The sequence below is a fragment of the Cimex lectularius genome, unplaced genomic scaffold (genome assembly GCF_000648675.2).
Source record: "Cimex lectularius strain Harlan isolate CLEC.00 unplaced genomic scaffold, Clec_2.1 scaffold2, whole genome shotgun sequence".
Taxonomy (NCBI): domain Eukaryota; kingdom Metazoa; phylum Arthropoda; class Insecta; order Hemiptera; family Cimicidae; genus Cimex; species Cimex lectularius.
The window spans coordinates 5,809,738-5,953,916 of record NW_019394219.1 but is presented as its reverse complement, the minus strand read 5'-3'; the positions used below and the strand labels follow the sequence as shown (position 1 = coordinate 5,953,916).

The window sequence follows — 144,179 nt, the reverse complement described above, 5'->3', positions numbered from 1 at the left end:
TGAGGTCTGTAGGCTGGGTGATGTATGAGTTCAGTCGTTTCCGATCAACCTGTTCTGCCAATTTTCGTTATTTTTGGTTTGTCCGATATTGTGCTAAAGTCTGAGGAATATCAAACTGTATTTGACCAGCAGCATGGCAGGTTATTTGTTGATGATCTGTCTGTCCTCGCTGTTTTGGTCAGTCAGGCGTGTTTTTCCTTTTTGTCTTCTTCAGTGGTCGGTTTGGCATAACATTTTAATACTCCCCCACTACTAAAAAATGTGCAAAAAGACAAAGCACGTCTGAAAAGCCACATCGAAAATAAACTGGCTAAAATGAACCGAAACGACCAAGCGACGTGTTTTTTATGGCAGTAGTTTCCTTTCTTTTCCACTTTTAATATAAATCTAAAAAGTAAATCCCTACTATTGATGGACAAATCGAAAGTGTTTCCTGCAGCCGGGCTTCAATAAAGCTGAAAATTGATGGAATTGTGCGGTCAAAGGCGGTTGAGAGTGTTAGCCCGCTTGTAAAACATCCGTGAGGCTATTCATCCAAGGTGAGTAGAGATGACAAATAGGACGAATCACTCTTCATTGTCAACAAGTTGTCCTTTATTCGATTTACATCAAAACTGATTGATGGATTGCTATCCTTTCTCCCTTCACAATCCACCTGCAGCCGGCAGCTCGGGGTCAAGTCCACGAAACAATCCCTAAACGGATTTAAAGATGGCAAAAGGATTTTTTCTGCTTCAGGAAGGAACCTAAACAAGTGTTATTTTGCCAAGTAATAAAATATTTTTTTCTTATAGAGGAGGTGGAGCTAATGTTGATTATATTTAGAATTCGCTTTGTCCATTAGGGGAAAGATGCTCAGCCCTGTTCGACGTACAATAGCTACTTATCATTGCCTTTCAAACTGCATTCCTCCCGGTCTTTTTAAACCCTCGACTACGAATGACTCCAACAATCTAGATTGGAATTTCCTATGCCGAACCTCTGAGATTTTCCGCCCTCGAGATATAAAATAAAATCAGGTTGGTTATTGAGGGAAAATGAGAAAAACTGTAGTTGTAAATGGGAAAAGCCTAGAAATTTCCTTAAGATTCTCCCGCTGCCTATAAGGTATAATCAGTAAACATTGACCTACCTTGACCGTTCTCGGACATCCTGGTAAGCTAATTCTATGCCAACATTGTCTTCCACGAGGTTATAAGCAGGGAGTGGCGCAAACACTTTTGGTATGCATTTTCACCACCTTGCAAACTGCCTCATAGCATCCACAATTTTTTTTTTAAATTCCTAGTACAAAACAACTCCAATATCCATTTTCATTAGGGCTATTGCCATAGAGATACGCAAAGTCAGGGTTATAAGTAGGGAACATCGGAAACACCTTTTTACATACATCTCATTATCTCGCACACCGACATCATAATATCTTAAGAAATACTTTATTCCTAATGGAAGCAATTCAAATAACACATTTAGAGTATGTATTTTCATTTGGGAATGTTGCCAGCGGTATAGCGTGAAAGTCAGGGTTATAAGGAAGTAGAGACGCAAACACCATTTTCATACTAACTCATGGCCTCGCACACCACGAACATAATATCGTAAGAAATACATTATTCCCATTAGAAGAAACTCTAGTGATACATTCAGCATAGGTACTTTCATTTGGGGCTGTTGCCAGCGGAATAACGCGAAAGCGAGGGTTATAAGCAGGGAGTGACGAAAAGACCTTTTGCATACTAACTCATGACCTCGCACACCTCCAACATAACTAACAAATACTTTACTCCTACTAGAAGAAACTCCAATGTCACATTTAGAATATATATTTTCATTTAAGGCTGTTTACAGCGCGAAAGTGAGGGTTTTAGAGAAGGAGTGGCGCATACAGTTTTGGTGTGCATCTTAATCACCTTACACATGGGCATATATAACGATGATCACATCTGCAGATTTTGCAATGAGGAGGAGGAAACAGCCACCCATATCATCTTCGAATGCGAAACAACTGCTCAATAGAGATTTAACCTAACATACAGAAAAAACCTAGAGGATGAAATTGTAGCAGCAATAGTCAATGACCTACTTCCGAAAAGTATTGAGTCGATTGCATTGACTAGAGAAGTAGGAAGGTACAATAAGGCAGAAGGATTGCACATTACCACATAATATCCACAATTTATTCTTATTCCTAGCACAAGAAACATCAAAAGACATTTTCATTTAGGGCTGATGCCATATGGATAGCGCGATGTCGTGTTATAAGCACAGAGTGACGCAAAGACCTGTTTCATGTATACTCATCACCTCGAAAACCGCCCACATAAAACCACAAAAAGTACTTTATACCTATTAGAAGAAACTCCGATAACAGATTCAGCATAGGTATATTTTTCATTTGTGCTGTTGCCAGCGGGATAGCGCCAAGTCAGGGTTATAAGCAGAGAGAGGCGGATACTTCTTTCCTGTACATGTACCGTGTTGAGAGTAGTTGAACGTTCCCTCTTGTATGACTGGAATTACTTTCTTTGATTTACGAAATAGAAGTTGAAAGTTATTACTGAAATTGACGATATTTTACGTCATTGTTTTGTCAACCACGTGTATATATTGTATTTAAATTAATTAAAGCTTTTTAGTTGAGATAAAAAAGTCATTGTCAAGAGCGGGATTCGAACCCACGACCTTCGGCTAGATACGCCGCTACTCTACCACTTGAGTGGATCGAAGTCACGATAGCTCAAGTGGTAGAGTAGCGGCGTACCTAGCCGAAGGTTGGGTTCGAATCCCGCTCGTGACCCTGACTTTTTAATCTCAAATAAAAAACCTTAATTAATTGAAAGATATTAATTAATCAAGCGGACCACGAAAACTAGTGAATTGTATTTAAAGTGTATTTGTATGAGGACTAAGTCAAAAAAAAAAACATGAGCAAAATTAAATTTACCTACGAGAATCTTCTGAGAGAGTATTTTCTGTGAGGAGGGGGGTGATTTATTTAATCAATTCCTCGTAAAACCTTTTCGTAAAAATAGCATCTGAACGACTTACGGACATCCTTCCCCATTAACTGGGTGTAAACAGCGGAACGGCCGGGTCGGGAGGTCAACTCCACTTCTTCCGACCGCAAACCCCAAGATTTGAGAGCAAATATTATGAGAGCACTTAGTGCCTTTGAAAAGGGTCAATACAACTGAAAACTAATAAACTGTCATTTAAATTCCCCCATCTTAAGCTCACCCGCACACAAAACATTTGCACCTATATTGTTTCTAACAAAAGACAGCACTTTTTATTTACATATGCTAATGTTTTAAACAGGCGACAATATCCCTGGGCTGTTATTCACTTTAACTCAATTAAACTTACATTCTAAGAATAAAAAGAGGGAAAGTAAAAGATAGAAATTGCATAATAACGCAAGCTGTTTTTTATTTAACTTGATAGTAGGTGATATACATGCCATAAAATGCATATGGTCATATTTTTAGTAACATAATTTCAATTTTTATTCAGTCACATAATCTAACGCGTCTCGTAAACGATTAATCTCACAAAATATTTATGAGATAATATGTTGTCTTTATGAGGTTGCTTTAGCTAACTTGGCTCTTGCTATCTGAATACGATACCATACCAGAATGATCGGAGAAGAAAAAGTCACTACTTTCTTTCAATCTTCCTTGTTGCTATTAAATAATAATTAATAAGAAGAAATAGGACTGTTTTGAGTAAGATAGAGAGATTTCTCTATATGGCCTGTGAGGTGATGTACTTGTAATTTGTTCGTTGCCTATGATTTTGAACTGTCCATCCGTAATCTGTCAAATGTGTGATGACATTTTGGACTCTTCAGTGTTGAATTTGTACAAAATATCATTATTAAATCTGCAGAGGAAGTAAAGCAGGAATATTACTGCAAAAACAAGGACAGGTCTGGCACTGCCCTCTCCAAACATGAAGTCGATCATAACCGTGTCTCTCATAGAAGTGTATTTTATGTTAAAACGAAATAAAATACTATGTTCATTGAAAAGTCAGTTCTTGATTTAAGCTATAATCCCTCGTTATAACTGATCCTATATTGATTTTGGACTATTTTTGATTCTGGTTCAAAGGAGAGTCAGACAGTCGAGAATCCCTGCATCACATATTCAAGGGATGCCGTCCAAACCTCGGGGCTCGAGCTAAAAAAGCGCCTTTTGTCTCGACCAACTCAATGTCACAGCTAATAAATTCCTTGACAGATTTTTTCTCCATAAACAGAAGAACAAGGCGACACGTCGTCCGGACAAAGGGGGTTCGAATCCTTCGGATTCCCCACCCGCGGAATCCTTCGGCTACAGCTGGAAAGGCGTTTCGTCCCAGTTTCGACAGGGAACTGTCTGCACCTGAAACATTCTGTGGTATCGCAAATCTAGTTGTCGTTATGCTAAAATTATTTTAAAAATGTACGACAAGAACTTTTGATACTTGCGGAGATGATAGGCATTTGTAACAGGCATGTGATGGTTTTGACCCGACGAAGGTTGACAATCCGCTATAATATTGATATTTTAAATTTCCTTTTAATGCTTCCTAGGATACTCGAAAATATCCATCGTATATCAACCTTATTTTCACTCAGATATACATGGATAATACATAACACATAGTTTAGCGGTACAATAAAACTTGTATTTTGATTCAGGGGTAGAAGTCGGAGGTGGAGTGGAAGGCTCGTTAGTAATGTATCAGTTGGCTGAGTTTCGCGAAGGTCGCCCAGACGACACTTCTGAACCCGATTGAAATAAATAACTTGGTAGCCAGGGGACTGACAAGAGGGCGATCAATCAGCAGCAGCCACTTTCCACCTCTCGTCGCAGATTTACTGCTGCCGTGCCTCCGTCGCCGTTTCTTACGCCGGCTTTTTCAACAGACTTTTCTTTGTCATAAAGGATTTTTCGGATCGTGAGAAAGGGCTCGGCTATTCCGAGTTTTCAAAACTTGCCGCAATTATCTCGCCGATTTGGTTTTTTCGCCGCTGCTCCTTCGGGGCGGACGGCCGGGAAAAAACTCGCTTTTCAAGGGTTGACGAACCCGGCTTTTGGCCGATGGAATTCTTCAGATGCCCCTATTATCCCATTTGTGCTATTCCTAAACAACTGTAATCGTTTAGATTCCTATTAGGAAGAAAACTTTAATTTTATTGATGATATAGCTGGACTCGTGGTGACTGGGATATGTATGTTCTGTTTTTTCGTATTTTATAGAATATACAGGGTGTCCTTTTTAGATGGCCCGGCCGAACTTCACTTAAACCAATGACACTATAAAAAAATACGAGTTTAATATTGTTTATTCTAGTTTTAAATTTTTACCATTTTTGGGAGAAATATTATAGAGGGTACCTCGGGCCCAGTTCATCATCAAAATTTCAAATACGACCATATACATCCTGATAGATCATTTTAAAGGATTTTTACGCTAAAAACAATGGTGCAATCGGATTTTAAATTGGTCAAAAAATGACGAAGTTTTGACAAAAAGTTTGAACAAATTCGTTTGTTTCGTTTCTTAATTCTAATAATTTGCTACTTCACTAAAGTAAAATTAATTGTTTACTTCCATTATATTTAATGGTCCGATTGACCAAATAACTTCTTTCAATTAATTAATCTTCATGTAAGGTATTGGTTGAAATGAAAAAATCAGTGTCACGAGCGGGATTCGAACCCACGACCTTCGGCTCAATACGCCGCTGCTCTATCCACTAGAACTATCGAGGCTTCGTTACACTCGGCCACCAACTCCCCATCCCAACCTATCTTTCGAATTTTTCTTCCTTTCTGCCATTTTTCAAATGTCATGTAATCAGGATCCGATTCTCGGCCACAAATGAAATGTCTGAGTGGATCGAAGTCACGATAGCTCAAGTGGTTAGAGCAGCGGCCTATTGAGCCGAAGGTCGTGGGTTCGAATCCCGCTCGTTACACTATTTTTTCCATCCAATACATTACAAAAAAGATGAATTAATTGAAATAAATAATACAGTTAATTTTTATGTAGTGTCTCCTTTGTGTTGAAGTCAATGATTTTAATATTTTAAGATTTATTAATTATTTAAACTTTATTTAAGAGTATGCGTTGATTTTTTGTAATAAAACATCGCTTTTGTATATAATTTGCATTTTTCTAATGAAGAATAATCAAAATAGTGCAGAAACAGCTTATTTAAAGGGCAATAAAAGAAAATAAAGAATGTGAATATACTGTAAAAATTTACATGATCCGGTGCGATATGAAAAAGGAGATTTTCTCGAAGAAGTGCGGAAAGAGGGTCCAGGGAACCAGGACAGATGTCTGTACAGGGATTAGATCCGCTATTAGCATAAGTGGCCCACTCCGACATGGGTCAATGGGTCCCACCTTTCTTGAGCACATCTTCGGTAGATCACCTGGTCGCCCAGAAAAACAGATGGCCCATTGACTCCGGCATCTCTTACAGGGTGTGTTTCACTTTCGGACGTTTAGCTCGGGGCTCTTATCTACCCACGATCGGGTTCACGCTTCCGAGGAGGAAAGTGGAATGGCCAGATGGCAGATGAACAAAAAACGAATAATAATCGATAATATTTTGTTTATTATGTAGCTTTGAATGAATTTAAATGGAAATTTGGTGATTTCCGTTTTGGTTTTATTTTTTGGACTCTTGCTATAACTCAAAATGAGATTCTGAAGAGGGAATATACAAAGTCTTGGCTATTAGATTTCTAAAACTCTAAAATTCAAATTTCCAATCCATGCTTTTTATTTATCAATTCTAGTCTACAACATATCCCTGCAATTCCATAAAAATATTATTTGAACAAAAACATATATTGGAATTGTACATATTCAAGTAGAGGACAAAAGGTCTGTTCTTTGTGGGGAAGACCAAAGTTTGGCAAATAAAATTAGAATTAATTGTAATTTAAATGCGAAAAGGTTAAATATCTCGAAAATTTCCTTTATTATTTATTTTTAATTTGGCAAAAAGACCTTTTTTAAGATATCAGAAATAATATCTAGAAGTACCTATTAAAAACATACCCCTTTAATTTTCAACCAGGTCCGCTGAACCTTATTTGGTTTGGTCCTTTTCTAAAAAAGTTTGCTGGCACCAGATATATGTGATCAAAGATATTTTTCCCTACGTCTAAGCTTTGTTATTTCCAGAATGTCTTTTCACTCACTACATTTTTGACATATTAATCTCAAGTGTGTTGCATTTTCTTTAATAATTCAGGTGATACTAATTTGAATTTTAAAAGTTTAACAATTTCGAGAACTTTTATGCTAACCAAAACTTCTGGACATTTAGAGGACATGACGTACAGAATTTGGGATTTAATAGTTAATTTCTGTTTTCTTGTTAAAGCAGTGGACATTTATAAACCTACATGAAGAATTAAAACAGGAAAAAAGTCAATATTCATACAGGCTTCAACTAGATATCTACAAATCATTTTTGGAACATAAAGAATAGTTTTTGCCATTTTTAGGAAAATAAAATATTTGATTTTCATTAAACGCCATATATGTATAAAATATAGGTGCATATTTCTTAAACATACTTAAACGTACAAAATATACTTAAAAAACTTTTAAGTTGTCCAGCAATTTTAAATCTGTAATTTGGTCGATTCCGACAATTCTGGTCTGCCTGTATTTGTTGGTTTGGGATTTAAGACGGGTTTCGACATCTCTCAGTCCATAGTTGTTCTCTTCCAAACGGCTGAGGTCTTATCAAGTCCGATAGACCTGGTGATTTTCAACTAAAAAGCCCATTTGAAAGTACTTTCATTCATTCATAGCCAATGAGATTTGAACTTTCCAATGATGTGGCCGTGTCAGTGTCGATGAAAGAACGACCCACCAAACAGACAGAGAATTTCAAAACCATTATGACAAATGTACTGCTTCATCATCAAGCTGGCCTAAACAAGAAATCTCGATCTTTCTTAAATTTTATCATAATGACGGACTACCCAGACGAAAACAAACAATGCATTTCGCGCCTTTAGTTACAAGGAGAACGCGCCAGACAGACGACAATGTTGAAGGTAGGATCGTTCTAATAGCCCAAGATAAACTGACAGGCAAAAAATTCCGCCCACTTGTAATATAACTCGATTTGTATCTATTTTTATCAAAGTTTCACGTTTTTTAACGTTTAATAATTAAGTCTTGTTTAAAAAAGTTAAAAAATGTGAATTGCTAAGGAAAATGAAAAAAAAAAATAATGGACAGATAAAATTTGTTTTAAATTTTTAATTAGCGTTTCGACATCACGTATTTCTTTTGGTTGCTTCAATTGCATCTCGATGATGTTTCGGCAGTCTTTCCTACCAGTCTCTTTGCTGGAGGTTAGCCCAGTCTTCACGAAGAGCTTTCAAGATCGTGGAGTGTATCAGGAAGTGATGGACGTGCTCTTATTCGTCTTTTGAGGTTATCCTATAAATGTTCGATGGGGTTCAAGTCTGGAGAACGGGCTGGCCAGGCAATGACCTTCACGTTATCCTGTTGAAGGTACGTTTGTATTATGCGAGCGACATGTGGACGAGCATTATCCTGCATTATAATAGGATTATCGCCGATTTCATCGAGCATAGGTCACGCATGACGTTCCAAAATTTCATCCACATAGCGAGTGGCCGTCAAAGACGCTCCACGAACAACAACCAACTCTGTAAGACTCTCCATTGAAATTTCCGCCCACACCATCACTGAGCTACGTTGAAAAGGCTGGCTCTGGTAAAAATTACAGGCTTAATACCTTCCATTTCGCCTTCTCCACACTCTTTCAAGCCATCTGGAGATCGTAGAGCAAAACTGCACTATCTGTAAAAAGTACAGCAGGCCAATCGTCCAAAGACCAATTGTTATGTTCTCGAGCAAATGCGAACCGTGCAACTCTGTGTGCTCTGGTCCATTCTGGTCCTCTTCCGGGGCGAAAAGTCATCAATCCATACTGACTTAAACTTCTTCGAGCAATGCGTTCAGAAATTTGGACAGCTCGACCTTCCAGGAGCTTATGGATCGCTTGAACAACCGTAAGGTGCCGGTTTTGCAAAATTCTCAAAACCAAAAAACGGGCATTCTGTGGTTCTGTTTCCCTAGTGTCCAGAACGGACCCAGTTTCTCGAAAAGGTCTAACGGCTTATCGCAGAGTTTCGTTTGGATGAACTCCAATTGCAATAGCAGCATACCTGATGGAACGTCCATCATCAATAAGTGCCACACCATGCGCAGTATCCTCAGCACTAAGTGGCATTTTTAAGTTTAAAAATTGAAATTAAGAAAACAATGATTACAATTAAGCGGTTTAGTGCTTCAGAATTCAAATAAGACTGAATAAACATTTTAAATTCCGTAAAAAGTAAACATTGGAAAATCCTTTATAGTTGTTTGGATTAAGATTAAGTGTGTTTACCTCTAATTGATATTCCCAATTTAAAACATGGCATAAACAAATATTTATTGATAAAAAAATGAGACAAATTAAAGGAAGAGTTTCCTTTTATCGAGAAAATGAAAAAAAAATCAATTGGGTGGAATTTTTTGCCTGTCAGTATACATTGTTAATGAGTTGTTGAAATAGGTCTCATTGTATTGATGGTATTGACAAAACCGACAGATCCCATCAAGGGAATTCAATATATTTTCTCTTTTGTTCTGTACATTACACTGTGAAAAATTGTGTGTGTGCGTGTGAAATTCATTATGCGTCCGGTAGGATGAGCGATTCGAGCGGTATCGTCTGATGTAAGAAGGAAGGATTGCGTGAGTATGCGTGGAGTGAGGATAAAGTCATTTGGTTAGTGATCTGTAAAGTGGGAGTGTATATAAACGTCGGTTGTCGGGGCGATTATGTCTGGTAGGTGGTCCTAAGAACACAGAGGAGCAATAAATATCCCGGAGGACGGGCCTCTACCTAAACACCTCTAATGTAGATGTGTACATGGCGAGGATGAATTACTGGCTGAGGGGGGTACACGTTCTACAAAAAGACGAACCACGGATCGGGGTAGAAATCGGAATTCAATTTAGAAGTCGGGCGCTGTATCGGACGGGGGTGTATATGAGAAATGGCCGTTGGCCGAGTTAATTGCCGACCTAGGTGGCCCTCCGGCGCATTAAACAGTTACCGATATTTCAAAATGATTCATTCTCCGCCCTGAGAAATGATTTTCTCTTCTTGGTTTATCGAGCACGCGCTTTCCGCTCTCTTCGAATTGATTCATTTACATAGAAGGGAGAACGAAGTAGAATGACTTATTGGTGGAGGATAGAAGGCCGGCATCCGTTTTACTCAATCATCCCACCTGCCCGTCATTCTAGACCTTTTACATCAATTATTTACTCCATTATACATATTACGTTATCACGGATGATACGTTTGTCATGATAGCAGCTAGTTGGAAAGTTAAGTGCTCCGGATTAATGAATATTGGTTAATATTGCATTCTTGGTAGTCCTGATTTGCCTATGCTCACATAATTCGTAAGTCAGGTGTGTTCGTCATCTTCAGTGTGGTGTGTGGGAATTTTGTCGATAACCATGATTATTAGAACAAAACCACCATTGAATAAGATGATTAGACAAAGTTACATTCTTGTAAAGGATGAGAATAAAAAAAACTGACCATGCGACTATAACTTAAGCTTTCGTAAAATCGTAATCTGAAGATGAAAAACCGGCGAAGTTTTTTTTATCGTACGAAAGTTTAAGCTATCTCAATCCGTTTTCTTTTTATATAAGGTCTTGGTCGATATGAAAAGTTAGCGTCACGAGCGGGATTCGAACCCACGACCTTCTCGAATGGATCGAAGTCAGGATAGCTCAAGAGGTTAGAGCAGTGGCGTATTTAGCGGAAGGTCGTTCGTTTAAATCCCGCTCGTGACATTAAGTTTTTCATCTTTACCAAGATCTGAGGTAAAATGAATAATTAAGTGCAACAATTAATATTGTCAATTATGACCGCTAAACCCATGTGGTTTAAGCTAACGTTCGACAATTGCTCAATAAACATGGCGAGGAGCGTATTAGTGAGACGTAAACCAGAGGGAAATGGCAGAACTATGTAAAGATGGTATGACCAACATGCCATTTTTTAGTACTATAGTCAGTCAACTCTTGACTCCCTCGAAACACGAGGGATGAAAAAAATAATTCGATTTATTAAGAGGAAAGAAAAAAATCGTTAAGAATTGATATGCAGATTTTTCAAGTTATTACTTAAACCGAACATATATAAAGAAGTAAAAAGAATGAAATACGCTATATTTTAAAAGATGGTAAAGTGGTTTTTGTTTCAATGTAGTCCGTCCTTTGCTTAAATGATTTCCGAAGTGACCATTGTTGCAAGCACATTGACAAAACTCTACCTAGAGAAAATTCGATGAAATGCTGTAAGGTAGGTAAATAATACGTGGAAATTTAGAGGAATATATTGTAACTGTAAGCAAAAGTGGAAGTTATAAAGATGGGAAGGGGCTCCATTCGACTAAAAGCATGCTTTTGCTACAACAAACTAGAGAAAATTCGATGAAATTTTAGGCTATAAAGAAGTAAACAATTCGTGAAAATTTAGAGGAATATGTTGAAACTAAGAAAAAGTGGAAGGGACATAAAGGGAAATAGGGAAGTTTAAAAGATGGGAAGGGGCTCCATTTCGATAATAGCATACTTCTGCTTCCCTGTTACGAAAATGTTAGGAATGTATCAAATTGAACAGATTTTTTTCGATTTACCCAAGTGACCTGCTGAGGAGTTCGCATGATCAAGAAATTCGAATGATCAAGTTTCGAATTAACAAGTGTCGACTGTATATGATCCATGCAGTTATTATTAATTTGGTATTAAAGATTTACCAATATGTAAATTACAGAGAAATCACGTTTAACTAGCAAAAACGGCTATAAGCGAGACTTTGAAGTGTACAGGGTGATAAAAATGGTTATTTCATTTTAAATTTTTTTATCATCCTTTTCTGTTTTGGTGACCAAAAAAACTACGAACCAAGAACTTAAGGTGACGAAATGGTAATGTTGCTGTGAGGGTTGCGTCTCGATTTTTCGATGAAATGCCAACAGCAGTGATCATCCTGGTCTGTCAATCTTTTGGTGTGACCCCCCTGAAATGTTATGTTTACTGATGAGTCGCGTTTCTGTCTATGAGTTCCAGTTTCTTCTACTATCACTGTACAGATTATAGCACTCCAATAGGTGTTCTCTTCTAGGCGCTCGCTGCACCCTCACCTGAGTTGCAGGTGGCGGGCTATTGCTGCAGGTCGTCTGAAATGCACTTGCCAAAACATTTTGTACTTCATTTAGGATCTGGCGGGCACCAAGGAAAGGGTTCCGTCTTGCAGCAATGACAACATTTCTGTCCTCCCTTAGCGTTATAATGCGCTGAGATCCACAAGGCCTCCTAGTGCACTTCCAGTCTCGGAATCGGGCTAAAGCCCGGGAGAGCCAACTGCCTCTGCGATATCCACTTGCCGGTGACCTCGATGACTCGTTGTCACAATAATATTGCGAACGTCTGGTTCAGGATAATATACTTCCATGTTCAAAGATAACGCAACTGGATTAAAATGTAGAAAAGACGAGAAAAGGTGATTACAAAATGAGTAATCTTCATGTTTACTATTCTTAAGTAAATTCTTAAGTAAATCCGTTATTAAAAATGAAGATTAAAAAATTTTTTGTTTTTGGTTTGTATTTTCTAATTACTTTATCCAACTGACAAGTTCGGTAATAGAATAAGAATAAATTTCAAATATCCCTATTCATTTTTGAGCAGTTTATATTACAACAACGTTTCTATGCCCAAATCCGACTGCGTTCGTTACCTTGACTTCCATCAGACTAATGCTTCTCTTCGAATCAATATGTACGACGGAAATGACAAGACCTAAACAGACGCTACGGTTTACTATACAAACTTATAGGACGACAATCCAAACTATCGACAAACAACTAACTTATAATTTACAAAACGCTAATACAACTGATTTAGAAATACCGTTTAGAACTGTGGGGAGCCTTCTGGAGCTGAGCCTTCCAATATCCAACTTCGCCAATCCTTTTAGTCTAAAGTACTTAGGTCAATGTATAAATGCTCCGTATTATGTCTCCAATACTAGGGGTATTCACGATCCTTTTGTTAACCCTGTTAGGTCGTGTTAGATAGAGAAAAATTATGGCGTAGACTTGTAAGAATCGGCTAGTTAACATTGCTCAATCTAACAGGGTATGCCACTCGAATAGTGAATTGTCCAATAAGATCGTAAACGCCGCCTTCTTTTCTTAGCATATTAAACGTTAATTTTTCCGCAATGCTGCGCGTGGCGATTGGTAAAACCATAAATAAAGCTATTAAGTTAAGTTCTTGAACGCTTGTTGATGTTTGTTTTGGTTTTCTTTTGTGTTAAATTCTAAGATGCCAAAAGTTAATAAAAAAGGAAAATTAATCAACTCTTTCATTCAAAATGCTATCTATGCACTCGAAAAGTACTTACAAACAACACCTTTCAATTCGTGCCGACATACCTAACCTGCATCCTAACGTCTAACAACCTACAACTTTATAGGATATGGGTTGTACCTATTATGAATAAGAGTATAAGGACAGCTCAGAAATTAACAAAATAAATGTATTGGTCTGATTTAATTAATGCGTATTTAAGAATAAAAATACGTGTAAACAAAAACAGCTGTTAAATTCATGACTGCCATGGTGGTTACCTACGCCCTAACGGATAGCAATGTGACTACAGTTTCGACCTAACATCTAACATTGGCTCTGGCCTGTTAGATCGAGCAATGGTTAACTAGCCGATTCTTACAAATCTACGTCACCATTTTTCTCGATATAACAGGACCTAGGAGTTAACAGGGTTAACACAAAGATCGTAAATACCCCTAATACCTTCCACAGCAACTTTAAAATCCCATTTATCCAAAACATAATTCCTCAAAAATTTATCAAGTTCCACAATAATATCAATAGTCTCGTCTAAGCCTTGTCCACGAGACCCATCCCTGCAATTCCATAAGTCGTCTCAAGAGGAAATGGACCGCGACTTCATTTCTGAGGAGTGTGCAGTTAAGTTTGTTCAGTGAAGTGAAATAGGAGGATAATATTGATTATTTTCTCTCCTCAATTTAAATATGTAAATAGCTGTAGAGATATTTATGTTCAATAAATTGCATATTATAACCAAGAATTGCTGATTGTAATAAAATATTGAAAAATTAAAAAAAAAGTCTTTACGAAAATGAACACTCAACACAAAACAATCATTGCAATTGTTTAAAAAAATTTCCTCTAAGTTGCGTGCGCCTTGCATTCCAGGGATAACAATAAAGCAAACCAAGTTGGCCGATGGAATTCGAGAGTATCCTCCCGGAATTCAAACAATAAATGAGGGTGAGTCGCCCGCGATAAACCCAGAGGGTCGGGAGGGCCGGGAAATATTCCGAGCTTATTAAATATTTGGCTTAGGAGGATCCCGGTTTGTGTTTCCCCAACGATAAAATTCCTCCCTTATGGATTTATGACGGATTCGGCCACTGTGAACCACACGGTGAACGTTTGTTTCGGTACTGGTTTTTGTCGAGGCGGGTGGCCGCCGTTTGGAATAGGATTAGAGGATCCCTCTGAGGGTGAGGACGGCGAAAAAGGAAAAAAAGCCTTGTAAATGGCTCCCATTGTCAACGATATGTTTTACGGTTTTATAACATCTAATCCAGTGTCTGCACCTTACAAATCTCTCAATGTTACGGCCACCTCATCATAAATACCCGACCACTTTTTTTCTTCCTTTTTTTATCTCTTTATTCATCGACTCTCGACGAGTTATTCCATATTTTTATCGTTAAATCTTATGTGGAATCAAATAAGTCAACTTAAGCCGTTTTACCCCAAGAATAGACCATTCCACTAAAAGAAACTAAAAATGAGTCAACATTATAAATCTGCACAGAATTAAATAATTAATAATAAGTATTGTGTGTATGTAAGGTCTTGGTTGAAATGAATAAATTAGTGTTACGAGCGAGAATCGAACCCACGACTTTTGGCTCATTACGCTGCTGCTCTAACCACTTGAGCTATCATGACTTCGAAGTCACGATAGCTCAAGTGGTTAGAGCAGCGGCGTATTGAGCCGAAGGTCGTGGGTTCGAATCCCGCTCGTGACACTAACTTTTCATTTCAACCAAGACCTTACATACACAGAATAATTTATTGAAATAAGTAATTTGGTCAATCAGTCCATTAAAATAATGGATTAATAATAAGCATGAAAAATGGCAAAAAAAGAAGAGAAAAGTTGAGATGGGAAGTTAGTGTCCGAGTGGATCGAGGTCACGATAGCTCAAGTGGTAGTGCAGCCGCGTATCTAGCCGAAGATCGTGGGTTCGAATCCCGCTCGTGACACTGACTTTTTTTATCTCAACATAAAACCTTAATTACTTGTAATTAATAATAAGGTGTATCAATATAGATAACTATTTTTAACGAATGACAAACCATTTATTTTGTGCCTTTAAGATTAAATAAAATGAATTTTCAAAATATAGTCAATTTTGATCCACTGTACATCGCCATTATTCAGCGAGTAGCTCCTCCTACTTGGTTAATAGCTTAATGGTCTTTGGTCACTTTCCTACGACGTGGAAATCCTCAAAAGTTATTCCTTAAACCTTTATCCTTAGAAAGGGTAAAAATCCTAAAGAACGACTAAATTATAGACCCATTAGCTGCTGAGCTCATTGAGTAGAGTTTTGAAAAGGTAATTAATCGGAGGCTACGTACATATATGGACTCAAGGAACTTACTCCTTTCTGAGCAGTTTGGATTCCGACCTTCTCATTCTACGCAAGCTCAACTTTGTTGGCTTGTTGATTAATATAACCTACAACATAATCTGAGAAAACACGCCGGTACTCTGTTTTTGGACATCAACAAAGCCTTTGATCGTGTTTGGCACAACGAATTAATTTATAAAATAATCATTAGTAAAGTTCCCTCGAACACAGTGAAATTAATTTATTAATTACTTAAAGATTCGCCGCTTTAGAGTGTTCCATGACGTGCCATTTCCGTAGAATGTAAGGCAGAAGCTGAAGTTCCCCGAGGATCAGTTCCGGGCTCGAGGTTGTTTCTTTTCAATTTATGTTACATGCCAAAGCTTCCCTCCATCAAAATGGTTCTGTTTGCTGTTGTCACTATCCTTTTTACGGCCTCATGGAGTACATGCGCAATCGTTAAGAGGTTAAATATTTCTTTGCATAAATTAGATAGATATCTTAAAAAGTGGAAGATAAAGGCGACCAACCCTCGTAGGTGAAATGAGCATTAACGGTCATGGGCATCTTGGACTAACTCAGAAAGGTACCTGAGATGGCTTGGAAGTAAAATGAACTTCACAACTCATGTCAATGTGATCGTTGCGAACAGTAAATAGCTGTCCAATTGATGTTTATGCTACTTTGCTGGGAATCAGGTTTGATTCAGGATAACAAACTGGTATTATACCTGTAATGTATTCATGCGCAGCATGCCAATCAACGTGCGAAACTATCTACAGGAAACTACACACTGCTCAGAACAAGTTGCTTCGGTTGTACACAGACTCTGCTCGGTCCACAAAGATTAGACATTACATGAGGTCTCTGAGATTGAGACAATTAAGACATTAACAAATGCAACTCAAATTTTAAAGACATATGTGCGAACTCCATTAGTTGTCTGATTTCAGACACTGAACTCTTGAGCCTGTAAAAAGATGGCACCAAACCTTGTTGAGACTGGTTGAGAATCATCAGGGACATAAGCAGGGAGAGAATTCTTGTCTTTTTTTTAAAAATCTACTTGCTTCAAATTCGTCAAATTGCAGAATTGACTTATTCTAAGGACATTAATTTATTTCCATTGTCAAAGTAGGCACAACGATCAACCCAGATGGTGCTTGACGTGTCAGGATCATAAACAGGGAAAAGCGACTTGTCATTTCTGAAATGTTATCTAGTTTCAAATTTGTATTATCGATGTCCACTCGAAACAGAAATTTATTTAAAATATAAGGATATAAATATACACTTAAAATATAAGAAATCGACCTGCGTTAATTTATTTCCATTTATAAAACAGATACAATGGTCAGCTCGGACCGTGATAGAATCGTCAGGTCATAAGCACGGAGAGGCGTGTGGCAATTTTGAAAATATTCTCCTGTTTCAAATTTGTACGAGTGCAGAATCTATTTCTTCTTGCAACTTTAATTTATTTCAACTAACGTAATCAACTGAGATGGCGCTAGAGTCGTCAGGTACATAAGTAGGGAGAGTAAATTTTACCTATATAAAATATTTATCATTCCAGAATCGATGTCTTCTCCATTAATTTATTTCCGCTTACAAAGGCGACACAACTTAGAGTGTGCCATCACTTCCGAAATAGCATACTTACTTTTGCAGCGCAGTTTGTATAAACCCCTCATTTCGCTTGACAAATGTTAGTTTAATTACATATAATCTATGGTCTAAGTTATAAACCAATGGTTTTTACAAAAATTAAATGATTGAAAATTCTTGTAAAGTATTACAGTAGACAAGAAAATATTTGATTTCTATTTTATTGTTGCTAGATCGGACTGTTTGATACAAAAACTGACTAAAAAGCGTTTTTAAACAAAAAATGGTAGTCTTGTGGGTGGTCCGAGAATTGCATTTATGAAATAACTAATTACATTGAGTGAAACTGCAGACGGTGGATCTTTAATTGAATTTGATCACCGGTGGAATTGGGACACTTCGTTAACAATGCAATTGTGCGTTCTCACCATTATAATCTCCGACAGAATTAATTTCACCAACAAAAAACTGTTATTTATTGCGAATGGCCTGTAATTTACTTGATTGCCTTTTATCGTCCGCCTCCATTTTTACCCTTTTAATATTAATTCATATCCTTTTAAAAACTCATTTCCTTTTTTAAACAAAGGAAGAAGTTGGGATGCTAGACTGGCCCGCCTGTCGGAAGGGACACGGACGGATCCTTCTCCGGGTCATTAGGGCGAGAAAACAAAAAGTAACTAAGCTCTAATTGACTAAACAATCACGTATTCTGTTTACCAAATATAGCCCTAATGAAAACAAACAGGCTTGTTTTTCGAAAACAAGCACCTCTCCACCCCCTGCCGACCGCGAACACCGTTTCTCATGGAAATATAGCTATCCACCGACTTAATTAACGTTTCTTTCTTCCATCCGGAGACCGATTTTTCAAATGCATTCCCAAATATTTTGACAGGATTGTATACACTGACAGGCAAAAAATTCCGCCCACTTGTAATATAACTTGATTTGTATATATTTATATATATTAATCAAAGTTTCACGTTTTTTAACGTTTAATAATTGAGTCTTTGTTTAAAAAAGTTAAAAAATGTGAATTGCTAAGGAAAATGAAAAAAAAATAATGGACAGATAAAATTTGTTTTAGATTTTTAATTAGCATTTCGATATAGCATATTTCCTCCTCTTGACTTAATTGCATCTCGATGATGCCTTGGCAGTCTTTCTTACAAGTTTAGAAATGTCTTTTTGCTGGAGGTTAGCCCAGTCTTCACGAAGAGTCCTTTCAAGATCGTGGAATGTATCAGGAAGTGATGGATTTGCTCTTATTCGTCTTTTGAGGTTATCCCTTAAATTTTCGATGGGGTTAAGTCAGGAGAACGGGCTGTCCAGGCAATGACCATCACGTTATCCTGTTGAAGGTACATTTGTACTATGCGAGCGACATGTGGACGAGCATTATCGTGCATTAGAATAGAATTATCGCCGATTTCATCGAGCATAGGTCACGCATGACAAAAAATTTCATCCACATAACGAGTGGCCGTCAAAGATCCTCCACGAACAACAACCAACTCTGTAAGACTCTCCATTGAAATTTCCGCCCACACCATCACTGAGCTACGTTCAAAAGGTTGGCTCTGGTAAAAATTACAGACTTAATACCTTCCATTTCGCCTTCTCCACACTCTTTCACGCCCATATGGAGATCGTAGAGCAAAACTACACTATCTGTAAAAGTACAGCAGACCAATCGTCCAAAAACCAATGGTTGTGTTCTCAAGCAAATGCGAACCGTGCAACTCTGTGTGCTCTAGTCAATTCTGGTCCTCTTAAGGGGCGAAAAGCCATCAGTCCATACTCACTTAAGCTTCTTCGAGCAGTACGTTTAGAAATTTGGACACCTCGAACTTCCTGGAACTGATGAATTGCTTGAACAACACTAAGGTGCCGGTTTCGCAAAATTCTCAATGTAAAAAAAACGGTCATACAATGGTGCTGTTACCGTATGGCGTCCAGTACCGGGCCTTCTATGGTACGACGCAGTTTCTCGAAAACGTCTAGCGGCTTCTCGCAGAGTTTCGTTTTGAAGAACTCCAATGGCAATAGCCGCATACCTGATGGAACGTCCATCATCAAGAGTGCCACACCACGCGCAAAATCCTTAGCACTAAGTGGCAGTTTTATGTTTAGAAATTGAAATTAAAAAAAAAAAAGATGAAAACTAAACAGTTTATTGCTTCAGAATTCAAATGAGACTGAATAAACATTTTAAATTCCGTAAAAATTAAACATTGAAAAATCCTTTATTCTTGTTTTGGATTAAGGATTAAGTGTGTTTATGTCTAATTGATATTCCCAATTTAAAACATAGCATAAACAAATATTTATTGATAAAAACAATGAGACAAATTATGGGCAGAATTGTCTTTTATCGAGAAAATGAAAAAAAAAATCCGTTGGGTGAAATTAAATTGGATTAAAAACATAGATTTTAGATCTCTCAATAATTAAAAATAATTTTGTAAAAATAGACTTAACAGGACAGGTGATGAGCGATGAAGATTTCATACTCTAAATCTGAAAAAAAGAAATCTTACCTTCCAATTAATCCTGGACCGGAGGAAAAACAAGTTGATCTACTTCTTCCACCGATGGCTTAATTCAACGGTCAATACACGAACATTTTTCTTTCGAGATCAATTAATGTGCACAAGGTTGAAAAACGCCGAGATTGACTTGTCGGTTTTAAACAGGAGGAAAAAAATTGACACGCTTATTACACATAGCTCGGAGTCTTGGACAGCCTAAAGTAGCATAAATGACACAATTACTCAGTCGTAGAATGATATCTATATCAGTCTATTTAATGACCATGAAAATTAATTAAATAAATGGGAATGTTTTCCAAGGATGACGGAGCAAGGATCAGGAGATTCAGAATGTATCCTGATAGTTCTTTGTTTTAACAGCGGTTATAACCATATATATACAAAGCTGAAAAGGATTTATTTATAAATGCTCTTAGATGGTCCGTTTTTGTCTGTATTGTGTCAAGCACAATGAGGAAACCTAAATAGGTTAGAAACTCTTTTAGAAAATTATGAATGCGTGCTTATTCGTTGTCATGGTATATGCAAAATTCCGTTTTACAACTACTCTTTGGATTTTATGATCTCTTTAAATCATAATGCTTTCCTTAGGCGGGATTCTCAAAAGAAAAATCATTCTCATCGTTAAATTGTTAGTTATTGTGTCGAGGTCTAAGGGGGTTATGACCCTGCAGTTTGGTCGTGGTCTGGCCCTGGTCAGGCTAGTTTGGTCTATCAGATGCGTTCTTCATCGATCGACAACGTAACAACGCTGAAGATGGTGAAATGCAGAAACAAAGAGTAATTAGCGAGGATAATAGGATGATCTGAAAGGTCCAAACTTTATATTGTAAAAACGTTCTTTTATCTAGTCTGTGTATACTCGATGGTCTGGAATACCTTTTATGGCAAAGGTAAAGGGATAATGAGATAACGTCTTGTCAATACAATCAGACTGACGAACCTGCATTTCAGTTGTTTACGTCCATACTTGTTTGTTTATCTCTGCTATTTTTTGTTGAGTTCTGCTGGGTGATGAATCTGCAGTTTAGACGTACGTGGTCTTCGCTCGGTTTAGTACGTCCGAAATGGTACATTTTCTTCTTCAGGTCTGAGGGTTGGAGAAACTGAAGCTCGGTACTTTACGACCATTGATCCAACACTGAAAATGGCGAGAAGCACTGAAGGGGGACCAAAATTATAATTATCGAAAACTAGAAACAACAATAGAAACACCAGCGCTGTCAACTACAGACTGAAGATGGCGAGAAGCCCAACCAATCTGACGTACCAAGCCTGCAAAGAATGGCGGACAACAGGTAGTATAAACCAAGCTAGAATAAATATCAAGAAATAGCGATTTCTGAGATCGCTTTTTGATGTCTGGGGGTGATGAACCTGTAGTCTGATAGCCTCATGATGTTTCTTGTTTGTTTTGTCTGTCGACGTATAATACCTAAGAAAGTCAAAGTTCGTCACATCAAAACAAAAAAATACGAAAAGACCTTCCCAAAAAAAGTCAATATAAACACAAAATACACCTAATTAAACGTGCTGAAGATCAAATGGTCAATGGCCTGAATTGGTATGATATGGGCCTTCCGTGTGAATAGGTTTCACCGCCATTTTGGTTGGAATTTATCAAATAGGTCGATTTTAAAAATTCCTGCAAGCTATCTGACAGAGTCTCAAAAGAAGAAAAGATTGTAGGAGAAAACGAGAAAAAACGATGAGTAAATATACGAGACGGTGGAGAAGTTCGTGAACTGAATCCGAAGACGGTTTTTTTCAACCGATTTCATTTACCGAGTCGAGCGAGGCGATATTTATCTTCTTGTGGACACCCATAGCTCCTCTTGGATGCAATTGCAACTGCTTGATATTCGCTTGACATGACACTGCTCCTGGACAGGAGGCAGTAACTCATTGAGGACGAGTGGGGGCGGGCGGGACGTTTTAAACCTGTTCCAGAGCCGGGGGAGTGATTCCCGGCTAAATATAGAGTGAAGGACATATCGATGAGTGCCGACATATCGGGACGGTTTTTGCCCGAGACGTCCCTCCTCACTTTATTCAGATGATCCGAGAAGACCGATCTCGAGCATGTCAGTCGGTCCTGCGCAACGTCAAAATTGAGCAAAAGCAGTTCGCACACTCCAAGAAAAAGTCAAGTCTACATCCATCAATTTTTGACTATTTGACTATTTACAAACTGATCAAACTTGATTCATGTGAGAAAGGATATAAAAACCACAAATATTGGGCTTCTGATTTAGAGACATGAAGTCACCTTGTTCTAGCATTCAACAGATTACTGTAAGATGGTAAGAAATACTTCTAAACTTTGATAACTAAAGAAACAAATCATTTTCAAACAAATATTGGCAATTAAATAATACTTGGTAAACCAAATTCGCTCTTTACCAGATGTAAAAATATATGGATATATTTTTTAAAAGTACCAGGCGGTAAAGTTCGTGTCGATAAGATTTGGGTTTTACTATTTTAAATATAACTCCATCAATTTTCGTTTCCTGACTGATTTCCGTTACATGAAAATTTGATTTGCGCTCTTTTTCCAACTATAATTAATCAATTTTTTTGGTCTATTTAAAATTCAAAATTCAGAAACACTTGATACACTGTTAATGATTAAATACCATCTTTGGAGAGTACAAAATCCAATTAATCGAGAGACCTTTGGGAAGCGAAGATCGGCCGAAGCTGAGGACTTGCAATTACCTCCTGGCGATGAGGGTCATTAGCGAGACGGCAACCATTCACTCCAGGAATCCCAAACTTGAAGAATTCCCCACCTCCAGGACTCTGAGATTTTTTTTATTCGTACACCAGAAAACGGACTGGACACAAATTTGTTAAATCTAATAAAATTAATGCATTTTAAGAAGATAATAGTGCAGCATAAAAATGTAGGACAATGAAAAGTTTGGCACTATCTATACGCTGGTCAGGGTATTTTTTTCATTTTTGGTAAAAGTAGTTAAAACATACAATTTACCTAGACACGAATTTACTTAAAGAAATGTATTTATATAAAGATAGCAATCCCGAAACAGATCTCTACATAAATTGTGAGATTTTCTCTTGAAATTTGCGGTGTGATAGGCCTATAGATTGGGAGTGTCCGAACATTTTGGTATGCCTATCTTTGCTGTTTGGCCTGTCATGCGCGTTTTTGCTTGTAGGTGTATTGGTTGGGAACGGATAGTGTCTACATGAATGGCGTCCTTTACCGAAGGCAGTCTCCTCCAGGGGGTGGTTAGCAATTCCACTTTAAACAAAACCGCAGCCGGAGCCTCTTACGCTGGAGGAGCCCCAATACTCTGGGAGATAGATCTCTTTCTAGGGAGTGGGTGGGAGACCAGGATGATGCATTTCAGCCACCTTGGGTAGCCCTTTACGCGCGGCATACTGTCTGATGAATGGGCAAGCGGGGAGTGAGGTTCGTCTTGGCCCCTCGGGGCTGGGACAGCTTCTACACTAACGCTTGCGGCGGTAACACACATTCAGTCGTGAGAGGAGGTTTGTCATCTCTCATCTTGAGAATCAAAACGTCCGGTAGGGTCATGAGCCAGGTACGGACGCCAAAGATCCTCAATGTCCTTCTAAGGAAGATCGAGTATTTGGGAACGCACTGTATTTAGTAGTTGGTTATTGGTAAAATAGCTCCCCTAGTCTTCAATCGGGGATATTTAATGAGAATAAACAGATGTCTCATATAACATAACAGTGAAGACAGGCGCACCATAATGATCGGTATGAACCAAGATAGTTTTTCAGTATGTAAATCTCAAATAAAAACCTAGCAATCAATTTTCGAATGATAGCACTGTCAGTCACAGATCCAACACTGAAGTTGGCAAGAAGCCGAAAGACATCTGAAATGCCGAAACAGAGAGTACAGGACAGTCAAAACAATACCACGGACCAAGCTACGGGTTTTCAGCCTGCAGGCCTCGAGCAGAAACCTCACAATACATTTTACAATGATAGTACTGTCGCTTGAAGTTCAATCCTGCAGATGGCGAGAAGCCGAAACGCACCTGGCACACCAGAATAGCAAGGAAAGGCAGATCAAAATCAACGGCATAAACGAAGATCCAGTTTTGCGTTCACCTTTTGCAGGCCTCTAGTAGAAACCCCTCAATACATTTTACAATGAAAGCACTGTCCCTACAGACCTGGACTGAAGATGGCGTGCAGCTGAAACACGTCTTACCTACCAATACAGCGAGACAGGCGGGCCAAAATGGATGGGATGAACCAAGGTATAAGCTTTAACAGTCTGCAGACCTCGAGTAGAAACTTAACTATTTTCCAATAATAGATAGCATTTGCCCCCACAGACCATCTGGAGTCGTCTGTCAGAGTGAAATAACAAAGATAGGTGGAGCAAATTGTTTGGAACACCAAATTGCAGATCTAAATAATCTGGATGTAGCAAATGTAAAATGTAGCATTACACATATGATATTGTCATATAAAGTAGAGTCAAGAAAGCATATCTAAAATGTCGAAACTCCTTGACTAAAACATTTGTATTTCCTTTAACCACATCCCTGACTTCAGAACAGCCATATTCAAAAAATAATATAGGACACACTAACACTAGAATAATTTTATTCCATATTGTGAAACAAGTAGCATTTTATGCTAAACTTTATATTTCAGTCGTGACTTTTTTTTTTCAATCTTGTTTGAGACTCCTCTTATTCCTAAAATTTGTCAAAGGCAATTTGTTACCGAGAGTTTTGTTGCGACTAACTAACTTCAAGTGGTATATTGAAGTCCGCCCCGTTTTAGTATTCTAGTCCAGTTTCAGTATTAAAAAAAAAGAAAAAAGAAAAAACAGGAAAATATTTTCTCATGCCGGTGATGTCGCGACGGGAGGACGAAAATGAATGGGAGGCTAAAAGCGTCGGAAGGTCCCGTTGGGTTCTGAATGGCCGGTGACTTTTTCTTTTTACCTTTCCGCTCGTTTTATATGAGTAGCTAATGGAAGCTGGCCCGGCCTGGAGGTGAATAGGAACAGCGGTGAGGTATGCGGAATTAAAGTAGGCATCGGGTGGAATCCTAATTGTTATTAATACCGATAAGTGTTAGCAGTGAATCAGCCTGGAAAAAAGTAGTAGTGGCAAACCTTTTCCTAATGCCCTTTCCCACGCCTTCTACAGATGCCACCCAACCTTCGGGCAACGCCTTATCTACACCCTCGCCGGTTCGATTTGTTTACTACCAGTTCGGGTATTAGCATTTATCGGCCTCCGAACTTTTTCCCCTGGACTATTTCCCTACCTGCAACCCTTCCACACATTTGGATGTAAATGTCTTATGGGACAAAACAATTATCGATTCTCATGCCAGATTGAGTTTGAATTATGCCAATTTGTAAGATGAGCACATTAGCATAAAATCTATTTTATAATTCTTGATTTTGCTCCCTCATTCTTCCTTCTCTTAATTTCCTTTCTCACTCTCTCTCTCTCTCTCTCTCTCTCTCTCTCTCTCTCTTTCTTCTCCTTTTTCTCGTATTGTCTATCTATATCTCTCTCCCTATTTTTCTCACTCTCTCTTTATCTTAACCTATCTCGTTTTCTCTCATTATTTCTTGCGTTCTCTTTCTCTCTCGCTCTCTCACCCTCTCTTTCTCTCTCTCTTACTCTCTCTTGCTCTCTCCCTCACTTTTCCCCATATTACGTCTCTCTCATTCTCTCTCACTTTCTCCCTTCCTCCCCCTCCCTCACTCTCTTTTCCTCTTTCACGCGCTCTCTTTTTCTCTTTCTTTCAATATTCACTTCATGACAATTTGGACAATACAAGCAGTCTGGACTTGGACTGCGGTCGGCATGTTCAAGTTGTGTCTCTATGTTTGGGCTTATTCACTTTTCAATTCATGAAAAATTAAATATGATTAGACAGATACAAGTGTTGCCAGCCAAACCTTTTTGGAACCACCGCAATTTTTTGGTCTTTAAATCTGTATTTTTAAAGTTCTCTCCTCCTCTATTGCCCCTCTATCTTCTAGGCGCTCTCTCTCTTTGTTTCTCTCTCACTCTCTCTCTCTCTCTTTTTCTCTCTTTCTCACTCTCTCTCTTTCTCTCTCTCTCTCTCTATCTATCTATCTATCTATCTATCTAGCTATCTACCTATCTATCTATCTCACAGACAAGCGCAAATGCACGCACGCGCGCGCACACATACACACAAATAATATCATTAGTTAGACACAAATATTTTCAAGTAGTCATTCATTTTTAGAACCACCACTATGTTGTCAGTCTGGTTGTGTGGTACAGCAACGAAAGACTGAAAATTCAACCAGTCTCAAAAGAAAAACGGATGAATTTGTGTTTTTTCGGGATCTGCATTTTGTAAAGTTGTCCTATCGGCTTTTCGAGTTTTACGACGAAGCCCAGTTACCAGATCCCGATAATCACCGCTCTTTGAAGGCTATTAATAGTCGGACACTACTTCCAGTTATCATTGTTTTACGGCCAATGCCCGTACGGACTTTTATGTGCGCGAGTATTACGACTCTCAGGGGTTAACAGGGGTGAGCCCTTTTTGGAAATATCCCACAACTTCCGAGTCCTGTTTCACAACCGAAATAGACTATAAGACAATTTACGTCTGGTTTGTAATTACATAATTATTTTAGATGAAACTAAAAGCTAGTCTCGCCAGATGTCTCAAACTTGAAGTTTGCTAGTTGCTAGAGGGCTTAGGACTACTTAGGTTTACCAAATTAAAATAGTCAGGCTTTAAACTTGAAATTCATATTGAAAAAGCTATTTACCTGCAAACAAGGTAAAATTTTGTTGCATTTTACATAATGGAGTTTCCTTGGACAATGGCATAGGAAGAACCTAAAGTTGTTTTCTTTTTTACTCGCTTAAACATTTTCACTATAAAAAAAAAAATCGGTCACTTCCACAATTATTGACTTGTAAACGATTTAAGGTGGATCCTAAGTAAAAGAGAATAATAATGGAAAAAAGAGTGAAGAAGGTAAAACTAAAAATAGACGGTTTGAGATGTAGAAGTGGTTCTGTATACAGGGGCTGAGGTAATTCTGGGTGACGTTAGTGGGTTTTCAGTGACGAAGACCACTGATCATCAACGTTTACAATGGGCAACATCTGCCCCATTCTATCACAAGGCAAACTCCTACTTTCCAACTCTCATAACACTTTTACGAGTTTTTAATTCCTCCTAAACCGCAATCTGGTCAACGTTAAGCGCATGAGTGAGGGGGAAGTCGGATATCGAAGACATGTTATCGAAGGAATGTGATCACTTACCGGTCCGGAAATTGAACTACCATTAATCGATAAGATAATATAGAAAATAATTGAAATATGATTATAATGGGTAATATGCTTTAGGTACTTTATTAATTAAGCAAAAACTTCTAATACAATTTGGCCAACCTTATCGTCCAATCCTTAAAGAAATACATGTAATGACATTCATTATCTAATGTACTTATGATCCAAAACACCTAACATACCGTGGTTATAAGGTCGTTATTGTATCTTTCAAAAGGTAATAATGCAATAAAATTACTTTTAATTAATTATTTTCGTAAATTGTGAGAAGGCTGCATTTCACGCTCATTGAAAGAAATTCATATTGTACCTTATTTAACTAACAGAGATGTTATGTTTATGGGTGAATTATGAAAATCGAAGAGAAACAATAACCCTTCCGGTGGGTAGGCTGAGGGCCAATAAAAGTAAAGACTTCATAAGGCAAAAAGTACTAACGATTGGGATAATATGAGAGGCTACATACCTCACTCAACCAAAATATTTCCAGAGCCAAGAGTTCGAGTTTTGATAGTTATCCACAGCCCTGATAGCAGCATGACTGCATTAAACTTTAGGAAAATATGGCTCGAGAATGTTGCTGAATTACAAACTAAGCCACGGTGGCCGCAACGGTTTAAGCGTTGACACGGCGCTCATCAATGTAAGGTAAAGGTCCCGGGTTCGAATCCAGCGGCCCTACATTCGAACCCGACATACTTACAAATGGGCTTTTTTCCAAAAACATCGGCACACTGAGGGTTGATATAACCTCTGCTGTTGCGAACCCTCGTTTAAAAAAAAAAAAAAATTTAAAAAAAAAACAAAGCCAGGTGCTGAAAACTGAACCACTCCCTACTAGGTTAAGAGCCCTTCGAGAAATGGGACTGCTACACTGCTCATACGTCCTCAACCATTTTGTAGTGTAGGGTGGTGCATTTAAACAAAGAAAACATGGTGAAAATTAAGGAAGAATGGGAGTCACTCGGACATTTGAGGAAGATTGGCATTAGCAAACAAGGCACAAAGCACCTATGATTAACAAATAGTGTATAACACCTGGATAGGTGTTTTTCCAACAGATATTGGAAAAAGTAGTTTAGGACTTAACCGTAAACATTGCAGACTCACACCACGGCACATATATTTATTGGCTGCCTATGCAAAAAATGTTCTTTGCTCCAGTTTGACTGTAATTTGGTAGTTTGGGGATGGTTAGGGAGCACTTTTCCTGGTCTTGACTTGTGGTACCCACAGAATGTAAAAAATATGAGACAGGCCTTATCTTTTGAACAGAGTTTCTTTTGATGAGTAATTTTTAGACCTATACAGACAGTAAATGTTGTCTAATGTTTGTGATTTCCAAGATGTAATTTTTGCCGTTTAGACAAAATTTAACCGGGTGAGCTGCTGAGGAAATTTTGGGGTAGTCTTACATTAACCACTAACTTTATGTGTCAAGTTAAGCAGTTAGACATTCACGGTGTACGAACGAAAAAAAGTTTTATCCAATTTATGTATGAATTAAAATATAGTTAATATTGGTTAATTATATTATTTCTGATTGCTATAAACTTATAATATTATATATTTTTTATCGGATGAAGTATTTCTTGTCCTAAATGAGGGTTTAACGTCCAACGAGCCGTTTGGAGTCGCGGATGAGGGGTGCCACGAGAATCTCCATCCTGGGTGTTGGCAGTCCGGGGTCAGTCCTCGGTATTTAGGGTAGTGAAGTGATATTTCTCCATCAACCTTGACACCTATTATATAACTAATCTAATTGAGGAGTGGGAGATTCAATATTCCGCCGTCCCTCTCACACTACACATTCACGCTCATAAATATATTAAACCTCAACACACTCTAGGGACACAAAACTATCATTATTAAGTACAATAAAAAAAAACTGTTTCCTTCAACGAAGAATGGACCCAGATACTCGCTGCCGTGCTCAAGCCCAATTCTCATGTCGGCTGGCATTCCTAAACGCTCTCTATATAGAGCCAAGGAATAGCACCCTTCAATTAACATTCACCGATTAGGTGATACACATCGAGCAAACTTTCTCTGCGTATAGGTACAGTGCAATATGTTTTTATAATCTTTTTGCAAATCCTCCTATTACAATAGAAAAAATAAAAAAATTTATTTATCCAGGACATCATAAAATCCTTTAATTCTATTTTTTAGTACCCCCATACAAATACCTTAAATTTATTTTGTTCTCTTAATCATTGTAATGAAATGTTTTAAATTTAATCTTTGAAGGCTTTGGGAACGCTGGTAGTAATGAGTTAATGGACTTGAAGACGACGTGTTAAGCGGTTTTATCTGTGTGACTTTGATTTTACAACCTCCCTCTCTGGGCCTTTGTCGTCGTCAACTGGTAAATCATTGTTGTAATTGCACCGTTTTATATCTATGTTTCTGTGGCCGGAATACCGTGTATTTTGTGCTATTAAGACGTTGTTCCCTTAATTGATGGCTCACCGAGTCGAGTTAATGTTATAATAAATAAATGTTTGAGCTTCGCTCGCGCATAAACACGACCACCGCTCGGTCAGGTAGGCCCGCCGGGTCTAGTTTATTTTCCCACCGGCTTGGATTCCAAACGATTAAAATACAACCACTGGTTTCTGCATTTTGAAAATTATTTGAATACCTACATTAAATATCTTTCGTCATAAGTTTAGCTTTTTTTATATGATTAACTGTACTGTTAAATGACAATATTCAGTTTGGTTTATACAACATACATAAACCAATATTTTGTATATTTAATATTAATCACATGCATATTTAAGATTTTGAATCTATTCATGTCAAGATCCAGATATAGATAAAATAACTACCCCTCGTAAATCTTAGCTTAAGCATACAAATATATAAAATAATTCATTAAAAAACATAAAATATTATTGCAATTGACCAATGTAAATATTAAACTGGATAATAACACCTGTAGAAATGATGAAATGATTGAACAAATTTTCGGAATTTAAGGACCATCTAAAAGAAGCAAAACTAATTTTGATTCAAATTTAAATACAACAGTGTTACATAGTTTCAACAGAGGGAGAGAACTAGATTGGTTTGAGAAATTTGAAATTAAAAAACGTAAAATTGAACATGGAGATAAATGCATTAATAATATAATACATTTTGATCTACCTCCCATTTTAAATATATACATAATTAATATTAAACGTCCAAATTAATTAATTTAATTGTTATTAATTTTATCGTAATTTACTAATCTATTATTAAGTGTGTGGTAGTTAATGATTCGTTGATCTTGAGATGCGGTCTGGTGTGACGTAGTTTTTAGCAAAACATTTTTTTTATCGTGCCAATGTTTCGACCTTTATTGAGATCATCTTCAGGATCGGGAAACATTTTTTAAATTATTGAAATACACGTTGGATGTGGGAAAAAATTAAATTATACAATGCTAGAAAATTTTTGGTTAAAAAAAAGAATTTATATAATGCTAGAAAATTTTAGATTCAATCAAAGTATTTGTACTCACTCAAAGTGTTTGTTTTCTGCGTAATTGTGTCATTCTTGTCGTATTCATTTTTTTAATCTAAATTTTCCAGCATTGTATAAATTCATTTTTTTTAATCTACAATTTTCTGGCATTGTATAAATTCATTTTTTTAATCTAAAATTTTCTAGCATTGTATAATTTTTTTAATATAAAATTTTCTAGCATTGTATAATTTTTTTAATATAAAATTTTCTAGCATTGTATAATTTAATTTTTTCCCACATATTTTATGTAGATTGAAATAAAAATATAGTAAAAGCTATCAAAATTTATCAATAACCAAAAAATTTCTAACAACCAAATATTTTTCATGTAAAAGTTATAAACATTTTTTCATGAAATCAATATGAAATTTTGTTTCAACATCTCTAGAGACTCCTAAATATAAATGTTTGTTTGGATTTAAATTTATTGATTTTTTACCCCTAAAATACTTCCGATTTTTGAGGTCGACATGGGAATATCTGATTGAAACTGCTATAATTCAAAAACGGCCGTAAGAATTTTAACGTCAAACAAGCCATTTGAAAGTTAAGTTAGCTAAGTTAAGGTTAATTTAGCTAATGATGTATGTACCATAAAAATATATAAAAGATTTCTATAAGAAAATATACAAAGTAGGAAAATTGTTGGTTCCATTATAATAATGTTAGAATAATGATTTAATAAAAGGTAAATAGCAAATGAACAAAATGAAAAGTGCTATAGTTAAAATTAAAAATATTAAATTAAGCAATATCAAAAATTAAAGGTAAAGAAATAACTAATCAAGTCAACTAGAGTAAAAGAAACTTAGGAATAGATTAATTAATAGAAGATATGTAACTGAAAAACGCAATGAAATTCTCTGAATTTTTTTAAGTGTATTTATAATGAGCATGTTGTTATTGGAAAAGTTTGGTATGATTTAAAAATATAAATCAACAAAATACTGCTTTTTTGCATATTTTAACTAACATCCTATAAGCAAAGTAGGTCAGAAAATGGTCAAAACTTGGAATTGACTTCATTGTCATTATTGTAGGGTTATAAAACGTTACAGATCGGCTTTCACGGAAATCGGTGTAAATTAATTTTTTGACAGATAATTTCAAATTTGGTACAAATCCGTGACACACCGACCTGGTCGTCTCCTAGTCAGACCCAACAGTAAAGACTGCGAACTGCCGAAACGCGCCTGACGCTCCAATCCAGCGAGGATCGGTAACGTTCAAATTACGTGATGCTTCTTTAGATTTGTGGTAGCTGCAGTTTCTCAGAGTAATGAGGCGGATGTATAAATTGAACTTGATGTCCATAGTGCCCTAGAGGTTCGAAGATGAGGCGAAGAGTTCAGGGCTAGTTGGATTTTGTTCTTCTTGGGAATTGCGGTATGGTTATAGTTTCGTTTGGTTGAAAACTATTATTGCTAAGTATTTTTTTTTTAAATTTATTAACTAGCAGGATCTCAATTTTTGCTTAATTGTAACACATCCACCCAAGCGACAAATTATAGTTGCAATACATTTAATAATTTTTGAGATTGTTTTTAAAAATTATGAGACGCTCTGTTTCAAAAGCACAGTCAAACAACTCGAAGGGGAAATCTCTTTGTATAGAAGCGCGATACGGCGTGAATCTCAGGGATGACTACCAAGTACCAACCACCCAGGTAGACGCGGTATGAATGGAAATCTCGGAGCGTTGCCTCCGGCCGTCTTTTTGTAAATTTCCTACCCCCCTTCTCCCCCTTTCACCGAGGACCTATCCAGCTCTATTCTCACATCTATTTCAGTTGAATGGACACCGACCAAAGACTTTCTTCCCTCCCTTCTTCAACGTCTAATAAACTGACAAATGTCCATTAGCATCACTCACATTTTAACATCTTCACTCTTCTTCTCTTCTGAAGGGCTCTGTTTGAGTTTTGACCACTTTTATTTAAGATAGACGAAAGTGAAAGTGAAGTTTGAACAATTACGCCATACCAGTTTCCTTTTTCAACACAAAACATCAAAATAAACAGGCAGTATTGCATAAATCGTTCATTTCTCATCCTCTGTTATTATAAAATTTATTTTATTAATTTTGCTGGAATAAACAAAATCTATGAACTGTATTCATTCTGAGTACAGAAGAAGTTTATGACACGAAATTTATAAATATAAATTATATTTTTATATAAATATAATTTATTTAAATTATATTTAAATATAAATTATGTGAAGTCAAGACAAACAAATTCGAGTTGTTCAGTTTTTGTTTTGAATGTATTTTCATTTAGAGCACACAATTTAACCTTTTACCCTAACCATGTTTTTAGGGCAAATTGTTGAATTGTGTGCTCTAAATGAAAATACATTCAAAAACAAAAACTGAACAACTCGAATTTGTTTTTTATTTCAGACTATATTTATTTTTATCGCTATAGTAATTACAACATATTTATTTTAACGTAAACCAATTAAACAAGATCTTAAATTCAAGAGTGAAGTCAAGGATACGTGGTTAGCGTTAAATTTTAAATTGTTTGCTCTAAATGAAAAACATTCAAAAACAAAAACTGAACAACTCGAATTTGTTTTTTATTTCAGACTATATTTATTTTTATCGTTATAGTAATTACAATATATTTATTTTAACGTAAACCAATTAAACAAGATCGTAATTCATGAGTGAAGTCAAGGATACGTGGTTAGTGTTAAATTCTAAATTAGGGGCTCAAAATGAAAGTACACTAAAAGAAAAAATACCGGATAACTCGAATTTGCTGTTTATTTTTAATTTTATGTGTTTTTTTATCGTTATATCAATTATTAAATACTATTTTAACCAAATTAAACGAGATCAGAAATTCATGACTTTAGAAAAAATTATTTGGTGATGATTATTTGAAGAAAAATTCACCAAAACACCGGACAACCATTTAGTGATACAATAGATTAAAATTAAACTAACAATCTATCGCAAATTAATATTTTATGATCAACTCTGTCCAAGGCCTTTGAGAAATCTGTGTAGGTATCAACTTTTTTCCCTTTTTTCAATCTACTTGGATATTATTTCTGTCATTCATTTTTGGACGCTTGTCAGGGTTAGTTAAAAGTCGCCCAGTGATTCCGTAAAATTTCGAGACATAAAAAGGGCTCGTTTTGGAGGAGTATGATAAAATTTCAAACCTTAGTAAAATACATGCCACGTCGAATTCAAGCAACGATCAACTCAAGAGATAATCGTTCCCTTGGACAAAAATGTTGCTTCACAAGACTTGAGTCAAATTTCCTTTCTATTACGATAAAAATATTTGATTGTTTTTAAACTAAATAAAAATCCACCCAATTCATACGGTTTTCTATTGAATCGGGTTTATATTCGAGCTGTAAAACGGAAGATAAGGAAAGTGCGGTGGAGGGGCGAAAAAGGCCCGGGTTCGGTACCTCTTCAGGTAGTACTAATTACTTAATTGCAGTCCCGTCTACTCTGTCATCTAAACAGCCGACCTCTAATTCAAACATCTTCATAAGTCACACCTACCTTAAGATATTGCGCTCTGATTGTCTCCATCATGGCAATCCGGCGAAATTGAACGTTGGAAACTGAACATTTCCGTTCTATTGGGTTGTCCGGAAAATAATGCAGGATTTTGGTATTAAACAAAAAAAAAGAAACTAGTTACTTTAAAGCAATGTTCTTTAATCAAAATAATTTCCCATACTCTCAATACATTTCTCCCAACGTGTTGGTAACTTATTAATTCCGTCTGAGTAGAATTCAGAATTTTTAGAATTGATAAAGTCAATAAATGCATTTTCCAGTTCCGTTTGATTTTTGAATATTATGTGTTGTAAGTAGTGGTCCAGGTGTCTAAAAAAATGGTAGTCAGTAGGCGAGAGGTCCGGAGAGTAGGGTGGGTGAGGCAAAGTTTCATAGCCAAGCTCCAATAATTTTTGTGACGTTACACGTGACACATGTGGTCGAGCGTTGTCATGCAACAAAATGGGCCCTTTCCGATTGACCAAAGAGGGCTTCATTACTGCCAATTTCTGATGCATGGTATTAATTTGGTTACAGTATGATTCAGCATTGATGGTTTCGCCAGGATTTAAGAAGCTGTAGTGTATTAAACCAAATGAAGCCCACCATACCGTAACCATTACCTTTTTTTGATGAGTTGGGGGCTTTGGAGCTTCTCCTTTGTCGAGCCACTGTCCAGAACGTCTAGTGTTATCGTAGAGAATCCACTTTTCGTCACATGTAACAATTCTGGCCAGAAATGGGTCATTTTTGTTTCGACAAAGAAGTGATGCACAAACATCAAAGCGCTGATTTTTTGGCGATCGTTTAATGAGTGTGGAACCCAATTTTCGAGTTTTTTCACTTTTCCAATCGCCTTGAGGTGGTCAGCGACGGTCGTTTTACTGACTTTGAGTTGCTCTGCAAGTTCTCGAACAGTTGTTTTGGGGTTTTCTTCCACCACTGATCGCAGAACATCATCATTAAGAGAGGAAGGCCTTCCACGACCTTCTTCATCTTCAAGGCTGAAATCTCCCTCCCGAAATTTTTTAAACCACCTTTGCACAGTGCACTCATTAACACAACCCTCGCCCCAGACTTAGTTAATGTTTCTAGCCGTTTGGGCTCCGCTTCGGCCGAGTTTAAACTCGTAAAAGAAAATCGTACGAAATTCTCGCTTTGACATTATAAGGATGACTGAATTATTTCCAAGTAGCGGAATGCTACAGAGGTAAACAAACAATATCATTTGGAAGAGGATTAATAAGTGTTGACATTCATACAAATGAGTAATCCTGTAAACGTAAACAGAATATTTTATATAGATTTTTTTTAATGAAAACTTAAAATCCTGCATTATTTTCCGGACAACCCGATATATGGCTAATTTTCGGTTTTTCCCGGCAAATCACGTCTCGTCTGTTAGAGTTAGACAAAAGGAAAAAAATGGCTCACCCGGAGATCATTGCCTCCGAAAAACTTTTGTGTGTCTGCTTTTAAGCTTTCTGTCTTGGGTGATGGAGGTCCATATGCAGTTTCATGACTCATGAGAGCCTGCGCTGAATTACCATTGCAATGTGCTCTTCTACCCTCCTGTACACTTCAGTTTCCGTTCTCTACTACAATACTGCTCCTTAATCTGGTCTCCATACTACAACACCTGCATGAAATTTTTAGAGCAAAACCAGAACCATAGAATACATCTTACATATTGAGTGCTCGGTCATGCCGCTCTACAGCTACACACTGAACCACACATCTGACAGACTGACGCAGTTTTTGTCTGATATGGTAAAAATAAAGGCATATTGTGGCATAAGCTCAAAGTTAGGTAGGCTGTACAGTGAAGGGAGGAAGGGAAATAAGTAGGGAGGAACTGAAGTCTTCTTGTCCTGACTAAAAATGGGAGGCAAGCAAAAGGAAGTATCTGGTAATTGTGCGAGAAATAGCCCACATCACAACTTGTAGGAAAGATTGGAGTTAGGCTTACGTCGAAACTACATTGCTCTATATAGCAACCAAGGTGGTGTCTTTGGCCTTAAGGGCAGAGGTGAATTACTCCACGGTTCATGGGACAATATTTGACCATAATATAGCATAACAGCACAACAAAGAAAACGACCGAATTATATTTCATTTTTTATTACTTGTTGCTTTCTTTTTATTTAGCTTAAATTAGAGTAATTTTCTTAGAGAAGTGCAATTAGTTTCAGGAAAACGATGATCGGAACGACCGGTCTAAAGTTCATCACCCTGCAGACCTCACAAGCATTAATCGAAATGTTTCTAATTAAAAAAAAAGTATCGTACGAATGAAGTTCATGGGCGGTACTTGAGGTAAGAGAAATTTAATGAAACGAAAATCATTATAAGACCGTGGGGAGTCTGAAAGACGTTTTTATTTATAGTCCATACTGGCCGAATCGTGATAGCGTGAGGCGTCTTAATTGTAGAAACTCTAAATTTAAAGGGCATTTAGTTTGTAAGAGTTAAAATCGCCAATGTGGACGGTTGTAAATCGCCTCTTCCGGTGGAAACAATCAGAAAAGAAGAATGTCTCACATTTAAGAGATGGGTCGTTTCCTTCTTGCTGGTCTGCCTGCATACTCTTTTCGGTATTTCGTACTGTTGAAATCCGGGACATTTTTTCCTAACTCAGGACACTCAGGACCTCAAGGATAGGAAAGGCAAACTATACAAAAACTGATGCTAAGAAGGAATGTCTTTTAAGTTTCTCTTTCCGTTCACTTTTCGTGATTGGTCAGGGCAGCAAGAAGCACCAATACAAACCCTTCGAGAGTCTCATCTATAAAAAAAATCAGAAATAATTCAAGTGCTTCTGTTACAAGTCGTGTTTATTATTGGGAGGGCAAATCCGAAGCTAATTAGAATAGGTTCTTCACATTCATGCGGCGTCCTTCCGCGTTCCCCTTGTGAAATACAAGCGTTGGGAACGCGGGTCTGGAACTGTGCACAAGGTTTCCTATCTCAAAGGACTTCTTCTACACCCTGGTATTAATTACTTCCTAGGAGTTTCCTTACTGACAAGGAAATCATGACAATGAATCAAATGGACAAATAAAAGCGTCTCCATTCCGGTTGTCATGACTCTTCCCAACCTGACGATAAATATTTAATTTCTTGGTGTTTTTTGTCTCTTTGTTTATAATATAAAAAATGGGCAAAATTATGATTTTAAGAGGATAAACTTTATAAGTAAATTCACTAATTACGTGGTCCACTTGACCAATTAATATATTACAATTAATTAAGGTTTTTAGTTGAGATAACAAAGTCAATGGCACGAGCGGGATTCGAACCCACGATCTTCGGCTAGATACGCCGCTGCTCTACCACTTCAGCTATATTGATCTCGATCCACTCGGACACCAACTTCCCATCTCAACCGTACATTTTGAATTTTCCCTCCTTTTTGCCATTTTACAAATGTCGTGTAATCGGATTGGATTCTCGACGACAAATGAAATGGCCACGGAGAGCTTTACTGAAGTATACTTCATTTTTAAATAATTAAATTCACTAATTTCGTGGTCCGCTTGACCAATTAATATATTAAATTAATTAAGGTTTACGATAGAGGTTACGACAGCTCAAGTGGTAGAGCAGCGGCGTATCTAGCCGAAGATCGTGGGTTCGAATCCCGCTCGTGCCATTGACTTTTTTATCTCAACTAAAAACCTTAATTAATTTATAAGTAAATATTAATCTAACAGTTTAAAAAATCTTAAATTGAAAGAAGCACAATTTTTTTATAATTTTTCATTTTAATTTGCATTTAATTTTCTTATGGCCTATATTCTACCCCAAATGTTTATATTTTATTTATTTCAAATCCTGGAATTTTTTTTTGTATGCTCACCCACCTTTTAGGGCTGTTTTATTACTTACACATTTTACTTATCAAAATATGTTAATAAATTAAAATAATAACATACTATTAATAATACAAATAAATAACAATTTGTGCAAATAGCAAATATAAAGTCCCGTCTTTTTGACTATCACCAGCCCGTACAATTTAAAACCGAATTAATTTTCCCCTTGTTGTTTACTTAGTACATTTCATTTATTTTTATGCTACTAATTTCAATGTTTATTTATATTAATGAATTATACTTTCTATCTAAGGTTTTGGTTGAAATTAAAAAGCTCGGGACACGAGCGAGATTCGAACCCACGACATTCCGCCAAGGAGAATGAGGAGTTGGTGTCCGAGTGGATCGAACTCACGATAGTTCAAGTGGTTAGAGCCGCGGCTTATTTAGCCGAAGGTCGTGGGTTCGAATCCCGCTCGTGACACTATTTTCATCTCAACCAAGACCTTAGATAGAAAGTATAATTATAATTGCTAAATACATATACGGTTTATTTATATATTCATTTTAACACGAATTGTGCCAAATTTTGTACTTTTGTGTTAAAGCCCCTGAATAATTATTTTGTTGTTGGTGTTCTTTTTAAAACAGATTTTCATTAGAAGATTATTATCAAGACATTTAAAAAAATATAATCTTTGCCTTTAAGGTTTATACCTTTTACAATTAAACTCAGTTAATTGATCATTATTAATTTGAAACAATAAATCACACCACCTATAAATAATCTTCCTGGCACGTTATCAGTATAGAACGAATAAATATTACAGATTACAAAACACTGCTGCATATGAGAATCTCCCAAAAATCTTTCAAGTATTTTCTTGTTATTCTAATAGCATGACATATTTAACACAATGCAACGGCTGTGTGAAACCTTAATAAAGATTTCGGTGGAAGCCATTTTATTGTCATGACAATAAATCCATCTCCGGTAAATACTCAATTTATGACGTAATGATCTAACAAAAGCCAAGTCATAATTGGCTATAAATAAAAAGACTACATTGTCTCCCAATCGGTTGGCTATGTGGCGGTCGTCGTCCGGGCTATTTTCCTTCTGAGTTTTTTGTTGTATCCTTCTACCTTCTTCACTCGGAGGACTCGAGGGTTGTATTTATTAGCGAAGCTGATTTATACCGCGGGTCCGAGTGAGATACGAAGCCCAACCTCGAGGATGAATTAGTATTAAGGACTCGGCCCTCTCGCTCTTTACAGTGATGAAGTCATAAAAGAGTTTGGGATGATAAATCAAATTGTTTTATCCAGGCCACCCTCACAACTGCCTCGGGGCTGCAATTAATTTACTGTTGTTTCAAGTAATTGGCACTAGGTGTTCGAACGACCACCCAACACACGTCTACCCTTCTACACAAACTATAAATTATTGTCGTTTTCCTTTTTGGCAATATTATACGTTACACTTCATTTCACTAATGTTAACGAGATCATACGTAATTAGAAATTTATGGGCTTTTGTACAGTTGATTGTATATCTTCTTATCTCATCATCTGATAGTGATATTTTAATTGTTATGTTTCGAGAGAAGCGTTCCATGGGGATGTACTAATTGTTTATTATTATATATTTGTTCTTTGAATAAGAATTGTGCATAGAGAAAGATTTCTATAATCTCTTTGGAAGTATGCAGGGTGTTGAACTTTTAGTTTTGTCGTTTTCGAACATCCGGGTCCTCCTGCTCGTTTGGTAAATTTTTTACAACCTTAATCGAGTCCATCTCTTCAATCTAAAATACTCAGAAAAATAGATATTGCCTCTTTCTATATTTCCATTTACACCATCCATACCGACCTAAATGTTCCTCTTGTTACTAAACTAGCTCAATCCCGCTACAAAAGATTCCATTCCAAACTTTCCCACCATTTGAACCCTGGTGGACTTGAACTCTATGGGACTGCTGAGCGTTCCAACCTTAAAGCCAGAAACACACTTACCCGATGCTACGCCATGCGGCGCTACCCGATCCTACCCGACGCAAATCCAAACTCCGATTTTCCATAAGGTTGTATTACCCCCGTGCACATCTACCCGATGCTATGCCACGCTAACCTACCCGACGCTCTGCGATCCCCACTGTCCAGATTTTCGTCGGGTCGCATCGAGTACAGTCGAAGACAAAAGAACCGGACACTCATATTTTTATTCAAACTACATGTATTATTGTCGTTATATTAATTACAACATACTTATTTTAATATAAACCAAATTAACTGTGATTAAAAATTAATTAGTTTTTATTTAAAAAATTAATTTTAATGGTTTGGTAGAAAATTAATCAAAACACCGGAATACGATTTTTTGATATAATGAATTTAACTAACAATTTATTGTACTCGCTTCGGCGGTACATATACTAAAATTGGAACAATTTATTACACGGTTTTGCTCATAAAATTTAATTAACAATTTATTTCATAGTTTTGCTCGTAAAATTACACCATTTTGTAATGTCGGGTAGCATCAGAACAGGACACTCATATTTTTTGTAGTTTATTTCAAACTAAGTACATGTAATTTTGTCGTTATATTAATTACAACATGTTATTTTAATGTAAACCAAATTAAACGAGATCAAAAATGCAAAGGTTTTTATAAACATTGTTTAATTATGATGGTTAGGAGTAACTTTATTTAAAACAATTAAGTTTAACAAACAATTTATTAGATGGTTGTGCTCATGAAATTTAACTAACAATTTATTACATGGCTGTATAAGGTTTTGTTCAAAATATTGCATTAAGAACAAAAGATGCGTTGCGATTGTGATAGTGATTAGTGTGATAAACGCTGTGGCCTGTACGCGACGTGTACTTGCGTCGGATAGTTGTGCACACCCCACGAAAACGTGGCAAGGCGTCGGGTAGCATCGGGTAGCATAGCATGGCGTAGCATCGGGTAAGTGTGTTCCTGGCTTTAGCCTTACCCGATGCAACGCCATGCGACCCTACCCGATGCTACCCGACGCGAATCCAAAGTCCAAATTTCAATAAGGTTGTATTACTCCCCGTGCACATCTGTCCGATGCTATGCTACGCTACCCTACTCTACGCTCTGCGATCCCCACTGTCCAGATTTTCGGCGGGTAGCATCGAGTACAGTCAAAGACAAAGGAACCGGACACTCATCATTTTTATTCAAACTACATGTATTATTGTCGTTATGTTAATTACAACAAACTTATTTTAATATAAACCAAATTAACCGAGATCAAAAATTCATTAGTTTTTATTTAAAAAAAAATCATTTTAATGGTTGTTAGAAAATTGATCAAAACACCGGAATACCATTTTTTAATATAATGAATTTAACAAACATTTTATTACACGGTTTTGCTCTTAAAATTTAACTAACAATTTATTTCATGGTTTTGCTCTTAAAATTACACCATAATATGAAATTACATTATTTTCGTCGAATAGCGTCAGAACAGGACACTCATTTTTGTGGTTTAGTTAAAACTATGTATATGCAATTTTGTCACCGGAATAACTTTATTTAAAACTATTAAATTTAACTAGCAATTTATTTCATGGTTTTGCTCTTAAAATTACACCGTAATATGAAATTACATTATTTTCGTCGAATAGCGTCAGAACAGGACACTCATATTTTTTGTGGTTTAGTTCAAACTATGTATATGCAATTTTGTCACCGGAATAACTTTATTTAAAACTATTAAATTTAACTAACAATTTATTACAAGGTTTTGCTCAAAATAGTGCATTAAGAACAAAAGAGGCGTTGCGATTGTGATAGTGATTATTGTGATACACGCTGTATGACTACGTGGCGTGCGCTTGACGTCGCATAGATGTGCATACCCTACCCAAACGTGCCAAGGCGTCGGGTAGCATCGGGTCGCGTCGCATAGCGTTGCATCGGGTAAGTGTGTTTCCGGCTTTAATCGAATCCAATCCCTCTAATCTAAAATCCTAAGAAAAATAGTCAATATCGCTTTATATGTTTCCAATCACACCACCATAACGACCAAAATGTTCCTCTTCCTACTCATCTAGCACAATCCTACTGCAAAAGGTTCCATTCCACACTATCCTATCATCTGAACCCTTTCGTCACAAACATGTCAAAAAACAACGTAACCTAATAATTCTAATCGGTTGCCCGCGAACCTTCACTACTATACATCTGTCTCCTAGGATGGAGTCCATCTCATTCATCGTATTGTATGTTTTACTTGTTGCATGAAAGAAAAAATATATAAGTTATTGAAAAATATCACACATGCGAAACAAAATCTCTCGACTTTTTAATATTATTAGCACGGATTACTGAATAATTATGTTATCTTGCTTATTGATTCTCCAAGAGCTTTTCTATCCCCATTTTCTTTCTGATTCGATGCGTAGCTTTTTGAAATTTTACAGCTTTTTGTAATGACCAAAGTAAAGTTCACAATGTACAATAGCGCGTTGTGACAGGTCGATGATGAGCGAGTTCGGTGGATTTTCCCACATTGAAGGTATTGCGGAACGAATCAAACGAAATCTTCTTCCGGTGAATCATCTGCGGCTTCTAAGAAGACCGGCGTTGTACGATCTAGAAATGTCACCTTCGGCCAAAACCGACCAGTCATTAAACCTGGAGATGAAGAAGAAAAAAAACGCCATCACCGTGTGATAAATCACATCCGCCGAAGTCCACGTCAACGGGCTTAATTGTACACAAATATTTTCCAATGAAGCTGGCGAATTTCCATTCGTCGGGATTGGAAAGGACAAAAGCGTATCTCCACGGCGCGGGTTCTCACGGTTGAGAATGTCAGTCATTTAACGGTAAACTCAGAAGCAAAGTGTGTAAGAATCTTTTAAACTTGTTCACTCTTGCACACCATTGACGGGGTGAAGGCTCGTCCTACATTTCGGCCATTGCAGAAAGTGAAAAACAAAAAAAAAGGGTTATGGATGCCCATTTAACTGAAAATATGACTATTGCGAATAATTACCAAAATCTTGGTTTATTTCTAGATAAACACTGCATGTAAGAACTTTCAAGCATTCATAATCACACAATTTCTGATATTTCTTCCTTATGCCAAATTAGCATAAATTTTCATAAATTGCCTGGTATTGTTTTTAAAAAACGACAGCCTCTTTCAACAAGTCCATTCACGTCCACAGTTGATAATCACCGAGGCTTCTGAATTTTGAGGACAAAGCTCTCCTGGCGCCTCCGTTCTAGCATGCGTTGAAGTCCCTATTTGAAATCTCTGTTCACGACTCTCTTTTGACCATCACGAGCCGATCGGCACGGCACGCGTTGTCATTCTTCGCCCTAATCGTTCTTAATGAGAGCAAGAAACGAGCTTCAATGTTATTCAGCCCGCAACAGAATGGAACCGCCTTACCACGATCACCAATTCCAGCATTGGACTTTATTATAATAGAGTTTTATTGCGATTGTTTAGAGAAGCAAAAACCCGCCTGATTGGCCAAATGATCGTAAAGGTTCATTACATCACAGACTCTAAAAGGAAATCTCAAAATTTAAAACTACACCTAATGACATGGCTGTTGTCTATTAGACGTTTCGTAGTAGCATTTTTGACAAAAGGGTTCAGGTGATGGCATAATTTGGAATGCAACCTTTTGTAGTGGGATTGAGCTAGTTTACACATACAGACCAAAGTAGCAAGGTTATTAAGATCCATGAAAAAATGTGTTCTTTGGAATATATTCATGATTATTAGCACAAAACCCATCATTAAAGATGACATAATTATTGACAGATATCTCCCAGACAATCCAGCGAAAATTGGACGAATATGTTTCCCAATAGCATTTATTGATCCTTCTCCTCTAAAACTAGGTTAGTTGGTCTGTATAATAAGCCGGGTTAAGCAAGACGAATCGAAGAAGGTAAAACGTCGAAAGTTTGCCAGACCAAAACTACAAGGATTAGGATGATCCAAACGATCTAACTACGGGTACTTTACCCAACAAACCACACAGGGATTTTATAAGTTCTTAAATACATCTAGGCATCAAAGATTTTTTTAAATGAACAAACTCCCTGTAGACAAAGATCAAATGTTTGACAAAGAATCAAAAACTGCGAGGATTTAGGACCAATATGATATCTCAATAGCCTTTAGTGATTCTTCAACTATAAACGTCGTTCAGTAGGTCTGGGATATAAACAGGGCGACGCAAGACAATGAACAGAAGAAGGTGAAAAGCCGAAACGCGTCTGACGGGCTAAAACAAGGAAGATAGGCGGAACAGATGATCGTTAAGGAACATATTTTCAGTGCTTAGTCTGTTTGGTTTTTGCCAGAATTCAACTAGAAATCTCACGGTAGCCTTAACTATAAATGTAGTTAAGGTTTTTAGTTGAGATAAAAAAGTCAGTGTCATGAGCGGGATTCGAACCCACGATCTTCGGCTAGATACGCCGCTGCTCTACCAATTGAGCTATCGTGACCTCGATCCACTCTGACACAAACTTCCCATCTCAACCCAACCTTTTGAATTTTCCCTTCTTTTTGCCATTTTTCGAATCCCGCTCGTGACACTGACTTTTTTATCTCAACTAAAAACCTTAATTAATTGAAATATATTAATTGGTCAAGCGGACCATTAAAACTAGTGAATATAAAAGTAGCTTAGATCAGGATTATTAGTGAAATGAGGCAAGAGAACGAACCGAAGAAGGAGAAAAGCTGAAACGCGTCTGACAGGCCAAAAACAGTGAGAGACCAAGATGATTGATAAGGATCATATTTCAGTGCTTGGTCTGCGTTTTCTTTCTAATTTCAGATCACAATAAGAAATCGTCAGTAGCCTATAGGTAACTATAAAAGTAGTTAATATCAGGGTTATTAGTGAAGTGAGGCAAGACAATGAACCGAAGAATGTGAAAAGTCGAAACGCGTCTGAAAGATACACAGACATACATACAACAGCGAGGATGGATGGACTAAGATTTTCGATGGTTCATATTTTAAGTGCTAAGTCTGTGTGTTATTTTACTTTTCAGACCTCAACAAAAAATCTCACAACAGCTTTTGGCTTGCTATAAAAGGAGCTTAATTGCTCAGGCACAAAACGTTCGACGTAAGAATCCTCTCTCAGAATAAAATGTCAAACTTGAGGAAGCCCAATCGATTTCGTGACTCATCACGAAAAGTTCGTAATTTGCTCCGGATCTCGGTTCAATGGGAAAGAAGCTTATTTGTTTTCCGCCACATAACTCTCTAATTACTTAGCCTCTCAGTCTGTTAAACAAACCGGACTTTGTCAAAGGTCCTCCTCGATGGGAAGAGACATCAAGAGCCTTATGTCGTATGGGCAGTCGGGCGTATCCCATTGGACGATTCGTTTGCCTATTTGCGTTTTACATCGAACAATGGGAGGCCTCATGTAAATTGGCTACCGGCCGGAATCGCTCGTTTGTCCTGCCGACTGTCACCCGATCTTCCTTTTATAAACGCAACCCTTCAAAAGGGAACGTCTTTTAAACGTAGTAGTAAATGGTGTAGACCAACCATTGCTGCAATCATGCTAATAAACATATACGTACATACAGCGCGACACGCTATGACAGATTTATAATCACCATAACCTAATGATTGTTAAACAATCCAAGGACTTAATTCATTTTCAACCTTCGTAGAACGGATTATGACAAAGCAGACATATTTTAAGCCAATGCTTACAACAGTCATTTCTAAAAACAACCAGTTAAGTAGAAGTTTCTTCCAGCTGCGAACAATAATTACCAACAGATTACGAACACGTTAAGGTAGTAATTGTTCGGAGCGGATTGTATCACCCGCTAGGAATTTAAATTTGCAACATTGCGCGTTGCAGTGACGCAGATTAACGAGGTTCGCTGACAAAGACTTCATGCTCATCGAACACTTATAAATCTTGATATGTATTTAATTAATCCTAGATATTAATAAGATTTGAGGCAGATAAAACAACGAACAACAGTTACGTAGTCATAAAGCACTAACCCACTTTTTAATTGTAAAATTTTTCTGTGTGCTGGGTGATGTAATTTGGTACCGTTTAAATAAAACAAAACTTTACGGGCCTACCTTTCATAAAATGGGTATCAAAGTGATCAGTTTAAATAAAAAATAATTGGTTAGTTACCGATCATCTTCCTATTCTTCCGTCTTGGTCTGTCAGTCACGGCTTTACAACTTCATCGGTTCTCGGTCTTGCATCACCTCTGGCCAATTAAGCTCCTTTTATAACTAGCCAAAGGCTGTTGTGAGATTTTTTGTTGAAGTCTGAAAAGTAAATAACACACAGAATTAATACTTAAAATATTAACCATCGACCATGTTAGTCGGCCCATCCCACTGTTGTGTGTATGTCTGTGTATCTGTCAGACGCGTTTCGACTTTTAACCTTCATTGTCTTGCCTCACTTCGTTAATAACCCTGATCTAAACTACTTTTATAGTTACTTAAAGGCTACTGAGATATTTCTTGGTGAGATCTAAAGTTAGAAAGAAAACACAGACCAAGCGCTGAAATATGATGCTTATCAATCATCTTGGTCTCTCACTGTTTTTGGCCTGATAGACGCGTTTCAGCTTTTCACCTTCTTCTGTTCATTGACTTGCGTCACCCTGTTTATACCCCAGACGTACTGAACGACGTTTATAGATAAAGAATCACTAAAGGCTAGTGAGATATCATATTGATCCTAAATCCTCGCAGTTTTTGATTCATCTGTCAAACATTTGATCTTGCTGTCTACAGGGATCTTTGAGGTTTGTTCATTTCAAAAAAATCTAGAATGCCTAGCTATATTTAAGCACTTATAAAGTCCCTGTGTAATTTGTGGGGTAAAGAATCTGTAGTTTGATCGTTTCGATCATCCTAATCTTTGTAGTTTTTGCCTGCAGGTGATGTTTCGACTTTTTACCTTCTTCGATTCATCATCTCACTTAACCCGGCTTATTACCCAGACTAACTAACCTAGTTTTAGCTGAGAACGATCACTAAACGGTATTGAGATACCATATTGGTCTGCCAATTTTCGCTGGATTGTCTGGAAGATTTCTGTCAATAATTATGCCATCTTTTATGATGGATTTTGTGCTAATAATCATGAATATAGTCCAAAGATCACATTTTTTCATGGATCTTAATAACCTTGCTTCTTTGGTCTGTACATGTGTTTCGGTACAGTTGAGAAGGCAACAACCCTCGAAGCTACGCAGACCGAAAGCAACAAAAATTTTATTTAAAAAAAAACTAAAATAAAACTTAAAAATTTATTTATTTACTTTAACGAGAAGAACTTTATAGAGATGACATTAAGCACTAAAAGCCATGTTGCCTCCAAGTAACAGCAGAGCTGGTAGGAATGTGAAGGAAATCTCAACTGCCTCGTCCTTGGGTGTCCTTGCAGCCGTTTTTACGAGTCTTCCGGCGATCGGATATTTGGCCGATGGCATCATAACGGATTGTTTTTGTCACAAAACGGTCCGTTGAACATTTCCACCCTGTCACGATTATTGTGTCAAAATGAGGCTAGAGTGTTATGAGGATGGAGAGGTTGGTTGTCTGTTTTCCAGACAAAGGGTTTTATTATACCCGACCCGGTAGTCCGGGAGGTATGCGGGGAGGGACCAGTGACTCGCAAGTCGGCTGTCTCTTCCTAATGCCCCGGATAATGCCTGGATGTTATAGTGACGTCGTCGAGTGCGTGTCTAACACTATCTCAATACAAGCTAATAAACCCGACGGGAGCGATGACGAACGAGGATTCGATTTAAACAAGACGCCCGCCCCAATTGATTCTCTGATAAATCGAAAACGACGACATCATCCCCGGTCATTAATACACGTCCTCACCGATGCGGTGCCGTCTTCTCGACAAAAACTCACACCCGGACACCCAACCCTTTTCTCTAATCTTTTTTATCTGGTACAAATTGTTTGCCGTGATAATTCACCTCATTTATTGTCCGCTTGGAATTCCTTATCGGCCATTCCGCTTATTTATTACGAAGGTGTCAATAAAAAAGGGAAACACCAATTGAACGGAAAATTACACCGCCATAAAATACTAAGTTTACTACCTTTGAAAACGACATTTCGATCTTATATGCATCCCACAGTGCGTTAATATTTTGATGTACTGGCTACTTGCGATAATCGTTATTTTTCGTTTTATTTTCACTTTAATCGAACACCGTTAACAGAATTGCCACACAAAATGTCTTTTTTTAAACAGTAAGTAAATAAAAATATCAAACTTGTCAAATAAATGAACTATATTTTATTCAAAGTCCCGTCGTTTTTCTATACCGTATTTGAAACAATAACGTATTGCTGGACGTCGTCCAGACATCGAAACTGGCTATATAGAAGACAGATAGGAGAGTAGGAACATGAGCATTTTATAGACAAATTTGTTTTTATTGCAAGCCAGGAGGATCTTGAACATTCACAGGAGCTTTGGCTAAAGAATATCCGACTACGAATTTTTTTAGAAGAACTTATGGGCGGTTTTTCTTTTGCATTAGCCGATGACATGCAATTATGGACTCCGTTATCCTCCTGATCGATTTATTTTGTTGGTTGTTCATTCATTCGTAGACGCCGTGTATTGTCCGTTTTGACATCGATTTCTTCCGAGAGATCCAGAATTTCGGATATGCCATTGGTCTCCCATGACTAGGCGGAGCACTCTGTTTGGATTGTCTCTATTCTTGGTACACACACAGATTCCCTTAGACCACAGGCATATTGCCACATGGGACGAAGCAGCATTACGTACATTGTGAGGTGATTAGTGACCGTTAATCGATATTTATTTAGAAATCGTGAGATGCGGTCTGGTGTGTTGTAGGTTTCAGAAAAACATTTTCTTTATCGTGCCAACGTTTCGATCTTTATTGAGATCATCTTCAGGGCTCAAAGTGTTTGTCTTCTGTGTAATTGTGCCATTCTTGAGTGCTATCTGCACTCTCGACACGACATGCAAGAATGGCACAATTACACAGAAGACAAACACTTTGAGCCCTGAAGATGATCTCAATAAAGATCGAAACGTTGGCACGATAAAGAAAATGTTTTTCTGAAACCTACATCACACCAGACCGCATCTCACGATTTCTAAATAAATTACGTACATTACTTGTCCGTCAAGAAGAAATTTTAACTGTCGTACCTATTCCATGATCAGCTCACCAGTTCTCGGATGTGATGTGCCCGGGCTAATTTTTGAATCCAAGAACAGCATCCAGGTATCGGATATGCTCGTTTGGGAAAATTTTAATTGTGATGTAGTTGTTTTTTTTTTTTTGTTTTTTTCAAAGGAATGTTATTGGTTTTTGGTCGGACTCTTACCATTTTGGATGTGGAGGACTGTGAGCTATGACCTTTGTTGTGGTTTGGGAAGTCGTAAGGATATATGAGGTAAAGGAAAGGACCCTAAGGCACTGCCCTGTGGACTCCACCTGGGATTGATTTAGCCTGCTTTAGATGAGGCTGTATAAGAACATCTCACAGAAAATGTGAATGTAGGCAAATAAGATTGTAACACGAGTATGTTGAACACGCACTGGCCCGTCTTCACTCGCGGGTTTTTTGAACTATTCAAACCCGATTCGGCTTTGCGCTATCTTTAGTGAGGAACTTGCAGTTAAACTGACCCAATGCCGGGAATAAACTATAATAGATAGCTGAGTAAATGTGGTTTTAGGTTACGCAATAGACCTGGATGCCAAACCTCGCTAAATGCCTTCCCAATATCCAGAAAAATTCCGAGACACATCTTCTTGCCTTCATAGGTGTTGAGGATTGTATCTATGACTTGGTGCAGTTGATGAGAGATGAGTGAAGTTGTCCGATCTAAATTGGCTATCGAGCAGATGAAGAGAAAAAAATGAAATTTTGAGAAAGAAAAGTCACTGTAAGAGTTTTGAAGAGTGGCAGAAGATTGATCGCCTGTAGCTAGTCGGGTCGTATGCTTATATTTTTTGGTTTTTGATCTCGTTTGCAGGTCCCTTCCATTTGTTTGGGTAATGAGCAATTCTGAGGCTGGTATCATATATTTACGTTAGATAAACGACGGCTTTTAGAAATCTAGAAAAAACATTGTAATGTATCCTTTTAAATTTTTTAAAAAACTTATTAAGAACTGTTTATTAAGGATTGAAAATATCCTTCTGGGGATCGTCGTGCAAACATGGACATGAGACTTTTTATGCGAGACACCTTAGAAAATAGGAAAATAAACCTTAAGGATGCAATTAATTTTTATTTTATGATTTTATAAGTGTGTCGTGATTAGTGACCGTTAATCGATAATTATTCAGAAATCGTGAGATGCGGTCCGGTGTGCTATAGGTTTCAGAAAAACATTTTCTTTATCGTGCCAACGTTTCGATCTTTATTGAGATCATCTTCAGGGCCTGGGATTTACAAAAATTGTTTACATTTAACAAATACATTTAGGATGTGGAAAAGTGAATTTATACAATGTAAAATATATTTTTTATGTTCAATCAAAGTATTTCTACTCACTCAAAGTGTTTGTTTTCTGTGTAATTGTGCCATTCTTGCGTGTCGTGTTGAGAGTGCCAGTGAGATTTTGCTGTTTTACTCTCTCACGATTTCTGAATAATTATTGATTTTATAAGATTATATTAGCTAAAATTGTTGTAGCCGTGATGCAAGATTTTTCACAAATTTGGCTCTCTTAATTGTTTGATTGCTTTTATTAGGTGGTCCTCGTATTGGTAGCACAATATGCAAAGTTAAAAGCTACGAAATAGGCGTTTTTGTTCAAAATTTCAGAATGCTAAACCGACCTTTAGCATAAATAATTGTCCTGTAAAAAAATATGTTTGGTTGATTTATATGTCTTGACATTCTATGTAATTTGTGTCGTGTAGGAAAGAAAAATTCATAACACATATAAAAATACAGTTCTCTCCTTCAGATACGAAAGATGCAGGTCACCGATTTTGCTAATTGGAGTCATCTCTTGCAAAAACTGGGTGCTTGAGAGTGGCGAGGGTCGTAAAAACGAGAGTACGGCCGTATAAATTGCCATTCGCCCTGGCATTTCATTGCATAAAAAGTGTATCGAAAACGATTCTGAGGCGATAGTTTTAAAAGTCGGACCCGGTGGCACTCTCGCCAAATACGGCTCAATCCCGAATAGCGAGGATGCCGACCTTTGCATCACTCCACTAAAAAGGTCGGTGCTCTTTAAAAGCTCGACTTATATACATCATTCGGCTTGATTTACTACCCGGAGTCAAGCGCGTTTCAACGACGTTTCTCATGAAATCCGCAACTATAGGAAGTCATCGACTCGGAGACGTCCAGTCTGACCCATCCGAGTCGTCGTACTTAACGCTGAGAGGCGAGTAAACCCCTGCCTCAGCATAGTCGATAAACAGCAAGAATGTTGGAGAAACTCGGTTTTAAAAAAACCGTAGAAACTTGTGGTTATGCTGACAATTTATCACACCATCAATTCATTTTACATAGCATGCAAATAAAATAAAATGCATTGAATGGTTAGCCCAAGAATCCTCTCATAAAAAGAAGGTCATGGTATAAGTTCTTATATGAAAAATGAGCTTTCAATGTCCCTCAACCTAACACCTTTATTATTACATTTTTTACATGCTTAATATAATATAAATTACGTATTTCTTCTTCTTCTATGCCTTACCGACCGATCCGAGTCATCATAGTCACCGAGTAAACCTCTCGAATAAATGGGTAATCTCTTGGTCGATTCAATCGCAAGAATGTTGGAGAAACTCGGTTTAAATAACCCGTAGACCCTGGTCGATTTATCACACCGTTATTTTATTCTACATACATTGCAACCAAATGAATAAAAATGCACCGAATATTTCGTCCAAGAATCCTGTCTTTAGAAAAATGGGTTTTCACTATCCCTAAACTTAACTTTTATCTCCAGATAATTTAAAAACTCTTCTTTTTCTCTATTCCGTCCACTTGTAATATAACTTCATTTGTATATATTTTTATATATTAATCAAAGTTTCACGTTCTCAAATCTACACTCGTCTGTAAAAAGTACATCAGACCAATCGTAAGACCAATGGCTGTGTTCTTGAGCATATGAGAGCTGTGCAATTATGCGTTTTCTGGTCAATTTTGGTCCTCATACGGGGCGAAAAGCCATCAGTCCATACTGATTTAACCTTCTTCGTGCAGTGCGTATATACTCAAAAATCTCGTCATCATCAGTGGGTGAGTTTTTAGTTTATACGTATATTTGTTGCAACTTGTTTAACAGTCCAAACTTACGACGGTAGGTGGACAAGTTTGTTTATGAAACTACAACAAATGATTATCTAAACGAGAATTTAAACCTATGGAAAAATTTTTTAAAAAAATCTGAACTCTCGTGATCCTCAGTGGAGGTTTTCAGATACAAAGGTGGCAACCCGTCTGTCAAACCAAAACAGTGCTGCTACGTGGAGGGATGTTTATAAAACTACCACTAATGAATACCAAAGCAAGAATTAAAACGTATGGACAAATTAAAATAAATTTATTAAAATCTGAAATCTCGTCACCCCCAGTAGAGATTTTTACACACAAAAGTGGCAATTTGTCTGAGAGAACAAAACAGTGTAGATAGGCGGATGAGTGTGTTTACAAAACTACAAATTTCGTGGAATATCAAAGCGAAAATTTAAATCTGCGGAAAAATTGAAATAAATTTATTAAAATCTAAAATCTCGTCATCCTCAGTGGAGATTTTTACGTACAAAGGATGTAACTTGTTTGGCAGATCAAAACAGCATTTGTAGGTGGATGAGTTTGTTTATAAAACTACAACTTTTAAGAACTACCGAAGAGAAAGTTTAAACCTATGCAAAAATTGAAATAAATTTATTGAAATCTAAAATCTCGTCATACTCAGTGGAGATTTTTACGTAAAAAGGAGGTAACTTGTTTGACAGATCAAAACAGCATTTGTAGGTGGATGAGTTTGTTTATAAAACTACAACTTTTAAGGATTATCGAAGAGAAAGTTTAAACCTATGAAAAAATTGAAAAAATTTATTGAAATCTAAAATTTCGTCATACTCAGTGGAGATTTTTACGAACAAAGAAGGTAACTTGTCTGACAGAACAAAACAGCATTGGTAGGTTTATAAAACTACAACTTTTAAGGATTATCGAAGAAAAAGTTTAAACCTATGAAAAAATTGAAATAAATTTATTGAAATCTAAAATCTCGTCATACTCAGTGGAGATTTTTACGTACAAAGGAGGTAACTTGTCTGACAGAACAAAACAGCGTTGGTAGGTTTATAAAACTACAACTTTCGAGGATTATCGAAGGGTTAATTAAAAAATAGAAAAAGTTAAATTAAATTTGTTAACATCTGAAATTTCGTCGCCTCAGTGGAGATTTTTACGTACAAAGGAGGTAACTTTTTTGACAGATCAAAACAGCATTTGTAGGTGGATGAGTTTGTTTATAAAACTACAACTTTTAAGGATTATCGAAGAGAAAGTTTAAACCTATGAAAAAATTGAAAAAATTTATTGAAATCTAAAATCTCGTCATACTCAGTGGAGATTTTTACGAACAAAGAAGGTAACTTGTCTGACAGAAGAAAACAGCGTTGGTAGGTTTATAAAACTACAACTTTCGAGGATTATCGATGGGTGTATTTAAAAATAGAAAAAGTTAAATTAAATTTGTTAACATCTGAAATTTCGTCGTCCTCGGTGGAGATTTTTACGTACAAAGGAGGTAACTTGTTGGACAGATCAAAACACCATTGGCAGGCGTACCAGGATTTTAATGAAACTACAACAATAGATGATTATCGAAGCAATTTAAACGTATGGAAACTAGCAAGTTAGTTTGTTATAATCGAAAATCTCTCATCATCTTCAATGGTAGGATCCCACAAACACAGGTCGCAACGTGTCTGTCAAACCAAAACAGCGATGGTTGGCGGTCAAGGATAACATAATCTATCAACGCTGAACGATCATCAATCGCAGACCTCAAGAATAAGTTTCACAATTTAAAATGTGAATTTCAACTTGGAAGTTAAATAATCAGGTATTGAAAAGAATGTATAATGAAGTTTTATTATGTTAAAAAACCTGAAAAACCTTATTATTTTTCAGTTCGACATGTTACGTAAGAAGGATGCCAATTTTACTTTCAACATACTTCATGCAATCCTTCCGAAATACACCTCCACGTTCTAATAAAATGAGACACCCTCCTCCAAACTGGTCGATTCATCCCTTCCAATAACGATGAAGGGGGAAGTTGAAGAAATTTGACACAATTAGACCAAGCCGAGGAATGCTGGAGCCGGCCGAGAAAAAGAAAACGAAAAAAGAAATTAATCGTGAAGAAATGTTTTCGAGGATCTTTTCTCACGGGGGCGGCCGCTGTTCGGAAAGACGGGAGTCCTGTATCTTCGCCTTCTATCTTAAACCGTCCGGACGTTCCGATCCCTTCGACTTCAGTTCCTCTGCTCCGCTCCTAACGTTACCAACCGGTTTGCCTCGACGCAATCCTTGGCTGTCACTGTCCCTTTTACTACAGAAAGGGCAGAAATCCCGGTGGGACTGCTGAAAGTCTTTATCGAAAGTAAGTTTAATATTTCTGCACTTACCTGCAATCTTATCTGATGCGATTTGTTCTCTTTTTAAGGAATTTGATACTTAAACCTTTAAATTGGTCATTCACAAAACGATTAATTTGTGACGACAGTGAACGAAACGCAAACAAACAAAAGTATTCAACGATTTCGAGCCCGTTTTTATGAGTAGCCAAAAGGACCGAATTAGCACGAAGGTTTTGTTGAGAAAACCTATTTATTTCTTAACGGCAGTAAAAGGCTTTTAATGGGCCGGGTCTAAAAAGAAGAGAGTGTTAATATACAAGGAAGAGAAGGATAATAACCCGACCGCTCCGATCCTTTCTGACGCCATAACTCTGATTTTTCACGGAGTTGAAAATGGGCGACCAGAGGACAAAAAAGAAGCGAAGAGCCATGTTGCAATCCCTGAACTGGATTAAGCCTTTTATTGCTGCACACACCGGGACGGCAGTCAGCATAAAGCCTGAAGGAGATATGTGACGCGACGGCCACGTACGTACCTTTTCGAAACGATTAAATGCTAAATTTTATTTACGATCCGGCAATAATAAACGAAACTCCTGACGGTAGCCTACGCCTCCTCCTTTTAGCCCAGTTGGATTTCAATTTGCGGTTTTTTCACTTGCAACGGGCGGAAAACCGCGAAGCTCTTGCCGGCTAATCTCCTTACGGTTGTAAATTTGCGGTTTAACCCGCCGTTTCATTCTCGCATGATTTAATGTCCACTTCCATGAAAGCAAAGTCTCTCCGAGAACGAAACAAGGGCGCATTATCGTGAACATTTTTATTTTGTTAAAGCCACTGCGTCAGAGTGTCAGACGGTTCATAAACAGGTCAGGCAATGCATTTTCTTAAATCTCTTTTAAGAAAAGAGAAAGAAAAAAAGAAGTTTTGTAATTTGACCCATATAATATTAAGTTGAAACTTTTAAGGTGCATGGACTTAGTGCCACGGAGGTGTTGCAAAATATACGGAAAAGAAAGAACCGTTCACTGATAGTTTCAAGTTTTCAGCCTGGGAACCTTAGCAACAAAAACGTCTGAAGTCGAAGAAAGGTTAAAGGTTTTGATTGGTTAATGCCCTTGCCAAACTACTCGCCAATTAGAAGTACAGCCTGGAGCTGACGTTTCTAGGCATATTCAACAGATTGGTAAGCCAAAAAGCCAGAAATATCTTTATACCGATACTAATTTTGATCGATACTTTTTGAGATCATTTTAACCGGGGAGTATGCGTGAGTAGGTTAGATTAAGTTAGGTTAAGTGTTGGGGTTAAGGTAAGGTTAGGTGGGGTTTGAGTTAAGGTTCGGAACGGGTAAGGTCACATACCCATGATTCGATGTTTTTCCTTAGTTTCTTTACGGCGGAAATCATGCTTGGTAGAGGCTGTATTTCGGTTTGCAAAGTTATCTCTGCTTCCGTTTCACAACAGAAACGACCGTTTTTGTGCACCTTTTGGTCACCTGTGATGAAATGTGAGATAAAGAAAAGTGTACGGTATGAGGGTTAAAAACTCATCATTTTTACAAACCCGACGTGAGATGAGTACAGTGTTGTTGAGGATGGCTGGTTTAATCCAATTTCTTTTCTTTTTGCCAGGTAACACGATACCTGATAAATAACTGTACTTCTTCATGAAAATCTGCTTCATGGTAACTATGAACCTCATATCCAAGGTTGGCTGATTAAAAGAAAAAAGATCTAAAAATTGAGGTGCTTCTTTATATTAGTCCTCCATACAAACTGGAGCTTTTCTTTCGTAGAACTTTTAAGAAATAATTAACTTGATAGAGGGGCGTCGGTAGCCGCAACGGTTTAGGCGTTGTCACGGCGCTTATATGGTAAAGGTCCTGGGTTCGAATCCAGCGGCCCTGCATTCGAACCCGACATACTTACAAATGGGCTTTTTTCAAAAACACAGGCACCCTCTGCTATTGCGAACTCTCGTAAAAAAAATTAACTTGATATTAATTTGCTTAAAAACGTGGATAACACTTAAGGAGATCTTGACAGTGTAGGGTGAAAAATAGCATCATATCCCTAAGGTCCCAGACTTGGGCCTTACCCTAAAAAATGTGGTGATTACAGTTTAATCAAATCTGTCTTGTCCCATGCTCCGTGATTGACCTCCAAAACCTCAAAGATCTGGAAATAGAGATCTTTCCGAAGCTTCCACATAAACCGGGCCTTTTTGGTTCGTATGACCAAAATTCTCGGTTTGCACTGGAGCTAATTGCTATAAGTGTGCATTATAAACTAGCAGGAGGACCGTTATCGAGGTGGGTGAGAACCAAAAAATAAATTGTGGCTCACAATTTGGTGGAGTTTAATGTGCTTAATCACTAATTTGATTTTTCTTACTTTTTTGTTTGCAACTTAAACAATAACCGGTAGTAGTTTAATGCTAAGATAAGCATTTTTTTTAAGAACTTTGGAACGTAAATTCTTCGGATAAATCGAAAATAATTCATAGTCAACGATTGCCATCATTTTTCAAATTTGACCGTCCAAAATCTAATTCCTTGCACGTCAATAATCTTTACCGAATTTTCCAGGCTTGGAACCCCCTAAAAAATGGGGGTTCAAATCTAAAAACTCTACAGTTTTATAGAGGATGGGTGGTTTATTCAACTCTTTTCTGTCAGTTGGTGAAACGGTAACAGCCAATTATTGACACTCATCATGAAAATAGGATATTTTATGAAAGTTTTCTTCATAGCAAAAATGAAGCCCACATCATGTATGGCCTATGTAAAGGTGGCTATAGAAAAGGTAAAGGATCTGGAAATGGAATTCCTTCAACATCCACCGATTACTGAACTTTTCTCGACTGACTACCATGTTTTTCAGAGTTTGCATAAATTATCAATTTAATAAGGAAAATTCATTCGTTCAGTCGTTTCCGTTTTATTTTGATTTGCCAACCCTACTGACCAAACTACAAGTTTTCCACAGTAACTAAAAACAAAAAACCTATATATTTGAAAACAATTTACTTAAATACGTGGTTACCACGTAATTTCTATTGCTGGGTATTTTTTGATAACTGGAGAAGAATTGGAAAAAAAGGAGATGATTAAATTTTGGTCAAGCATGACTGCTTTAATCTATCATTAAATTTGCAAACTGATAAAATGGTAGCTGCTTGCAGAGCTAAAAGCAAGCTTTATGGCATCGTGCTATGGTTTTCAGTCCAAAAGCTCCAAGATCTGAAAATTTTGGTACTTCCACATCCCATGTTCACCTGGACCTTTCCCATTAAACCCCCACCAAAAACCGACCAAAAAATAAGATGACAAATGTTTGAAGAATGGGTGCTTTATTCCACTGTCCTTTTTTTGGCAAGAGATAACTGCCAATAATTGAACAATCCTTATGAAAATTTGTTTCTTAGGAAAAATGAAACCATCCCAAAATTCAAGGTTGTCCGTACAAAAGTTAAGGATCATGAAATGGAGTTCCTTCCACATCCTCAGAATCCGGACTTTTAACAACTCGCCTTCACTTTTTTCCGGATTTTTAGGAAATCAAAGATTTGACTAGGAAAATTTCCCAAATGTGCCTTCCCAAACTTCATCCCTGATTTGACACATATTTTCTATTAGTGGATATACCCTACAACCGAAACCTTGATTGAACGAGGGTCAAAATATGCCCAAACCAAACAACTACCCAAACAAAGTTAAGATTATTGTTAATCCTCCATTCTTTTTGACAAACTTGTAAAACAACAACTGCTTGTAATTACTGCATAGAAGATTTATAATTGGATGTCCATCTACATCCTCCATATTCTTCGGAAACATAGAAATGTTAGTTACACGGTGAGAAAAGTCTATAGATGAGGTTAAAAATTATTTGGTTCACACACTTTCACTGTCATTTTTTGGTGTTACAACCCAAAATATCATTTTAAGCGAAATGTGTCAAAACAACCGAGGACAGTGGCGAGTTTTAAATGTTCACCATCCTCGTGTTTACGAAATTATCGGCCCCAAACTATTGTAACAAAAATAAAACGTGGAATTGGTGGATGAGGGGATGAGTCTGTGGATTGTGTAAACAAATCAAAAGCGTCTTTTGTTTATTTGGTTGAAAGGTTGTAAAAGCAAACCTGTCATAAAGCCCTAAAACGGGGAGGGTGGGGACATTAAAACCTTGCGGTCAAACAGTGGTACGTGAGAAGGTTCGAGTCCGACGAAACTGTAAACAGAAGCGGCTCGGTTGTCTCTGAAGTAGGTATTCACTTCACAAAAAAAAACTCGTAACGACTCTAGGTGGATGTAGGTGTATAAACCTTACTGATTTCCCTTAAGGATACGAAGTAGCAAGCAGATATTTTGCTGAAAATTGTCTTTTATAATCAAGTGGGAGTGATAGAAAGTAAAAAATACATTTTTTATTGACTATTCTATTTCCCACTCAGACAGTTCCACATAGGACGAAAATGTAATTATGGTTAAAATTCAAAATTGTCTGATTTCGATCGTTCTAACAGCCTCGCTATTAATGGTTATCCCGGTCCTGTTGGTTAGTGTCGATCATCCTGATTTGACTATATTCGAGTGCATGGAATTTCAAAAATTATGGTAAAACCAAAGAAAGGATGAATTATGACAATTCATGTAGAGGTCTTGAGGTCTTGCATAGAACATAAGACAGAGAACCGGCAGTTTGGGCGTTTTCGACCATCCTCGTACGCCTATCCTTGCAGCTTTTCCTTAGTCTGTAACACAATACGGCATAGATAAAAAAAGATGAATTGTGAGATTTCTGTTAGATCTGCAGGGTGATGAACATGCCATAGTTTAGTCGTTTTTGACCATCCTGGTCAATTATCTTTGTTTTATTTGGTTATTCTGTCAGATATTAAGGTAAAGGCGAAGAAAAGATGGACGGTCTTCTTCTTGCCGAATCTTTGGTTGTCATTATTCTGAATTTTGGCATACATTCTTTAAGATTCCGTACGTTTCAAAAGTCTCTTAGGCTATCTCTTTGGGTCTCTCCGAAGTTCCAGACGTGGCACATCGGCAAACATTACAATTCTTTCCACCAAATGTTTCATTACTTACAATTTCCAATCATAGTTCTAAATCGACTGATTCAACCGATATTAAACTTCTAGTCTTTGATGATGACACCACTGCACTTCTGAGGAAAAATATCTCAATCTTTATTAACCAACAATGTTGCTGCCTTGCTCGAAGCAGTTTTTCACAAACGTTTCATCTCGATTTAGAAGACAAAATATGTACAGACATGCTTTTAAAAACAAAGCTTGGAGCGAACAATTACTATAAAAAATTATTGATAAATCTAACTTCAATAACTAATAAACATACTAAAGGTGACATCAGCAAGATGACTGTCCTTACACATTGCTTTACTTAAAGATATGCTTGTTAGACTTTTAGGGTCTTTTTTTATGAAAAAGTTAAAATACTATTTCAACAATTACAATAATAATTGTAATTTTTTTTATTACCATTATTTTAATAAAAGGAAAAATTTAAAAATAAAAGGCACTGTAAGGGAAACAGAATTTATTCAATCCAATTATTTCTTTTCTAAAATTATATTTACACTCTTCCTTCTTTTAAATTGAATCTTCAAACTTAAATTTTTACAAAAAAATAAAATCAATTCTTGAAACAATATAAAAAAAACTTAAAATATAATTAAGGAGTATTTTGCCTATTGTTAAAAATAAATGAATTCATATTTACGTATGCGCAATCCCCAAGGAATAAAATTAAGGAAATATGGAATAGGAAAAGAACTCACACGATGAATGCTGTTTTCCTGATTTTTTCTCATAAGATGATTCTTCACAAGCCAAGTTGAAGCAGCAACGTTCGAGGTGGTTTGTTCGCAGTCTCCCAATGGAATGCCCCCTGTCCACCGCCTTGTAGCCTTTCTGCACTTTTGTCTCCCACGAGTTCCAAAGTCCATCACCTCCTTCACGTTCATATCAATTTGTTTGTTACATGCTTTAGGACTTTCTTGCAGTGGAAATAAATACTGGTTTCTGAGATACATTAAGAAAGATATGAAGATGTAGAGAGAAGAACAGAAAATCCATTAGGGAAAAACAATAGTCAACGATGTCCTGACGACAGCGAGATGATTAACTGGTTGAAGGAGGGGACATGACAATAGGCTCCAAAAGTTTTTCACTATCAGGAGCGCAAAGTGAAACTCAAATCAACAAAAAAAATAATAGATTGCAGGTGAGATGGAAATCTAAAGAGCAAAACATGCAGGAGACAGTTGGAAGAGAGTGGCTAGAGAGAAATATAAATGGATGTGCCTTATACCAAAATTGTCTTAATACAATCACATAATCCCATTATATCATCAAAAAGGATCTATTATTTTTTCAAGCGATATATTTTAATACATTGAATAAATTTATTTTATTTATGATCAAGGCATAAATGAAATACCCAATTAGATATCCATGTCAAGGAAATGCTTTGAATCTTAGCTAGTATTTATGAATCACCGTTTATCGATGTTTTCTGTGATATGAGAGGTTTGTGTGTGATTTTGTGAGTTTGATGGAAACGGTTCCGTCTAGGGCTCTAGGGATAAACGTGTAAGAGACGTCGTCTGATGGGTTTCTCTTGGGGTACTAACCTTGGAATACTAACAAGTCCGACCTGATCTACTGTTTCCATTACACCCATTGATTTATCTCGGCTCCCACTGATTTACAAACTACAATCATTTGTAAGCTAATTTCTTACGGCTCTTCTCTTCACCACATCCCCACCTCACGTTTAGACAGAAAGAAAAAGAAGACGAAAACAAAGAAGACAAAAAGTCGGGGTTTTATGTAATTAATGAGAACAATTATGAAATGTGCTCGCCTCGCTATAATTATAGAAAGGTAATGGAATCCTTCTTATAGGCTATTAATTTCTTTACTGCCGCCGTCCTCCATCGGAGAAAAAATTCAGCTAATCGACGTTCAAAATTGTTTCGTCGCGCTGGACCAAATCCCATAACCCACCTAATTGGATAGTTAAACTTAATTGTTAAAGCTCATCGTCGCTTAAACGGATGTTAACGGGACGACAATAAAATATGAAAAGAAGATAACGGTTTGTTTGTACTAATGTTTTGGTCACGTATACGCTGAAGTCACTATAATTATACACACACACACACACACACACACACACCCAAATATANTATATATATATATATAAAGTCTTTTCTTTCGTTGATCTAAACTGTCTTGTTTGGTCATGGAACGAGTCATGACCACATGGCCATAGAACTTCCTCAGAAGTGGCAATGGTGCCATTAAGAAATAAAATTTTAGTCTCTGTTGAACCGAACTATTCAATACTAGGAAATGAGCAGTTAACTGCTGATTCGACCACGAAACGTTTGCAGTCTTTACTGATGTCATCTCAAGAACTTTAAATGACTACCAAAAAGACTGTGGAAATGTATGGAATAGTTTTCAAAATTTAGAATTATGACAATCGGAAAATGAAAAATTGGCTATTTATCCATCACCCCGCAGATTAATAGAGAAGTCTGACTATTGTTTTCAACATGATAACCAAAAACAGCAATGATAGGTTGACTACGCATTCATCGCTACACGGCTTCAACAAGCAATCTCACAATTCATTTCTTTTTTTATTTACCGTAATATTTGAAAGGTTACACGAAACAGCAAGGATAGGTCGATTGGGATGATCGAAAACGACCAAACTACAGATTCGTCATTCTCTTTTTATCTTTACCATAAGGTCTGAGAGAATAACCAAAACCAGCGATGATAGGCTGACTTGGATGATCGAAAATGAACGAACTATAAGTTTATTGCTACTCAGATTTTAATAAACAAATCTGACTTTTCTTTACCATAATATCTGATAAACCTAAAACTGCTCAAATTTAAATCTCACGATTCTTTCTTTCTTTGCCTTTACTTTATATGATGCCTGGAATGTGTATGACAGATTAACCTAAAACAGTGTGAATAGGTACAACATGACATCCAAACTGCAGATTCTCTGTAATCTGCAACACCAAACAAAACCCCAACAAGAAATATCACAATCGTTTTTTGATTTTTGTGATCTATCCGCAATATCTGTTAAATTAACCAAAAACGGCATCGATTGGCAGACCAGGAAGGTCAAAAACGATCAAACTGCAGGTTCTTTATTCCACGCAAGACCCCCAAGGCCTCTACATGAATTGTCTTTGGTTTTATCATAATTTTTGAAATTCCATACACTCGAGTAAAATCAAATCAGGATGATCGACACTAACCATCAAGACCAGGTTAACCATTGACAGCAAGGATAAGGACCTTTACGAGAAATGTCACAGGACGTCTTTTTAATCACTTTTTTCTCTTTGTGTATTTGTCTTGTCGCGAGAATGAGGAACAGAAAAACAGCAAAGCTAGGTTGACCTCGGTGATCAAAATCAACTAAACTGATGTTTAATTACCCGACAAACCTGAAAATAAATTCCTACATTTCGTTCCTTCTTATCAGAGAATTGTCAGTAACATGAGATTTTGTGCGTTTCCTTTTATTTGTTTTCCCATTGAATCAAGACGAAACGATTTGGGAAAAACTACTTCAAGCAAGACGGAACCGGATTGGGCAACAAATCTCCAGATATATTTCCTCAGAAGTACCAGTGTTCATCAAATTCGACGATTGTAACCTCAGTGAACCATACGATTTCATCGCAGTTTTGTTCTGTCAGTTTCGCCATTTTGTCACATTCAGTGGTGGGTTTGTGCGAATGATTATTGACAAAAAACGACAAATCTTAGTCAACCTATCCACGCTGTTCTGATATGCCAGTTGTTTATGATTTCCATACAATGAAAAACTGTTGATCGTTGGTTTGGTTAGTTTTCTTAAGAAGATTCAACTTACGAATACCAACCCAGCTGAAAGCTTTCAGCTTCAAATGATGACGATCTTCTTAAAGGAGCCGTGAAAGTAAATTCCTCGTTAAATTATCAGAGAACATCATGAATCGAAGAACAACAGCACTCACCCAAAATTATTGGTAAAAGATAAACAGCTAAGAGGTCATCACCCTCTTAGCCATTTCGTGTGAGGATCGTCTTTTCCGCCTGGCAGTTTTGGTAGCTCTGAAGAAACCTTTTTCTTCCCTTTTGGTTTCCCAAGAGGGGTGTGTTTCTTCCTGTGTACTTGAAGGTACTGGGCTCTTCGTTTGTGTTGTGATTGGTTTCCCACGTAGCATCTGCTGTCTTTCTTCGGTAGGGAGAGGTAGTCCTTTTTTTCTCCTGTGGACTGAACGTCCATTTGAAGACTTGCCTCCAGTTTACTGTGTGTTTTTGATGCAGTGATGTTCTGCTTCAGGTTTATTTCGTTTTCGTTTTCTTTACTCATAAGAATCCCACGTGTAGCTAGGAAACTAAGAGGCCCACTACATCAGAGCCCCGCATGATGGAAAAGGCTAATTACTCTGAGATCGCCCGGTATCCGTTCAAGATAGCCACTTAACCCCGGCTGCCAATGAGTCACGCGGCACGGTTCGCATAACACCTTTGATTAGGGCGGATGCTGTTTTCTGTCTAGCTCAGCACTGTGGGTGATAGTGGGACGGTGGAGGAGAGAGGTTTGATTTTTTTAGGTCTTTATTTTTGTGAGGAGTGGTTTGGAAAGAAAGGACACTAGACCTGCTTTAGCCTATTCGCACCGTGCCATGACATGGATGATCAATTATGAATCTTCCCGACAGGCCGGCGAAAAACGTTTCCCGGTGTTCACTACTAGGAAACGGAGTTGGATTTTGAGTCTCAACGAACGCCAGCCTACTTGGTGGGAAGCAACTGTATTGCCAATAAATTGGCAATATGCACAAAATCTGATTTCAAAACAGCCCTCCCTCATCATCGAAGGTTCTGCGACCAATCGATACAGACTGTCTACAAATTAAATGGGCAAATGAAGATGAAAAAAATAACCAGACAGACAAATTGTACTAAAGACCGTAGAATCGATTCACCCTTATGTAAAATGAACCCATCTTCCCGTTAGATTACTATTGTAATTAGACTAATTAGACGGTTAATGTGACAAATAGGGGAGAAAGGTAAAAGTGTTCAAAGGTGCGATCGGAACGATTTGTAACAAAATAGCTATTTAAATAGTTTCCCTCTCCTTTTACAAGTGTATCAAAGTCCTTCGTTATTCTCGAATAAATGAATAAGTAATAAGACTCAATTAGAAGCCTTTTTTAAATCCCCTTCCACACGGACATTACGATTCTCTCCCTTGTTAACATCAATTAAATTGACGTTTTTCCTCCTATGAGGCAATCTAGCTTTTTTTCGCTTTTTTTTAAATAAACCCTAGATCAAAGATGATCTTAAATGATTATGTTGAAAATAAACAATAGTGATTTATCTGAATAAAAAAAGAGTTTCAATATGATGTTATGTCTCATTTGAAATCTAAGATAACTATTATATCCATAAGAGTCCTATTAATACTACCTATAATAAACGATTTGAAATACTATTGATAGTCAATTTATATCGGGGGCGTTAAAGCCAATCTGACACCATCATTGACGTTTATAGGGCACTCGTTGATAAACAGAAAACCTTCCAATCAATCGTCCTTTCATATAAACACTTGTCTTGCTACAAATTAAGCTTTCGAAAGTGGTGTCGATCTTAAAAACTTTTTAAAGAAATCGGAAAGTATACATTGAAAGCAGCAGGAATTTTCTATGATTTCTGAATTTACGTATGTTTAGAGTGTGTAAAAATGAAAACGAGTACCTAGCTTTTTTTTATTACAATATTAGATTTAAATATACCCATTGTTGAAGTTTAACTGTTGATGATATCATTTAAAGAAAAAATCGATATAACTGATAATGAGCCTTGAAATGATTAGCAATAGCAAATGGTTTGAGTGGTTTAGCCTTACTGAGCGAGGGACTATACCTAACGTCCTTACTAAGGGGTGTTCACTCGAACTGTGCTAATCTTGTTAAGTGTGTCGAGAAGTTTCGTGAAACGAGCTTGCTATATCGGATCGAATCGCATCCTCAAATTGACCAGTCTCGGTTCTGCCAACCGCTGTGCCCTCTCCTAAACTCTTTTAAGGTTAGACTGTAATAAAGGTAAAATGAAATCAAATTTATTACATCAGGCAATTAAGTAAAAGTTTATTAATAATTGAAACAGTTCTCAGCGTGGTCATAGAACTACGATTTTATAAAGCCTTGTGCAAAATATTATAGGCATGATGTTGGAGAGTTATGAGACACAAAGTTATCTCATTACTTTCTACCAGTAGCATCATTACTTCGGTTTGCGAAAAAACTGTTTCTGTTTGTCTAAAAATTGTATTGAAGTTACGCACAGCTTAAAACTTACAGAAATGCCAAGTTGCTTCTTCATTCTTCTGACGATTGCAACATGTTCTGGGTTGATCGTTGCGCTAGATTTGATAGCAGAAAAAAATCATTGTTGCAAGAAGGTTTCCATTCAATAAATCTACGATATTACAACAGATAAAATTTCACAAATGGCAAGATGCCTCTCTCTGCTTATAATCCTAAAGACGGTAGCACTGCTTACGCTGATCGTTGAACCAGGTTTAAGAACAGAAATAAACCAATGTTTGCAAGAAGGCATCGATTCTGTAATCGTATGAATTTGAAATAATAAAAACTTATATAATTGGCAAGACGACTATCCTTCCTTATCTCCCTGACAATTCTACTACAGTATCCCTCAAGATTGTAGCGTGGTCAGAAGTCGGCAAACAAAAGGCCAACAGTGGAGGTCATATCAACCCTCAATGTGCAAAAAAGTTCATTATGTCGGGGGGAATGCAGGTCCGTTGGATTCGAACTCGGCACCTTCACCTGTGTAGTAATAATCACAGAATTTGGTTAAGGCCTAGGGAAAAAAATTGCAATTAATTTATGAGGTGATAAAAAATAGTAAACTTGTAATAATTGCCTGTAGCTGAATGACTACATTCGGGACAACTGTGCTATTCTAGTTATGTTGAATTTAAAGTACAGAGAGCTGACCGTTACTTCAGATTGTCAGGGTACAGTGATATCCTTTATCTATACTATCCAAGCTGGCGTCCCACCAGGGAGCATTCTTGGACCTCTCCTTTACACGATATACATTGCTGAAATTCCTATCCTTCCAGAAACAATTCTCTCCACATTGCAGACACATAAAGACCTAGTCACCGCATACTGAAATCTTTAAAACCATTTAAGTTCGTTTGATTCAAAAAGTGGACAATTTTGGATTTGGGATTTTTTGGATAGCGTCATTGGTTCAAGAGAAATTCAGCCGGGCCATCTAAAAAGGACACCCTGTTTATTAATCATGAACTTAAACGTCTTAAACTTCAAAACTTAACAATACTATTCCTGTTCAGTTTAACACACTTATTTAGCAAATGACAATTTTGAAGTATTGAATAAATAGCACAGTCATACATTTCAGTCAGTTCAAAAAACATCATGTGCTGTAGAAAACTGATCTTTCAATTTATTGATTTATCATTTCTCAAGAGTGTGCTAAATTGATGGACTACGAATGTCACAAAACCTTTGGTTACGAGTGCAGGTAAGGAGGTAGGTACCTCTAGGTAATCTTTCTTCTGGTTTCTTTTTGCATATTTACAGGATTTGAATTTTTTGAAATACCGATAGAAAACGGAATATCAATCTCTGGAGATTTTCTCCAATCTGAAATGTTTGAAAGCGGACAGCTTTTTCAGATTGATGTCGAACTATTTACATTGGCCGCAGGGGTTTTGGAGCGAAACGAATCAATGGCACGGCATGCGGTAGGGCTAAGTTTGGACCCTTTCATTTAGTTTGAACAACACCTCGGCTCAGCCTCTACTCCTTTCTATTCACGTCCGATACGATTATTTATCGAGAAACTCCCAGACTGGAAAAATGCCACATTTTAATCCTCTTTTTACCCTACACTTTTGATTTTTTTTCTCATCGTCTTTTTTTCTCCTTTAACGCCCACGAAATCCCCTTGAGAACTTCTGAAAAGATCGCCTTTTTTACACTCATGTAACTATTGTGTGCGATAGCACCTTTTGCCTATTTTAAAAGTAGATCTTATGTAAATGTTCCTATCGTGTATCAATAAATATTAGCTGTTTAACTATAGATTTGTCGTTTCTAATAATCATGGTCGGACGTACTTCAGATTTAGTCCGTCAGGCGTTTTTCCCATCTTCAGTACGTTTAGAGGTTGGTCTGGTTTACCAAAACAGCAAGTGGACACAGATCTAAATGATGGAAAACGATTTAATTATCGAATAAAAATGGTTATTCTTTGATCATGACGTCTCAGATGTTTCACCAGGGGGGAAAGGAGAGACTGACCAGGATGATAGCATTTGGCCAAACCACATGTTCCTAACCCTTCGTTCTCCAACAATAGATCTCACAATCTTTTTTTTTCTACAATGCCTGAACTACCAGATCAACGAAGATAGTCAAGGATGATTGGGATGAACTGTTAGCTGTGCTGATAAAAATCTCACAATCCATTCTTTTTTTGTATTTACCAAAGTTTCTGATTGATGAACCAAAAACATTAATGATAGCGAGACCAGGATGTTTAGTTTAGGAGTTTAGTCTTAGTTTAGTCGTTTAGTTTAGTCTAGGAGTTTAGTCGGAAACGACTAAACTAGAGGTTCTTCACCCCGATGGCCTCTTCAGTAAATCGTACAATTTATTTTTTCTCTGTTTTTACCATAATGCCAAAAAGACCAAACAAGAACAAAAAATATCAAGAACAAGGTAACGAGAAGGTTGGAAACGGCTGGAGGTTCATGTTCGTATGTCTGGCAAACCTGACGCTCATAATTGCGCCGAACTTTAATAGTTGGAAATGGCCCTACTATATATAGATTCAACATCTCTCAGACCTCAATGAATCGATGAGTGTAATAAGGTTAAGGTTCCAAAATTGGCTGAAGTGAGTGACGAACGCCATTTTGTAGCCGTATCTAAGCGCTATCGAATGAGTCAAAAACTATGATGATTACAGCGTTACTTATGGCGTAGAACGTTATGAAAAATATTGAGAACAAGACGGACAAGATTCTTGGAGATTTCCCCATTTTGAGGTAAGAACCGTTGATACTGACATGATTTTGGATGTCAAGGGTTGGAGGCCTCAGCATTACAAAAAAACAACGACAGACATTGAGAAAAAAATAAATGAAGTTCAATTTAAGCAAGTACAGACATCTCGTGTTTCGAATGGTGTTAAAGCGTTAAAGCCTGCGAATTCATTAATGGATGAATTCCAGTTACTTTCAAATTGGCTAAAACTGCAGCTACCTTCACTGAAAGCTTATCAGGGAAACATACTAACAAACTACAAGAAAGTAAAGACATCCAAAAAGTGGTGCACAATGTGCCTGAAGATTTTAAACCGTTCTACTAAGAGATTTTTGAGTGGCCAACAACCAACCAAGATTGTGAGAGGCAAGGACAATAAATAAAATGACTTTTTGCATTTTTTAAAGAAAGGTATTCCTTAAAATACATTGGTTATTACATGAATATTTTGCTTTTCTCTCAATTAATGGAAGAAAGATAAAATTCCAACAGATGTTTTTTAATATAGCTATAGATACCATGGGCATTTTTTTTCAACAACACATACAATTTCCTTCCAGACTTAGAATGAACTTAAAATAAAAATATTTCGACTAAAACTATTTTTCAGGAAGACTAAGTTTTCTTTGTTTTTCTCAAAATTGGAAAATTAGATTCTTAACTTTGTTACTTCGATTCAAATGAGAAGACCAACACAATCATCATTGCTACCATGGATCAACCATAAACAGCGAGAGGAAAAACAGGAAGTCAGAAAAGGCCAACTGCAAGTTTCACACCGTAGACATCAAGAAAAAATCTCACCATTTTTTATTTCTTTGTTTTAAGCATATCTGATAGAAAACCAAAAAGCGCTAGTATAGATAAACTTACAAGAAAGCCTGAAAATTTATTTCTTTTTCATTGACTGTAATGTCTGTCAGATTAACAAAAATAGGAATACTAGAATGACAAGTACGGCTAGGGTGGTTAGAAACAACTAAACTACAGGTTTATCAAACCGGATACCTCAACAAGAAATCATAAAATTCACACTTTCTTTGAATAATTGCTGATGGACCGACTAAAAACAACTAGGGTAGATAAACCAGGAGGTCAGAACCGTGCAAACTGTCTCGTTCCGTCTGGCAACTGGTATCGAGACTAAGAAGAACTGGATAGTCGTAAACGACTCAACAACACATTTTGATTAATTACAGACGATTTTGTCTTTGTTTTTACCACCGGATTATGAAGGGTAGTCTGACGAAGATATTCGGAAACGTTAACGCTCTGCAGAACGTTAAAAGTCCTTTCTTCGTTATTGCCACAATGTCTGGCTGACCACAACAGCGAGAATAGACAGATTCAGAGATGACACACCAATATTTTTTTCCTCTTAAATTAAACAATTTTTGTGGATTTTGTTTATTTTCTTAATTAATTAATACAGTCCATGCCGATGGTAGCCAATACAGGTCCAACCCAGGCAAATCTCAAGAAATAAACACTGCTCATTCGTGGATAGACTACAGGTTCAACTCATGCAGACCTCAACAAGAAACATCAAAAAATACACAAAGCGTTTATTTATTAAATTTTCATTAAGATTTTAGTTTAAAACTTTTTTAAGTGTGGTATTTATTGGCACGAAGATATAATAATATATATTGTACATTTGTGAGTCTGTCAAAAGATTCTGAAATTGGGAAAGACAACGTAAAGCGTGAAGCAGCGAGATGAAGCGGACCGGTGATTAATGGCTTGACGACGATATCATATGTTTTGTGTGTGTGTTTTATGAACAACGTTTATAAAATAATGGATTTGAATGAGGTTAAAAAAACAACACCGGAGACCAGCTAAAGGAGAGGGCTGATTTATTAAAGTAAAGAATAAGTGAAATTCCTGTAAGAAATGTTTTTAATGGTTGAATGGGACTAGAGTGGGTACAACTGTGGGAATGGATCGCGAGGAATGATTCCCTCAACGGATTCCACCTTCCAACCTCCTTATCTACTGTTATTAATTAAGACACTCTCGAGTTATTCGGTTCAGGTTTTCTCACGGCGACAGCTCAGGCCTAACTTCGCTCGTAAACCAAAAAGAGGCGCAGGCTAAGTCTAAGAGGACCATCAAGTGGGGAATCTGAGATTCCTCTCTCGACGGAGCCGAGTATGAAATCTCTCCGGGCCCTTCTCTTTAAAACATGTTTCCCATGACGACGATAGTTCAAGGTACGATTTTGTACCGACGATGGTTTATATATACAAAAAATTCCATTCCACATCTTACGTCAGCTTGATTTCAAGATTTAGACTTGAGGTGAAACTCCTCTTAAGGTTTTAACAAAAGTTAGAAGAAAACTTAACTGGACTAAAATTTCTTGATATCACTTGTTAATCTGTTTCAATTTAATCAAAATTAACTAGTTTAATTATTAAACAAACAAAAAACAGATTCATATTTCAGCATCATCTGTGTAAACTTCCATGTGCTTTATAAAAATTAAAACGTCCCATCTTTGACCATTAATTCAAAAATTGATTAAATATAACGCAAATTAATTATTCGCTCTTCCAATCCAGTGTTGGAAAGGTTATGTAAGGAGGTCGAGGAGGTCACGACGAGCCGCTCTCGGAAATCTGTCACAGGCTCTTAGCCGGCTAGAGTCACCTCGACCCGGGGATTAATAGGGCAATTATTTTCGTTGGGAAACCAGAGGTGGCATTCAGGTCATCATAACTGAACTTTTCCCTCCGGCGAGACGGTTTGGACAATTACGCGGAAGAAGGAATTGAAGAAGAAGAAACATTTAATGTAGGAATCGGAAGAAAGTTCATGAGGTCGGGTTGTAAATTTAGATTTAAATTTTGATTAAATATAGACCAATTATGTTGCAAATCGATTTGTACTTGAAGGCAAAACATGGATAGACTACCGTAAGAATAACCAACATTTACAAATAAGAGGTAGCTTATACTAGAAACATTCTCAACATACATAAAATATATTAATAATTAAAAAACATATAAAACAATAATGCAATCATGTAAGATTAGATCATGATAAAACCAAAACCTAACATAAACCTATAATATTATTAAATTCATTAGAGATCGTGGTCTGATTGACCGAATAACTTTTTTCAGTTAATTAATCTTTATGTACGTTATAGGTTGAGATGTCAGTGTCACGAGCGGGATTCGAACCCACGACCCTCGGCTAAATACGCCGGTGCTACGAGTAGATCGAAATTACGATAACTCAAGTGGTAGAGCAGCGGCGTATTTAGCCGAGGGTCGTGGGTTCGAAGACGTTCCAACATCACCCAACAAAACAATTCGCTGAACAGAAGTGCGCGTATCAAGGCGTAATAAATATTAAAAACAGATAAAAAAATCAAAATCTATCAGTTTCACTTTTGCTCTAAAAAGGAACCATAAGGTTTACATCTATGCCTCTAAGCAATAAGGTTATTTCCGATTCCAACATCCGAACGTTCTACTAAATAATTCAGTGATTTTATCAACGATGTAAAAAGCATGCAACTTTCATGTTAAGAGCAGACATGCAGTCTGCGTGCGAAGTAATAAAAGGATCTGTGTCACAAAGCATCTGGGTGACAATATCTTGAGTATAACCTATACCTATAAATAATGAAGTTATTCCGAAAGCTGACATCGCCATATGCCAGCGGACACATAGTACCTAGGAGACATAGCTTACTTCATTTTCGTGTCAGTTTTTTCAACACGTCCCAACAAAACAATGAATAAGGATATTGCCAATTTTGTAGTAATTATTTTCCCTAGCATTTTCATTTTATGTTTTATTATAAATTGTATTAAGATTTATTAGAACATATTATGTTTTTTACCGGAGGAAAATGTAATTAAAGGATTTTGAAAAAATAACAAAATAGAACGTTTTAATTCCATAATTTTGTTTATTGGGCACAATAATTTTTTAAATAATTAATACCGTTTATAATGACTTCTGTTAGCCAAAACAATAAAGTCACTAATTTCGTGGTCCACTTGACCAATTATTATATTACAATTAATCAAGATTTTAGTTGAGATAAAAGCCAAAACCTCTATGCACCTGTTAGGCATACTGTTAATAAGGTTGTCACTAATTTAATAAGGAATTTCACTCCATAGATGTTGCAAATGGTGCACTCAGTTATTGCAAGTGAACTAGCTGCTGATGGTGATCGAAAAACATTCTCAGCAACGCACCCCGTATGTACTCAATGGGATTGAGGTTAGGAGACGAGGAAGTGGCAGATGGGAAATTCCCCGGTTTTCTAAACATGGTTGAACAACTTTGCCTCTATGAGAGGCAGTTACATACAGAAATCGAAAATTCTGGATTGAGGGATGTATTCATCGATAATTTCTTGGACTTAACGTGCTGGGGTGAGGTTGCCTTCAACAATATGTTCCAGTTCGTCCTCCAGAGTAAATCCCAGCCCAGACTTCTACTCCAAACTGCACCGAAGGGAGCTCAAACTGGGGCATTGTAGATGCGTTCTCGATAGACTCTTTGACGCCTTATATCACTATACAGACAGAAACGCGACTCATCACAAACATAACAGCATTCCAAGTGGTGTTCTCTTCTAGGCGCTAGTTGTGCCGTATTTTCTTGAGTTGCTGGTCGCAGGCTGTTGCTGCAGGTCGTCTCAAAGGTGCCTACAATGTGAGGCCAATTTCCCATATACATAACGAACCGTTTGTGCTGAACACCTTGCCAAAACGTGTTGTACTTCATTTAGGATCTGCGGGCACTATGGATATGGTTCCGTCTTGCAGCAATGACAATATTCCTGTCTTCCCTTAACGTCGTAATGCGCTGAGGATCCGGTACCAGGCCTCCTATTGGCACTTCCGGTCTCTCAGAATCGGACTAAAGCCCGGGAGACAACGCTCTGAGAAAATGCCTCTGCGATATCCACTTGCCGGCGGAGTCGATGACTCCTCTCACAATAATATTGCGAACTTCTGGTTCAAGATGTCTTTCCATGGTTAAAGAAAATACAATTGAATTAAAATGGTGAATAAGCAAAGAAAAGGGGTTTGTTTACAAACTGAGTAATCTTCATGTTTACTATGCTTAAGTAAATCCTTGGTTAAAAATGTGGATTAACATTTGTTTGTTTTGATTTGAATTTTGTATTTTGTTTTATCTAACTAAAACGAAAATATCGGTTAATTGAATTAAAATTAATAGAATAAGAATAAATTACAAATATCCTTATTCATTTTTGAGCAGTTGATAATGGCGCGCACCAAAATATAAACAAAGCTAGAGGTATAAAGGAATAGAACCGAAAACAGAGATTAGATGCAAAGACTCCAAAGTCGAGTGCATGTGTATATTAAAAAGGTATAAGGTCAACCATACATTGTAAACAATAAAGTGATTCCACAACTCGATATCGCCAGATACCGGAGGACACGTTCTGTCAAATAATTAATTTCTTTTATCACCAATAGAATATATACATGAAGTTCCACACGCTAATTTTACTTCCAAGGCATTAAAAACATCGTTGCCTCAAGATAGCATCTGGTTATAATAGGTTACTTTTTTTTTGTGTCAGACATTGGAACATCTTCCAGTACGCCATGTTTACTGACAACCAGCGTATATTTGCTACCAAAATCCGTGTCACCGTAACGCTAAATTAGTTAACAGATCATTAGGGCTCGTTTTGCCATGACCGCCGTAAATGAAACTCCGTGCTCGACAGTAAATACATTCAAAGACAATAAAAAACGTTGTATTATTTGTTTATTTTCCATAATAATTAGGTATAAAGATTACTAATAGTTGAGTTAAAACGTAAACACATCGTTATTAACTTGTTGTTTTCCATTATAAAGTCCTTCTACGCTCTTTAGATAGTTAATTTGAACCTGTCCAGAGCCAACTTGATGAGTGAGTAAATTAGGCTTTAAACTGTTTTCTTTGGTGAAGCAATAAATTTTAATAAACAATTAATTATTTTTTTTTAGGCATAGTTTTAAGTCGAGAAGATTAGCTCGGTCCGTTACCACGATGGTCTACGCTATTTAGGACCATCGGACGTCTCGATCGAAGAGATGGTGGTGATCCTCCGTTTTACTGCTCATACGTACAACGAAACCGTCATTTACCAGATTCCTTGGTAGGTAGTCCTCCAAAAGGTACGTATGTAAGGTGAACATACAGTCATCAGAAGGCTTCATGAAAATATCCTAGCCTCTATCAAGTTCTCTACTACTAAGAGGCATAATATAAAGGCGGCTATTCGCAAATCAACATCTCGGTGAGACACTTGAAGAAAGTGGGGGTGCTTTCTTCACAGATGAGTGTCGGTTTGGTTTGTGCCAATCAGATGACCGGGACCGTATGTGGAGAAGAAATGGAGAACGCTTTGCTTCATGTGCCGTGAGTGAGTCAAGCCGAAGACATTCAGTTATGGCTTGCTGACCGTGCCCGGTATAGATAATGGATCTTTGACTGCACTAATGTTTATTGAAGAGGTGTTCCTGTGGTCCCATTTGCTCCATATATTAGGAACAACTCTGTGTTAATGCATGATAATGCTCGACCGCATCGAGTTGTTACAGTTATATGGAGGATGTTGGTATTACCACGATGAATTGGCCAGCACGTCCTATTTACAAAAAACATATAATACATTATAGAACAAGATTAAAAAAACGGGTTAGTCATCGTTCGCCGCCTCCAACAAGTGTTGAACAGCTTCAAGCTGATCTTCTGGAAGAATGGGATTCTGTTGCACAAGATGAAAGCCGGTCACTCATTTACTCGATGCCTAGTACGGCTTAAGGCTCCCGCGAGGGCAGAGGATGTAATACGCATTATTAAGAACAAAATTACGTAATAAATTGTTAGTTAAATTTTAATATTTTTGCCTTTAATTGTACTAAGTTGAAAACGTGTTAGTAGAAAGTTGGAATACGACAGGATAAAGGAAAATCTACAATTCTTCTTTCAGACTGTTTTAATGTCATATACACAACTTATACGATTTAAATAGTACACATCACACTTTCTTTTATATTAAATTCATTCCAATAAAATTGTGGTTTTGTTATAGTTTTTGTAGTCTTTCTTTAAAATAAGGTACAACCTGCATTGTCATGGAATTAAAATCAAATAACCATAATTAACAAAATTTTGACTGATCAGTACATTAAGTATACATATTTTCTGTACAACCTCGTTATACATGGTAATAACGAACAACTTACTTTTTTTAACATATCTAATTAGTTAACAATCCGTCTCAGCAGCCGAACTATATAAAGTATTAAACTTAAATGCTTCTGGACTAAGAAAGTGATTTGCTTTCATTATTTATTTAACGTTTTAATTGTTTTCAGATTATCGACTTATTAGCTTAATTTTTTGTCAAAAATGAGGTAAAGTTTGGAACTGAAGTTGTAGTTTGTCAGAAAATGTAATTTTACAAATCTTCTTCCGAATTTAATCATTTATTTAAAACATTATAAGTTTGACTAAATGCCTCGAAAGTCATTGGCTTGAACCATTTTTGGTTGCATTCCTTTTCTCCTAGGCTTCTGGAACTTCGACAAAATATGTACAAACAGGGTCGAACAGAAAGGAAATTTTTATAGTTGATTGTTGTAGTTAATTTGAAATCGTATTTTCTTTGCTTTTATTCGTTTTGGTAATAAAATTTTATTCTTCATACAATGTTTATGATATTCGGTTAGGAATATAAAAAACCTTTATCTCTAATCAGTCAGGAACTGATCCTTAAATGTTATAAAAACAAAAAGAATTATAAACATTATAATACATTGGTATAATTTTATAATACAATTTACAAAATAAATATCAAACTAAATGTACCTACAAGTAAAACGGGATGCAATTAATATATACAATGTACAAAATTAAAACAAAAGAAATTATTCACAAATTTGGTGGGAAAAGGTATAGTAGATACAATAAAAATTTAAAAAAATTAATACTGATGACATGAAAGTCACTGTACATTAGCTATATACACTTGATCAGTCGAAATAAATTAATAAATTATAAGTTCAGTCTATTTCGTCGATTGTTAAAAGAGTCCTTAACATTTCTCACATGTTTTTGTAGAAGTCAAAAAAAATTAAATTAAAGACAAGTATGAACGGTTTTTTTCGTCCGACATAGTTTGCACTTAACTTCGCAACACCAATGGAAGGTGCAGGCGCATCTTTCGACGACGACGATTTCCTGTGTGCGGTAACCCCTTCCGCAGCACATCAGGTCGCACCCGTCGACCCCGATGGAGGTATCGTTGCACTGGCGGCCTTGGGTCCCCTGGATGCCCAACTTGGGGTTCCTGTCGCAGAAATTCGGAGACGTGTCCATATAGACGAGGTCTTTGACGCCGGGCGGCTTGTGCTCGGGGTTGAACGGCTTCAACTGCAGGTTGTACCTCGACTTCTTCCCCGTCGGACGAATGGAGCCCGCGTTGCTCACGGAGACGCGAGACGCACCGTCGAACCTGTCTTTGAGGTTGTCACCGACTACCCGGAACGGAGGCAGCCTCATCCAGCAGGTCTTGACGGTGCAGGATCCGGACATACCGTGGCATTTGCACTCCTGTCGCATCTCCGCCGCCACGTGCTGAAAAACAACAAAAGAAACCAAATTCACAATCAGTCACTTCTGACAATATATAAAATTAGAAAAATAAAAGTATTAACAGATGTCATTCAAATACTGGACATGGAGTCCGACATTCTAAAGGAGGCTCTAGGCATGTAATCACTGCACAAAACAATTACCGCTGCAGCAATGACATTTGCACTATTGTCCATCACGTTTGGTGAGGACTCGCACGGCACTTGGCAAATACATATTCGCAGTTTCCGCAACAACTAGAAGATTATACAAACACCGCATGTGTGTACACATAAGCACGGCGAATGCGTATGTCGAGACTAAACAAATATTCGGCGGCAATCGGCATTCGGCGAATACCGCATGTCTGGAGGCAAGCTTTAGGTGACGATGACATATTGAAAAATAACAGTAAATGAGTGAAAGCAGTAAATGATATTTCAAGACAATGCAAATCTGTAACTATGTTTTATTTATAATGTGGAAAGTTTAGGGCAAGAAAGCATCTAAGGTCCTCGCCGACCCTCCACACGCTCATTCTTTTCCTTGTCTTTCACACAACCCAAAACCATGTTTTCCAACAATTAAAACCGAGGAAATAGTTAAACAAATAGTTCTTAGTTAATTTCTATGCGAATATTGTAAATAGAAGTTTGTCAGACGATTTTTGTGCGAAATAGATCAACAAAAACATCGATATAATTCCTCTGCCGAAAACGGGAAACGTTTAAGACGATATTTGCGAAACTTCCGGAACGGCTGATCTCACAATATTCGTTGACATCATTCAACCGATCCCATATGCAGATCCGAACACTCCCGACTTGCATCATCCGCGCACTTGACACACATCCCGTGTCATAACATTGAAAGTTGGATTCACTTACAGCTCTTCCGGCTTCGTTGTTATGCAGGTTCATCTTCTCCCGGAGGCTCCGGCCTCGCTCCCCTGTGTCGACGAACTCCCTGGAGAACTTGAAACCGAAGCCGATGTTGTCCGAACATCCGCCCCATTCCCAGTCGCGGACTCCGTGGACGCCCGCCGCGCCCTTCGGGGCACCTCGGGACACGTGGCTGTAGTCGCAGGTGCAGGATTCGATGCTGCCCTCGGCGCAGGACCGAGCCACCGCGTGCGTCACTGCCGCAGATGTGATTGCGTATATGAACGCGGTCTCCCGACAACCTGCAACATTGGTAAGTAACTATTAAATTTCACCCAAAAGGTAATTATTGAGCTAAATAGAATAGCAATCATAATCAGTCACCATTTGATTTACAATCGTTTCCGTCGTTTTGACTATCCTTGCTGGATTGGTATTGCCCAACCACCATATTCAGTCATACCACCATGCTAACTTTTTACTTCCCTAACAGGTCTAACTTAAGAACCTAGCTACTTCAGGCTTAGGTCAGCAGGCCTAACGCATACACATGAAAGTGTAAGCACCTATATTAACAAAAGTTTGCATCAGGCGAAACCATCAGCAGCCTGGCAGGCACATGTGCAGTTGAGTTTAGTTGTTCCATCAAGTTTTCAGACCAGGTTTCTGATTGGTTTTGGACAGTCAAAATAGACTTAGGATTTTAATAGGGCTTGACAGAGACATGCAAAGATATGTCCCAGCGTTTTCGCTCTTGTCAAATCGCTAAGTTCTTACTCAACTAGGGGCCGGAATTACATAATAAAAATATAAATATGCACATATATATGCATTTATTTTTTGAACAAATATCCAAATACAAAATGTAAAATGAAAAACATTTACTCATACATTTTTTGAAACTTAAAAAAATTAGTTACACATATCAGTTGAAAAATGTGTTAAAAGGAAGAAAAGAACGAGTAATTAAAAATATATAAAACTTTATTTGAAATAACGTATATTTTTAAATTTTTGAAAATAAAAATTATCTTTTAGTGCTAAAAAAATTATATAAAATAAAAACGCGTTTTTTAAATATTAATAAATTTTACAAGTGAAATTTAACAAAATCATAAATGATGATGAAAAAATTCAATTGAGGGAGTTTATTGGGCATGTCTACTTTATCAAGATGATTTTCTCCGTAATTTAATCGAATGATATCCAATGATAAAAATTATAAGAGGAGCAAAAATTTGATATTTTCCAGAAGGAGATATCATTTTTAATAATTTTGAATGATCTTGATGGTTCACCATATGATTTTGAACGAATGATCAATTCATCACAAGACAACTTTTGTTAATAATTAATTATTTTCTAACACTTTTTTTCAATGGAAGAACGTTTTTCAACCAGAAACTATTGGACCTAAAGTAGATAAGAACCTAAAGAAGATCAATCATCAAACGTCAAGGAAGGATCTTATCGTCCTTTTTTCGACAAAAAATGCTTCAGTTATTGACAAAATTATTTATTTATTCGGAGTAATAGGTTTGTTTTCCATTAACCAAGTCGTGTTGGATACAATTTGCGGAGGGGATTTTTTTAAATCCTAAATAACTCTAATAAAAGAAAGGAAGTAGGCGGGAAAAGGAGGAAGAAGAAATTTAATAAGGGTTATTAAATGAACAAACAAATAGGAGGACAGAAACAAGTTCTCCTTTTCAATCCTTCCTTCTCTATGATTAAAAACTATCGATTACACTACAATTTAAGTTTGCACTATGAATGAGAAAAACCGTTAAGAGATTTACTTTTTCCCTGGGTCGGAAAGAAAAAAAAACCCGCACGCTTAATTATCAAACAGCATAGAGAAATGACAAAAGATTCGCCAAAAAGAAAGAAGTCAGTCAAATTTGTGAGTTTTGTCGCGGGGTGACTGACAGTCTGCCGTTACGGTCTTTTAACCGGCCAGGTAGACCCGGGTGTGGGTGGACAAGAGAGGTGAAAAGCGTTGACAGCGCCCCGTATAAAATTCAAATTTTCTGCTCCCGGTGACAAGGGGGGTCGAAAGCTGTGACAATCGGCCTTGTCCTGCTACTGTCCCGCATTGTCCGAAGACCACCCTGACCCAGGACCCGGAGCGACAGCTTGAATCATGAGAAGCTTCACGTGCCAAGACAAGGTGACAAATCAGTCAAATATTTAAAAAGAAAACAGATCTGTGTTACTTGAGATGCTCGCATCTGTAACGGGCGATAGTTAAATCATCATGATTCAGCTTAGTTCATCGAACGCCTAGATGAATACCGTTTCGTGAACTTTACTTAATAAGTAATAGCAGCGAATATTTGAAAACAAAGACAATTAGAAAAGATAGAAGGGTTGTGAGCCCTCAATTTAGTCAAATTTGGCCTTTTTCCTTTATTTATTACATTCTCATAAATTGGGTTTGTTCTGATTCTTTAGATTTTTTAATATTTAACAGTTTCAAGTATGTTTTTAATTATTTTAATTAATTCTTCTTTTTATGTAAGGTCTTGGTTGAGATGAAAAACTTACCTAAAAAGAAGAATTAATTGAAATAATTAAAATGGTCAATTAAATAACTAAACATAAATGTATTATATTTTTAATGCTGATCTTGTCCATGAATTCGTAAAAACAAAAATCTACTGATCTTGGCATTATTGTGATCTTAGCTTTTTCATTTGCTTATGTGAAAACTAACACTTAATTCAAGGTCAACCATCAAAGTTGATGAAAGGCATATCAAAGCAGTGCGGATAGGCAGACCGAGATGATCGGAAAATGCCAAAATGCAAAAAATTGCATCGAAAACGGTTGCTCTACTTTGTATTTTCGATGACAGGCCAAAAACAGCGAGGGGAAACGGACCAGGAGGGTCGATTGGATCCAATCTGCTCGTTCATCAGCCTGCAGATCTCAAGAAGAAGAGAAACGGATCGTCGAGGGAACCAATGTGCTGGTTTATTACCAAAAAGAAATCTCACCAAAGCAAAAAAAGTTGTCATTTTTTCCAATCCTCCAAATGTGAGACAGTCAGACACAGCGAGGATAGGCGGACCAGAGAGAGAGAGAAAGAGAGAGAGAGAGAGAGAGAGAGAGAGAGAGAGAGAGAGAGAGAGAGAGAGAGAGGATTATTGGAAACACCCGAACTCATCACGCCTCAGACATCAACAAGAAATATGACAATTCGTTCTTTTCTGTGTCTTTTCCATTACGAATGACATGTCTGACAGATCATCCAAAAACTACATGGACTGAAACGTTTACCATCCGTAAATATCAAAAAGAAGAAGAAAATTAGATCGTAGACATCCGACCATCCTTGTTTCTGACAGCCTAAAACATATACAACAGTTAAGATTTTACGGATAAATCTGAATAATGCCAAATAACACAAAGTGTAGTGAATGTGAGGATGTCACCTGCCAAGGAGTTCAATCGAAAAGAGGCGTAAATCGAATAGAGCCAGATTGATCATCACAGCTGGCAAGTGTGCCTGTGATTATGGAATTAGTCACGTAATGGGAGGGAAAAAAGGTGAATCCGAACAGGACATAATTCTCACACGGTTTCTCAACTTAATAGTGAGAAACGCCAAACCATTTTTTTCTCTCTCCTTCTTCCAACGGCTCACGGTTGTTTGGGGCGTGGGGCCCGCAATAATTTGTGTGGGCCGGAGTAATTCGTCCTAGGACCACCCCGGAGGAAGTAGCCGTGGAAGGCTATTAGTCCTACCCTATCATCTCCCAAAATAGCCGACTCTAATGTCTCAATAGAATCACCACGCCTCGACGGTCGGCCCTTTTGAGAAAACCGCTCACTGTTAACACCTGGAGGAGAGAAGGAGCGAGGCACCTTCGCCGCCTTCGCACACAAAACGCGCACGCATCCTAATAACGCACCTATTTACAATTATTGCACTACGCACGGGGAAAATTGGCCAATCATCGTATCCAGTTATAATAGCATGATTCCTCTAGGTAAATACAGCACTATTTTACCTTTTGAACAACCTATTTGTAACTTTTCTTTTTAAAAAACAATTCTCTCAATAAATTACATAGCTCATCAAGCATTAATCCCTTAGAGGATACATGAGGACAGTGTCATTATATCATAGTTCTGTCAAGATAACGTTTTGAAACTACTGCTCAAAGGTGTTTACTACAAAGATAATTTAAATAGTGAAATTTCTTAATAATGAACAATCGTCATTACATGTTGAAAATCCGAAATTCGTCTGACTGCCCAAAAGAATGGTCTCAAAGAAACAATCTGTTTATGAATCAACCCGTCGAACTCAAGATGAAATCTCACAGAAGAAACAATGTATTCATTCCAGTAACAAGTCTCTGCCTAAAACAGCTTGAACAGGTTGAAAAAGATGCAGATCTAAACCATAACGCATACAATCCATCCTTTTATTTGCCACTTTGTCTAACGGTCGGGCGAAAAACAGCGAGAAAAGGCGAACCAGGATGATCGAAAACGACCAAAGTACAAAATTATCATCATTCCCCTAACAGACCTCACCAAAACATCTAAGTATTCTTTCTTCTCCATTGCCTTTACCATAATATCTGACAAACCTCAAACGGCGAAGATAGGCGGACCAGGATGATTCGTCCCAATTGCAACAGTGAGGTTTTGAACATGGACCTCAGCAAAAATCTGAAAATACTTTATCTACATTATCTTTATTATTCCAGTTCAAAAACAACGAGAAAAGGCGGACCAAGAGTGTCGGATAGAACCTATCTGCCGGTTCATCTACCTTAGATCCAAAAAATAAATAAGTTTCAGATTCTTTTAAATGAGTCAGAGCCTCAAACAGCGAGGATACACGGACCAGTATAATTGGAAACCACCAAATTCATCCCTACGCAGACATCGACAAGAAATCGATTATTGATGTTTGCCTTATTTATTTTCAATGCGGTCTGGTATACCACCGAAAACAATTAGGATCGGTAGACCATAACGATCAGAAACGACCAAAATACATTTATCACCCGGAAATATCAAGAAGAAGCCTCGGCAGAAAAAAATAGAAAATCGTTGTTTCCGATCACACTTGTTTCTGAAAGCCTAAAACAGCGAGGATAAGCGAGCCAGGATGATCGAAAAGGTCATCTAATCTAAAATAACCCACGTTCGTTATTTTCGTACGTAATTAATCCTCGATGTATTTATTCATTCATCAAAATATAAGTTAACGATGAATGTAAAATAAATTTCAAACTGTTGAGAAATTGTAAGAAGTCGGTTTCAATTAAGATTGAGAGAATAATGTAGGGAGCAACTTTTCGAAGTCATTAAATCACCGATGAAGGTATAAATTAATTAAGCCGTCCAAGAAAGTTATTGTGGACCGTGGATGAAAGGATGAGGGGATCGGAGTACCTGGGGGGGCCGAGGTGTGCCGAATCTGGAAAAAGGAAGGCCATTTGCGGATAGGGCCCACGAAATTCTACCTCACAATCAGTGAGCGGACTCACTTCGTCACAGAAAATTTGTCTTTTGACACTCTGGGACAGATGCTACCTTCCATTGTTCAACTGCCAGTCTAAAACTGCGATTATGTCTAATTCCGGATCTAAACGGAAAAACGACTAGCAAGTCGTTCGAAAAACAGAAAATGGCAATTTCGGTGGCGGATTTGTAGAAAAACTATGGATTGATTAGCCCCCTGGGGAAATTGTTAAATTTACTTTAGTTTGTTTCATTTATTAAACTGAAATATGTGAATTTGTCTTCCTTACGACAAAAAAAAAATTATTTTTGAGCTTAACTCTATCTGACTCTACTTGCAGGAGAATGCAGTGCAATTTTCTGTAGTTCGAACACCAAAGCAACAACAAGGACAATGATAATATACAATTTTATTTATTATATTTGCAATTTCCTACTACATCAAATCGACTATACAAATAGTCTCAAATGCCACTTGACTGAGTGCACAAATTGTTATAAACCGTGATACACAAATCTAAAGCAAATATAAAGTTATCTATGTTATGAATCATCAATTCGAAGACAAAACGAAATATTTTTAAAAATGAAATACCAAGAACTATATTTTTATTAAACAAAAAATGCCACTTTTTCACTAGATTTGTAAATTGTTTTTGATAAAAATATCTCTGAAGATAAACCATAAATATTACTAAATGAGAATATTCGTCTCAACGAATGTTCCAACAGATCCATATTTTATGACGTGCAAATTGGAAAGAAATTAATAAAAAACCACAAAACCACTTTGCTTGTTAGAAAGGGATGTAATCATAGCTCTGCGGTGGTGACAGAGATGAATTTTGGTCGATCCTAATCAACCACATCTGCCTTACTTCGGTTTTTTGAATTTTATGTATGAAAAATGATCGTAAATACAAAGCAAATACCAATTTTCAGATTCATTCTTGAAGTCTGCTAAGCTAAATTTTGGTCGTTTCCTATCATCAAGGTCCGCCTGTTCTCTCGCTGTTTTAGTCTGTCATTTGGATGATTAAGAAAACAACTGACAACTTTGTCTTTTGTTGTTTCAACCATTCTGATTGTTTTTATAGGATCTGTAAGATATAGAAAATACAAAGGAAAGAACTAATTTTAAATTTTTTGTTTAGATCTGTGGTTTGAATTTTTCTAGATTTCGGCCATCTTAGTCCGCCTAGCCTCGCTGTTTTCAAGTAATCTGCCACAGGTCGCTGGAAATTGTGAAGACAAAGAAAATAATGAATTATTAAATTTCTAGCTGATGTTTGTGTGGTAATCAAACTGTAATTTGCTGGTTTTCTGGCCAAATATGTTTACCTAACCTGTTTTTGGTTGGTCTTCAAACGGTATAGCAAAGAGGATGAGTTGAGAGATTTCTGGATGAGGCGGTGATTTCTGCGGGGTTGGACCTGCAATTTGGTCGTTTCCGATTATTCAGATCCGCCTATCTTCGCAGTTTTTATTTGATCCGGCAGATATTGTGGTGAAGGCAAAGAAGACAATGAATACGATGATTTTTTATTGAGATCTTCGGGATGATAAAGTAGAATTTTGGCAGTTTTGTACCATCCTGGTCCGTCTAACTTCGCTGTATTTTAGTCGGTCTATCAAACATTAGGGTAAGACGAAGAAAAAATGAACTGTGGATATCATATAATATAACTGTGGAAAGATGGACCGCCATTCACTCGTTTCTAATCACTCAGGTCGGTCTTTATTTTTTATTTAATCTTTTATAAATTTTGGCAAAAACATAAAATTTTATGATTTTTGTTGTCAGGGGAATAAAGTTCTGGCAGTTTTACGAACAGCCCAGTCCGCCCAATCTCGTTGTTTTTTGTGGGTCTAACTGACCGAATGGTAAAGAAATTGGAATTTTCAGATTTTATGTTGGGGTTGATGGATTATTGAATTTGGTTGTTTCCGAACTGCCTGGTACGTCTATCCTCGCTGTTTTTGAATAATCTGTCAGATTTATGAGTAAGGCAAAGAAATAATAAATATTAAATTTCTAATTGATATCTGTTCAGTGATGAATAAATAATTCGATAGTTTCCGATCATCCTGGTCCGACGAACATCGCTGTTTTTTTTATTGGTATGTCACAAAAAATAAATTTTCAGATTTCTTCTTGAGATCTGAGACGTTAAATTTGATCGTTTTCGACTGTTTTTTGTTTGCTCCATGTTTTTCTTACTTGGAATAGTTCAACCAACAATAAACCAACTGTCGAGTGGTAAAAAGTCGCCTGCCAGACCAAAACCAAGAGGAAACTACCAAATCCCCAAAAAAGATCTGGTGGGTAGATCTATTGAAAAAAAAATTATTGTCAGTAATGATATTGTCAGTACAGTTTAATTAAGAAAATATTGATTAAAGCGCATTTTTCTTTTATATCAATATATTTAAAGTTCGCACTTGGTTGTTGTTTTTTATATCGAGACAATTTTTTCAGAGTCCGATTTTGAATTTTTGAGGTACATCGATGTGTCTGATATTCAACAGTCAGCAAAACAAGTGATAGTTCTAGACAAATAAAACCGAAGTTTATGTGTAACAGTTAATATTAGTATTTAGTTCGTAGACTTTAAGAGTTTACAAAAATCACAAACTTAACTTTAAGGATGTATTTAGTGTCAGGATTTCCAAGAAGCTAGTAATTCTGGATTTGTAACGTTTCCTTAGTTAAGACGGACTTAAGATCCTAGGTCACCAGGGAGGAACCCGACGGTATTTTCAGTAAATTTGTACTCGTCCCCCCACAAAAGTGAAAGCCGAGATACGGATCAGGAAGAGAGCAAGTCGGGTGTAAATAAATAAGGAGGACCTCATGGCTGGTGGCAGAAGCGATGACAGAGGTTATCTAACTTCATGGTCCTCCTCCCGGGGGCCGATCCGGCCGATAATGATCTCGAGCACACGCTAAGTGGTCTAAAAAGATGCTTATCCTTCAGATCAAGTGGTCTCACACTAAAAGAGATCCGTTTCTAATCCCTCCCTCTAAGGGTAGGTAAAAGAAACCTAGACCGGTTCTAGAAAAACCCTCTAAACGCCCTTCCTCAGCCAGCCGAATGGTCACATCTTGAAACTACGATAATAACCGCTAATAAGATTTTCATTAGTTAACAAATTTTCTCCGTAAATATGCAAATTTATATGTTTTCAACCATTCGCCAACCATCGATAATCTCATATGTCGGATATGGCAAAGGCAAAGAAATTCCTCAACTAATTGGAAATGATTTCACATTCATCGATTAACATTGTTTTTATGAACGAAACAAAAATATTAAAAATTAATTAACATAAAAGTAACGAACGTGGGAAAAAGGTCTTTGATTGGCCTTTTCAGATCATTCTGGTCTACCTGACCTCTGTTTTAAACTGTCAGACACTAGGCACTATAGATTTCGTATTTTTTCGTGGTATTTTTGGTTGATAAAAGTAATTTTTGGTCGTTTCTTATGATCCTGGTCCGCCTAGTCTCGCTATTTTAGACTATCAGAAACCCGATGATCGAAAATCACTGACTAAATAATTTTTTTTGTGATACTTTTGAGTGATAAACGTATATTTTCTGACCTAACCCTTGCTGTTTTTGGTTAGCCTTTATTTTCATGAACGAATAAAATCATTAAAAATTAATTAATGGAAAAAAACAAAAGTAACAGCGTAGGGAAAAGATCTTAGATTGGTTCTTTTCGATCATTTCGACCTCGCTGTTTTTGGCTGTTATACACTAGGATGATGGGAACCAATGACCACATGGGTTTTTATTTGCTTTCCTCTTATTTTTGAGGGATAAAAGTGTAATTAGACGTTTCTGATTAACTTGGTACGCCTAATCTTGCTGTTTTAGACTGCCATACACTAAGATGATCGGAAACCACTGAATATATGGGTTTTTATTTGTTTCCCTTTTATTTTTGGGTGCAAAACGTTTAGTTTAGTTGTTTCCGATCATCCCGGTCCGCCTATTCTCGCTGTTTAAGACTGTCAGACATAGAAGGTCAACATAGTTTCTTTTGAAGTTATACTAGGTGATGAACCTGCAGTTCGGTCGTTTTCACCTTCCTGTTTGACCTATTATTGCAGATTTTAGTTTTTTCTGACTGACAAAACGCAAAGATAACAGAAAAAGGATGAATTATCAGATTTGTGACTGAGGGCTGTGGGTGCAACAACTACAGTTGGGACGCTTCCTGCTATCCTGATTTCAATCGGTGGTTTTTCTGCCCCATTACCATAATATCTGACAAGGCTATCAAAATAGGCAGACCAGGGTGTTCGGAATCGAACTGCACGCTCATCATCCATAAATTTAAAAATAAAGCACAGAAAATATGTTGCAAGTTGTTTTCCATCGTTCTTCTTTCTGTCAGACAAAACAACGAGGATAGATGGAAAAGGATCGGAATCGACCAAATTATGTATTCCTCATCCTGCATGACGTAGTATCAACGACCTCTTTGTCAGCCAAAAGAAATCCCTCGATTTAAAATAAATGTGAAATGTCTGAGTGACAGAAACTGTGTCAACTTTTTAATTAGCAAACGAGATTTATTTAAACTGGAATATATACAAAATGTCTATTTATTTAGAATGTATGAATGATTATTGAATAATGATTGATGTGTGAGGGGTTAAACTGACTTTAGATATTATTAGATCATTGGCTTCAACCCTGATTTGGTTCATTGATACCATAATAAAAATCCTAATCAAATACAACGGCCAACAGTAATTTTAAACTCGATCTTTCATACGGTTCCCCACATTTGCGAAACGAAGAAAATGTTTTGAGAGCTAACTTGGTGAAAGGACGCAAGAGGCCCTGTCCCCATCATTGTTATGTTAATAAGTCCGTTGTCGATGTCCCTGCAAACAGATGTAATACCAGTCAATTAGCCTTTGGAGTAGATCAAACAGGAGAGCAGGGAGCCCATTATTCGAAGGGGGCCAAATCCGGAGGGTTTGTTCCACATTGTGCCCCGTTTTCTATGTCCACATGCCCCGTTGTCATAGGAAACAGATAAACATCTCTCCCTCTCTGTTAGCTCTTTGGATTATGGACGGGGCCGGAGGGACCTTTGTCGTTGCGTCTTTTATCTGTTTGTGAAAAAAGAACATTATAAACATGAATCCATGTCAAGTTCTGCCGTAGCGAAATGGAACATCCTCATCCCATACTATCTATAATAATCAAATAGGCGAGTTTGAAAAAGGGGGTTATTTTTCCCATGACATTGATAGGCGTAATTATGTCTGTTGCTTCCTAATCTTACCTTTATGTTTGCTGACATTTTCCAAAGTAAAAGAAAAACTGTACAACATTATTTAAACTGCGATGAAAATGCTTCTCTAAATACCCCTAAGATTAAGCAAAATTTTGAATATTTAGCCAATCACCTGTAATCGATCAGAATGTTTATTTAGTTTTACTCCAATTGATTAAGATTTCCTTGTTTTATTTGTCATTTTTTGGGAAGGTCCATAGGCCGAATCATCGCTGAGAAAAATCAAATCAGTTCAAATCTCGATAGAATCTAAAAACCATTAGGAATGGAACCTTTGAGAGGAAGACGACAGTTCCTGTTATTCGTGTGTACTCTGTAAGTCCAACTTTATAAGCCTTATTCACTCAAGGCAAGAAGTGCTACCCTCACAATTATAATAGGATTTGTAAAGGATTAGTTGAAGTCCTTTTGTCCTGGGATTTTTTGCAAGATCTGTTAATCTCAGCAGCATGAACCTACCAGAAAGAAACAAGCCGAGTTTTCTATCAAGTGCTACTTCATAAAACTGATTCATTCTAAATAATAGGATTTGTAGATGAGATAGAAATGTGAAGCTCTATTTTGTGGTAATAAAAGTTTAGCTATTATTCCTCTGTCCTCTAAAGAGATTAATTAACTTCGTAAACCTGTTCTCGAGATAAGAAGGTACTACTTCAAAGTCAAAAAGATGTAAAGTTCATCAAAAGCAAAAACTGCTTTACATATATTTGAAAGTTTCGGGAACATCGACAAACGTCATCAAACACCTTTTCTGGAAAAGACAAATTAAATATTATTCGTCTATCCTCAAAAAAGTCTAAAGAAGATTTAACTGCCAAATGATAGGATTTCTAGAGAAGATAATTTTTAAGGTTTTAATTTTGATGCTTTCCACTGCTTTTAAGACTGTATGTAAAACATGGTACCTTCCACAATGAGAAGACGAAGCTGTTATTCTAAAGAGTCAAACGTTATGTTTGATTCTCTCTAGGTAAGAAGGTTTCTTTGTCTGGTCTGCAGGGTGATGAACATGTAGTTTGTTCATAACCGATCAATTTGGTATGGTTATCCCAACTGTGTTGGTGGATTTCGAATCAACCAGACAACCGTTGATATTTCCCGTTCTTCAGCTGTTGGTTAAAGAACGCTCTGAAAGACCAAAACAGCGAGAATAGGCGGACCAGAATCACTGCTAACGACCAACTATAGTTTCTTCACCCTTCAGGCCTCAAATAGGTATCGCCCAATTTGACCCAACAACGAAAATGGCGAAATGATCGTTTTGATCTCCATATCCTCGTTGGCTTGGTTTGGGCATTTACAACGAACAACTGCAGGTTTGTCACCCCCCTCAGATCACAAGAAAATTATCAAAGATCATCAAATTCAATCCAACACTGAAGATAGAACAAACGTTGATATTTCGGCTCTTTATCTGTTTGTTAAAGAATGCTCTGACAGACCAAAACAGCGTGAATAGGCGGACCAGAATCACTGCTAACGACCAACTATAGTTTTCTTCACCCTTCAGGTCACAAGTAGATACACACAATTCGACCCAACGACGAAAATGGCGAAATGAAGTTTGATTTTTCTCTATGTAAGAAGATTTTTGATATTTCTTCAATGTAGTTGGCGGGGTATTAAACCTGTAATTTGGTCGTTATTACCAATCGTTTTGATCTGCCTACCTCGTTGGGTTGGTCTGACAGACGCGGTTTGGCATTTCGCCATCTTCAGGATAGACGTGGATCAGAATCATTTAAAATCAAACAACTTCAAGTTTGTCACCCCTCAAATCACAAGTAAATGATCAAAGAACATCGAATTCAATCCTACACTGAAGATAGCAAAACGATGTTTGATTTTCTTTAGGTAAGAAGATCGTTTAGGATTTCTCCTTTCTCCTCCTCCGGGATGACGAACCTATAATGTGTTCCTTGCCAGTTGATTTCTGTCTGTCTCCAGTGTTGGATCTGTGAAAATGGCAAGAGTTCGAATTGTGTGTAGTTTGGTCTCTACTATATCTACAAAGATAAACAGACCAAGATGATTGGTAACGACCAAAGTATAAGGTTCTGTAAAAGGATCCCAAAAAGTAAACTCATATCCAAAATGGCATTTAACCACAGGTTGTAACAAAATCTAATGACATGAACAAAATTTAATAACGTGTGGTGATTAGTGACCGTTAATTGATAATTATTCAGAAATCGTGAGATGCGGTCTGGTGTGATGTAGGTTTCAGAAAAATTTTCATCGTGCCAACGTTTCGATCTTTATTGAGATCATCTTCAGGGCTCAAAGTGTTTGTCTCCTGTGTAATTGTGCCATTCTTGCGTGCCGTGTTGAGAGTGCCAATTACACAGAAAACAAACACTTTGAGCCCTGAAGATGATCTCAATAAAGGTCGAAACGTTGGCACGATAAAGAAAATGTTTTTCTGAAACCTACATCACACCAGACCGCATCTCACGATTTCTGAATAAAATTTAATAACATCTATCATGACATTCTAAATGTACAAATCATTTTACGGCTCTATAAAAGTATCATTTTCAAAAGGCTTCACACTGGATGCTATGTCTTGTTTTCATAATCAGTATTTTCATTTTAAAAGGTAGTTGTTATTTATAGGCTGATTATTCGGATCGATCATCCCAGTTTGCTGATATTGTCATTAGTGATCGAATCGCATGTAATTTAACAACTTTGACAATTTGATGTTTTGACGGGTCACTCCTTGTGCTTTAAGGCGTTAAGAACAAGAGGCCAATTCGTTTGGCTGACTTGGCAAACCGGGCCAAATCCATCATCCCGTTTTTTCGTTTCTTCATCATCAGCTCTCGTTCTTAAAGGGCAATCTAACGCCATACTCGCGTACTCACCCGCCGCCCATTAACGATATTCAGGCCGATGTCACGTTTTTAAAGCCCATGGCTTTTTTCCCGTTCGGAAATTACAACCGGTAGGAATTATGAGAGTTTCTCTCCCGGCGGTTCCGAATTAGACACGGACCTAATGAACTGGTTTTCTACTCACCATATTATTATGTCTTATTCTTCTTCCCTTTTTTCCTTCTTTCATCCACCCCACGGCCTTTTACGGCCCAGGTAACAACAAAAGTGAAAATCCGGCCTGGAGGCGAACAGGTAAAGAACACCTCAGACGCGCTAAACCGACGTTTCCGTGGGGGGTCTCAAAAATCTCAAGTGCCCGGAGCAAAGGCAATTAGGGAGATGGGCTAATCTATGGATTACCCGCAAACCCGTTTATTCTAGATAATATCGTTGACTTTTCTCACTTTAAAATCGGAAAAGTTAACATTTTAAATTATATATAAAAAGGCAAAAATATTAATTTTATGACTAAATTTTTTGAATATTATCTATTTAAATAAATATATGCCTATTTATCTATCTATCTCTTGTGTAGATTGTTGGTTGTTGCGTTTTTCATTTTCTCTTCTCTCTCACTCACTTTCACCCTCATTCTTCCATATTTCTCTCTATACATCCATCTTTCTTTCACTTTCCTTCTCTAATACTTCTTTTGTCAACTATGTGTGATAGACCGCTGTTTTTTAGCAACTTGGACAAATGAAAAACCTCTCTCTTACCTAATGTTTAAATTGATGAATAAAAAATGATAAATGGGCTAAATATCAAACGATTATCTTTGTTGTGATTTTATGTGAGCACAGGTAGTTTTAGACTGGATGGACCGCGAAAATGGATGATCATTTACATGCGTATCTTGTTATGGTAAAACTATTTTTTCAACAATCCTTTTGCATACTGCAAAGTTGTTTTTCTTTTTTTTCTACTCTTTGGATCGTGTTGTATTAATTAACAATGTTTTTCATCCCTCTACGAGCAGGTCACGTTCTGATGATGAGCCAGAACGAAAAGGGGATCGGGCCGCCCAGATGAAAGGAAGTGGGACCATAAAAAGCCCATCATTTTTGCATAACTTAACGTGAGTCCTTTTACAGATCCATTGTCGACCCTTTATTGGCAAGCTGTTGAAACGGAATACATAAAAAAAGAAGGGGGAAAACAATTTTCCACTTACCTCGGTCGACGATTTTTCCGAATAGGTTTTTCCCCCTGAGGAAGTTTCTCGTGGAGCAATTCCACCTACGGTTCCTGAACTGGAACTGGCATTCCAGGATGGCCTGGTTCGCACCTTTCGAGACGGCGACGAGAACGCCCTGGTTCTCCCTCACCAGCCGGCGCTGTTTCCTCCTCAGGGAAGACTGTGCTGAAGGTTCCATGTATAACATGCCCGGGGAAAGGGGCAAGAGGTTGTTGGGTTCTCCGGCTTTCGCTATACCCCTGAAAACAGGAAAAACAAAATTTCGGTCGATAAACCTCATACTCAGATATCATCTTATCACAGAAAGACATGTCAATAGCTCTAATCTACGTTTTACAATTATTTCCACTTGTGGTCTTTAGGGTGGTAAGTAGTTTAGTCGTTTGCAATCATTTTTTGGGTCTGTCAGGCAGGTCCTTCTCACCACATCCATTGTTCAGTCTGATGTCCATCATGGAGCCAACGCGCGTTTGACTGACCAAAACAGCGAGGATAAACAGACCAAAATGATCGAAAACGACTAACGTTATAATTTTTTTCAGAAGGAACAACTGCTTATAAATAGATGTCAAACAGAAATTAATAATTGAAAAACAGTGTGGGGTCATGATTGTTAATGGTTGTCTACTGACTATCAGTTTATTTTTTTTTTAAAGTTCAAAGGAAACCCGAATTTTTAAAAAAGTTGTGTCAAAACGATCCTTTGTTAAAGACTTTTGGGCTTTAGAATTTTTTTAAAATTAAGAGTTGATTGTTACAAACTTCGTAAGTTTCATATACTCTATTCTGTGTCTTGTTTATCCTATTTTTATAATAATATAGATTAATTGTTTTATTAAATGTAAGGTTTTATTAAAAATTATATATCTTGCTCGTTCTAATGTTTGAAATTAAATGTAAATAAAATTTTAGAGGATACAACCTGATGCTTAACTTGCAAAGTCCTGTCAAAACGAAGATACCGGTTGAATGTCATTCAATATTTAAGCAAAACGAATTCCCGGCGGCCATGTGTCAATAATGGAATCACCGCGAAGTTTCAAAAGAAAGTATGGACATTTAAGTTTTCACCATCGCCGAAATGCAATAACGGACTTGAAAATGTTCCCTCCGCCGAAGGGCGAATTGTTGCAATAAGGTAACATTACGCCGATCTGACCTTTTACGGCTTTGTCCGTAACATTATTCACTCTCCGTATTCGAAACTCAGCTGCCCCGCGGCCACGAAGAGAAATCAAGGCGTTTTCTATTTTATCCGGAGAATTTTCGTCCTGCACTATCGGTCGTGCGAGACCGTAAAAAAATACCTGGGGAAATAGACGGAATTTGGCGTCGTACGGGGTGATGTTAGTTTTATTTAAAGAAATATACCAAATAAAAAGTCCTACTCACCAAATAGCTTAATAACTCAAATGACCAAATTTTGTCAAGATTAACAAGTCAATGATTCTTGCATAAAAGGAAAAACACTCGATCTGTTTGTTTCTCTACAGTAATTCTATAAGTTTAAATTTATTTAAAAGCAGTACTTATTTTACAATTTGTTAAAAATTAAGTTCATTGTTCAAATTAGTTCATTGGAAAATTTGAGGAACATGCGCCAACTATTTTGACCAGAGGTTTATTAAATTTATCCAAACGTTGTCAAAACCGTGGGAGATTAAAATCTTCTATCGACCAAAATTGGCCAAATCTTGAATTTCTAATATTTCATTTGTAATGTGGATATATTTTAATTAATAAATAGTTATGCGAGAAGGTCAGAAAGTCAAACTGAATAAAACAGTATACTTTGGGGAAAAGGAAACCATGAATATAATCAAAATGCAATTTTTAAAAAATAATTTTCTTCTTATTAATATTGTATACTAAAAGAAAAAAACAAATCAATTAAAACTATTGCTAAAAAATATAATTTAGCAGAAAAAATTGTATTTTAAACAATATTTCGATATAAAATTACATTTAATACATCCTTTTTTTAAAGAAAATGCATTTCATGAAATTTAACTTTTCGCTAGTCATTTAAAATGATTTATTTTAAATTATTCTTGGATTTATTTTAAATATTTCAGAAAATCAAATAGTTGACTTCTCAGAAAAAGTAGGTTTATACTTGATCCAATATAATTACGTTTGTTGATTATGCAAATTATAGCTTATAACATCTAAATTATCGTCTAATTTGTAATTTTGACTGTTTAATTCATTCTAGCTTTTTCCCGCTTAATTAATGAAAATAAGATAAATATTTACACTCATCGTCTGTTATTTTAAATAAAATTGTTTATAATTAATTATATATTTATTGAATTTTTTTATAAATCATAAATAAATAATTAGTTTTGGTTTTGGATAATCTAAAATTTTTTCTTCTGCCTGTACCTCTCTGTGGATTTTTTTTCTTCGAATAAATAGAGTGGTTAGTGATACAATTTTTCGAATGCCTGTGATAAAATTTAAACAAATTATGAAAAAAGGGAAATAAATATACCAAAAGAAGAAGGGCACATTCCGAACTTCCAGCCGTCGAAAAAAGTCTTTTTTTGTATTTTTCTTTCAGCCAGTACAGTAGCAATAATACTAATAGGAATTCTGAATATAGGATATTCCATACATTCACAATTTCTATACATTTTTTGCATTAACAATTTTTTTATAAGTCAACTTTTAACTCCGCAATAATGAAAAGCATGACCACGTAGAACTTTTTATATCACAAAGTATATTTAATTTATTATCAGGACTGAAAGGAAGTAGCAGAACTTACAATAATGTAGTCTTGGCGGATTTTAAATATATTTTATAAGTATAAGACTTATTGTGCTTGAGATTCTGTCAATTATATAGCGAAAACTTTGATAATTTAAAAAAACACATTGAGATTTTTTTTTAATCTTGAAATATTTACAAATGAAAAGTATTAAAATTTTGCTAGTATTTATTTCTTGGAATGTTCCAAACGCCTTACCTCACAAAGAACATTCGTGTGCTTTAAAAAAATTAAAAATTCTATAATTTATAATTATCTGTAATTACATGATCGTAGATTTTAATTGGAGGCTGCAATTGATGGACTTTTATGAAAATGTTTTAGCAAATTTTTATAGGTTTTGACACTTTTTTTTTCTCAATATTATAACAATGAAAATCAGATCCGGCGTTTTAAATTGAAAAATTATATAAGAACGGTAATAAATATTGAAATAAACAATAAAACAAGTAGAAAATTAAATTGTAGTTCACAGAAGAACTCATCACTGATGAAAGTAAGAAAAAAAAATACGAGTAGCCTATTTTCAAGCCGTCGTCCGTATGGTGTGAACAATAACCGATTGTCCCTGTATTAATTATCGCCTTTTGTTTGCGTGTGGTCCATTTGAAAATGGATTATTAAACTTTAGATTTTTTTCGTCATGTTATATTCTAATTGAGCTGTTTTATACGGCTTTGAACGGCTCCTGGGCTCTTCTCGGGTAGTGTTTATGTCCTTATTGAATGCAAATAAGGGTAAATAAACCATATGGGTTCGGTTTAAATTTGAGGGTCTATATTTGTATGGTGTAGGGAGGATTTATAACTTTATTAAGTTTATTTTAATCTTGGTTAATCAATATGGATTGGGTTAGTTTTTGATAAAATGCCACTCACCACCAATTGCTTCCTCTTCCTCTGCCGGGCCGTGGCCGATTCTGAACGTGTGCATAGCTGTGGAGGGCCATGAGAAGAGAGGCGACGACGATGCTTGAAGACCACATCTCATGGCATTGGCCTTGTCTCGACTATCGCGATTTTCAAAAGACGAAAGGGGCCGAGGAGAAGAGCTGTGTCAACCGTTTTCTTTCCGTCTATCCCACGGGTCCACTATTCACTTCCACACACTGGGGACTTCTGAGAGAAGTTCAGGGCAGGGAAGAGCTCCCTCGAGGTGGGGGACCTGGGTGGGATCTCGGCAGTCCAATCCGTACTTCCAGAAACGCCTATTCCGGTCCCCCACCAGGACGGCCACGCCTTGGGCACCTCCTCTGAAAAAGAGCAAACTTTAGCCGGCCAGAAGAAACGGCGGACATGAGGAAATCCCTGGCATGCGGATTCGACCTCGCTGTCAGGCTGTTATCAAATATTGGTCTGCTGCAAAAATAATGAAGGTTTTTAAAACGCAGACAAAAAAAATTATAAAAATAAAGAAAATTTATTCGAAATATTTCCCAAAACAATCTATATATCTTTGCCAAAGTGTGACCCTTTATTCCGTTGACATAAAAATCTATTTCGACCCACAATAAAGTCTTGCAGTCGGCTTCACTGCGTTATCTAAAAATCTTATACCTCAAGAAATTGGCAAAATGCTTAAAAAAGTAGAAGTCTGTAAGGTTTCATATCCTAAGTCCTTAAGTTTCCGCAGGGTTGGCATTGCGACATATGGCCTGGCGTTATCTTGAAGAAGAACCTTACGGTTTACTAATCCTGCCATATCCCATGTATTTTGTTAATTTCTCGGCAATATTTCTGCTGCGATAATACCACCATAATTTAATTTAGGATATTATAGTGAACAACCCCAATAGTACACCACCAAACCGTTATAAAGTTTCTTAGCTACAGATTTGGTTTCGGGAAGTGTTTTGGCGCTTTTTCCTTACCTCCTGTTATCGTACAGAATGTATTTTTCATCGCACTTGGAGATTCGACCTCGCTATCACAGTGATATCCAATATTGTGCTGGTGCAAAAATAATGCAAGGTTAAAAGGCAATCAGAAAAAAATTATATAATAAAGAAATATTTCCGATAACAATCTATACATCTTTATCAACGTGTAATTCTTTTATTCCACTGGCGTAAAAATCTTTACTTCGACTCACAATAAAGTCTTGCAAGGTGTTTTCGGCTTCACCGCGTTCTCTAAAAATCTTATACCTCAAGAAGTGATCGAAATGCCTAAAAACGTGTAAGTCTGTAGCCGAGAGGTCGGGTGAATATGGAGGGTGCGGTAAGGTTCCACATCCTAAGTCCTTAAGTTTAAGGTGAACCCTTACGGCTTACCATTGCTGGACGAAGACGTTGCAATTCCCCGTGCATTTTGTCAATTTCTCGGCAATATTTCTCTGCTGCGATAATTTCATTGTAAATCAGGAAATTATAGTGTACAATCCTACTAGTACACCACCAAACCGTAGTCATACGTTTCTTGGCTGCAGATTTGCCTTGTCCGGGAAGTGTTTTGGCGCTTCTTACTTGTCCAACACTGACCTGTACGCCTCCTGTTATCGTACAGAATCCATTTCTCATCGAACGTGGTGATTCGTGGTGATTCGAATCATTTTCGTGGCGCAACAGAAGAGACGTGCAAATTTCAAAGCGTCGATCTCTTTGAGCTTCGGTTAGATCGTGCAGTACTGGTCGAGCTTATTTACTTTACTAGTTTGCTCCGGATGGCGTGCACCATGGCGACTGGTCAACACTAAGCTCTTCCGCAATTTCCAGTGTTGTTTTACGTGAATTTTCTTCAATAAACTTTTAGAGTTGGTCATCGTCCACAACGAAAGGCCTACCACGATCGAAATCTCTGAAGCCATTGCTGCACTGTGCATTGGCTAATGATTCCCTCCACCCAAACTGTATCGATGTTACGCGCCGTTTGAGCCGCACTTCGCCCAAGTACAAATAAATTTGACGAAAATCTAGTTTGGACATACTTAATTTCGCATGTCCTCACGCTTATAAAATTCAATATAAACTAAAATGTTTTGTATAAAAGTTAACAGGTAAAAGTATTTATTAAAATCCAATATATTAAAATTAGATTTGAAGTTTTAGCTTTGTTTACATGACAAGCACCTGCGAAAATAAAACAAATTTTCAAAACCTGCATTAATTTTGCACCAACCCAGAATTTTTGGATGGTGAACGAGATAGCCTACGAAATTCGTTTGTGAACAAAAAACATACGACAGTCTCGAAATTCCTCCACCCTTAAAAAGATGTAAAGAAAGGACTTAACTAATCTTGGCTTAAGGCCACCTTAGGCCGGGTTCACGCCTGGCCCGAATATATTTACCGCAGAAACATTAGATACACGATTTTTTTCCTAAGATAAGTGAGGTTCATACCGGAGCGATAAGACATGAGCCAGCCAGCCAACCACCAAGCCATTGTCCTCACACTTTGGATTTGCCATATTCACCCTTTGCAATATCTTACGACACTGCAGGAAGGGTGAAAAAAAACGGTCTCTTGATACACTTATCTTTCGATATATGTCGCAATCGTAAAAGTGTAAATTTTGTCGTTTCTTCACGTTTTTATAGGCCTGAGCTTCGCCTAACTTACAAGACAATTATCGTATATCGCTTACGACTCAAAGATGTATATCTTATGGCTCTGGTGTGTTCCCTATCTTAGATGATCCAAACAATCTGCCCAACGACTAAGTCTGCAACATCATCATATTACAAATACACAAACCTCTTTTAAGACCTCTTAAGAAACTCCTTAACCTCGATAATAATAATAATCCTTTATTTGACAAATAATATAAATAACAAATTGTTTTCTTGACTAGAATTAAATGATCATACCTAATTTTTAAAACTATTCCAAAATCCCTGCTTATAATAAAAATAGATTTGATTTTTAATCTATATACTCAACAAACCGAAAAAGAATGCTGATGCGTCCCATCTTATTGAGGGATGCAATTCATTGGCTTCATATAGAGAGCGCGTAGGAACACAAACCGAGCCACAGTACTGATAGTTTTGTGCCCCTAGCATGCGTTAAGAGTGAATGTATTTATTAGCGTGAATTTGGATCTGAGAGGGCCGATGGTGGAATATTGAGTAATCCATCGACTTTCAATTATGTTGTTATATAATATGTGTAAAGGGTGATGGAGGAATATCGAGTACTCTACAATCGTAACTGAATGAGTGGTATGTAACTAGTACATAATGTATTTAAGAATGAACGTGAGTACGAATGGGTTTGGAATTGTATGTGTTGGGCGAATTGACCTAGCTGTTGACTGCACCCCCCTCCGGAGCATGTCCTCGATGGCTGGACGGATAAGACTGAGGTTTGCCCCCGGATTGCCAACTTCCGGGATGGATGATTCTCGAGTCTGCCTGCAATTTACTATAATGGAATATCCGACTGCTTGTAATCAAAATTATTCGTAAAGTATTGATTAAAAAATAATGAAACAGCCAATAAAATAGTATATATTCTCTGTGTTTTATGATACAATCAGAAAGAAAACGAAAACAAAAACCGAAAAGAGAACAAAATAATCTGGTGAACACAGATCAAGATAGATTTATATTTTTTCTAAAAAATCAAAGATTAAACTCTTGTGCCACTTCCCAGCGGTAAAACCAGGCAAGACTAGTGAAATGAATAGCTGCAGGCTCATTTAAATGTTTGACTAGGCTTTCTTCCGAGAGCACAGCTCTACCCAAATATGAAGCATTTCAGACAGAATGGTACATTTAGCCAAAAAGTACACGACGGTTTCCTTTTTCCTTGTACTGCACAGAAAACATTTCTGTATCCCTCTGACAGTCTGTCAATGGGGTATAGTTAAGGAACACAAGTTCACCTCGGAGTTTTATGAGCCTGCGGAGATCCCTCAGTTTTAGTGTTCTTACATGTTTATCATTCATCAAATAGAACCCATCGAGATTTGGGTCAAGCTGCTTGCGCAACTTAACACCAAATGGGCACCGATGTTCCATTTATTGAGTTTTAAAGGTGCTTTCTATTTTGTTTCTTGTATTGGCTAGTATTTTTCGAGATGTTAATGGGATGTAAAAAGTCCATTCTCAATAATCGTTCTGTCTCTTTTGACAAGTTTTAACTTAAGGATGTTTGACGATGTGTAAATAGTACTATGTGTACCTACCTACGTGTTCGGAACGTAGTAAACCCTGTTTGTACAGACCGATGAACCTGTAGGTTGATAGTTCCTGATATTTCTGTAGACTGAACGTTGAAACAAACACTCCAAGTTGTTTGATGAAGCGTAAATATTGTTATTAACCACTTTTTTATAGTTAGCTCATCTCTGATAGGCGTAATATGACCAAATATCTCACTGACCATCCCTTCAACCTACTAGACCGAATAGACAATTCATCTTTGACTTGACCTTACTATGTAAAAGATGATGGTTGTTTGAAGAAGTGAAAATAATATTATGTGTACAGAATATACTAAACCTTGCTAAACCATAAAATTTGTGAAGGCTTAACAGACGTTCTTTCTAATCACCATTTTTTATGTAGTTTGATCTCCTCCAAACGGCCAAATATCGCACCGATCAACCATTGATGACGGCGAATGATCGAAAACTGATTGACAGATAACTCATCATTTTGACTTGGCGAGAATATTGACCGCTTAGTATACCAACACAAATCAGCAAGGGAGGCAAACCTGAATGGTCGAAAACGTCAAAATTAAGTTCAGAAAGAGACTATGTTAATAATTGTTTCCCATCTATTGTCGGACTGTCCAAAACTACAGCCGTATTAAAATGAACAGAAGCGGCCAAACTATAGTTTCCTCTACTGACCTTAATGAGAAATCTCACAGAAGAGGTTGTACGTTGTCGTTCAGATCATCCTATCGGCCAACAGATTAAATTGGCCAAGATTGAAGGATGTAGGTGATTAGAAACGACCAAACTGCAGGTTCACCTCCCTGCAGATCATAGCAAAAATCCAAGAAAGATTATTAAACATGAGGCATGAGGATGTCGGCTGATCATAAAGTGGTATGCATAATTTGACTCAATCTCGCCAGCATTTTCGATTTATTCATGGCATATGTTGCTGTGCTCATAATTAGTTGATTGTAAGATATCTTTTTGAGGTCTTCGACGTCATATACTTCTAGGTGAGAGATTTCATTGGTTGTTTTTGGAGGGTCGGTCAAGGAAGAAGACGAAGACTGTTTATCCTTTTAAAAACAATATATTTACCAAAGTTTCGGCTCCCTTGGAGCCATCTTCAGGACATACATCTATAAAATATAGGAAGGTACAATAGTGAAAGTCTAAAGTTGAAGTTATACTTTAAAGATACTATAACAGGTGAAGGTCAATATTTTGAAAACTTAATATTGGGACGTAAATTATTATAAATGTAATGTTTTTAAAAACAAAACATTTTGTTGTGTTTTTCTTTCTTGACCGACCCTGAGCAATTAATAAAACTACCTTCATCACTGAGCAAACGACAAGCGGAAATGTAAAAAAGTATAGTTAAGCATTCCCGATCATCCGGATGCCTAATAGTCCAAAACGGCAAAAATAGACGGACAGAAATGATCGGAAACGACCAAGCAGCTCATCAACCTACAATATTTTCAATACTCCAACAAGAAATCTCACAATTTGAGATTGATGGGGAATTTTCACTTTGTGGTCTTACCATTCGTCATGTCACATATTAGCCAGATAAGCTCGCCTTATCTATATTATCTCCCGATGCAATTGTTTAGTCAAGGGGCCAAATATTGCATCAATTTCGTGCTCTTTGACACGTCATACTTCCGGTCGAGTACTACTTTCGAGACGGTCGAGTGTTGGACAACTGCCCCCTGGCAACGGGATTTCGGAGAAAATCTCCTCATTATTACAATCAGGCTCACGAATTTCCTGCCACTCTTGGGAATTCTCAGTCCAGTTGTATTAACGCTTGCAACCAAAGGCGACGAAGGTATAAACGAATAGAAAAATAGTAGATTTTGTAGCTTTATACTACTACACAACTACACTTTCCTAAATTGACCGGTCAATTAATTAAAATGTATTATAAATAAAGTTCCATTTGTTTACTTAATCCAATTTGACGGTAATGTCAAAGAACAGCATATGCAAAATATTTTCCCGATAACAAAATAAATTAGGTTTAAAATTCACACAAGTCTTGAAATGCAACAAGTAAAAGGTACTCAATGTAGAGCACAGAAAGGTCCCTGATTTTTAATTTATTCCAAACCTTTCAGGAAGAAAAAAAACATTAAACTTTATCGTGATTTAAAAAATATGATCATAGTCAAGAACAATCGAACTGCAAAGCGAGCGTTCGCCCAAACATGCCCCGGCGACACATTACTCGCAAAACGCCCGTGTTCGGAGGGTCAGACTATCTTTTATGAAAAAGCTTCGTTCAAAAATAAATTTTGAATTTAGACTGCAACAAGTGCATAATATTTATTCATTTTTTTCTTCTTACAAACAGGAATTACTGTAATAACTGTAACAGGCAATCTTATAATAAACTATGTTTCGTCGTTTCGGATCGAACTGATCTACTTATGCTTGTTGTTTGGTGTCTCTAGTCGGTTTTCGGGAATTCAATATCGTCAGTGTTTGGTCAGTGTAATATTTTGTCATATTTTTCCGATCGGAGATAAATAAACTACATAAACAATTTTATCCACCAACCCGTGGATCCCCCAATCCACCACCCCGAATGTCTGTCAAGTCTTCAACACTTCCAATTAGAGCTTAACATCCTCTTTTTCGTACATATAATATTATTTACACTTCGTCTAACTTTTTTGAAAGTACAATAAACTATCACAAAAGTAAAATACACTAAGAAAACTCAACAAGTCTGGAATATCTATTTGGTCTCAATTTGAGATATAGAGCTTGTGAGATATTTTATTTAGGTTTGCAATGTGATGGAACCTTTATTCTGATTGTATCGGAACAACCTGATCGAAATGCGCACGCTGTTTAGTTGGCACGTAAAAAACCACGTTATTTCCCAAAAATCGCGAATAACTCGAAAACGGTTGAAAAATCTGGCAAAGTGGAAGGTGATTTATTATAATTTCCTATCCATTGCTTAAGGCGCCGCTCCAGGACGATTTGTTGGCTCCACAGCTCAATTTTAAATTTCCGTAAAAAGTGCAAAAATTAACATGTCCTCGAATTTTTGAATTTTCTGATGAATGAAAGAAGCTAGGAAAAAATCTAAAAAATCCGTCTTGTTTATTGTAAAATTGTGTAAAAAAACTGAGACCTAACACAGGTCTTGACTTAAAAGCCTGAGAAAATATGCATTTTCAAAGTTGACCATTTTTTCCACAAATCAGGTGGTCGGTTTTTTTGATGGGCAGTGTAGTTTTATAAAATTTATTTTTTAATTTTTGTGCTTGTTTAGTTTCTGTTTTGATTCGGGTTTTTGCTTCGTATAAACGCTTTATTGTTTATGTTCTCGCGAAGTTATTGATACAATCGATTCATTTTGAGACATAGAACTCCAATAACTGTAACTATAAACTATAAATCCTTCATTAATTCTTAATTGTGATAATTGTTCAATTATTAAACGTATGAAAAACAATTGAACATGCAACGTATTTTAATAAGCCTCTATATAGTCAAAATATTTCCCTAATAAAGAACAATAACTCAATCTGGACATTTTACAACGGACCTACAACAAAGACGCGTTCGTGTTTGAACTGACTCCTTTTATTTTACATCGGGGCGAAAATTCCTCAGGGGCTTAAACAGATAAAAATGTCGAGAAGCGGCGTTCACGCCCTCGGCTTTTACGATACGAGGAATGGTTTTTCGAGGGACGACACTAATCCGAAAAGATCTGACCCCTTTTTCCAGACTATCGAAGGTTATTGGCTTGTTTTGTTTCAACGGCGGCACAGGATTTTGACAAGAAATAATTCAAAATCAGTTTTTACCGAGACCGCTCGACCTAATCGGGGAAAAGACAATGTTAAACTTTTACGACGAAGAATCAGCTTTTATTACTACAAAAAAAAAGCACAGTCACATTTTGAGGCTTACCTTACAGAACGTTAAAGTTTGAAATGCTGCTTTCCTATTTTAGGAAAAAACAATTAAAATTTAAAAAAGAGAGTCATGTCTGGTCTTATAAATTGTACCTTTTTGTAATTTAATGTCCACCCTATGATAAACTTAACCTATACAGAAGGCCCTGCGCCAAGAACTGGGGTCTAAGCCCCAAATGACCCTATGGCTACACAACTGTGTCCTAAGACCAATGTTGACATATGGGTCGGTGGTGTGGTGGACCAAAAGTCTTCAGGCCAGAGCAATAAGGCTATTAAGAGGCACCCAAAGACAAGCTTGTCTCAGTACCACTGGTGCCACCACTTTACATTTTAATCCAAGGAGAGCGACAGCCCACAGACTCATAAATGGACAACCATCAGCTAGGATGGGCCTTGTAAATAAACAATGGAAACTGAGGGAGGAGATACAGGCAGATGTCATTCTAGGTAAGTTGATTGATGCCACTACTCCAAAGTACAACTTTACCAAGAAGTACCAGAACGGGAAGAATGGACCAAAGGAACCTCACTAAAGGCAAATTCCTACTAGTGTACTGACGGCTCCAAAACTAACAAGGGTAGGGGGCTGGGTTCTTCGGGACGAATCCCAAGACCGGACTTGCAGTAAACCTAGGTAACTATGTTAAAGTTGTCCATTCTGAAATCATAGCGATTGAAAATGCGCCAGAGAAATAAAAAGGCTAGGAATACATTCCCGGAAGATACCCATTTTCTCTGACAGCCAGGCAGCACTCAGGGCCCTAGCCTCATGCGAGGCGAAGACAAAGAGTGTTTGGAACTGCGTGGAGGCACTGACGGAAGTCAGCGACACTAACGACTTGATCCTGGCGTGGGTCTCTGGACACTCGAGGCTCTTTGGTCAAAAAGGGAGCCAGCATGGATTCTCTGCCAGGAAGAAGAGGAGACTGCACAATACATTTTATGTAGGTGCACGTTCTTGCAACTAGGACAAGAAAAACCACAAGCAAGATCCTACACCAAAGAGCCTGCTGGCAAAGCTGTGGAGGCTGGTTACCTGAAGCTGGCCAATGAGTTATAAAAAGTCAGGGGGCACAATAGATGAATCCAGGTGGAGGTGCAGTAGACCTTGTGGCCGCCTCTTTTATCCCTATCCCTATCCTAACCTTGATTGAAATCACATTGAATTATTTTCACAACCTGCGTACCTATTCAACGCCGTCCCACTTACATCTTATTTCCCTACCATTTGAAAATTTTCTTCCATCAGGATTATCCCAAACCCTAATCACCTTCCTAGCTTCTACCGATCCATCAGGCTTTTGCCCATTATTGGCAAAGTACTGGCAATGCCATTAATCCGCTTGTCCAAGGAAATTCCTACAACATAAGTCCCCTATCACGAATCGACATATCGACTGTACAACAAGCATATCTAGACGTCATTCAACCCCTTTCACCGAGTGAGGAACTAGAATTATTGCGAAAGCTCAAGAACATCCAAACCAGCAACGTATCACCTTATCCTAACATCCTAACTTAACGATATTTCCATTTATCCCATAAATCTTCATTATTTCCCATCCATCTTATCCTTGCAGGTGCCCCACAGGGCAGCAGCCTCGCTCTTCTGCTATACTCAATTTACACCTCCGACTTACCCACACAACTTTGGACTATTCACCTTCGATGATGATGATGATGATATCTCAGACAGTGGAGAATCAAGGTTAACGAAACTTTTTCCTCTTCATTTATTTACACCTGCGTCAATTTTTGCGCTTAAGTAAATTTGGTAACATCTTACAGCGTAAAACAAAACAAAATGAACACAAAAATATACATAAAACTGCAAAAAGAGGAACTATTCAGTGAGGATTATTTGGAAGAGTGAGGGATGAAAGGATGCTGACATGAGGGTTTGTGCGACTGGACAATTGTTTATGAAATTTCTTGTAGCGGTTTATCACTACTTCAAGGACATATTGGTATTAATATTAAGGCCATTGTAATTGGTGAGATTAGATACATAGAAGAGCATTGACGATGGTTCGAAGGATTTTTTATTTTCGGTATAGGATATGTTGAAGGTTGGAGCGTTCTCCTGTACCCCCAAGGTCGATGTCGTATGGTCTCAAACTATATAAATGAGTTTATTTTGTAGAGTCCATTTTGATCGTTCATTCAGCAATCTTTTAAGAAGTCGGAATCGTCTGTTTTGCTCTTGCCTTTTGATTCGCGTGTGAAGATCCCAAGTAAGTCGTTTGTCAATGTATTGCCCAAGGTAGCGGACTGCTTAGCTGGTGGTATTTACGGGACTAAATTAACCTACATTTTCCCATCCCTGTTGCGAACCAAGCACGATATCTCGACCTCTCCCTGACAAACGGTTGTTGAATCCCCATACAGGACTTAAGTCACAGACTATGTGTAAAAAATACGGATTGTCATAGATGTAGATGTAGATGTAATAGTCAGGTGTAATATGCTGCGCCCTACAAGAGGTATTATCCATAGTTCTCTGCCTAAAGCACACCGGTGAATACTATTTCATCATGGAACTTGATTAATAGGCCTGATTTCAATGGTAGAATCATTTCCATGGTCACATTGTACATCCCAAAGCACTTCCTCCTGCGGGCCAGTGTACACCTCAGTTTGGTAGTAGGTGCGTTGGTGTCTCCTCTCTTTGCAAAATAAGCATGTGCCGTCTTGGATTATTCTACGATTTACATTACTCTGCTAGGCCCCATTTGGACATACAGACTCGAAGCCTACGGGACTGCTGAGCGTTCCAGCCTTAATCGTATCCAATCCTTAGAACAATAGTCAATGGCGCTTTTATATGTTTCAATCACATCATCCATAACAGGGGACTAAAGGGTCGGTTGCCCGCGAAAACTTCACTACTATACGTGGGTCTCCTACGATGGATATCAGTCATCATATAGATTGTAATAGCAGCTTCCATCACTGGATGGTTGCCGTTCATGGTTTCATGTTATTGTATACTATATGTTTTACTTATTGAATCGAACGATTGCAGGTGTAAAAAAAATCTGATTCCCGTCGTAAAAATATAACGTTCTCTTTTATCTCACGTACACTCTGGATCAAGGCACGGCCCCGAAGAAGAAAGCAAATTCAGTTGTTACTGCCAAGCTTTCGGCCTATTTTAAGGTCATCATCAGAGCAAAACAATCTTAAATATGATTATCTTAATATGGTGTTTTTCAAAAACACCGGCACCCCGAGGGTTGATATAACCTCTGCTGTTGCTAACCCCGGTTAAAAAAAAATCTTTTATGTGCGTTATTTAGCGACCGGCTGTTCAATAATTTGTTGAAGTAGTGAGGAGCGGTGATATTTCGTTTAAAATGTATATTATTTAAATCTGTAAACGTTTTGTAATTCACCCAGTCCCTGAAGATGACCGGAATAAAGGTCGAAACTTCGGGAAAAAAAAACAAGTGTTTTTATAAAATACTTCATTCCTGACCGCTCCTCACTACTTCAACAAATTATTCCCTTTTATCCGGTCAGGTCGAGTGATCTTGATCAAAACTCATTTGGATTATTTCCCGTCAAAATCGGGTGCGGTCGGTGAAACAAACAACCCAACTACTTTCGACAGACTAGAAAAAGAGGTCAGATCTCTTTGGATTAGCGTCTTTCCTTTAAAAATAATTCTTCGTGTCGTTAAACTCGAAGGTAGCATACGTAATAATTGTGATAGGACTTCTTCTGATAAAGAAATCTCCATCCAATGAGTTTAATTTTATAGAAATATGACTTTATTTGTTTTATTGTAGAAATATCTTGCATTAGAAAACATCCACTATATAAAGATGCAGAGTGAATTTAAACCGACGGTCACCAGTTTAATTTTTTTTCTAAATCAGAGGCGAATATTAAATGTAGATCGCGTGGGAGTGTTGTCGGAGATGGCCATATCTCCATTGAGGCGCCCCCATTGAGAAAAGGGAGTCGTGGAAAGTCCATCGGCCGCGGCAATAAACATTCCAGAGGCGGCCGGGTGTCAAAAGCAGATGAAAGGACCGACTCTCCAACTACCTGAACCACGAATTATGCTAAACCATTATTTTCCCTAATAAATACCCCTCCCCACCGGTTCGGAGGTGTTTGTGGCTCCGGGGGTGGTCTCTGTAATTGGACATCTACAACTATCCTTCTAGCTTCTAGCTTTTTTTAAAATGGAAATGGTCGGAAAAAATTAAGGTGGAGAAGAAATGTCCGACTTTTTTTTCCTCTCCACACGCTTCATCCCTAAACACGTTACAGGTTGTTTTACGTCTTCATCTTCCGTTATACAAAAAGAGACATTCTTAACTTTGTTAAGGTTTCTTTCTGTGTTAATTGGCGTGTAATATTTTTTTTAAATATTGTCACACTAATACAATATAAAAGATTCCAAAAATAAAAACCACACTCTTTATTTTAGCTTAAAAACCCTGCATAATAATAAATCTACGTGCAGTAAAATGTTTGAATAATAAAAACTAAATATAAGTAAACTGTATTTTGTGTATGTAGCAAGAATGATCATGAGTGTGTGTGTGTTTGTGTGTGTTCGTGTGTGTGTGTGTGTGTGTGTTCGTGTGTGTGTGTGTTCGTGTGTGTGTTCGTGTGTGTGTGTGTGTGTGTGTGTGTGTGTGTGTGTGTGTGTGTGGTGTGTGTGTGTGTGTGTGTGTGTGTGTGTGTGTGTGTGTGTGTGTGTGTGTGTGTGTGTGTGTGTGTGAAATTGAGATGCAACAGAGAAAGCGCGCGCGCGCGCGTGTGTGTGTGTGTGTGTGTGATGATTTTTTTTACACCTGCAATCGTTCGATGCAACAAGTAAAACATATAGTATATAAACAACTATTCATTAAAATACTAGTTAATTATTTATTTTTTAAAAAATGAACAATCAATATTTAATCTCAATCTGTGATATCAAGGTTTACATCATGTAGAAAGAAGGGAATACTATGAGGTCCACAAAAGGATTTTATTGTTATCTTTGAATTATTTGAATAATTAACTTTTTATTGTACATATATTTTAATATAGCAGTAAATTCACTAATTTAGTGAATTTAATGATTAAAATGAAGTACACTTCACTAAAGCTCTCCGTCGCCATTTCATTTGTCGTCGAGAATCCAAACCGATTACACGACATTTGAAAAATGGCAAAAAGGAGGGAAAACTCATAAGGTGGGGTTGAGATGGGGAGTTGATGTCCGAGTGGATCGAGGTCACGATAGCTCAGGTGGTAGAGCAGCGGCATATCAAGCCGAAGGTCGTGGGTTCGAATCCATCTCGTGCCATTAGCTTTTTTTCATCTCAACTAAAAACCTTAATTAATTGTAATATAGCAGTAATGTTTATTCATATTTTTATTTTATTTGTAGAATTCCACGTCTCTAGATTATTTTTATATATTTTTACCTTTTTTATTTGTCTAAAAATGCAAGGTTAGTTCAAGAGATACGTGGTTTGGATTTAGGTCATTTATTTCACATCAACCTAACCCTGCTACCCCTAAAGAATACCAATAAAAAAAATTGCAATAAGGTCTGATAAGGTATGCCCCGTGAACAGAAATAAACAAATTAATTGGTTCGATAAAATAATAAAGCACCTAACTTTATACAGAGATGGATTGATACCTAGAAATAAAGGAAGAGAAAGATGAAAAGAGAATAAGAAAGAAAATTGAAAATGTGTGTGTGTATTTACAAGAGGTAGATAGATGGATAGATATAGATAGAGAGAAAAAAAAAGAAGGAGTTGAAATGATACTAAAGAAAAAGAGTGAAAATGAGGTGAGTAAGAGAGAGATGACAGGAAATGAGACTATAATAGAATGTGTGTGAAAATTTGTTTATGTTTGTGTGTGAGTGCGTGTGAGCGTGTGAGAGGAAGAGAGAATATAATAAAAGGAATGCGTAAAACGAGTTTAGTTTTGTCGCCTCTAATTGTAATTTATAACAAAACAAACAAAAATGCATGCACTTGGTTATCTTTGATCACCCTGTTCCGTCCATCCTCGCCGTTTTGTACGATCATAATAATTGAAGAAGATAAAATAAAATTGCGATTAATTTATCTTTATTTAAGGAATTGGTTGAAATGAAAAAGCTAGTGTCACGAGTGGGATTCGAACCCACGACCTTCGGCTAAATACGCCTCTGCTTTGCCACTTGAGGAGCTATCGTGACTTCGATCTACTCGGACACCAACTTCCCATCTCAACCTACCTTTCGAATTTTCCCTCTTTTTGCCATTTTTCAAATGTCATGTAATCAGGATTCGATTCTCAGCGTCAAATGAAATGGCCACGGAGAGATTGAGAAGTGACACTAGCTTTTTCATTTCAACACTACCTTACATAAAGATTAATTAATTGAAAGAAATTATTTGGTCAATCGGACCACGAAATATAACGGTTAAAACAAAATAATTGATAAATCAACGAAATTTTGACTGCCATGTGAAATCTATTTGCAAGCTAACTTTTAAGCATTCGAGTACTGTATTATTATAATCAATGCCTTATCTGAATTAACGATTCTACGCCGTCGGTGATATTTTATTTGATAATTTGATGACTTTTCGTTCAGATCGTCGTGTGTTTGTTGTAAAATCGTGTAAAGGATTTTCTTTTTTAATATTGTGGTGCATTATTAATTTGCTAGACTGAAGATGGTAAATGACTACTTATTGACAAAATAACAAACAGAACTACCAAGAAGTTAGAAGTACAAATTGCCACAACTTTTCTGATAGGACAAAACAGGATAGCCGTGGAGGAAAAAACAACATAGGAACTGGGTCTGAAGCCTATAAATTTTCAATCACTTCTCAATCGATGAATAGTTTCGATCGTCGAGATATCCTAGTTTGTCAAGAGATGGTAGATATAATCGTTGATTGGTCCCCGTTCGGATCTGAGCGGCTAACCGTGAAAAATCCAAGGAGCAGAAGGCAGGAATCGGACCATCAAATTATGCTTTATGCGATCCGAGATAAGGATAATTGCATGCGAGAACGGGAGGCCGGTGTCCCCACTCGCGAGTCCGAGATATCAGATCGGATTTTGTTAATTGGAGCGTTCAAGAAACGTCGCTACGAGTCTACCGACTAATGAACCGATCACCGGCATGTTCCATGTGTTATAACACGAGGCGTCTATCAATCAACCGCTAGCAGATGGAATTTCGATTCGGACGTGACCCAACTATTAATTTAAATGTCAGGATGTTGGACTGCAAAAGGAAATTTCAAATTGCCTGGAATGCCGGGCGGCACGTTGAGAGATTTTATGTGACACATATTTTTTTTAACCTCGATGGTAGGCACAGTTCTTCAACAGTGTAATATTTATGCATGTTTCGGCGTTTATAAAAGCAATCTCTATAATACAGGAGGGCTTGGTATCAAATTAACCAACGGGTGTCGAGAAGTCAGACTACATCACTTGCTCTGAAGACTTATGCATTTAACATCTTTATGATCGTATAAAAGTCGAATTGTGGAAAGGTTTTATATGTCAAGGAAATGTTCTGAGATGATGTTTTAAAAATATGATACAATCATAAAAGTACCATTAGGTCAACATCGATCATTCTGGTCTGCCTATCCTCGCTGGGTTTGTCTCGACCGATCACCAACCGACAGTCAAGGATCGGCTATGGATGATAGGAAAGGAAAAAATTAAAAATTCACATTCCGTAATCTTAAATAAGCTAGTTCATTATTTTAGTTTTTCTTTCCATAATGACTGACAGACCAAAAACAGAGAGGGTGGGCGGGATGATCTGAAACAACCAAACTGCTGATTCATCACCACTCCGGACGACATCTTACAAAAGAAACTGCATATATTGCCAGTTGTTTTCCTTGTCTGACGGTCCAAAATAGCGAGGATTAGCGGACCAGGATAATTGGAAACGACCAAATTAAAAGTTCCATCACTCCACAGACTTGAACAATAAGTTTGATAATGATATTTTATTTTGACATAAGCAGAGAGGGTGTGCGAACCAGTATGAGCTGAAAGAACCAATCAAATGGTATCACTCCTTCAGTTTTCAAGACGACATCTTACAAAAGAAACTGCGAGTTTTGTCAGTTGTTTCTAATCACCCTTGTCTGACAGTCAAAATCAGGGAGGGTTGGCGGAACAGGATGATCGGAAACAACCAAACTTCAGGTTTCATCACCCTATAGATAAACTAATTCATTATTCTATTTGTTTGTCCCATATTGTATGACAGGCCAAAAACGTGTAAAGTTGAGCTGACGAGGATGAACTGAAACCAAAAAAGTTTCATCACCCCACAGACTTTTTTTTTTTTTGCGTTATGAGCTATGCATATAAGCCATGGCCATGACAATTCGTTATTTTATTTATTTGTTAATTGCTATAACGTTCAACAGACCAAATACAGGGGGCAAACCTGAATCTGAAACATCCAAACTGTTGGTTCATAACCCAATCACTTTCCAAATATTCCACTGAACTGAAATCCTCTAATACCACGGACCTGATAAAAAAAATGGGAGGAGAGCAAAAGGAAAGACCTGGTAACCCGCGCGAGAAACGGTTTACATCACACCTTGTACGCAAGACTGGATTTTCAGTTAGGGCGAAACTACATGGAGTGCTCTGATATGACAGCCTATGAGGTGTCTCTGGTCTTGAGGGCGAGGGGTGAATTACTTCAGCTGAACTGCCAACCGTGGAGACAGGACCGCGCCATCATTTGCTCCTTATGTAACCTCAACGTCCCGGAGGACACTCTCCACTTCACGGAAGTGTGCCCCGTTCTGAGAGAGTTCCGCCAAAGGTACTTTGGGAAACTGAAGCTGGATGTAGAAGAAGTCATTGCAATCCTCAACGGAAGGGATAACTGGAGGAAGCTTGTGGTGTACCTCACTCATCCCTGCGGTACCGAAAATACCTGGTTGACCAATTCAATTTTTAAAATCAAAGGGCATTCTAAAGATACAAAAATTGATAAAGCAACTCGACAAACGGCTACGGCCATTGTCAATTTAGCTTTTTCTTTGGAAATGTAAATTAATGTAAATACTTGGTGTAAATAAAGCCTTTATTCATTCATTCAATATTCCAAAACAGCGAGCATTTTCGGATTAGGAGGATCTGAAACGACCAAATTTCAGGTCTCATCATACCTCAGACCTCAACACAAAGTAGGCACCGACCACTCTCCTATTTGTTTTGAAAAATGCCTGACGCACTAAACCGATTTAAATAAACGTCACATAATTAGAATTTAATATTTTGCACTTAACAAGGACGCGATTCGCCATCTTCCGAGAGTTTTTGCAGAATAGGTTGTTCAAGAAACTAACAATCCACGGGTCATCATAGTTCAAATCTCAAGAAGAAAACTTTCAAATTATTATGCGCGATTCGCTATTTTCGGTGTTGTGTCTGTGCTTATTTTGTCAGTAACTGTGATCATTGCACTTAACCGCCGTTGTAAACCGGATGGGTTAGGATGATCATCGACTACCAACCTACATCTCATATTTGCTTCAATTAAAGAACATACATACTAAAGCTAAGGATGGGAAAAAATTTCAACTGATACCGTCAGCTTACGTAAAACGAAATTGCAAATTAAAAAATAACCACTTACGAAATGAAGAAACGCATCTGACATACCAAACTCTTTTATTTATTTACGGTTTCCCATTTACAAATATGTACAATAAAAGTATTAAGAATAATTATTCAGAAATCGTGCCTTTGGGCACTCTCAACACTACACGCAAGAATGGCTCAATTACACAGAAGACAAACACTTTGAGCCCTGAGGGTGATCTCAATAAAGATCGAAACGTTGGCGAAAATGTTTTTCTGAAACCTACATCACACCAGACCGCATCTCCCGATTTCTGAATAATTATCGATTAACGGTCACTAATCACCACAGAAAAGTATTATGGTTATAACCGTACATAAATTTAGAAATATTTATAATCAAACATATATAAATCTTTATAAATCAAACAATCTAGAATGAATAGAAACAATTTGAAATATGTATTAACGCCCTATAATTTTCAATTATTATTTATAATCAAATTCAATATTAATTATATTAATGATAAAATATTTAATTTTCTAATAATTAAATTTGCTTAAACAGACATTAAACATATTTATATTTTCGAACGAGTTTAACAAATTTGTTGTTCTTGGTACAAAACTGAATTTTGCATAATTAGTTCAATGGCAATTGATGGAGAATGTTATTTGACTTCTGGAATGATAATATGGAACATGGAAGGTAATTTAATTAAGCAGTAATGGGCAATCAGTTAATCAATTGTAATAATTTATACAATAATATACAATCAAAGAAATTCCTTTTCTACAGAGTCGTCCATTTCAGAGCCGACGTTAAAGATGAGTATGCTGTATCTCTGTATTCTCCAATTGGTCTGTAATGTATCAGGCGTAAAAATCTTTTTTTGAACCGCTTCTATGCGACTGATATGGGCGAATTGAAAGGGGGCGCAAAACGGTGAACAGTATTTTAATTTTGGTCTTACAGTGGAAGTGTATAAAATTTTAAGTATATCTGGATCATGGAAATGTTTAGTATGACGTGTAATAAATCCTAAAGTTTTATTTGCTTATTGAGTACCAATTATTAAGTTTTGCTAAGGCACATCAAAGTTGTAAGCAGTCAGAAACAGAATTATTTTTAGGAATATTTTTAAATCAAGTCAAAAAGTGAGGTCATAACGGATGGAAGAGAATCAGAGATATCGTTTATATAGATTTTAAACAGAAAAGGCCCTAAGTGCGACCCTTGAGGAACTCCAGATGTTGCTAGAAAACTATGCGATAAAACCGATTTTAATTTTATTTTAATCATCCGACCTTCTAAGTAGGATGCAACCCAACGTAATAAGTTACTATATATGCTTAATTTTTCTAATTGCAGTAGTAGAATCGTATGATCAACACTATCAGATGCTTTTGAAAAGTCAGTGTAAATGCAATCAACTTGAGGTCTTTCGGAAAAAGAAATGCATCTGACAGACCAAACTCGCGAGGAAATGTTCCAGCAGATCAGTTGAAGAAATTTCACAATTTCTTACGTTTTGTCGTTCCTTATAATTTTGGTGTGACAGACACATCATCTCACCATCTTTAGTTGTGGGTTTGTACAAAATTAATATAGGACAGACATCGATGACACGGTGGCCATAACGAATGAACGCATGGCCAAACTACAAGTTTATCTCACCGCAGACAAGAGTAAATCCCACAAAAGTTTAACTATTTCATAAGTTTTTGGAACTCTTGTTCGATAGTATCCATTTAAATTACGATTATCCATTTATTCATAATGATCGAGAATCTAGTGGGACTAGACGTACGTTTTACAGTTTACTTACGTAGTCTGTCAAAGAGCATTTAAATCTCGAAATCTGGATCTTCAAAGCCAGCGTGTGAGTACAACCATCCTTTTCAACTATTCTATAGAAAATATAAATGTGTTTTTGTATTAGAGAGGAAGATAAAGGGAGATAGTGTACGTTTGTTTACTTCGTGTCAAAGAAAGGTAAAGAGAAACTGTGTGACTGTGACAGTGAAAAATAGAAAGGGAGAAGAAATGAAACTATATAATAATGTGAATGTGGGTTTGTAATTGTGTGTGTGTGTGTGTGTGTGTGCTTGAGTTAAGCGAGTGATACCAAACAGTGTGTTGAACAAATGTTAAAATGATTGACACATCCCGTGCGTTTATATTGCACTGAATCACATTTCGGCTTCACGTCAACTTCAGTATGGAACTGTATACGTGAGAAAAAGAGAGAATATAGTCAAAGGTAAGCGTAAAGTGAGTTTAGTTTCGACGTCGAATATAGTACAGAATACGTATATTTGGTTCGATCATCTTACTCCGTCTATCATTGTTGTTTTGTACGCTGAAGACGATGTAATAAATCGTCAATAAATTGGACCACGCAACACACTAGCTCATAATTTTTCTAGACAGCTCGTGGATTTGATTCAATGGAGAAAGAGAAAAGAGAGCGAGAGAGAAAGAAGATTTCGCCATCTTCAGAGGTTGGTTGGCACGACATTTTGTCTTAACCATGTCAACTGGAGACGACCAGGTTTGTCCCAATGTAAGGCATCACCAAAATCATCGCAATATTTTTTTTTATTGAACCATCCACCACCCCGCCGTACCACAGGGGACCCCATACCGGCGGACCACGACCACGAGATCTATTAAATAATTAATGAATTAAGGAAATTTAAATTTACGTCTTCTCCTAGCCGTACCTTGGTGGAAGGTGAAACCAGGGGAAGGAAATGTGTTTTTTTTTTAATTATCTATTAAAAAAGGGGGTTCCCTTTGCGGTTTACATTTTTTTTACAATTTGGTTCAATTATATTTAAATATGATCAATTTTACAAGTCAGTTCAATAGAAGTAAACAGCCCAAAATTTATCTCCTATTTGAGCATATACTTATACTGAGACTAGGAAGACGAATAAATAATAAATAAATAATAAATAAATAAATAAGTTAGATAAATATTATATATAAGGGAAGCGATAAATATACGAAAAGCAATCAATAAATAAGTAATAAATAGAGAGTATGCAATATTTACAATAGATAAATTAGATAGTTTTTTATGCCAGCAAATTATGTGCCTGTTAGTTTTCGACTTAAGTTTTTAAATAATTTGAAATTTTCTTTATCGCAAACTAATTTGTTTGAGTTTGGAGGCCAATTATTATTAAGGGACGTTTTGAGTGGTTTTCTATGCCTGTTATAGAAAGGACAATGCAACAGTCTGTGTTTTGCGTTATCATCGGTCGTACAGTGGATTGTGCGGAACCGATAAAGATAAAAATTAAAATTTCTATGTCCCGTCATTATCTGGCTCATCCAGAAATCTGGTTGAAAACAAGTCTTGCTTTTCCGGGAACTGGGGAAAAACTCGTGAGTTAATCTACCCTTGATACTGTTGTCCCATCTTGTTTGCCATATATCCTCTATCCATATGTCGATGAAACGAAGCCGTTATTTTCTTGGCATGCGGGGAAGACAGGTTTATCGCTTTTCCTTCCTTAAGCTTTCTGAGCGCAATTTGTCCATGTATGAGGAGGTCTATTGGCGGAGCCGAAGCTAGAACTTGCAGCGCATGTTTGGGAGCAGTTTTATAAGCTTTTGTTGTTCTTAAAAGCGCTATGCGTTGTCCTTGTTCCAAAGCTGTTCTATTTTTGCTGGTAAGCCGTTGTCCCCAAGCTGAAACTCCGGAAACAATCATCGTAATATGTATATCACCTTTCTGGTCTTCCTCTCGTTTCCCTTTCAGATAAGAGGCAAACCATAGCCTAGCCTGACTTTAAAGGCCGAAAACACAGTTTCACTTTTACCCGGAAAAAAGAAAAAGTACGTCTTGATGATGGCACGCGCCGGTGATAGTTCACCGCTACTTAGGACTCAAGACGCGACTATTCATACGGCGCCTGTCTGAGTGTTTCGGAAGTCGGAGCGAGACTAAACAACAGGTGACGCGGAAGGACCCTTCCGACCTACCACCCCGTGCCGTCTACAAACCAAAACAACATATGCCACGTGGAATTTAAGCCAGGATTATAAATGGCCCTGTAAACAAACTAAGACAAACACTGAAAATCAATTAAAAGAAAAAGAGATGTGATCAGGGGTGGATTTCAACAGGGGCTACCAATATTTCACTGTTTGGAGTTTTGTTTTAGCAATAAATTCTATTGGAACTAAAACATTGCACAATAGACAAAATTAATCATTTTATTTCTCGAAGAAATTAGACAAAAAACCTGTCACCTGACAAAAAAGTCCTACCAACCTGCTTAAACAATCGTTTCATTCGACATGCTATATAGTCAAAAATTAATGATTTCTTCAGTCTCTAGAGTATTCTGTGAAGGTTCTGCTTTTAAACTTTGAACTGGGCAAAATATTTAACGTTCTGCAGCATAAATATTCACAATTTTTCCCATGTTGGCAACCGGTTGCGGAATCTTCTTCGGCGAGAGATAATGAAAGGTCGGCGTGGCGGTACGGAGCTGAGCCCGGTGGTCTTTTCTGGCCACCTCGGTGAAACATTTGACACGCTCGAAAGTGACAAAACCCCGTTTTTTCGCCCTCCTATAATTGCACACTTTTAAAGGCCATCTTTTATTTCTACCTGAAGAACGTCTTCATCTTTAATCTCGCCGACTCTTATGTTGCCGTGCCTTCACATCCAGCATGGACTAATTTCCCTCTTTGGTTTTTTTCATGAGGATCTCCGATGATCGATTACGTGCCACGGATTTAATGTCTCGGCAAATATGCGTCCTGCATCCATTGTCATTTGGTCGTAAAACATTGAGTGAGCCCGTTAGGCGGTTCTCTTTCTGTGTGAATGTCGCAGAACAAAAGGGTTACATTTACTGGAGGAAATACTTATGTGCCTTCAAATTCAAGAATAGACAAATCCTTAAACAATGTTTTTTCTGGCTATCGTTAGAAAATCTAGGTACAACTGAGGTGTTTCATTGGCATTATCTCTTCTTCCAATTAGATCCTACTTGATAATAGCAATAAGACATCGTAATTATTCTGAAAGAAAACTGCAAATTCAAAATAAAAATATTGGCCTAATGGAAAAAAAGTCCACGTCTTTGGAAATGTTGGGACTGAACCCTTCTTCAAGGAAATTTGAAATCGCCTGTAAAAACTTAAATATGTTTAGATATTGACATATTTAAGTTTGTTTTGCCCATATGATAACCTTAAAATAGGTCGAAAGCTTGGCAATAGCAACTAAATTTGCTTTCTTCTTCAAGGCCATATCTTGAACCAGTGTTCCTAATGGAAAAAAAGGCCGTTATGGAAAATGTTCAAACAACGTTATTCATGTTATCTTTGATGTGATTACATGACAATTTAAGCAACGATATCTTTTGTTAGGCTTACTCTGTGTGTGTGTGTGTGTGTGTGTGTGTGTGTGTGTGTGTGTGTGTGTGTGTGTGTGTGTGTGTGTGTGTGTGTGTGTGTGTGTGTGTGTGTGTGTGAAGAACAATTATAAGTAATAAAAATAAGAACGAAATCAACAAAAAACATCTCAAACGTTTCATTTTAAATCAACGGTTCTCATTTATTTTTGGGGGCGAAGTTTATTATCTGTAATTTTTAATATACTGTAAAGTTCCCGATGTATCTGTACAGTTGTGATTTTCGTTTTAAAAAATGTGATGTTTTAATTTTTCAAAAATTAAAGGTTTTTTGGGAGGGAAAATAGAAAAAATATCAACTTTGATTAGCGCTACAAAAAAAAATTACTTTGAATCAATCTGCGAGTGGGCAATTTCGAATATATTGAAATACAATGCATAATTATTTTGTGACCTTGCTACTTAGGAAAGTAGATTAAAATATATTTTTAGCGAGAAACCATGTTAGTATTCGTTTTTTAATTGTATCTTCTATGCTGATCGACCAGTAGATACTCTACAATAGCCTCGTAGGTTAGGGTTGTGGTCTTAATCATGAAAATGAATATACGAGACTATTATTTTTGTTTTCTACACCCCTAATAACCCGTGAATTCAAAGTTTTAAGAATATCAAAAAATATTTTATATATTTTTCTTCAAATTGTAGCCTTCCAAATGCCTCAAATTCGATTCGAAAATCAAAATCGTACGAATTTGAAAATGGTAAAACATGCAAAAATATCAAGAAGTTCCTCCCTGCTTATATCTCTGACGGCACTAGCACGTTCTGGAATTTTGTTCAAATAGAAGAAAACGTGTTTAGAAAATTGTATACAAATTGAATTTAAGTTATATACACACAGCTTGATTCGACGAACTTCCAAATGGCGACGAACTAAATGACCTGCTTTAAAAAATCGTACGAATTTGAAAAAAAAATCTTTCATAAATGACAATCCGCCTTTCCCTGCGACAAAACAAGCATGGTCTGGAATTTATAAAAAAGGAAACAACAAAACCGTCTTACCATACCGTATTCATAAAATGTAAAACTTGAAAGCTTGAAAAACAGCTTGATTGTACTTACGAAGTTCTAAAAGCAAAAAGGTAAATGACCCGCATTGAAAATTGTACTAATTTGAAACAGATAAATGGCAAGACGCCTCTCCCTATTTATAACCCTGACGACACAAGCATTTTCTTGAATCCCTTAACGCCAGGCATGCCGATATCCACAAACTTATGTCAAGGAGGCGACGATGCGCAAATCATAAGAATTTTAAATAGGTAAAACTTGCAGAAATGTTTAGAGCTTCTCCCTGCTTATAACCCTGACGACCCAAGCCATTGTCTTGAGTCCCTTAACGTCAATCATGCCAATATCCATAAACTTATGTCAAGGAGGCGACGATTCTCTAATCATAAGAATTTGAAACAAGTAAAATTTGAGGAAATGTGTAGAGCCTCTCCCTGCTTTTAACCCTGACGATACAAGCATTGTATTGAGTCCTTGACGTCATGCCAACGTCCAAAAATCAATGTGTCAATGAGGCGATGATTCGCTACTCGTAGGAATTTGAAACAGATAAAACTTGCAGAAATGTGTAGACGTATCTCCCTGTTTATAACCCTGACGACCCAAGCATTGTCTTGAGTCCCTTAACGTCATGCCAATGTCCATAAACCAATGTGTCAAGGAGGCGACGATTAGCAAATTATAAGAATTTGAAATAGGTAAAACTGGCAAAAATGTAGACGCCTCTCCCTGCTTATAGTGCTGTACACATTAGCATGGTATTGGATGAGGCAATTATGCATTCAACAGCTTGTTGGGACGTGTGAAGTTCTAAAGAAAAATGACCCGGTTCGAAAATCGTACTAATTTAAAACAAATAAAACTTGCATAAATGGAAAGTTACACCACCATGCTGTAATCCCTAAAGATACTTGCATGGTTTGGGATATACTTCACCGTGTTTATAAAAGGTAAAATTTGACTTTAGTCATGCGCAAACTTGTTTTGGATGACGCAAAATGACCCGCTTTGAAAACTACTAATACTAATTTGTAATAGTTAAAACTTGCATGACAATACGCCTCTTTTTTAAGTGTTAGATGTATCGACCACTTTTCTACTCCGAATACTGGATCACGGTATGGACTTAATGAAAAAGTATATTCAGTTGTTACTGTCGAGCTCATCATCAGGGCAAAACAATCTTAAATATGCCTTCAAATTGACATAATTATGTTTTTCCCAGACGATTTCAAATTTCTCTGAAGACCGACTTAGTCCCAACATTGCCGAGGCCTGTGAATAGGTCATTTGGACAGTCCTTGGCAATGTTGGAACTGGGTCGTTCTTCAGGAAAAAACATAATCATGTACTGCGATCGACTTATAAACCTGACGACAAACCATTGTCCTAGTTCATAAATTCTAAGTCGTATAAGCGGCGATAGTTGAATTCATGCAAACAATGCTAATCGTGTTAATTGGTTTAAGTGCGTCGAAAGGTTTTGTACAAACAATGGAAATAGTTGTACAATGAGTGGACATCCAACTATAATTTTATAAAGCAATTCACTCGACATTTGGGTTATACACGAAAACTATCCTAAACGTGTTAAGTGTGTAAAAGTCGACTTTTTGTGCCGAAATGTGCTATTCCGAATGAATAAGAGGCGACGATCCTAAAATCGTACGAATGTGAAACGTATTAAACTTGAAGATATGACAAGACGCCCTGCTTATAACCCTGACAGCTCAAGCTCGCGGCTTGGGGTCTAATAATTATTAGTCCGTTTCTTAAACTATTTCAAGATTAGCAGATTACCAATCTCAAATAATTGCTTATAATAGAAGTGTGCATAAAAAAATCTGAAAATTGTCAGTGTCGACAGTCAAAGTATAAAATAGAGTACAACGAAACATAAGGTATGAATGAGCTTAATTATTTTTTGGCAAAAAATGGAAAATAAAATGACGAAAGCTTCTAATTATAATCTTCAGGTGATCCACAGGGTTTTTGCCAACATTCGCTTTCAAAATCGAATTAAATTTTATGATGTCGCTTTCTTAAAAAGACAAAATTTAATCAGTATGTAAATTAGGAAACAGCCAACGTGCTTTTTCACCAATATCGGAGTAGCGGAGAAAGTGATTTTCCGACCAGTGCGAAATGGCAAAGCCGGTTTAACACTCGGGTAAAAGTTTATTGCAGGAAACGAACGTACAGATTTAAGAAGAGTGCTTTATCCAGGTAAATTTTATTGCTTTACTGCTCCACTGAGCCAGCCTAGGCTTCTCGAAAAAATAAACAACTCATTCTTAAAATTCAACCACCCAAGAAGGGTCGTAAATGAAAAATATTACTCCTTCTTCCAGGGTTACGCCTCGGGATTTTCTCACGTCTGGGATTCTCGAAGAACCATTGAGAAATTTCTGTTTGTAATATTTGCCCCTAGCTCAATTTTCTACCGTCTGGGATTTAAGGTAGTCGATGAAGCTGAGAGTTTCGTTTTATCAATAAAATTGAAATGCATTTTACCTAGTAAAATTCTCGTTATACAGGGTATTCCGCCACTCTTGTTACAAACTTTGCCATCAGATCCTACATTCAAAATGGAACCAAAAAGTCCTAATTAACTATGGTCCGAATCTCACCAGTTTCGGAGTTATTCTCCTTTTTCTGGTTTTTTAAGATTTCTCGACCTTACTTCAGATAATCAATGATAACTCCAAAATTGAAAGGTTTTGGCCAAATCTGTTGATACCATTGAAAACTTCGTTAAATTTCCAATAAGACGTGATCTATACTAATCTTGTTATCATTGGTGAAATAATCGTTTTAGTAGCCAGAAATTTGAAAAAAAAATATTTTTTTCAAAGTTGAAAAATTTACTATGGTGATTCTAAAGTACTATTTCCAAACTTAGAGGCCAGGAAATTTCAGAAAACGTACTCCATTTTTTCCTTTTTTTTTCCTATTGCTTGTCAGTGGTGTAATTGCTTTTTTAAATTAATTTTTCAAAGATTAAGCAATTGATTAAGGAAGGGTAAAATCCGTGGTTGACGGATTGTTAAGGTGAAAATATTTTTTAAAAAAAACGAAAAACCTTAAGGAAATTTTGAATTAATTTGTTAAATGTTATTTAATTTGAGCTCGAAACCGAAATAGTGCAGTGGTTTACTTATTTACCCACACAACTGCAACTTTGATTAAAATATTATTCTATTATTGGATTTTTATTGTATAATTTTATTGTAATTTTCCCGGAAACAAAAGAGTTTTAAGATTCAAAACGTTTTTAGAACATTCATTCAAAATTTCCTTAAGTTTTTTTATTTTTTATTGTTATTAATCTTTCATACTTACCAATCCGTCAACCAGGGTTTTTCCTTCTCTTCATCAATTTCTTCATTTTTGAAAAAGTAATTACACCACTGAAAAGAATATTAAATGGAGTAATTTTTTTGTGAAATTTGCTGCTCTCTTGGTATGGAAATAGTAGTTTAGAATCACCATAGAAAGTTTTTCAACTTTGAAAAAAAATATATTTTTCAAAATTCTGGCTACTAAAACGCTTATTTCACCAGCGTTTACAAGTTTAGTATTGATAACATCTTATTGAAAATTTAAAGTAATTTTCAACTATATCAAAGGATTTGTCCTAAACCTTTCAGTTTTGGAATTATCATTGTTTATTTGAAGTGAGGTCGTGAAACCTTAAAAAATCAGAAAAAGGGGAATAACTCCGAAACTGTTGAGATTCGGACCATTGTCAATTAGGACTTTTTGATTCCGTTTTGAATGTAGAATCTACAGGCAAAGGTTGTAACACGAGTAGTCGAACCCCTGTAAAAGTGAAGATGGTACAAGCCAACACCCTTCCCCAAGACGTTCGTTTTGTCCTTTTACGCATTTTCGGGACCACCAAGAGAACTTTCCATTCACAATTCGAAGGTGAGCGATTTGGCCCGAGAATGAATGGGGTGACCGCGTCCAAAGACCACTTCCGATCCATTGTCAAGTGTCGAAAAGTCAAAAGAGTGCTGAAAGCCAACCACCGGGCCTCCTCGTGTTATTAACGACACGTTGACACCGTGGCAAACGACCAGGGTGACGGTAGATATTCTTCGAAGACAAAATGACCTCTGATTTTTCTTAACTGTCTTGCATAAAACCGGTAGTTTGGCTAAAGAAAAACACATTCACATAAAAATCAACAATACAAAAGATATATTTTCTTCAGTAAAGATGGAAATTTTATCTAGATACTGTCCTCTTTTAATCCCCTTGTAATCGGAATTAAAAAATCAGGAATCGACCCTTTTCTTCACATTTTAGTTAGAAAAATATACAATGCAAATTTGAATACGTAATTACAATTCAACCAAAATCTGCCTACAAAAAGTAGGCCGACCCAGAGAGAATAGGCGGACTAGGATCAGAAAAGACCTAAAATCAAGTCCATCCGCAAATCTTAATCAAAGATCTCACAATTGATTTACGCTATTTATTGACCGCACAAAGCGAGTAATTATTAAAAAAAATAAATAAATGTGTGGTGATTAGTGACCGTTAATCGATATTTATTTAGAAATCATGAGATGCGGTCTGGTGTGATGTAGGTTTCAGAAAAACATTTTCTTTATCGTGCCAACGTTTCGATCTTTATTGAAATCATCTTCAGGGCTCAAAGTGTTTGTCTTCTGTGTAATTGTGCCATTCACACTTCGAGCCCTGAAGATGATCTCAATAAAGATCGAAACGTTGGCACGATAAAGAAAATGTTTTTCTGAAACCTACATCACACCAGACCGCATCTCACGATTTCTAAATAAATAAAATAAAAAAGTTTTGTTAAGCTTCCCTACAATTACCGGCTACTTGGACATCATCAAATAGTCTTTATTGCTGAAACTGTAAGAATGAGATACAACGACTAAAGCGAGAAAAAACCTTTCGTTAGTTTAAAAAAAGGTTAAAGTCTATACTTTTCCAAATGCATAGATACAAAGCCAATTGCTTCTGAGGCAAATTCCTATTCCCAGATTATATAACTAGGTTCAAAATGAGTTCATTCCATACTCAATCTAGTCAATTGTATTATTCAAACAAAAGAAGTTTCAACATATTATTAAAGACAGTTAAAAAAATAATATTCATAATTATATATACGAATATTTTTGCTGTTACAATTTTGAAATCGTTAATATACGTTTTCGTTATTTAATTTCGCTGGTTTAAAGAAAAATTATATAAAAATAATATTTTCATTTTCATCAAAACATTGCTCCTTAACGTTTCTTGTAACCATACTAAAAGATAGAATCAATATAGCATTAATAAGATAAGAAAACCATGAGAAACTTGGAAAAAAGAGAATTTATGAATACTTATGGGAGACACTATTTGAGTACATATTTGAATACACATACCTTTTATATTTATATTTGAATATTTAGAAGAAGAAGAAGAAAAATAACTTTATTCTGGGACTGGTGTCCCCTTAGAATAATTTACATNGAGACTTGTGCTTGGACTAATCTTTCTAGGGGCTTGGACAGGTTTGAGAGGATGGAAATGGGACGGTAGTCTGTAGGGGAGGATGGGTTGGGGGTTTTATTTACAGGGTGGACAAGGGCTTTTTGCCAGGCTGTCGGAAAAATGGAGTTTTGGAGTGAGTAGTTATAGATGTGAAGTAGAACAGGTAGTAATATAGGGAGGCAGAGTTTAAGAAAATGGATAGGGATTCCATCAACTCCAATGGCCTTGGAGTGGGATTTGGTTATGGCCTCAAGGACTTCGGCTGGGGTTAGATAGGAGAAATAGAAGTTAGACGGACTGAATGAGGGTCCAGAGGGAGCGGTTATGGGGACAGGCCTTGATGAAGAAGAGTTGGGCGAGACAAAGTGGGAGTTTAATTCTTCAGGGGATACAGGATAGGAAGATGGTGAGTTGGGTGGACGACATAAGCCAATGTTACGAAGGAGCTTCCATTTTGCTCGAGGATCAGGAGTAGTGGAGAGTGCCTCTTGGTAATGAAGGGCTTTGGCCCGACGGATATGGGATTGGTTTTTATTGCGAAGGGCTTGGAAGGAAGAGTGGTCTTCAGGAAGTTTGGTTCGACGAAAGCGCCTTCTTGCAGCTTATTTATGTATATTTATATTTACATATTAATATTTGAATACACATACCTTTAACCAAATGTCAACTGTTATCAAAATCAACAGTAAGTGTATACTTCTATTTAATACTATTTACTTTTCATTAATAAACAATTGCTAACTTGTATATATGTTTTAATTTTCACAATAACAACAGTTTTTTCTTATTAGGAATGGATTGGCCCAATGCAGCAGTTTTGGAGTTCCTCGATGTTTACGAAACAGAACCAATAATTTGGAAAGCTTCTCTTACAAATCATAAATTGTTCTATAAATAAAGCAATAATTAAAATAGAATTAAATATATTTTTTCAATTAGTTTGAAGCCACTGCACAAAATAGTAACCACAGCTGCAGCAATGACAGTTTCACTTTTTCCATCACTATTTGTAAGTTGAGGACTCCTACGGCGTTTGGAAAATAAATATTCCCTGTTTCCGCAACAACTAGGAGGTTATACAAAACCCTCATGTGTGTATACGTAGTCGCGCTATTTCGCGAATGCCAAGACGAGCATCTAGAGAATTGGCAAATATTCGGCAGCAATCGGCATTCGGCGAAAAACGCATGTCTGGAGCCTCCTTAACAAACAACACCGAAATGGCACCCCAGATATAAAATAAAAAGTTGTATTTCATCCTTATTTTTCTTAACTTATATTGGCATAAAATCTATGCGCTGTTGACGCAAGCTCAAATTAGAACAATCCAGCTTTCCATCGGTTATCATGACGTACAATTTGGATAAAATCCAAAGGGGTAACGAATTTTCAATTGGAACCACAAGGCACAGAAGAAAAAAAAAGCTAGCACAAAAATTTATATTTTTTCGCCAAAAAATCGTTATTATAGGTTTTAAATGGTAGTTAAAACCAAGCCGAAATGGTTTTATCAAAAACAAATTTTTTGGTCTTCTTTACTTTAGCGACTTTTGGTTTTTTCTAATTTTTTGTATAAACAATCTTGTATATTATTTTCATTATCTTAGATTTTAAAAATCGAATGATATATAATAAAGAGATGCGGTTGCTTGTGTCGTGTTGAGAGTGCCATTTTTGGCGTGCCTCAACACGACACACAAGAACGACATATCTATACAGAAAACAAACACTTTGAGCCCAGAAAGTGATCTCAATAAAGATCGAAACATTGGCAAGATAAGAAAATGTTTTTCTAAAACCTACGTCACACCTGACCGCATCTCACAATCCAAATCATCACTGACACTAATTTATATTATAATGGTAGAAATTGACAAGCTCCTCTTTTATAATTCTTGCCCACAAAAACTATCACTTAACAATAACACTAACTAAGTACACCTATAGAAAGGCGAAAATTAGCAATAATGTAAAAAACTATTTTTTTATACGTGTGCTTGCTTACCCAGGAATCTAGAAAGAATATTTTATGTAATTTACATACAGGGTCTAATCCGGGACAAGAAAAACAATTTAAGAAGTGAAAATTTGTAGAGTGAATAAGAAAAACGAAGAAAAGGGGAAACACATAAACATTATGGGTTTGAAAGGGAAAAAGAAAAGTGAAAGATAGATAGTGTGTGTATCTGTGTTTATCTGTCTCTCTATCTCTGTCTGTCTGTCTGTCTCTCTCTCTCTCTCTCTCTCTCTCTCTCTCTCTCTCAGAGTGTGTGTGTGGGAGCGAGAGGATGGAATGAGCGAATGAGTGAGGGGTCATACGAAAGGCCAAGACCAGCTTAGACAATGCGAATTTTCGAGAATTTCTTTTGTTCAGCTACATTTTTCTTTGTTAAGTATTGCATATCTACTACTTAAAAATTAATAAAAAAGAGGAACAATAGAGAAAATGTTGTATAAATAAATTTACAAAACTGATTGTTGTAGTATATAGGTATTGTAATAATTTTAATGTTTTGCGCATGCAATAATAATAAAGTGTTTTTTCTCAAATTTAAGTTTTTTTCGGTAATTTTAGGTAATTCAAATATTCCCTGCGGCCATTAGTTCGAATTACTGGGAGAGATATATTAATATCTATTAAAAACATGAAAAATATATACAGGGTGAGTCATTTTTTGACGCACCATAGGAAACAATATTCAAACACAATGTAAAAATTTAAAAAAAAAATTCTTCACAAATTAATTTGATTAAGGTTTAAGAGTACTTTTTTCTGGTAAAGTAAAAAATTAAATAAATGTAACAATCTCCTTTTTTCTGGTAAAGTAAAAAAATTAAATAAATGTAACAATCTCCTTTTTTCTGGTAAAGTAAAAAATTAAATAAATGTAACAATCTCCTTTTTTCTGGTAAAGTAAAAAAATTAAATAAATGTAACATTATCCTTTTTTCTGGTAAAGTAAAACAATTAAATAAATGTAACAATCTCCTTTTTTCTGGTAACGTAGAAAAATTAAATAAATGTAACAATATCCTTTTTTTCTGGTAAAGTAAAAAAATTAAATAAATGTAACAATCTCCTTTGTTAGCAAACCAAAAATGTTCAAAATCATTATAATAATTGTTCGAACAGACCTCCATTTGCTGCAACACAGTAGCCTAGACTATTACACACCAGCAATTATTTAACATCCAATCATCGTTTTACGATAGACTTTTTTTAAACTTTTTTTACTTTACCAGAAAAAAATACTCTTAAACCTTAATCAAATTAATTTGTGAAGAATTTTTTTAAATTTTTACATTGTGTTTGAATAATGTTTTAATAATATTGGTTTTGTTTATTTTCCTTCCAACCTACTAAAACTAATTTGTAAGGAATGGTGCGTCGAAAAGTGACTCGCCTATTTTTTGGTACGAGACTAACAAAATAAAATGTGCCGAGTCATAATTAGACGCACCAACGTTGATTTTCCTATGGTGCACCGAAAATTGACTCACTTTCTTTTATTAACGTATTAATCAAAGGAAATAATCCTCGAGTCAGATTTAAACGCACCCACGTTGATTTTCCAATGGTGCGACAAAAAATGACTCACCCTGTATATAAAAGTGTGTATAATATTTGGTTAACGATTAGGGCCTTTTCTACAGTTTGCCGACCCTGATCTGGTGGCGATTTAAAAGCATTAAATTTCAAAATTTCATTTCGTTTTTTTAATTAATTTGTCAACTGATGTTTAAAAAGTCAGCAAATCCCACTAACCATTAGATTATTAAAACGTCAGGTACATTCTACCCATTTCTAACAACCCGTTGACAAATTGTTTAAAAACGTTGACACGAATTTGTAAGAAAACAGTTGTACTTCCGGTGTTAAAAAGCCATTTTACGACCTCCTACTCGAGGACGGGGGCGGGTGCCTATTGAGAAAGCTTTTTTTCACACTGATGCTCGAAAACGTCGGGGTAGGAAATCGGCACCTTTTCCCAGGCAATGAAGAGATTTGAAGAATGAAAAGCGGAGAAATGGCCGGCCATTATATTCATAAACTGCCACCTGTAATGAACCGGTACCTGTTTCTGGACACACACGCTCTCCGTTTTAAATCATTTCTTGTTCATCCGGTGGTGTCGGAGGTAGGCGCCTCCCTCGCACCTTTGATCTGGCCGTCGCCCGCCCGGAGTAGACAACAACGCGAAAAAGCCTTTAACTTAGTGCGATTATCCCTTGGAAATTAGAGTTATCCGTTTTTTCCAAATACAACCTGGATTATGGCCTGTGCCCGGTTTAGGGGCCCTTCTCGAAAAGCTTATTAACGACAATTCGACTGTTGGAGTGTTAGCCTCCATGACAAGGTACAACACAATGCAAGTCCCTTTACAACTTAAGTAACAGCCCTTCTTTCTTTGTTGAAATAAACACCATTAGAACTCCCCTGTTTTTCAAAACTTTTTTCCTCCTCAAAACACCTTCTTCCAGCCCTCATTTTCCCATTTGTTATTAATTGCATAATCATAATTTCTTTTAAAAATGACTGATAAGTTTTTACATATCCCACTCACCATGATCACAGCTACATCCAAAATACACAAGTTTTTGAACGATCTTTAGGTTGTTAATTAAAAAAAAAAGAATTATTTAATGAACATAAATTTCCACTGGCACCTCCAGCATAACGCGTGGAAATTTATGTTGTTTCATAGTTGAAAAACAAATTGTTAAGTGTGGGATTGGTGCAAGTAAAGATGGCGGTTGTGTCCCTGGGTGGTCTGTCTCATTAATAGAGCCACCTCAGCTTCCAGGCCTAACCATCAAAGGGTTATTTATATCTGGAACACGTCTATATCAAATGGCCGAGTCGTAAATCTGCTTCATCCCGCTCAACCGCATCTCACACAAGTCTCACACCTTCCCAATTCCAATTTTTCAACCCCATAATCACGTAAGTATTATAAGTCCAACTTTACACTGTAACTGTTAACGTAAAACTAGGTAATATCTGTACGAAAGAAAATATTGACAGTGCAAAAGAAATTCTCGAAAATTAGTATGGTCATAACTGGTAGTGTCCTTTCCTATGGCCCTCTCATACAATCTCATTCTTTCAATCACTCTCTCTCATTTTCTCTTTCTTTTTCTCTCTTCTATCTCTCACACTCTCTCTCTTTCTCTCTCTCTCTCTCTCTCTCTCTCTCTCTCTCTCTCTCTCTCTCTCTCTCTCTCTCCTAATAATATAAACATTACATATAAAACTAAGCAATTACAAATTAGAAAACATAGAACCCCAATATTTAATGATTCATTTACAATTAAAAGTGCAACAGGGTTTTCAAAATTACCAGTTCAAATTCAGAATTATAACAAAATAAGTATGCTTAGAAAAGATACTAAAAAATTAGTTTAGATCAAAATATGTGTAAAAATATTAAACTGTAATATTAATTTTTTTCTTCCTTTTTCCTCAATTAAGTACAAAGATTGTCAAGTTAAGATGTTGATAATGTACGTTGTTATTTTTTTTCTCCTGATAAAAGTAACGTTTGTTATTATTTAAAGATTAGTTTTTATTATGAATGTGTTAATTCACTGTAAACAAGTGTATAGCTTGTAAGAGATAATTAATTTGTTCAACTTTGTTATTTATAGCAGATTGAGTAGAGTTGCTGTAATTTCATTTTAGGTGAAAGAGTGGTCTTAGAGATCAAACCTTGAGTGACTTGTGTGGTGATTAGTGACCGTTAATCGATATTTATTTAGAAATCGTGAGATGCGGTCTGGTGTGATGTAGGTTTCAGAAAAACATCTGGCACTCTCGACACGACACGCAAGAATGACACAATTACACAGAAGACAAACACTTTGAGCCCTGAAGATGATCTCAATGAATATCGAAACGTTGGCACGATAAAGAAAATGTTTTTCGGAAACCTACATCACACCAGATTGCATCTCACGATTTCTAAATAAAAAAACCTTGAGTTATTGTTAAATAAAGCGATAATCAATCAATCAATCTCCCTTCCTATTTTTCTATTTCTCTCTCTCACTCTCTCTCTCTCTCTCTCTCTCTCTCTCTCTCTCTCTCTCTCCTAATAATAATATAAACATTAGAACATTAGATATAAAACTAAGCAATTACAAATTATAAAACATAGAACCCCAATATTTAATGATTCATTTACAATTAAAAGTGCAACAGTGTTTTCAAAATTACCAGTTCAAATTCAGAATTGTAACAAAATAAGTACGTTTAGAAAAAATACTAAAAAATTGTTTTATATCAAAATATGTGTAAAAATATTAAACTGTAATATTAATTTTTTTCTCCCTTTTTCCTCAATTAAGTACAAAGATTGTCATGTTAAGATGTTGATAATATACGTTGTTAGTTTTTTCTCCTGATAAAAGTTACGTTTGTTATTATTTAAAGATTGTAAGAGATAATTAATTTGTTCAACTTTGTTATTTATAGTAGATTGAGTAGAGTTGCTGTAATTTCACTTTAGGTGAAAGAGTGGTCTTAGAGATCAAACCTTGAGTGATTGTTAAATAAAGCGATAATCAATCAATCAATCTCCCTTCCTATTTTTCTATTTCTCTCTCTCTCTCTCTCTCTCTCTCTCTCTCTCTCTCTCTCTTTCTCTTTNCTCTCTCTCTCTCTCTCTCTCTCTCTCTCTCTCTCTCTCTCTCTCTCTTTCTCTCTCTCTCTCCTCAATAATGTTTCATTTTTTCCTTTAAAATGCTCACTTCTTGAATTTTTTAGAGAACGCTACATGTAAATTACACAAAATATTTTTAACGTATTTTACCTATCCTTGAAACAAAGACAGAACACATTTAAAAATTATGTAAATTATTTTATATATTTATTTCGATCAAAAGAAACAACTATTTCCATTTTTACATCAGTAGTAAGTTTCATCTTTTTGTAGGTTCAAATAATTCTTGGCTGCTGTAAGTTATACAAATAATATTTATAAATACAATGCATGTAAAAATAGTACCTACCGATAAAAATATTAGTTTACTTTTTACTTTATGAGTTGTACCGATTAAAAAAAAATTTACCGAATTTTGGTGTATTGTGGCGCCATGAATTAAAAAATTATCAATTTTTATTTTTCGAATATAAAATGATCCTTGATGATGTTGTTTGCCTTGTCAATTACCTCACGTTTCAATATTTTATGTAGTTTTCCAGGCAAAGTGGATGGAATTATAGCTGGCTAAGCTTCACAAAATATTGAAAACTGAGATAATATAAATACATATGAATGATAAAGTGAGATCCATTTTAATTTTGTTTTCTATATTTATATGCATAATTTATTTAAACAAATTGCCCCTAAAGAATTTTTTTTTAACTACATAATAACAAAACGAAAAAAAATATAGTATAATTTCACTAGTAAGTAATTAAATTGTGCATAATAATTGTAAACTCATTGTTACTAAAGTATGAAAATTAAAAAGGCAATGAACTTGTATATTACAGAATTTGTTGTATTTGTAAGGGCTCATTTAAAATTATGTTCTACAATTACACCAACGTTTTCTTATAAATGAAATGACTTAGTTTGGGTAAAATATCTGAGATATTTTATCGTCAGGGCTAGAAAGAATTTGAAACTTTAGAAAAAGTTAACCGTTTTGATTTATCGTAATTAAATTGTAAGGAATTTAACCTATTTCTTGTTAAATTGGGAGATTTCTCTACGTTATCTGCGGGCTGATCAACCTGAAATTTGATCATTACAGACCATTTTGGTCTGCCGATCATCATCGCTGGATTGTAAGACATTTTTGGGAATAAAACTGTTCAAAAATTTCATAATTGTTCAAATAATGTGTTTGTCTATTCTTCCTTTTTTATGACAGGAAAACGCTCGTTTTAAAGCAAAAGTATATTGAACTAATTAAAAATTTAAGTATTTGTGAGAGTACTTTGTTAAATTTGTGTGCTTCGGCGCGCGCGTGTACGTCTAATGCGCGTGCACGTGTGTCTTAACAGTGGAGCCACTGTACTCGGCTGGGCAGGTTACATTTTTAATAATCCGGAACCGACTTTTTAATCCTTATTTATGCTATTCCAGTTCTAAAAGGAAACTCCTAGCATTTCTGTCCAAGCTGGTCAATAAAAAACAACAATTCTTTACCGTTCATCTTCTCCCGGGTCATTTCTTTAATAAACAAACTAAAAATAAAAGATGAAAATTACTTACAATATTTGAATCCAGTGAATTTCGCCGATTCCATAACAACGACCGAGACGTTAACTGGCTGTTTTCCGACGTGTTGACAAACAAGAAACATTTGAAAATCCATTTTGAGATATTCGCAAGGCTGATGTTGTTTACAAATAGAGATAAAATGTCCCAAATTTTTATTTTTTAATCAGTCCTTAAACTCAAAATGTCTCAATCGAATTTTCGATATAAGGAATCACCATGCTTCAGGCAAATGTAAAGGCAAAGTTATCACGTTGTACATTTGTTTTCGTCCTGAATTTTTAATCCTTAATCAAACGGCTTTTGCTTTATATTCCTTTATTTTAACAGACTTGTATCTCCTGTCAAATATATTGATCCGATTATGACAAAAATCTAAAAAAAAAACTTCAGCAACTTAATAACGATTTTTATTTGACAGGGAACTATAATAGTCCATTTTTAATAATATTAATAACTATAATAATATTTTTTTTTATTTTAAGGTCTGTATTTTCATGAATGATATATAATATAAAATAACACAATATCGTTCGCGGGTGGAATGAAGAACCTGTATAAATGAATAATATGAATTATCTATATAAATTAAAGCGCAGCTTTCCAAATATACTTTATTATCCTTTTTAAAAAGATAGTTCCTACTCCAGTAAGTTGTTTTGCAATAATCCGGATTTCGAGCCTTGAGCTCATCATCAGGGTGAAAAGGGATCGAAATCCGGATCGTTGCAAAACAACTTACTGAGAATAGGAACTATCTTTTTAAAAAGGAGTGAACACCGCACTCACACCATCATTCATCATTTCTATCTTTATTATCCTTCGTTCCTATAGAACCAAACGATAGTTCAGAGTCTGCCAAGGATCGGTCTACGAGGATTATTGCCCTCTGGGAACGCGAGTATCTCAAGGCAGCATAATTGGACCGATCCATTACCTCCTTTATACTGCCGATATCCCAATTCACCCCCAACATCCTTCCATCCTTTGCCGACTACAAAATTCTGCCATCATCCAGCTCCGGGCACATGTCCTGCAGATAGCCGAATGGTGCAAACATGGCGTTTAAAGCTCAAGGAAGCAAAAGTACCAATATATTGTTTCCTGGGGAGGTACTAATAAATGCTGCACTAAAACTCTGGAGATCTATAAACTCTTCTTAAAATTATTTTACATAAACTGTATAGATATAATACGAAAAAATTTTACAAAATTATATATATATATATATATAATTTTGTAACTACTTACATCAGTGAATATAACACAAGAAACAATTCAACAACTACAAAGATCGCAAAAAAATTACAGTTTCAAAAATTTTAAATTGTAGTTAAGATATTTTAAAGCCAAGGTTTAATTTTGTTTAATTTTTTTTTACGCTTCAGGTTTATTCTGTATTATGTTTGTTTATTTGTTTGTTTTTAATTTTGCAAAGATACAATCTGTTCATTTATCCGATGATCTCCAAAAACTCCTGCTGTCTAGGACAAGCTTTGCTTTTTGACAGCAGGCAGGAATGTACCAAAATGTTATTTTTTTTTATAAATTTATATGTAATGTACATTCTTGCAAATAAAGATTTATTATTATTATTATTTAATATTAAAGCCCTTTGAAGCAAAGCCCTCATACAATATTCCTCAATAATACTCCCATCCCAAAAGCAGACTGCGCCCTCTACCTTGGGTTCTATCAAGACTCAAGAGTAACATAAAACCAAATTCACGATTATAACGACAAACACTAAATCAACGTTTTTGAAGACTCTAAACACTACTGTCACGCAAATCTAGCGTTTCAACGAAAAACAGACTGACAATCTTCAAGACAATCTGGACACCCGGACTAGAACTGCCGGGCACCGCTAAACATTCCAACATCCAAAGTATAGGTCCTTCCAATCAAAAGCCCTCAGAACCAGTCAATAGTCCCTACTACGTCTCTAACAACACCCTTCAGAATTACCTCAAAACCCCTTTCCTCTCATACCAGTCGAGTTGCCCAGTTCTTATCCATAGAAACCACCCTTATAATCTCACCAGACAACTGAACCGGAGATAGCCTCGCGACCTAAACGAGGAACTTTCTAAAACAAGTCCATAAAACATTAATACTTATTAATTTTTTTATTATAAACTAGCCGTTATAATCATAGTTAAACGTTGATAAAATAGCTACTTCCACTGATTGGTCTTATCCGTTCAGCCACGGGGAGGAGAGCCGAACCCATTCATACTCACGTTCATCCTTAAATACATTCTCTCTTATCATTCATTTTATCATCCTATCATCCATTCATCATCCTATCCTATCAATCAATTAGAGTGGAGGTACTCGATATTCTTCCATCGCCCATATGCCTAACTGAGGGTCATTGGGTACTCAATAGTCCGCCATCGACCCTCTCACACCACACATTCACCATAATAAGTGCATTCTCGCTAATAAATACATTCACTCTCAACACACGCTATGTACAGAAAAATTTATCATTACTATATAAAATAAAACAACACTGTTTCCTTCAAAAATCGGAACAAGAGACCTGCTATGCTTAAGCACGATTCTCACATCGAGTGGCATTCCTACACGCTCTCTATATGGAACCAAGGAACTGCACCCCTCAACTGGGTGGGACACACATTTTTCTAAGGGGTGAGTTTAGTTGGGACGTCACCGCTTTTCCTGCTGTTTTGGTTTTTCGTACGCGTTTCGGCTTCTCATTTTTCACCACTTTTAGTGGTGGGTTTGTTTCTTTTGATTTTCTACAACGGCTTTTTTTAAGAAATGAGGAGTATTTTTGTATTCTCCCATCCAAACGGCCTCTTGACTGTGAATCGGGACTTTTGCGAGCACTTTCGGCGGATTAGTCGTTCCATTGAGGAGGTCCGCTTGTGCGATGGCACCGGGGAAAAAAATCGCCCGTTTTATTTTAGTTGCCCACCGAAGCGATATTTCTCCTGCATTCGGCCTTTTTGGCCGAGAGACGGCCATCCTTTATCCTCGACGTCCAATGTCACAATTGTCCAACTTAAGTGCTCCTAATCCTCCCGAAAAGGTGGACTCGGACACAAAATAGCGCATCTCTATGCCTAAATTAGCGGGCCCTTTTTCACGGTAGTCAATCCCCTTTTTCTACTCAGGCCTGCGGATTCTTTTCATAAGGAGCTGTTGCTCTAGCATTACTCATTCTGCAACTGATACTCGCCCTTTCTTCAAGAGATTTCCAGGATTACAATGCCCTTCCCTGGAAGCCCTTTAGGGTTAGCCTTCAACATTTAAGGAAAATGAAGGGTGAAATTGGTTTAATTTCCTTACTTACTGACAACTTTTGTTAGTATGCTTGAAATGGGTTTTCTCTATTAAAGAAATAAGTCCTTTTTTTCCTAAATCTTCTTAATGTGACCCATGTACGATAATTATTGTGAATTTTGTTGTCCTCAACCGTTCTTGGCCGGTTAGATATGACTTTATTTAAATGTTGATTAGTATTTTGTTATTGAAAGTGTTCAAGTTGTAAATTTTTATATTAAATCAATTACAAATCATTTAAGTATTGCAAGCTTTCAAGTAAGTTCTCCTTTATCATGGTGTAATGTTGTGTGCTTCAAGTGGCATTAGTCTTGTTCGTAAGTTAGTGTTTGGTGCTTAGTATTGACTATTGTTTAATTGTGAATTGAGGTTGTGGATTCGAGTCCCGCTCGTGACACTGGTTTTTCATCTCAACCACATTTTACATAAAAATTATAAATCAATTTAAACCAATAATATTCGATAAACAAAAAGAGAAGGCGGAAGACATGCGAACAATGTGCTTAAGTCTTTTCCCAATTCTTGCTTCTATATGTCCATCAATAAATTATTAAGAACAATTGATACTGTGATGATTCTACGATGATTTCTTCTATTTACAGCCTATCATCCCACGTACCATTTTTTATTAATTCCATTTAAAATTAAATAGTGTTTTAAAGTAACATATGTGAAAATCTGCCTTGACTGGTTCGACGCCCACATGTTATAACCTTATGAGTGTTTGTTTAGAAAATTATTGGAAGAGTTGTTTCTTTGTTTCTTAAGAAAAAAATGATTTTTTGGTTTGCTCTTATAGTGCATTCAGTGCTTTTTTATTCCGTCGTGGACATCTACTTCAGGGGTATGTACGACTCCGTGATGGAGCCCCATACGTGCAAATATAACGTAAGTAGCCTGTCAAAAAGGGTCGTTTTGATTTTCGGAGATCACATGGGTGCGGACACCTTCTACAAGGAGAGTGTTAATTTGAGCAACTCCTTCGCCAGGTGGATTATGAAGAACGGAGTTTGGGGAGTTTCCCACATTTCTCATCCGAACAATTCCAAAGCCAAATTTCAGTCCCTCGTGACAGGCACTAATTACGACGGAGCGGGTTTCTGGGCCAACCTAAACCTTCCACCGAGGTTCAAGGAAAGCGTCTTGGATCATGTGAACAAAGTAGTCTATATCGGAGACAGGGAGAAGGACTTCAAACGTCCCTCCAGTAAAAACTGGACAACGGTCAGACTGAATGAGACTAGTTTTGATCTATTGAAGAATCCGAATTATAACTTATCAGAGGATAAAGTGTTATTTCTTGTTGACACCGCATCCTACTGTGAGTATGTTAACCCACATTATTTGGTGCACTATACCGATTGGGCTATATCGCACACCTACTGGTCATTGAAAGATGCTTTTAACGACAGTGCGACTACTTACATAATTACTTCTCTTGGAGTGGACAACACGAGTCTTACGGAGACTCCATTTTTAGCGTTTGGTGCGGGTATCCGCAAACAAACTTCAGATGCTTCCGTCAAGAATTCAAGCGAGGCATGGAATACAAACGGCCTTCCGAGGATAGACGTGAATCAGACGGATCTGGCAGTCCTTATATCTACCCTCTTGGGTGTACCGATACCGTCAAGATCGAACGGCATTTTGCATCAAACCCTCTTGGATACGAAAGGGAGGAACGCGGTGTTATGCAACCAAGAACAACTTGGCGCACTTCTTGAAAGCGAAAGCCGTGCTATCAAGAGAGGGTTGATAACCCTCTTCCCTCTCGAGCCTGTAAAACCGAACTTGACCAGACTTTTTGAAGAACAAAAATCAGTGGCAGAAGGCAATTTAACACATGCAACAGACGTCTTCTTAAAAATCACTTCATTTTATTTAAACTCGTTAAGTTTTTACAGAAATTACTTCTGTTGGACATTGAAAACCGTCCTAGTGTCGACGTTCATAGTTTGGTCTTTATTGCTCTTGTGCAACATCTTATCCGCAGTGAACCCTTTGGTGACGAAAAGGGTGGAGCAGGAGAGCGCCGCTTTGGGTAAGAATCTATCCATATCGACCGTCTGGAGCAAAATGACTTTGAACCGCAAGTTTTGCAACAGAAATTACACAATGCTAGGTATTTTCTGGGATGTTTCTGCAATACTAAAAGCGTGTCTAATAACTATTTTCGTTTATTTTCAAAATTGGCCCTTACACTTCCTTGTCTATCTTCTTATGTTCGATGCCATTTGGTGGAAAGTCTGCAAGAGTCTCTCCATTGTTTTAGTCATTTTCAAAGAAAGAGCCAATTACGTCGAAGTCGGTAAATGGATTGGCATTTCGGTATTGGGCGCGTTAGTGATGGTTCTGAACATCCAATATTTACGGTCAGTCGGGTTTATGATTATGATCATGACCATCACGCCGTATAGAGACCGCAACAGTTGTAACACACCGAGCTATATCCAAACGCCTTGGTTTTTATCTTCGTTGGTCATGATATTGGTAATCGCCCTTAACGATTTCATCATGTGGAACATTCCAAAACTGTCAGTAATTAGCTGGATAACATTTATCGCTGTGTACCTTTACTTCAAACAGCCGACAATAAGGGACTCGTTGTGGACCTTTTCCATGCTTTTTGCACTAGCAATAGTGTCTGTCAATCCATTAATAGAATACAAACACACTAATTACACAAATCAGGTTATATCTTGGATTCTCGTGTCGACTGTACCATTCTTCCCTATAATGGCATCACAGGAAGGTATTTACCGAATATTCCATATATGCTTCGCACTTGCTTGCCCGGCACTTATAATGACTTATTACCAAGAATCTATGGGTCTTTTGGGATTTTCGGTACATCTATTGTGCTGGTACGCCATCGAACTGCTGAACGAGGGGGTGCCACCGACGGCCGCTATAGAACCCCAACAAACTTCTTCTTACATGACTTCAAAAGATATCCGATTCGGATTTTTGCTCGTAGTTTATGCGTGGATCGGCATATTTTTATCCGGAATGATGCATCCACATAACTTCTTTAATCTAAAGTTTCTGAAGAGTTTCGACAACGATATCTCCCTCTCGGAATCCATAGGTCTGAACCTATACAAAATATCGATACCTTGCATCATCCTGCATTCGGTGTTTCAGACCATTTCTAAAGTCTTCGGTTTGAGAATATTTTCACAGATCGAAGTCTATCTGTTTCTGAATACTTTAGCGGGGCTATTCTTTTTCTTGCAAGTCGGAAACGATCACGAAACTCCAGAAGCAGATCAAAACCTGTTCATGCACATAGCAGCTCAAATCCTCTCCATTCTGATGGTGGTGGTCTACCCGATAGCGTCATTGTTGACAACCCTTAATTTCAGCGTGAAGAAAATCAAGTCATATGCGAGAACAATCGTAATGAAAGTTGGACTGAAATAGAAGGAAAAAGTGTCCGTAAACAAATACAAAGTGTTTATAAATCTATCGATTTTAAGAAATGAGTTTATTGATATTAAATTTAGCTTTTCAGGACAATCGAATCAGTATGAGAACTGACGAAGACCTATTATTCATTTCAGCGAATATTATTCGACATAATAGTTGTTTATATTTTATTGCTACAAATTATTGTAACCATTTATTTCCATTGGGTGTATTTTTTTAAACGTTAAGCATTACATAACACTATTTTGATACCATACATTATTACTTACACCAGAGCTTAGCACATGTAAGCGGATTCTGTCGAGCAACAGCCCTTCATTAACTAATTGTAATTATTTTAACTTCTGATATAGTAATTTTTTATTGCACGAAACTTTTTATATAACTTCATTTATTCTTGTGTTCAATGTCTCTGGGAGATCGACTCTTAATTTGAGACTTGTGCTGGAAAGTTGGACGTTCCTTGGTATTCCAGCAGTCAGCCATTAAATATTGGATTTTGGGTAGAAATTTTGTAAAGGATAGATGTTTTGAGGTTTTTACCTCCGAGATGTCCAAGTTCATCTTGGTATGGGCTAGTATCCTAACATAGTAAGGAGCATTGAACTATGTTTTATTATTATTTGTTATATTTTGTATTATTGTTATTGTTTTATTATAATATATTACATTTGAACTATGTTTATGCATTTCTTATGGATTAGATAGGATTCCGTTTTGCAGCACCTTTCTCCAGGTTATATGGCCGCCGCTGGCTAGTGGACTTACTACTTACTAAGTTATTAACTTAACAAGGTAGCAATATCCTACGAGACGAATTAATATCAGATACACTAATCTAGTCTTTTTGTTGATGATGGGTTTTGGTTGGTTTTGGAAAGGTTTTCCTTTAAAAAAAAATTGTATTCAATATGTTCAATGACTGTCATATTTTTAGTGTTTCCCAGGTTTCTGGCAATATCAGGTTGTGGAATAACCACATTTTTTTACAAAAACTGAACTTTTCCCTGAAACGAGGGTGTATAGTCACACTTAAGTTATATCAGTTTCCATTGTTGTTGAAGTCAGCATAGGTAAAAAAAAAATAGAAATTTGCCTTTTCGAAACTGCTTCAAAACACTGTGGAGGTTGTGGATGATAGCATATCGCACGCTACAGATTCCTCTGTACGGTAGATATGATGATCCTATGGTTGCTTGAAAAATTGGGCGGTAGCTTTCAAACGTATGGAGAAACAGTCGTCCACTGCATGTCATTATTCTAGTCTACTGCCGTGCTGTTTTTAAGAACACAGTGGCCTAGCACCACTTATTCTCTTTCACACGCTTCAGAGGAGTCCCATATGGTGAAACAGTCGTCCATTGCATGTCGCTATACTAGTATACTGCCGTGCGGTTTTCAAGAACTAGTGGCCTAGCACCAGTTATTCTGCTTTCACACGCTTCTGACGAGTCACCATACGGTGAAGCAATCATCCACTGTATGTCATTGTACTAGTATATTGCCGTGCTGTTTTCAAGAACACAGTGACCTTGCACCAGCTATTCTGCTTTCACACGCTACGGATGTTTCACCGTACAGAGCTAGATAATGCAAAACCGGGCTTTTAGTTTTATCGAATGCTCTCAGTTTTCCAATCGGCAAATTTTTCCATACTGGGATAATTGATAGAACTGTCAACTTACCGGACACACTGAGGTTCCAGAGTTCATTCTAAATGTTTTGCCGGATAGGTCTGAGCATTTACTTCAGTTAATCGTTCAGATTCCAAAGTATAAATCTGAGAGTTTAATTGAGCGTATATAAGGCTCTTTAAAGTTTGTGTCTGATTAAAATTGATTTGGTAAGAAAAGTGATGAATAGATTGTCATATTTGTGTCCATTCCGACCGGTTAGAGTTAGGTTTCTTTTAACAGCAATTGTCTCAAATTAATTTTTCAAGTAATTTTAGCAGCGTATCTCGTGATCACATTATACAGATTTAAATAAGCCGGGGTTTGTTGTAAATTACGGCTTTTGCTACAATCCAGAGAAAGCGCCAAGAATTTTCTCATAGTTCGGAAATTCGAGGAATGCGAAGCCAAGTTATGCGGCCTCGGGGGAGTTAAATAAGCTGTCGTGAGTCGGATCGGAACGTAGCCGATGATGCGCACCGGAGATATAAATTTATGATAAACTCGTCTCCCCTCTGAAAAGGCATTATAACTTGTGTCACTCTGGCTAATGATCTCCCTAAATGCCTTTCATTGGCCCGGCTGCCTCGTGGGAGCCTCGGCGATCCGTGAGGCCTTCTTGTTAATCCGGTGCCCACATTTTTTTTCTTTTTACAAGCTAACTTTT

The 144,179-nt window shown here is 36.7% G+C and overlaps 2 protein-coding genes and 2 non-coding genes across 5 annotated transcripts; 3 read left to right on the top strand and 1 right to left on the bottom strand.

Annotated features, from left to right (window-relative positions):
- Positions 1-5,897: 5,897 nt before the first annotated feature.
- On the top strand, positions 5,898-5,971 carry Trnan-auu. Its single transcript has one exon. It is a non-coding gene; the product is annotated as a tRNA-Asn (tRNA).
- Positions 5,972-15,153: 9,182 nt separating this feature from the next.
- Trnan-auu lies at positions 15,154-15,227 on the top strand. Its single transcript has one exon. It is a non-coding gene; the product is annotated as a tRNA-Asn (tRNA).
- Positions 15,228-76,033: 60,806 nt separating this feature from the next.
- LOC106666761 (protein wingless) lies at positions 76,034-135,253 on the bottom strand. Of its 2 annotated transcripts, none has more exons than XM_014394180.2 (5): positions 135,090-135,253; positions 97,109-97,482; positions 93,434-93,696; positions 78,579-78,877; positions 76,034-77,694 (listed from the first exon to the last, which is right to left on the bottom strand). In XM_014394180.2, exons 2-5 carry the CDS (start codon positions 97,213-97,215, stop codon positions 77,197-77,199), a joined length of 1,167 nt encoding a protein of 388 aa, XP_014249666.1. In that variant the 5' UTR covers positions 97,216-97,482; positions 135,090-135,253; the 3' UTR covers positions 76,034-77,196. The 2 variants fall into 2 exon arrangements, with proteins under 2 accessions (XP_014249666.1, XP_014249667.1); XM_014394181.2 differs by having other exon boundaries at positions 78,579-78,874; positions 135,090-135,250.
- A 3,859-nt stretch (positions 135,254-139,112) lies between these two features.
- LOC106666687 (GPI ethanolamine phosphate transferase 1-like) lies at positions 139,113-141,886 on the top strand. Its single transcript, XM_014394043.2, has one exon. It carries the CDS (start codon positions 139,185-139,187, stop codon positions 141,831-141,833), a length of 2,649 nt encoding a protein of 882 aa, XP_014249529.2. The 5' UTR covers positions 139,113-139,184; the 3' UTR covers positions 141,834-141,886.
- Positions 141,887-144,179: the final 2,293 nt, after the last annotated feature.

What these genes read in the sequence shown, in the direction of transcription:
- LOC106666687 (XM_014394043.2), top strand. Translation starts at nt 139,185, where the DNA reads ATGATTTTTTGGTTTGCTCTTATAGTGCATTCAGTGCTTTTTTATTCC.
- LOC106666761 (XM_014394180.2), bottom strand. Translation starts at nt 97,215, where the DNA reads ATGTGGTCTTCAAGCATCGTCGTCGCCTCTCTTCTCATGGCCCTCCAC. An exon ending in GGAAGAGGAAGCAATTGGTG is followed by an intron (nt 93,697 to 97,108) that starts GTGAGTGGCATT and finishes TCCTGTTTTCAG; the next exon opens with GGGTATAGCGAAAGCCGGAG. An exon ending in CGGAAAAATCGTCGACCGAG is followed by an intron (nt 78,878 to 93,433) that starts GTAAGTGGAAAA and finishes TTACCAATGTTG; the next exon opens with CAGGTTGTCGGGAGACCGCG.